Here is a 144,179-nt window from a genome sequence, read left to right as displayed (position 1 = left end):
TAGCTGGTGAAGGTAAAGAAGGTGCATATGCTTCTTAAAAGCCTTGGCACTGAGCAGGACTCTTCCACTAACATTTCATTGTTGAGAACTGGTCACATGGGCCGCATACCCGTGCAAGGGCACTTAGGAAATGTAGTTCCTAGCCATCTTTGCCATAGGTCCTGTGCAAGTCATGGTGTGAGGAGATGTGAAAAAGACACAGTCTGTTTCTTTAGAAGGAAGTTGATTTCCACAGACACAACAGTAGCACATAGCAGATAATAAAAGATCAATTATGGGACCCCTGAAGAGGGAGATGTGATTCATCCTGAAAAACTGAGCATTTTGGTTTTGTTTCACATTTTAACTCCTGAGTGCGGGACATAAAATGTTGAAATTCCTTTGCATACTGCCATTCCCTGAACTATGCACATACTTAGTGATGTTTGAAGCTGATATTGTTCCTCTTACTAAGGGCAGGTTCTCCTTTCTTTGAAATTCCCCATGTGTCTGGTACAGTGACATGCTCAGAGCAGGTACATAAGAAGAGTTGGCAGGAATGCATGGAACAGCTCTACCATTATGATCTTAACCTTTTCGATTTCTTTCCTCAACTTTCCCTTTCTCTCCTACTGGAGCTCTTCTTGGCCTTAAATCATGAGCCTTGGACCTCTTTATTCCCAAGAGTGTCATTCCTGGTTTTTCTAAGAGCAGCCACCCAGTGGTACTTATAGTGTCACACTCAGATCCACTACTCCCTTGAATGAACCATAGCATCAAGACAGGATCACCTAAATATTATTTTGAATGAAATTCAACTGTTGTGTGAGGATCCATCCCATCATACTGGAACAGGTTAGACTTTCTCATTACTATAATCTGTTAATTACTACATGTTCTTCACTAAGATCATCCTTAAAAAAAAAAAACAACCTAGAGAATATATCATTTCAGATTTTTACATAGAGTATTTTCTGCCTTTTTTTTAAAGTGAAGCTCAGCTACAATCAGTTTCAATGCTTTTGTGCCTTTCTCTCTGGGTGCCATTTATCCAAAGCAAATTTTTTCTTAGGAGAATCTCACAATTCTGAAATAAGGGCACATCTCTGTATCCTAATGTGAGCTGTTTTCCATGTTTTGTTCATATAGCGTATGTTGAAGCACAGTTATCTTTAAGCCTTTAACTCAAACTATTTTATAGTCTCTAACAGAGAAGAGAACCCTAAGAGAATGCATGTTAGAATAAAGACCAGGTTCTTGTAATTGTAGAAATCTCAAGTTGGAAAATCCTTTCATGTGATTGAGTCCAAACAATTTATCCAATGCTTGATCACCTGACTCATTTATAACCATCTTTTCTAGAATTCCAGTTCTATAGTTTTTGTTACCAAGAGAGTTTTGACAGTGGCATGAATATTGACAACTTCTTGTTTGGGGAAGGAAAAGGAAATAAGAATTAAGGAGGGAAGGGTGTGTTCTTAGTGGGAGCTCTGAGTAGCACGATGAAGTGGGAAAAATGTTGAAAGACACCAAAACAGACAAATTGCAAACATGGGAATGGATTAGGCAGACCTAGTTTTGTGAGGTCTGAAGCTTATATAGTTTGAGGGGCCTCTTTAAGAAAAAAAACATGAAATTATAAATGCACAATTAGGTACAAAGGTTAATAGTTATTTAGAATGAGAAAAGAAATAAGTTACACATTTTTGAAAAGGTAGTAAATGCCACAAAGTCACAAAATCAAGAAAAACTGACATACTTTGCTAATACTTTTTTGTCTATATCTTTTACTTTTTAATCAGTTCATGTGAAATGACATTTAATTTAAAGAGAATAGAAAATTAGTCCAGTATTTCATCTAACATGGTTAATTGAAATTTGTTTTTTGACTGTTGAGAGACGTAAAACATGTAACATTTACGTAAGTTTGTACACTATAATCATAGAGATTGTAATAAATTCTATTTCAAGTACTTTCCATTGAAAAAGAAACATCGTGCAGTGGATTTATTATGATTGTACATAAATGTCTTATTGAATATGTTCTTCATGTCAGGGAGCTTCCATTTACATAAGATGCCAATGAGAATCATCTCCTTTACTGAAATTTTACATGTCTCATCGTTGAAAGGATTTTCCACTCACTGGCTTTTGGCTCCACACCTTTCAACCTTTCTAACTCTCTGCTACCCACATATATCTGGTCCTAGATGCTGCGGCACACGTTTATATCCTGCACTTTTCTATCGAACTCCAGACATGTTTACACATTAAAATTTTAGGAATATCTTTTTTTTTAAAAAAGATTTTATTTATTTATTCATAAGAGACAGAGACAGAGAGAGAGGCAGAGGGAGAAGCAGGCTTCCTGCTGAGCAGGGAGCCCGATGGGGGACTCGATCCCAGGACCCTGGGATCATGACCTGAGCTGAAGGCAGACGCTGAACCATCTGAGCCACCCAGGCGCCCAGGAATATCTTTAGAAAGGTGTTCCTATGTTGCAATAGCTAGAAATAACTATTCATGGAAGTGACCGCATCATAAATATATTGACTAAACTCAAACTAAATATATCTCCAGCTCATCTTCCCCTTAGCAAGATACCCCAAATGCCTATGGCAACTGCAACACCATTCCACCAATGTGGTAGGGGGCAAGTCAGAGTGGAAAGAGATCAAGTATCTTACATATTGTGTTTTAAAAAAATATGCACACATTAAGGTCTGTGTCAGTCAGCCATAGAAACAGAACCAGTAGGGGACATATACCAAGAGGGTGATTATAAAGAATAGATTTATATGGTTGTGGTAAGTCTAAAATCTTTAGGGCAGGCTGGAACCTTCAGGCATGAAACTGCTGTAGAGGTAAAATTTCTTCTTCATCAGAGTTATTTAAGCTCTGCTCTTAAGGCCTTCAACTGATAAAGTGCCAACTTAAAGTCAACTCATTATGGACTTTAATCACATCGACAGAATGTCTCCACAGCAATACCTAGATTTGTGTGTGATTGAATTATTGGGGATTGTAGCCTAGACAAGTTGTCAGAAAACCTTAACCATCACAGGAATGTTTCCAGTCTTTAAGATGGTCCATGTAAGAGAGAGACCCTGAAGCTTAACCTTCATTCACTTTATTTATTTTTTTGTTTGAGTATAGTTGACACATAATGTTACCTTAATTTCAGGTGTAAAACAGAGCGATTGGACAGATTTTTACATTATGCTATGTTTACCACAAGTGTAGCTAGCTACTATCTGTCCATACATTGCCATTACAATACCATTGACTATATTATATCCCATGCTGTACCTTTGTTTCCATGACTTATTCATTCCATAACTGGAAGCGAGCATCTCCCATTCTCTTTCAGTCATTTTGCCCATCCTCCTACTCCCTGCCCTTCTGGCAACCATCAGTTTGTTCTCTGTATTTATAGGTCTGATCCCACTTTTTTGTTTGTTTGTTTATTCATTTGGTTTTTTAGATTCCACATACAAGTGAAGTCGTACGGCATTTGTCTTTCTCAGTCTGACTTATTTGACTTAGCATAATACCCTCTAGGTCCATCCATGTTGTTGCAAATGGCACAATCTCATCCTTTTTTATGTTCTGTGTAATATTCCATTATCTATCTATCTATCTATCTATCTATCTATCTATCTATCTATCTCCTATTCCATTCCATATATATTTCATTATGTATGTATATATCTCCCATCTTACTTATCCATTCATCTATCAGTAGACACTTAGATTGCTTCCATATCTTGGCTATTGTAAATAATGCTGCAATAAACTTAGGGGTGCATATATATTTTCAAATTACACTTAGGGGTACATATATATTTTCAAATTAGTGGGTTTTTTTTTTCCTTTGGGTACGTAACTAGTAATGGAATTATTAGAACATACAGTATTTCTGTTTCCATTTTTATTTATTTATTGATTGATTTTTTCCACTAATTTTGTTTAAACTTCTTAAAATTTTAATTCCAGTATAGTTAATATACAGTGTCATATTATTTCAGGTGTACAATACAGTATTTTTTCTTTGGAGAAATGTCTGTTCATGTCTTCTGCCCATTTTTAAATTGGATTATTTGGTTTTTTGGTGTTGAGTTGTATCAGTTCTTTGCATATTTTGCATACTAACCCTTTATCGGATATATCATTTACAAATATCTTCTCCCATTCAGTGTGTTGTTTTTTAGTTTTGTTGCTTGTTTCCTTTGCTGTGTTTAGAAGATTTTCATTTTGATGTAGTCCCAATAGTTTATTTTTGCTTTTGTTTCCCTTGTCTCAAGGGACCAATCTAGAAAAATGTTGCTACAACTGATGTCAGAGAAATTACTGCCTGTAGCTCTCTTCTATGATTTTTATGGTTTTGGGCCTCACATTTTAAGTCCTTAATCCATTTTGAGCTTATTTTTGTGTATGGTGTAAAAAAGTGGTCCATTTTCATTCTTTTGCATATAGTTGTACAGTTTCCCCAAAATCATTTGTTGAAGAGACTGTCTTTTTCTTACTGCACATTTTTGCCTCCTTTGTCAAAGATTCATTGACCATATAATTGTGGGTTTATTTTTAGGCTGTTATTTCAATTTTTAATTTTTTAAGGAACCTCCATATTGTTTACCACAGTGGCTGTACCAATTTACATTCCCACTAACAGTGTATGACAGTTCCTTTTTCTCCACATTTTCACCAACACTTGTTTTTTCTTGTCTTTTTTATTTTAGCCATTCTCTAAAGAAGACATACAGATGGCCAACAGATACAGAAATATACTCAACATCACTAATCATCAGGGAAATGTAAATCAAAACCACAATGAGATATCATCTTATACCTGCCAGATTGGCTAAAATCAAAAAGCTTCATTCACTTTAGACAAATTTCTGCCTAGAAAGGACACAGATTAGGAGAAGGAAGGAGTAAAAAAGATTATCCAGAAAAACTTCACAATTTTGGATCAGATAAGTCTTAGAGCCTCATTTATTTATCTCAGGCTATTTATTTCATAAATTTCCATTAGTCTTCAGTGATTTCTCTAGGTTGAATTTATAGAAGGAATTACATTGGATTTCTCCAGGTGATCCTGTGTTTTACCCCTGAAGAATGGGAAATTCATGGTTATATGAAGTAGCATATTATATAGTGAGTGTAAATAGAGTCATTTGCTTCTATTGCTATGTATTTAAGAATAATAAAGGTCAATACCTGAGTAACTAACTTATGAGAAATTTTGTTAGTTCTAAATGCTCACCGTTCTCTGCCTGCATCTAGTTTTCTGAAAAAATAAAGACTTTCAATATTGAGAAGGCAATAAAAATTACCAGGGTTCTGAAACTAGTGATCTTTCAAAATCAATCTATTTGACTGTGTTTTCTCACTGAATTGAAAAAAGGAGTCTTTTAAAATAAATACCAGAGACCCGAATAATGCTTTTGAAACATTGTGCATTAGGGTGAGACACTTAACTCCCCCTTTTCTCCTTCATATATAGAGTTTAGTCAGAACGATGTTTTGTTAGAGCCACAGGAATGCTTATAAGTGGCAGTGTTCAATATATTTGGACCTTGGCTTTGAAATGTTGGTAAAAGTATTTGAAGGATTAATTTTTGTTCCTTTTGTTCAAGGCACAAAACAGGCTGCTACTGCATAGGAAGGAATAGCTTCACTGTTTTCTATATCATGTCAGTGAATCTTTATTTGTACTTGTAATTTCATAAATTCTTTTAGTTTGCCAGAGTTTATTTAGCTTTTGCCTTGGGTTCCCTTGACCAATGCTAACTTTTAAGTATTAGGCTTTTAAAAATGTCTACATGAGTATGTACTTAAAACCAAGGAGAAAAAAACATATACATCCATATATCTCTAAATCCAGATTAAGAGCTCTTAATACATCCAGATTTTGACACTTTCTTAAGATGTAACCAAACAAAATATATCTGATAATGCAAAATAGACAGGCAAGACATTATTTGGCTGTATTGCCATCTGTCAGAAGTTAGTAAACTTAGGTTTAAATCACCTGGAAGAGAGATACTCCCACAGCGAAAAGATTAGCATGAGTGTCAATAACAGGGATGGGCAGTGGTGTGCTGAAAAATTAGCCCTCTAAATAAATAAATACATACATGAATAAGCAAGTCCCTATTTCATAGTGCTTGCTGATTTCTATGGTGTAAATACTTCCATCATGGTGGCTTTTAATCTAACAATGGCTGGCTCTCAAAATTTCTAAATCTTTAACCATCAATAATATCCTGCTCCAGTTGGTTCCTGTACATTGCTATCCATTTCCTTCTCTAATTAATTGAATGAACACTTACTGAGCATCTACTGTGTATTAGCCACCATGCTAGATGTTTATGAGAATAAAGACATTAATTAATATGTTCTGGTCCACCAGGAATTTATCATTCACTCTCTCTTGAAATAAAGAAGTTGCTTAGAATTTGGGATATAAAACTGAGGAACAAATAAAGAACAGCATCTCATAATTTGGGAAGATTGTACCAGTTCATTAAGTAAGGTATGGAAACCTTTGTTCCGAACATTCAAGAATAAATTGCAGTGGGGGTGCCTGGGTGGCTCAGTCGGTTAAGTGTCCAACTCTTGATTTCAGCTCAGGTCATGATCATGGGGTTGTGAGATTGAGCCCCACTTCAGGCTCCACCTTTGGCGTGGAGTCTGCTTGAAATTCTCTCTCCCTCTATGCCCCTCCCCCCCTCAAAAATAAATAAAATCTTAAAAGAAAAAAAGAATAAATTGCAGTGAACATCTGGTTACCGTTTTCATTGTTCCATAATTCATGAGTTTCCTTGAAAATCAAGTCAGCTGATCTTGTTTTCACTTAAAAAACACTACAACCCAATAATTAATTCTATTTCCTTGTTTAAAATGAGCCTAGGACTTGATTTGTACTAAGTGCCCTTCCTACACTAGTCAGTGTTCCTGTTGAAATCTTTGGGTCAATTAACTACTGTGGAAGAGGGGAAGCATTTCCCCTTCTTTCCTATGTTTCTGTGTCTGTTCATAAACAAGAGACTTGGGGGTCTAACCCACACTCACATTTTAGAAGAATTTGAAGTGACCTTCTCTGACCTTCCTTTTTTTCACCCTATCCTCACTCCTCTCTGTGGGAGGAGGAATTACAATCCTGATTCATTGGAGTCTGAGTCGTTGTGCTACATCTGTGCCTTTTGGTGACACAGTCTCTTGGCCTTTGATATGCTCTTTTACTTAAATGAAAATTTGATATGCCCTTGGACTTAAATGAAAATTTGATAAATTGGATAGTGTCTTCACAACAGCAGAAGACTGGGTAAGTGAAGTAGACCTACCCTTCTCATTCATGTGGCTGGTTGGGTTAGTTAATTAGATTAATGCTTTGCACATCATCCCTCCCTCCAAATGTCCTTCCCTTTCTTCCAGTACTCATAAGAGAGTAGATCTCCCTTTAACTTTGAGCTTTAACTGTATCTTCTTATTTATCATTTACCATTGAGATATAGAGCATGTACCAAGTGTTAGTAAATATGACAATAAATTTTTGCTTAGCTATTGATTTTTAGAATATTTTCTTTCCATCAGTCTACCTCAGAAGGGCGGAGGGGCAAGTTATAGGAACTCAAGTGCCACTGAAAGCCCTCCAATTACCTTTCACCATTTTTTCATCCCTACGTAGTTTAACCTAATTTTTTTGTGTGTGTGAATTCTGCCCAGGCCTATATCTCCTTGAATCTTCCCTCTTGACAATAGCTCTCTTCTTTCTTGATCATTCTGTTGTCACATATCTCCTTGAATCTTCCCTCTTAACAATAGCTCTCTTCTTTCTTGATCATTCTGTTGTCACCAAACTCCAAAATATTCTGAATAGTCCTGTTACTTTTCTATTCAACAAAACCCTGACTTTGTCTGATGAAACTACATTTATGTCTTACAGTATCTTGAGTACTTTATCAGGAATTTTAGCCCTTCATATCACAGGATGAAGATAAAAGAGCATGAGGTTACTTTTATTATTCCTCTTAACCATTTCCAGCACCAGTTTGTAACCCTTCATTCTAAAATAGCAATTCTAGTCATCAGTGATTTTCAGAACTGGACAACAGGAAGGGACAGAAAATCATGCATGCAATAAATGGTTAAAAAGATGATATTCTGGTGGTGCCTGGGTGGCTCAGTTAGTTAAGTATCCAACTCATGATTTCGGCTCAGGTCATGATCTCAGGGTTGTGAGATGGAGCTCTGCACTGGGCTTCACACTCAGTGTGGAGTCTGCTTGAGATTCCCTCTCCTCTCCCTCTGCCCCTCCCCACCCCTTGCTCTTGCTCTCTCCCAAATAAATAAATATCTTTTTTTAAAAAGATGATATTCTGTAATGATATGCTAAGCTGGGACAAAAGAGGGACAAGGACTCACAAGGATAAACTGCACCATGTTTAGAGTGAAATTGGTCCATGAACACAAGATGTCATTTCCATTTATGTGTGTCTTTTAAAATTTCTTTCATCAATGCTTTGTAGTTTTTAGTGTACAAATCTTTCACTTCCTTTGTTAAGTTTTTCTCCTAAGTATTTTAGTCTTTTTGGTGCTACTGTAAATGGTATAGTTTTTTTAATTTCCTTTTTGGATTGTTCAATGTTAGTGTATAGAGATGTTAGTGTATACATATTTGTGGTTGATTTTGTATCCTGCAACTTTGCTAAATTTATATATTCTAACAATTTTTAAGATGAAATCTTGTTGGTTTTTCTACATATAAGATCATGTCATCTGTGAACAGAGATCATTTTATTTCTTCCTTTTTGATTTGGATGCCTTTTATTTCTTTTTCTTGCCTAACTGCTCTGGCTAGGACTTCCAGTCTATGTTGAATAGAAATGCCAAGACTGGACATCTTTATCTTATTCCTGATCTTAGAGGAAAATCTTTCAATTTTTCACCCTTGAGAATGATGTTAGCTGTGCACTTCTCATATTTGGCCTTTATTGTGTTGAGGTAATTTCCTTCTATTCCCAGTTTTCTGAGTATTTTTATCATGAAAGGGTGTTCAATTCTGTCAACTGCCTTTTCTACATCTATCGAGATGATCGTGTAATTTTTATCTTTTGTTCTATTAATGTGATGTATCAGATTGATTTCCATATGTTAAACCATCTTTGCATTCACCATTTGATCATGGTGTATGTTCCTTTTATTTTTTTAAAGATTTCTTTATTTATTTTAGAAGGAGGAGGGGCAGAGGGAGAGAGAGAAAGTGTCTTAAGCAGACTCTGTGCTGAGCATGGAGCCTGACATGGAGCTTGATCTTACAACCCTGAGATCATGACCTGAGCCATAACCAAGGTGCCCTGGTGTATGTTCCTATTAATGTGCTGTTGGATTCATCTTGCTCCTATTTTGTTGAGAATATTTGCATCTATATTCATAAGAGCTTTGACCTGTAATGTTCTTGTAGTATCTGCCTAGCTTTAATATCAAGGTAACGCTGGCCTCACAAAATGAGTTCAGAAGTGTTCCAAGACAAAATATTGTTAAAATTTCCATACTACCCTAAGCAATTTACAGACTCAGTACAATTTGTATCAAAATCCTAATGACATTTTTTATAGAAATAGAAAAAAAATCATAAAATTCATATGGAGTAACCAAAGACTCCAAATAGCCAAAATAATCTTGAGAAAGAAGAATAAAACTAGAGGCCTCACATTTCCTTACTTTTAAACATATTACAAAGCTACAGTAATCAAAAAAGTATGGTACTGGCATAAAGACAGACATATATATCAATGGAACATAATAGAGAGCACAGAAATAAACCCACACTTATGTGGTCAAGTGATCTTTGACAGGGGTGCCAAGACTACATAATGGGGAAAGGAAAGTTTCTTCAACAAATAGTGTTGGGAAAACTGGATACACACATGCAAAAAAAATGAAACTGGGCCCTTATCTTACACCAAACACAAAAGTCAACTCTAAATTGCTTGAGGACTTAAATGTAAGACCTGAAACTTAAAACTTCTAGAAGAAAATACAGAAAAAAAGCTTTATAACACTGGGTTTAGTAGTATTTCTTGGATATGATGTCAAAATCACAGACAACAAAAGAAAAAAATAGACATATTGGACTACATCAAACTAAAAAGCTTCTGCGCAACAAAGGAAACTGAGTGAAAAGAGAACTATGGAAAGGGAGAAAATTTTTTTTTATTTATTTTTTATTTTTTTAAAGATTTTATTTATTTATTAGAGAGTGAGCGAGAGAGAAACAGCATGAGAGAGGAGAGGGTCAGAGGGAGAAGCAGGCTCCCTGCTGAGCCAGGGGCCCGATGTGGGACTCGATCCCAGGACCCTGGGATCATGACCTGAGCCGAAGGCAGTCGCTTAACCAACTGAGCCACCCAGGCGCCCAAGGGAGAAAATATTTGCAAACCATATATCTGATAAGAGATTGGTATCCAAAATGTAAAGAATTCCTACAACTCAAGAACAAATAAGCAAATAACCCAATTTAAAAATGGTCAAAGTACTTGAAGAGGCATTTCTCCAAAGAAGATATACAGTGGTTAACAGGTATATGGAAAGATCTTCAACATCACTAATCATCAGAAATGCAAATAAAAACCATAATGAGATACCACCTCACCTGACCTGTTAGAATGACCATTATTAAAAAAAACAAAAAAAAACCCCTCAGAATAGAAAATAATGTGTTTGAGAGGATGTGAAGAAATTGGAACCCTTGTGCACTGTTGATGGGAATGTAAAATAGTGGATCTTCTATGGAAAACAGTGTGGAGGTTCCTCAAAAAATAATAAGCAGTACTACCATATGATCCAGCAATTCCATTTCTGGGTATTTATCCAAAAAAAAACTGAAAAGAGAATCTCAAAGAGATACTCGCAGTGTTGTGTTCATTACAACATTATTCATAATAGCCAACCAGTGGAAATAACCTAAATCTCTATCAATAAGTGAATGGATAAAGAAAATGTCACACACACACACGCACCCAAAAATAAGAATATTATTCAGCCTTAAAAGAAGAAGGAAATTCTATCATAAACTATAACATGGATGGACTTTGTAGACATTATGCTAAATGAAATAAGCCAGTCACAGAGTCTACTTACATGAGGTGTCTAGAATAATCAGACATTCTCAGATAAAGGAACACTAAGAGACTTTGTTGCCAATAGAGCTGCTCTAAAATAATTGCTAAGGTACATTTTTCAGACAGAAAGAAAATGATACAAGAAGGAAACATGGCATATCAGGAATGATGGAACAGCAATAGAAATGGTAAATATCTGGAGGCACGTGGGTGGCTCAGTCAGTTAAGCATCTGCCTTCGGCTCAGGTCGTGATCTTGGGGTCCTGGGATTTAGCCCTGCATCGGGCTCAATAAATAAATTCTTAAAAATAAATAAATAAATAAATAAATTCTTAAAAAAACTGGTAAATATCTGAATTAACATAATAGGATGTTCACCTCTTTTTGAGTTCTGTAAAGTAAGTTTGATGGTTGAAAACTGGATATAAGACCAACAAAAGTATTGATTATATTCCACATATTAACAATAATAGTTGAAATTACATTTTATTTATTTTTTAAAAGATTTCATTTATTTATTTGACAGAGAGAGAGCACAAGCAGGGGAGCAGCAGAAGGAGAGGGAGAAGCAGGCTCCCCACTGAACAGGGAGCCCCATGTGGGTCTCTATCCCAGGACCCAGAGACCATGACCTGAGCTGAAGGCAGACATCCAACCGACTGAGCCACCCAGGCACCCCTGAAGCTGACATTTTAAAAATGCCTTTTAATAACTCCAAAACTTGAAGTACTTTGGTATGAAGTTAACGAAAAAATATACAGGATCTCTATGCTAAAAACTAGAAATTTTGAGGAAGGAACGCAAAGAAGTCCAAATAAATGCTCATGGATTAAAAAAAAATGAGGATATCAATTCTTCCAAATTGATCTACAGATTTAATGTAATTCAGATGAAAATCACAACAGGATTTTTTTTTTATATATAAACATTTGTATGTGAAGGCCAAAGAATTAAGATAGCCAAAACACTTTAAAAAGGAGGAATTAAATCAGAGGAACTATAATACTTGATTTTAAGATTTACTATAAAGCTAGAACAATTGAGGTTGTGTGGTATTGGCAAAGAGACACATACATCGATGGAACAGAATATATAGTCCAGAAATAGAGCTATACAAATGTTGTTGATTCATTTTTGACACAGATGCAAAGGCAATTCAATAGAGAAAGGGTAGTTGTTTAAATAAATCATGCTGGAGCAATTAGACAACCACTAGCAAAAAAAAAAAGAACCTTGACATAACCTCACATCTTATGCAATAATTAATTTTAAAATGGGTCATAAGTCTAAATGTAAAACTTAAAACCATGATAGAGCCATTCTGGAAAACAGATTGGCAGTTATTTATAAATTTTAGAAGTAAACCTAGGAAAAATCTTTATGGGGTCAAACAAAAAGTTCTTGGATAAGGCAGCAAAAGCACAGTCCATAAAAGAAAAAATATTAATAAATTAGACTTAATCAAAATTAAAACTTTTCTTTCTGTGGAAAGCACTGTCCAGGGAGTAAAAAAGAGAAGTTATAGATTGAAAGAAATATTTGCAATTCAGATAGTCTATAAAGATTTTATCTCCATAATATATAAGATCTCTCAAAACTGAAGAGAAAGAAAACAAAGACACCAATTAAGAACGTACAAAATACTTGAAAAGTCAGATCACCAAAGGGTTATATGGAAGTTCAACAAGCAAATAAGCACATGAAAAGATATTCAACATCATTAGCCATTAGGAAAACACAAATGAAAAGCACAATTTGGGGGCACCTTGGTGGCTCAGTTGGTTAAGTGGCTGATTCTTGATTTCACCTCAGGTCATGATCTCAGAGTCCTGGGATGGAGCCCCGCATCGACCCCCCCCGTGTCTGAGCTCAGCGGGGAGTCTGCTGTAGGATTCTCTCTCTCTCTCTGCCCCTCCTGCTTGCTCTCTCTTTCTCTCTCAAGTAAATAAATAAATCTTAAAAACCACCACAATTTTAATGCCATCATAATACATGTATTAGACTTTCTAAAATTACGATGACTAAACATACTGAGTACTGGTGAGGATGCAGAATACCTGTAACTCTTCCGGACTCCTGGTGGTAATAAAACATGATAGAGCCATTCTGGAAAACAGATCGGCAGTTATTTATAAAGTTAAGCTTCCCATAAACCTCATAATCCCCCTTCTGAGTAGCAAAATGAAAACACAACATATCAGGAAGAAGGATCTCACCAGGAACCAAATTTGCTTGTGCATTGGTCTTGGACTTCCAGCCTCCAGAGCTATGAGAAATTTCTATTGTTTAGATCACCCAGTCTATGGTATTTTGCTGTAGCACATTTAGCTAAGACAACTGCTATCTCAGGGATATGTTAATATACCAGGAATAATAGATCTTCTAGTCATAGAAGCTTGGGTAATATGTCATAAATTATTCTCTCAGAGCTTCACAATAAACAATAAGATATTAAAGACTCTAGGAAACACTTTGTCATAATAAAAAAGAAAAGAAACCTGTTTGACTGAGTTGAGAAAGTCCCCCCTCCCCCCATTAAAGCTATTAATTTCTCTTGAACCATTTTCCTGAGTAAACCAGTTTGGGAAGTTCTAGTGTTCAGTAGTCTTGAGAAGTTTGTCAGCAAGTGAAAGAAGATCAATGGGTCTTTCACCTGATAGGGAAGAAAAAAATCAAAATAAAAACCTGTATAACTGTTACTTTATTTTAAAAATAAACATACATGGGGCTCCTGGGTGGCTCAGTCAGTTAAGCGTTTGACTCTTGGTTTCAGCTCAGGTCATGATCTCAGGGTCGTGAGATCAAGCCCAGTGTTGGGCTCCCTACTGGTCATGAAGCCTGCTTAAGATTCTCTCTCTCCCTCTCCCTCCGCCCCTCCCCCACTGCACACATGTGCACACACACTCTCAAAAAATAAAAAATAAAAATAAACATACAGTAAAATTTACTCTTTTTTTGAGAACAAATTCACAAATTTTAGCATATGTATAAATTCTTAAACTCTAACCACCACCACCACAGTCAAGATACAGAACAGTTATATCATCCACAAAACTCCCTCATGCTAGTAACATCCTGTTTAGTAACATCCCGTTCCCATCCTTAACCCCTGGCAACCAATGATTTATCCTCTGTTGCTATAATTTTGTCTTTTCAAGAATGACATATAATTGGAATCATAGTCCAGTCCAGAAGGGTTCCAGAAGAGTTTGGTCCTCAACTCTCTTCTTTTTCTTTGCTTTCAGTATCCTCACCAACTCCTGGTTTGTGTTGTCTGTGCATACACACACCAAATCCTTATCTATAGCCTTAAGTTTTCTAATTCTAGTCTTGAATTTCCCTGTATATGGTCAGGTAGGTATCTTGCTGCAACATTATATTTGGATTTTCTTTTTTTTTAAGATTTATTTATTTTTTTGAGAGAGAGAGAGAAAGAGCACGAGTGGGGAGTAGGGCAGAGGGAGAGTAAGAGAATCCTCAAGCAGACTCCTCACTGGGCACAGAGCCTGATGCAGGGCTCCATCCCACGACTCAGATCATGACCTGACCCAAAATCAAGAGTCAGACACTTAACCAACTGAGCCACCCAGGCGCCCCTGCATTTGGATTTTCTAATACAACTCCTCAACTCTGTCTACTGTAGTAGGCATTATCCTCCTACTCAATTGTTTTCAGTTCTGCTGTTTCTTTCCCTGTCTCCCCGTGGTTTCCAGGCATCTTCAAAGTTCTATGTTCTACCACTGTACTATTTTTCTCATCAATATGAGCCTTGCTTTTCATGCCTATACATTCTTCTGCTTTTGAAGTGCTCCAGGCACACCGATACTGACAGTCATGAAAATTGAAAAGTCTCTTCAACTGCTTATGCTTTGGTTTGGAAACTTCTTCAGATGCTCTCTTACTCTTCTTACATTAAACTTCCCCTTGTATTGGCCCCTTTTGGTTTCACATCATACTTTCTTAGTACCCTTTTTCTTCTTCACTACTCCAGCATGTGCTCCCCAGGGTTGTCTGCTATCTACACAGTCAGACTCTAGCCCATGCTAATATTTTTATAACTAAGTGATTCCTGATAGGTATCAATATATCTCAAGAGACTTCCAAAAAAATTATTACCTGTCACTAGGCTACTTCATCATGTGCTTTCACAATAGGAACCGCATGCCAGTCAGTGCAAGGGGGAAAGAAAAGGAGGTAAACATTAGCCTGGTGTTGACAGAGAAGCAGGAATATGGCTTGTATGCAATGCAAGGCTGATGTTGCAGTATAAACACATCATCCATTATGGGTTGAATTGTGTGTCCCTCAAAATTCATATGTTGAAGCCCTAACATCCAGTACCTCAGACGTGACTGTATTTAGATACAGAAACCTTTAAGAGGTGATTAAGTTAAAATGAGGCTGTTAAGTTAAAATGAGGCACTTTAACTGGCAGCCTTATAAAAAGAGGAGATTAGTACATACAACCAGGGATGTACCTGCATGGAAGAAAGGCCATGTGAGGATACAGTGAGCAGCTGGCCATCTACAAGTCAAGGAGTGAGGCCTCAGAAGAAATCAGATCTGCTGACATTTTGGCCTTGAACTTGTGGCCTCTAGAAATGTAAGAAATAAATTTCTGTTTAAGCCATCCAGTCTATGGTATTTTGTTATGGAAATGCTAGCAAGCAAGCTAACATTATCAATAAAATAACATTACCAATAAAAACAGTAAAATGTATTCATGGCACAAGACGTAAACTGGTGTAAGTATTAATGATCAAGCTTCAGTGAAACAAACACTGGACAAATTTGGCGATCATAATGAAGTAGGGAAAAAAGGAAATTGCATTTCTCCAGTTTCATCCCCTTTCTTCATTTATTGAGATAATAATATACATAATAGTCATTAGGTCATGCTAATGTCATTTTAAATATACATATGTTGAAATAAATTTATCTTTGCAATAACAGCAGCAACCTGAACACAAGCCACCTCTTTCCTGCTTCCTCTCCTTCACCCAAAATGGGAAGTTTATGGGGAGCAATAATAGTAGGTGTTTCTGGTGAGACTCTGAGAGGAGGACATGCAGGAAATGAGGCTTTTGCGTACTCTTCCTCAAATTTGTTTTTGGCTCTGTGAAATGGATGTGACTGGGTAGGAATAAAACCATCCTGGCCAGGTGATGAGAAATTTAAAAAAAGGCCACATTTGCTTTGGTAATTTTGTTTGCTCTAAATAGCATTGGCAAATGTGTACAATATTACTGAAGGAATATTTCTAGTTGTAATTATATCAAATATGATTTGTAATAAAATTATATTCTAAAACTGATAAATTCCATTTTAACGAAATTGCACCAACAAATTACTCAAACTCATTAAACCTCAAAAGGAAAATATAATCAAAGTAAAATAATTATAAGTCATGTTGGCATTTGCCAAGTAATCTTCCCATTAAGAAATGGATTTATTTTTAAAATTTTTTATTTAAATTCAATTTTGTTAACATATAGTGTATTATTAGTCTCAGGGGTAGAATTACGTGATTCATCAGTTGCGTAAAACACCCAGTGCTCATTACATCAAGTGCCCTCCTTAATGCCCATCACCCAATTACCTCATTCCCCTGCCAACCTCCCGTCTAGCAACCCTCAGTTTCTTTCCTATAATTAAAGAGTCTCTTATGGTTTGCCAAGAAATAGATTTAGATAGTGGGGTCCCAGGCCTCTAGAACAGAGAGAGTCTTCCATACATATATAGTCTTTTATATTAATTGATTTAAAGAAACAGATATTGATATTTTTATCCAGTAAGGAAGATTTAAAAGTCTCCTGAAGCTTAAATTTTATAATTCAGGAATTATAACCTAAAAAACAACTTACTTTTTCAAAAAATGTCTCATTATTATCTGACTACTCCATCTCACCCATTCTCCAGGTTTCTCTGACTTATTCTGTGACCTTTATGGATTGCATCCCCAGACTGTGCCCTAAATTTTCTTGTTGAGTTGGGTTGATGAGATACTCTGGCCAAAGTTTGGAGTAGGGAAGAAAAAAATGCCAAGGGACTCTCTGAGTCTACTATCATGTTTCTATGAGACCCTGGCTGATATTGTTCTGAGAAGTGACCCCAGTAGGCAGATCCTCAAAGTGGCATTCTGGGATTACAATGCTCACATGTTTGAGTGTATGGATAACTTCCTTTAGGGGGGCAAAATGGGATATAACATATCACGTGATGATATCACATTACTCAAATTATTGTTGAAGGTAGCATGTGATGGAATACAGGGAGAGGACTAAAGAGAGATCAAATAGTTGTGGCACTTAGTTGCCACGGCAACCATGAGATAAATTGTGAAATGGATTGGACACTTCTTGCTGCTCTGGAGAGCGTAAAAAAGGGATGGACGTAAAACCCACAATTCCCAGCTCAAAGCACTAGTCAATGAGAAACTGCAATAGCTTAAAAAAGTCAGAAATACCAAGGGCTCAGATTTTGCAGGAAAAAAGGTTTTGTTAATTTAGTAGATAAAGAATTCTGTTCATTCCCATCAGCAGTGTTTGAGGGTTCCTTTTTTTTCCACATCCTCTCCAACACTTGTTATTTCTTGTGTCTTTTATTTCAGTCATTATGACAGGTATGTGTATACACACACACACACACACACACACTGGACGATTACACAGACTTAAAAAAAAGGATGAGATTAGCCATTTGCCACAATGTGGATGGACCTAGAGGGTATTATGCTAAGTGAAATAAGTCAGACAAAGACAAGTACCCTATGATTTCACTCATGTGTAGAATCTAAAAAACCAAATGACAAAACAAAGAAAAAGCAGAATCAGACCTATCAATATAGAGAACAAACTGACGGTTGCCAGAGGGGAGGGGCTTGGGGTAATGGGCAAAATGGGGGAAGGGAAGTGGGAGATACAGGCTTCCAGTTAAGGAGTGAATAAGTCATGGGTATAAAAGGCACAGCATAGGGAATATAGTCAATGATATTGTAATAGCTTTGTAAGGTAACAGATGGTAGCTACACTTGTGAACATAAGATAACATACAGAGAAGTTGAATCACTATGTTGTACACCTGAAACTAATGTAATATTGTGTGTCAATACAATGAAATTAAAAAAAAAAAAAGATTCTGTACTGCCAAGTATTGGTAGTGGGTAAGGGAATGAGTGATGAAACAGGGACGCTATTATCAGTTTAAGTCTTGTGACCAGCTTCAGAGCACTGTAGAAGCTAGTTTTAAGTTCATTAACTGTTTTCTTCTTTTTCTTCTTACATTTTAAGAAGAGTGCTAATAGTGGCTAACATTACAGTTTAGTTTCAGTAGTAGCAGGTATGGCAGAACTGACATCACTCAACAATGATACTGTGGCTGATGAGACTGTTTCCCCATGATGGGATCAGAAGTTCTTCAACCAGTTAAAGGTCAAGAGTGGAAACTGAGTAGCAAAAGGGAGATGGACTGTATTGGTTATTCTCAGTTTGTTTCCCCCCACCCATATCTTGATCCATACCATGCCCTTCACCTGTGTGCCCTAGAACACTGACCTCTATGGATTCCATTACCAGTGTTCCTTTGCCCTTTGGCTTCTAGATCAGTTTGGTCAAAGGAAGACAGCCATGGAGTATCGGAAAGTGTGAAGAGAAAGAGGTTAGAGTATTTATTCCCCCTCTCCAACCTTTGCTTGGCCACAGTTTTGGCAGAGGCTGTATTTTATGGTTATATCAGCAGTTCTTCTGTGGCTCCAAACTTTTTCCAGTTTCTGGAAGCAACATTCACCATTCTTGCCTCTTCAGTTCAGGTTGACAGTGATTTCCACTATTGTTCCCTGGTGTTTCTCCAGACCTTTTCTCCCTAGCCTTGTCCATCTCTCTCTCTCTCTCTCTCTTTTTATTTAAATTCAATCAGCCAACATATGTAGCATTCAATAATTCATCAGTTGTGTATAACACCCAGTGCTCATCACATCATGTGCCCTCCTTAATGCCTATCACCCAATTACCCCATCCCCCCAGCCACCTCCCCTCCAGCAACCCTCAATTTGTTTCCTATAGTTAAGAGTCTCTCATGGTTTTTCTCCCTCTCTGATTACTTCCCATTCAGTTCTCCCTTCCTTCCCCTATGATCCTCTGTGCTGTTTTTTCTATTCCATATATGAGTGAAACCATATGATAATTGTCTTTCTCTTATTGACTTACTTCACTTAGCATAATACCCTCCAGTTCCATCCACGTCGATGTAAATGGTAAGTATTCATCCTTTCTGATGGCTGCATGATATTCCATTGTATCTATAGACCACATCTTCTTTATCCATTCTTCTGTTGATGGACATCTTGGCTCTTTCCACAGTTTGGCTATTGTGGACATTGCTGCTAGGAACATTGGGGTGCAGATGCCCCTTTGGATCACTACATTTGTATCTTTGGGGTAAATATCTAGTAGTGCAATTGTTGGATTGTAGGGTAGCTCTATTTTTAACTTCTTGAGGAACCTCCATACTGTTTTCCAGAGTGGCTGTACCAGCTTGCATTCCCACCAACAGTGTAAAAGGGTTCCCCTTTCTCCACATCCTTGCCAACATTTGTTATTTCCTGTCTTGTTAATTTAACCACTCTGGTCCATATCTCTTTGAATAATACTTTCATCAAACCCTTTCAGGTCCAGCCTTTGTGCTTATCATTTCTTTCCTGCTAGCACGTGAACTGATGCCCTATGGAAAGAAGGACAAAGTGGGAGGCATCAGGTGAGGACAGCCATTAGCATTGGGATGCAGTTACAAGTGGTAGGAGACACGCAACTTGGAAAGCAGAACACAGAATATAGAGAATATGGGCAGATAACCAATTAGTATTCTAGATAAGCAATTGGCATTACAGAGTAATAGCAAGGAGTAGTGGTATGAATTGATGGGCATGTGGAGTAAGGGAGTGAAGAATCTAAGAGAAGGTAGTCTTTGGGAGAATCTGGTGACCAGGTAGACAGAATGAGAGAATCAGGGTTTCCAGACATCGAGACTTCAGGTGCCAGAGTTCTTGTCTCTGTCTGGGGCTTGGCAAGTACATGGAAAAGCTTCAGTCTAGATGATTCAGTCCCTAAACAGATTATCAAACACTGGCTAATTTACTCGATATGTCTGTTTATTTGTTCATCTGTTCATAAAATATTTATTGAGCTCCTTCTGTATTGTAGGCTCTGAGATGGACACCAAGACTGTAAAGGTGAATAAGATACATTATCTGACTTCATGGGGCTCACAGTCTACCAGAAGGTAAAGACATGCATGAATGTTCTTGCAGTACACAGTGACTAGGTATCTGTATACATATTCTGCAGTATTGCAAATGAAATACACATGAAACTTAACTCTTCTTCTTCTAAAAACTCATCCCCTCCTCTACCACTCCATTTCATAAATAGCACTGCTGTGACCTTGTACCAGGGAAACAAGATGTGATTCTTTTTAACGAAGGCACTGGTTTATCCCTTGTTCCAATGGCAATTGATCATTCCTCTTTTTTAAAAATCTATTTTGTATATTGTTATCAGAACATTTTTCTTATTTGTGATTCTGCTGCACAGCCAAGGGCAAGAATCACTGTATTAGATATAAATTCATCCTAAACTGAGATCGTAGTTGGTCTTTAGGGAATGGAGTGAGCTGTATCTTGTGAGGGGTGTGTGTGTGTGTGTGTGTGTGTGTGTGTGTGTCTGGGAAGGGGAAGAGTCAAGTATTTCTTGCTAAGTGGATATATGGTCTTGGAACTAGGTGGTACTGGTAAAGATGTCAAAAATACAGTGTGGCTGGCTGGTCAACTGTGATTCTCAGTATGGTGTTCTTTGCTAGGGACCCCAACATTTAACCTCCCTCATTGTTGTCAGCACTTTTTGTTCTTAGGGACTGACTCATGCAGATTGAACTCAAAAGAGATTGAAAGCCAAAATGTCTGTTTATTATTAACTTGCAATTAGAAGTACATGTCACTGCTTGACAGTGCATTCTCTCCTGCTCAGGGAAGTCTGTGTTACAATGCAGTCTGGATGCAACCTTCTCTGCAGAGGTAGATGTAACATAAAGTAAAAAAGCCTTCAGCTTTGGCGCCTCCGGTACTTGAGCCCTGTGAGTGCTGGGAACGGCTGGGAGCTGTAGTGTGTTCTACATAGAGAGGGGAAGTCAGAATTGCAACCAGGAAGACTTTCTATAGACACATTTTTGGAAAATTGCTTAAAGAGATTTCAGAAGAATGGGACTTGAATTTGCAAGCCTCTGATAATTCATTGTGAATTCTTGTCTTTGTATACATAACTATTTACTTTTGTATTTCATTTTGAATTCACAATTTTGCCTTTTATATTAAAAAGGTCCCTCAGGGGTGGCCTGGCCAGCTCAGCTGGTAGAGCATGTGACTCTTGATCTCAGGGTTGTGAGTTCAAGCCCCATGTTGGGTGTAGAGCTTACTTAAAAAAAAAGAGAGAAAGAAAAGAAAAGAAATAAAGAAAAAGAAGGTCCTTCAGATAGTATTTCCTCAAAGTCTGGATCTACCCCTGTGTCTCTAGTGTAGGGATATAGACACTCTCCTGGCTTGGGTACAGGGCACTCTTTCATTGCACAAGACCCTGTTTACCTTTTTTTAGATTCCATGCCTCTCATTACTCTTCTGTTACCATATCATTCCTTTAGGCAGAAAACAAGCAATTAAGTTACAGTTCGTTTATATTATTGTATCTCATAGAGATCTTCATGAGAAGACAGCAGGGTCTCCTGAAGAAGAGCTGGGAAATTTCTTAGTCTTTCAGCAATTCATTTAGAAACAATTTCTAAATTTGGCCACTTCCCTCCTTTTTGCTGTTGTTCATCTGTTTCATTTGAGGGTCATACTTTTCTGACTTTTTTTCTCACATTCTGGGGGTTATTGTGCCCAGTGTACCATGTATAATAATAACAATGATGCTGTTTTCAAGATCGTATTCACCATTTCTGTGATAAGCTTTTTTTCAGCCTACATAATGAGGGAGCATAAGTTACAGACAACTTGTCAAGAATGAAATGATAAAAACAAGTTTGTTTCCACCACTTTTCTTTTCACAATTTTTTTGTAAGTGAGATACTCTTGCTAAATGGGTCTGTAGAAATTGTAGGTATAAGGCTGCTTCTCCAAAATCCCTAGGCAAAGGTCTTTTAAAAATAGGATCAAAGAGCTTCAGTGTACCTGTATTTCAAATTGATTTTAGAGCTCACAGTGAGGCTCTAAGTCAGCTTCAGTTTTTCTAGACATTTAGAGCAAATAATCTTTCAAAGATCAATCTAACAAAGTGATCTTGACTTTACATTCCTGCTTGTGAGGTTATTGTACATTTTAACTTTTTTTGTTCATTGTATGATTTTTTTTTTCAATAATGGAATTCCCGTCCATTTTTTTTTACTTTTTTAAAAAAATTTTATTATGTTATGTTAATCACCATACATTACATTAGTTTTTAAAAATTTTTTATTGTTATGTTAATCACCATATATTATATCATTAGTTTTTGATGTAGTGTTCCATGATTCATTGTTTGCGTATAACACCCAGTGCTCGATTCAATACGTGCCCTCTTTAATACCCATCACCAGGCTAACCCACGCCCCCACCCCCTCCCCTCTAGAACCCTCAGTTTGTTTCTCAGAGTCCATCGTCTCTCATGGTTCGTCTCCCCCTCCAATTTCTCCCCCTTCATTTTACCCTTCCTACTATCTTCTTTTTTTTTAACATATAATGTATTATTTGTTTCAGAGGCACAGGTCTGTGATTCAAAGTCTTACACAATTCACAGTGCTCGCCATAGCACATACCCTCCCCAGTGTCTATCACCCAACCTCCCCATCTCTCCCAACCCCCACCACTCCAGCAACACTCAGTTTCTTTCCTGAGATTAAGAATTCCTCATATCAATTGTGCAAGACTGTTGAATCTCAGATCTGTACCTCTGAAACAAATAATGCAATATATGTTAAGAAAAAAAAAAAAGAAGAAGAAGATAGCAGGAGGGGAAGAATGGGGGGGGAATCAGAGGGGTAGACAAACCATGAGAGACGATGGACTCTGAAAAACAAACTGAGGGTTCTAGAGGGGAGGGGGGTGGGAGGATGGGTTAGCCTGGTGATGGGTATTAAAGAGGGCACGTTCTGCATGGAGCACTGGGTGTTATGCCCAAACAATGAATCATGGAACACTACATCTAAAACTAATGATGTAATGTATGGGGATTAACATAACAATAAAAAATTAAAAAAAAAAAGAATTCCTCATATCAGTGAGATCATATGATACATGTCTTTCTCTGATTGACTTATTTCGCTTAGCATAATACCCTCCAGTTCCATCCACGTCGTTGCAAATGGCAAGATTTCATTCCTTTTGATGACTGCATAATATTCCATTGTATATATACAACACATCTTCTTTATCCATTCATCTGTCAATGGACATCTTGGCTCTTTCCATAGTTTGGCTATTGTGGACATTGCTGCTATAAACATCAGGGTGCACGTACCCCTTCGGATCACACATTTGTATCTTTGGGGTAAATACCCAGTAGTGCAATTGCTGGGTCGTACTGTTTTCCATACTGTTTTCCAGAGTGGCTGCACCAGCTTGCATTCCCATCAACAGTGTAGGAGGGTTCTCCTTTCTCCACATCCCCACCAACATCTGTTGTTTCCTGACTTGTTAATTTTAACCATTCTGAATGGTATGAGATGGTATCTCATTGAGGTTTTGATTTGGATTTCCCCGATGCCGAGCGATGTTGAGCACTTTTTCATGTGTCTGTTGGCCATTTGGATGTCTTCTTTGGAAAAATGTCTGTTCATGTCTTCTGCCCATTTCTTGATTGGATTCTTTGTTCTTTGGGTGTTGAGTTTGATAAGTTCTTTATAGATTTTGGATACTAGCCCTTTATCTGATATGTCATTTGCAAATATCTTCTCCCATTCTGTCGGTTGTCTTTTGGTTTTGTTGACTGTTTCTTTTGCTGTGCAAAAGCTTTTTATCTTGATGAAGTCCCAATAGTTCATTTTTGCCCTTGCTTCCCTTGCCTTTGGCGATGTTTCTAGGAAGAGGTTGCTGCTGCTGAGGTCGAAGAGGTTGCTGCCTGTGTTCTCCTTTAGGATTTTGATGGACTCCTGTCTCACCTTTAGGTCTTTCAACCATTTTGAATCTATTTTTGTGTGTGGTGTAAGGAAATGGCCCAGTTTCATTCTTCTGCATGTGGCTGTCCAATTTTCCCAACATTGTCTTTGTTGTTGAAGAGACTGTCTTTTTTTCCATTGGACATTCTTTCCTGCTTTGTTGAAGATTAGTTGGCCATAGAGTTGAGGGTCCATTTCTGGGCTCTCTGTTCTGTTCCATTGATCTATGTATCTGTTTTTGTGCCAGTACCATACTGTCTTGATGATTACAGCTTTGTAATAGAGCTTAAAGTCCGGAATTGTGATGCCACCAGCTTTGCTTTTCTTTTTCAACATTCCTCTGGCAAAGAAACACATCAACAACAATACAATAATAGTAGGGGACTTTAACACCCCCCTCACTGAAATGGACAGATCATCTAAGCAAAAGATCAACAAGGAAATAAAGACTTTAAATGACACACTGGACCAAATGGACTTCACAGATATATTCAGAACATTCCATCCCAAAGCAACAGAATATACATTCTTCTCTAGTGCCCATGGAACATTCTCCAGAATAGATCACATCCTAGGTCACAAATCAGGTCTCAACTGGTACCAAAAGATTGGGATCATTCCCTGCCTATTTTCGGACCACAATGCTTTGAAACTAGAACTCAATCACAAGAGGAAAGTCAGAAAGAACTCAAATACATGGAGGCTAAAGAGCATCCTACTAAAGAATGAATGGGTCAACCAGGAAATTAAAGAAGAATTAAAAAATTCATGGAAACAAATGAAAATGAAAACACAACTGTTCAAAATCTTTGGGATGCAGCAGAGGCAGTCCTAAGAGGAAAGCATGTAGCAATATAAGACTTTCTCAAGAAACAAGAAAGCTCTCAAATACACAACCTAACCCTACACCTAAAGGAGCTGGAGAAAGAACAGCAAATAAAGCCTAAACCCAACAGGAGAAGAGAAATAATAAAGATCAGAGCAGAAATCAATGAAATAGAAACCAAAAGAACAGTAGAACAGATCAATGAAACTAGGAGCTGGTTCTTTGAAAGAATTAACAAGATTGATAAACCCCTGGCCAGACTTATCAAAAAGAAAAGAGAAATGACCCAAATAAATAAAATCATGAATGAAAGAGGAGAGATCACAACCAACACCAAAGAAATACAGACAACTATAAGAACATATTATGAGCAACTATATGCCAGCAAATTAGATAATCTGGAAGAAATGGGTGCATTCCTAGAGATGTATAAACTACCAAAACTGAACCAGGAAGAAATAGAAAACCTGAACAGACCTATAACCACTAAGGAAATTGAAGCAGTCAGCAAAAATCTCCCAACAAACAAGAGCCCAGGGCCAGATGGCTTCCCAGGGGAATTCTACCAAACATTTCAAGAAGAATTAATACCTATTCTTCTGAAACTGTTCCAAAAAATAGAAATGGAAGGAAAACTTCCAAACTTGTTTTATGAGGCCACCATTACCTTGATCCCCAAACCAGACAAAGATCCCATCAAAAAGGAGAATTACAGACCAATATCCTTGAGGAACATGGATGCAAAAATTCTCACCAAAATACTAGCCAATAGGATCCAACAGTACATTAAAAGGATTATTCACCACGACCAAGTGGGATTTATTCCTGGGCTGCAAGGTTGGTTCAACATCCGCAAATCAATCAATGTGATACAATACATTAACCAAAGAAAGAACAAGAATCATATGATCCTCTCAATAGATGCAGAAAAAGCATCTGACAAAGTACGGCATCTTTCTTGATCAAAACTCTTCAGAGTATAGGGATAGAGGGTACATACCTCAATATCATAAAAGCCATCTATGAAAAACACAGCGAATATCATTCTCAATGGGGAAAAACTGAGAGCTTTCTCCCTAAGGTCAGGAACGCGGCAAGGATGTCCACTATCACCACTGCTATTCAACATAGTACTAGAAGTCCTAGCCACAGCAATCAGACAACAAAAAGAAATAAAAGGCATCCGAATTGGCAAAGAAGAAGTCAAACTCTCACTCTTTGCAGATGATATGATACTTTATGTGGAAAACCCAAAAGACTCCACCCCAAAACTGCTAGAACTCATACAGGAATTCAGTAAAGTGGCAGGATATAAAATCAATGCACAGAAGTCAGTGGCATTCCTATACACCAACAAGACAGAAGAAAGAGAAATTAAGGAGTTGATCCCATTTACAATTGCACCCAAAACCATAAGATACCTAGGAATAAATCTTACCAAAGAGGCCAAGGATCTGTACTCAGAAAACTATAAAATACTCATGAAAGAAATTGAGGAAGACACAAAGAAATGGAAAAACGTTCCATGCTCATGGATTGGAAGAACAAATATTGTGAAGATGTCAATGCTACCTAGAGCAATCCACACATTTAATGCAATCCCTATCAAAATACCATCCACTTTTTTCAAAGAAATGGAACAAATAATCCTAAAATTTGTATGGAACCAGAAAAGACCCCGAATAGTCATTGTATGATTTTATTTTGTTTTGTGTCTTCAGATAGTGGTACATGAACGATCACCCAAACATTGGATGACAACCTGGCTCTTTGGTGATTTGCAAGTCTATTAGTTTCCTGCTGCTGTAACAAAGTGCCACAAACTGGGTGGGTTAGAACCACAGGCATTTATTGTTTTACAGTTCTGGAGACCAGAGTCTGATATCAAGGTGTCGGCACCATCATGCTCCCTCTGTAGCCTCTAGGGGGAGAAGGAGAGAATTCTTTCTTGCTTCTTCTAGTTCCTGGTGCTTTTGGGGTTCCTTGGCTGTGGCAGCATAACTCCAGTCTTTCCTTCTGTCTTCACATGGCCTTCTTCCCTGTGCCTTTGTGTGTTCTTTTCTGTCTCATACAGTGGCATTTTCACCTGAATCCAGTATAATCATATCTTGATTCTTACCTTAATTTTATCTGCCAAGACTGTATTTCCAAACAAGGTCACATTCTGAGGTTCTGGGTGGACATGAATTTGGGGGAGACATTATTCAACTCAGTACAAAGGCCATGGAACTCCCTTAGGTGCTTAGGGACACAGTACCCTTCCTTTCAGGTGAGAAGGTATTTCACTGTTGTGGCTCAGGGGATAGCACAGCCATGCTTCCACAAGTCAAGCTATGGAGCTTTCACGGCCACCAGGAAGAGGCTGAGGCTGAGAGAAGAGGCCAAGGATGTCAGCAGGCAAGGGCAGCCTGTGCCTAAGAAAGGGATTAAGGAGCAGAAGGTATTGCTAGCTATGAAAGGTTTCTTGAACTAATTTGCTTTCTTTTTTTTCTTTTTCTTTTTTTAGAGAGAGCGAGCCTATGTGTGAGCAAGTGGCAGGGCAGAGGGAGAGGGAGAGAGAGAACATTAAGCAGGCTCCAGGCTCAGCAGGGAGCCCAATGCGGGGCTCAATCTCACCACCCATGTCCTGAACGGAAACCAAGAGTTGGACGCTTAACTGACTAAGCCGTCCAGGCACCCCAAACTAGTTCCCTTCTTAAAATTAGAGGAATTCTAAGATTTGGGTGTTTTCACAAAATCTTTGACTCTTTTTCCCTTTCTGAAAGGGCAGCTCATTCTTTTCCCTTTCTGTTCTCAGTGGCAGCTCATTCTTGTTTCCCTTGCACTGGACTTGCACATAGTGAATACATTTTGCTTTAATTCTCCTGCTATAGGCCTGGCCCCCTCCACTCACTTCATTCTTTATCCTTGTTTTTTCCACTCTCCCTCATTTTGTTCTTTTCATTTCCCTGTTTTATCCGTGGTTCAAATTTATTTTTCCCACGTTACAGCATGGATCCCTCAGGACTCAGTGTGTGTAGGGTGAACAATAGATTTCAAAAACAGAGCACAGAGTCTCTGACTCCTAGGAGTTTATACATTGGTGTGGTGTTTGTTTTGACATATCTTTGGCATTGTGGGCATTTGGCTTCTTAGGGTAGGGGAAGTGTTTATTTAAACTATGTTTACAAAATAGCAAACAAACATTTGGAGTTAGCCTATGTATATTGGTCCAGATAGCACTCTGGCAATTTTGTGAATTCTTGTCTTTTGACTTTGTTTTGTTTTAGACAGTGGGGTCCTTCAGTAATAGTTAAGTGATAGTGACACAAAGGCCTGTGCCTATCATGGGCAATGTCAACATTACACCATCCAACAGGAACTTCCTCCTTTGGTGTTCTTTTTCTGTTCTTTTCAAATTCTGTTATATTTTTCTGAGGAACTATACAAATGGCAATTATCATGAGAGTCAGTTCAATGTCAGGGATACTTTCTCCACCTGATTTTCTGCTTCCTGCTGTGACCTTGCCAATGCTGAGATTATTTCTCTTAGCTGCTACTTCTTATATTGCAAAAAAACCCAAATTTTATGTGTTTTTTTCCCCCCTCATTCCTAGCTCTGTAGTGAGATGACAACAGTAAAAGATTGGTTTCATTCAGTACCTGACTCAGACTGGGACTAGAATGAGAAGGTCCTGACTCTCCTACCTCCTAAACCTGATCTGCTAGTTGTTTCTGGCTCAATTACACTTACAGATACGCCAGAAAAATTATACTTGTGTTTTATTTTTACTTTGATAACCTATCCCCTCCTTTCTCCAATCTTTTCTCAGTCCCTCAAGTCACATTCTCTCTTGAGACTTTCATTCAAACAAGACTGAGAGGAAAAGCACTGGGTTTTCTTCCTTGATTTGAATTTATTAGATCCATCATTAGTCAGGGAGATATACTCCAAAATTTGCATTCCTCAAATTTGCTTATATTATTATAACTTATAATTATCAACCAATTTATAAAATACAATGATATGTAACTGAAAACGTGCAAGTCCTAGTAGACTTCGAATAACAGTTACTAAGCAGGCGATGATGGGCAGCAAACTCACCCATTGAGGTATACCTACACACACTTAACTCTCACGGGATGCCAAGACCCTTGAGGACTTTGTGAAACATTAGAAACCAGTAAAGGTTGACGCTGGAACCGTAAAGGAGCTTTGAAATTTTCTTGAATTTTATTTTCTTCAGGAATGCTTGTTAAGGACTGCTAATGGTAGAGGAGGTAAACTAGGAATTAGATTTCTCTGCTTTTTTATAAAAGGGTGGGTGGGGAACAGTCCCCCAGGACATCACTATCTCCATTCAGAAACTGTTTGTAGGAATTACGATTTATCTGTGGGTGGTTCCTGCTTTTGCCTTACCCAATCAGTTTTAAATTGCTTGAAGATAGGTAGGTATGTTTCATTCCTAAGATAACTGGGGAGGCAACAGTAGTAATTGTCATTTAGAAACTTTGCCTTCCTAAACTATTTTTTTTAATTTTGTACATTTGATTTTGCACTTTCTGTCTACAGGAAGCTTGTCTTTATAATAGAATAATTTATTACGGTGGGCAGATTATAGCTGATATAATAAAAACTGCTGTTCATGTAAGAATATACGGTCTTGAGAAATAAGTAGAACAAACTTAGTAGCATGCTGGATTGCTTCTACCTCCTCCCTCCAAATGTCCATCTCTTTTCTCTTTATGGCAAAATTAACAAGATTGAGAGTGGGGGGCGCCTGGGTGGCTCAGTTGTTGAGCGTCTGCCTTCGGCTCAGGTCATGATCCCAAGGTCCTGGGATCGAGTCCCACATCGGGCTCCCTGCTCTGTGGGAAGCCTGCTTCTCCCTCTCCCACTCCCCCTGCTTGTGTTCTGCTCTCGCTATGTCTCTCTCTGTCAAAAAAATAAATAAAATCTTTAAAAAAAAAAAAAAGATTGAGAGTGGGTTCTGAACACACACAAAAAAATGGGGGGGGGGAGGAGAAGATAAGACAGAATAAAATAGTGAGCACCAATAATAGCTCACATATATTGAGAACATGCTTCACTTAATCTTCCTGAGAACTCTATGATTTTTCCCATTGTCCTGACAAGGAAATGAAGAAACAAAATGGCTTGTGAGTGAGTGGAAAAGGAGGATTAAGTCTAGGTCCAGCTCACTGCAGTGTTCAGATGACTAACTACTACCCTCAGGGTCTTTCAGGAAGGACAGAACCAAAGTGAGGAACAATTAGGGAAGAAAGAAAGCCAAAGAAGGTGGGAGAAAGGCAGCTTGAGTGGCCCCAAATCAACTTTCTAATTTAGGAGTGTCAACCTAGCACCCCACATGGGTAGAAGGGGTCTCCCATATTGAGGGTGTCTGAGGGGTTGACTGTGGGAGCTGACTTGGGGTATATCCAAGTCCTGTTTTTAATCTCATCTGTTGCCCCTTTTCATTGTGAAGAAATTTCTGAGAACTGTCACATTTATTAAAACAAATATCACTATGATGAAAAACATTTGAATTCCCCATTTTAAGGAACAGTATTTCTCATTCACATATTTTGCAAAATTCCTGAATACCATAAGCATTTGAGCAGTAGTTTGGAATTTACACAGGAGGGATTTGGGGACAGGTTAGTATTTCTTCAAGGTGAGGGCAGGTCAGAAGTGGACGGGGTTTCAAAGTAAAGCAGGAGAGAAGCTGACTGAGCCTCATGGGCCCTTTGTGGGGTCACCATGGTCCAGGGCCCTTTTCCAAATTTGTCTATTCAGGGAAGTAATTTTGATAGTTTTCCCATGAATGTTCAACCATTTGCAGAGTAATTCACAGTAACCAGTCATATGATTCATTAATTTTGACAAGCATTTGCTGAAAACCTTTTGTGCTGAATATTCTCCTTTGAATCTTCTAGAATTTCTGCCCCCTTCTCTACCTGCTCTGTCCCTGAGGGACTAACATTTATGGACTACACCAACCCTCTGGCTTTTCTTGTGTTCAATTTGTAGATAGCACCAGCAGGAGATGGGAGGGTAGGAGAATGAAGGGAGATTATTCATTCCTTAGGCCAGAGGTCTATAAACTATGACCCCTGGTCCGTATCTGCCCTGCAATGTTCTTATGAATAAAGTTTTATTGGCACACAGCCACACCTATCCATTTAAGTATTGTCTATGGCTGCTTTTACACTCCAAATGGCAGAGTTGGGTGTTGTGACAGAGACCTTTCTGGCCCTTTACAGAAAGAAGTTTATTGACTTTTGCCTTAGGTAGCTCCCTCTGGGTGGAGTTTTTTGTTCCTTAGGCAGCTCCCTGCCTGCTAAAAGCCACCACTATCAAGTGGCACTCCCCATAGGTTTAGCTACACTACAGCTAGAGCTCTTTCTGAGTTCTGGTAACCATCTCTTACCTGGCTGCATGAAGGCCTGCAGGTACTTCTCACTGTTGCTAGTCCCTGGGAGGTGGGGGGGGAAGGCAGCATCTTTTTGTTGCCTTCCTCTATTGCTGCACACACTTACTCCTTTCATGTCTCCTAACTTACTCAGTTGGATTGTGCCATCTGTTTCCTTCTGAGACTCTGATCTATCACATGCATAGTATTGTGTTAGAAGCAATGGGGAAAAAGTGAGTAAGGATATATATACACACACATATATACTTGCTTTTATTAAAGGTTTTATGAGCTGATAGTGAGGACAGGTGAGAGATGGAGATAAGCTAGATACAAATGGCTATTGTATGAGGAAGACTGTGGTAAGTACAACAAGAGAGGCAGACGGAGAGAGAAGAGAGAGAGCGGATCTGCTTGGTATTCAGGGACAGCTTCATTGATGAAGTGGCATTTGAGCTGAACCCTAAAGGATGGATTAGTTTTGGAGAGGTGGACGTTTTTGTAAATGAGAATTACAGAAAAGTGGACAGCATGAGATACTGGGGGAGAAATAGTAATTGTCAGTTTCTTTAGACACTTGGCAGAACACTTTGGACATCAGCTTATTTTGTTATCATAATGACCCTGTGAAGTAGTTCCTAGTATTATTCTATCGACAGATAAGGGAACCTAGGCTTTTTTGAAAATGAAGTAACTTCCCCATGATTTACAGCTTTAGGGGGAAAAGTAAGGATTCTGATTCAGGCTCCTAATCCTTAGGGATATAGAAAAGCACAGATTGTGTTTCAGTGTCAGTTTAAGGCTGGTTCTACTATAGAAATAAAGCTGAGATGGCTGATTTGGGCCATATCTTGAAGCAACTCATATGTTGTGTGAAGGACTTGGGGCAATGGTCTACAAATAGTGGATAGTCTCAGGGGCTTTTGCTCAGGCTAATGATATGATCAGAGTTGTGTGCTTAAGGGAGTATGATCTAGGTAGTGCATAAAAGGGGTTTGGGTGAGAGTGATAGGAGAAGGATTTTAAAGGACAGAGTCAACACCAGGGATAAGGTTGACAGATGGAAGAAGAACTGAAGCAAATTTGGTGTTTCAGGCCTGGCTCAGTGGTGATTAGGAAGCTGGTGATACCAAGAATGGAGCTGGGAAACCCAGCACAAAGGGAAGACTTTAAGAGAGGAGTGATTAGAGAGGAGTGATTAGGAGTATGATTTTGGGTATGTGAAGCTAGAGATACAGAGGACAGTCTCAGCTTCCAGAAAAGATTTTAATTTTCTCTGCACTTGGAGTACAAGTGGAGTTTATAAGAATGTTCTAGGCTCTGGATTATTGACACAAGAGTTTCATGGTTAAACACATCTGTGGTAGGTATGAGAAAAGTCTGTGCTGGAGAAAGTTTTAAGAATAGGAAGGACAGTTACCTTTTGGCCATTGACTCCCTAAAGGACCACAGATGGGCGTCTGGCATTTCTTCAGCCTCTAGTGCTGAGGCTAGTCTTCATGAAGTGCATTTCCCCCTGTCCCTCTAGGGCCACTTAAAACTTTTTAAGAATATAGACTTTGCCATATACACATAGATTCTTAATATTCATTGGATGTGGATACACTACATTTAATTTCCTAGTCTCAGTTTGTTGGACTCTAAAACTGTTCTAAGAACCGTCATCTGGCTTCACAGGCTTATTATGAAGCTGTGAAACGCTTCGAAAAGTGTGTATCGCTAAACAAACATAATAGACATGCGTTCGCAACTTTTTTCCAGGAGATACACACATCTATCTAGGTATAATGCCCGTACTATTTTCGTCCTCTGCGTCTCCGCCTGTCCTCTGCTACGGACAGTTACAAACTTGGTCAATAACTGTCCTGGGAGGACGTGATGCCCCCAGCTAAGGACGCACGCAGGTCAGAGATCTAGAAGGCAGAAGGATTTTCGGGGAGGAGCAGGGGCAGGGCATGACTTAGCACCTGGCAGCGCCGCCAATTGGCGGAGGAGAAGGTTGTTCCCTCAGGGCGGCCGCTGATTGGCTGCGGGAGGAAGAGGCATGACGTCCTCAGAAGTTGAGCAAACACCTCCTCCCGGCCCTCATCCCAATTTCTGCTGGGAATTCGGAGCCTTCCATATCCGGACCCAGAAGCTCGGAGGCGGCAGGACCGGTCGGAACCTCAGAGGGGACGAGGTGAGGAGGGCTGCCCGGAGGGGGCTGAGCCGACGGGCGGAGGGCCCAGCCGGCGAGATGCGCTTGGAGATCGCCGGCGAGGCTCCGACTGTCCTCCGAGAGCGGCGGGCGAGCTCTGCCTCCTACGCCCTGCGTCGCGGGCCACCCGGCGACTCGGCGGAACCCAGCGGTTGCTCGGACGGGCAAGGGAGAGGGTGGCGAGCTTTTGGGCCTCCCTTGCGAGCGTTTCCCTTGGAGCGAGGGAGGGCTGTCGGCGCAGTTTTGGAATTTCTGAATAGCAAAGGGAAGGGATGGCAATCAATTTTTTTTTTCTTTTTTCTTTTCTCTTTTTTTTGGCGGGGAAGCGGGAGCGGTTGCTGGGGAGTAAAGGATAGGTGTGGAAGCTGCAGAACGAACACCCTGTTAATTTTCGGACTGCACGCTTATTTAGGTCGGCTGGCTGCGGGGTGTGGTTGATGGAGATTTTGGGGGGCAGTCCTTTCCCTTAACCCCAACTTTCTCTGTGCGCGGTTGCCGGTCGACCTTTCCAGCTCTGGCCTGCTTAGCCAAACTCTGATCATAAACGCCTAGTCCTGACCATCTCGGGCTGGCCATTCTCTTTGAGATGGGGACTCCCCCCCACCCCCCACCCCCCACCCCCAGCAAACTGCTGCTCCTTGGCTACACTGTAACAGACCCAAGAAGGTGTAAGAAATTTGGGCACCCTGAATATCAGCGACTCCTGAACTCCTGAGACCCTGCAGGGGCTGCGAGGCCAGTGTGAGCACTTATGCGGGAAAGGGGCGCAAGCAGACGCAGTTCGTTGCTACTCTGCCGGATTGAGTTGGGCTAAATGCCCTGACAACTTAGAGAAGTGATGTCCTTTTCAGACACTGATTTTAGGGGAGTGGGAGTGGAGTGGGGCCTGGGGAGAGGAAGGAAGGGACGAAGGGAGAGAGAGCGATCAGTAACCTGAACAAAGGTGAACATTTTTTGATATTGTGGGTCATCAGTTATCAAAACGTGAGGAAGGTGTGGCTGTGATTATGCGGATGTAGCTTTTCATGGGACTGAAGGATCATTTACTCAGGTGGTAGCTTTCACATACTTTATGGTAAAAACAAAAGTCAACAGTAGCACTTTGCATGGATGTCTATGTGTCTCTGCGTGTATATTTTGTCACTTGCACTCCCCCCACCCCCTTTTCCGCATAGATGAGTGAATCTAGGGGTATATGACCTTCTGGCAGTGTAAACTTGTGCCATTCTGCAAAGTGAGTTAGGAGGACAGAGATTTAGGCCAGCAACTTTCCCTAGTGACTTTCCCACTCTCCAGAAAATCGTATTTGTTTTCAATCTCACTTGCTACTGGTGACAGCATTATCAGAACTTTATTTTGATTTATTTGCAATGGAATCCTCCTACCCACCCCCCTCTCCCCGTCCCAAGCTTTTAAGCCTTAACAGACCTTAACAGCTCAGGATTTTGGAAGTGATCTTTGGTATGTATGCAGTGCCCCTTTAACAGAAAAGTTGTCATTTTTCCAAATATTCTTTTATTAATTATCTCATAGAAATAACATTGCAAACTGTGGCAAGTGTTCTTGGTGAGATCACAAAAAAATTCTATGGAATTAAGAAACTATACATTTGGCATGGGGAATAGCATTATTACTGTTTTCATTGAACCTAAGATGCCATCAATCGTAAAATACATCCCTGTTTCAGGGATGCTAAAATGTGAAAAAATGTGTCATAAATTTAATGAAATACAGTATTAAAATGGTAAGTTATTTATCTTGAACACCTAGGCCGGAAGGGTGAAGTTGAGGAGAGGGCTTACTGGGCTCCATTTTGTTTTCCTTGACAAATGGAAAGAGGAAGGGGGTGGTCAATGTGGAGCCACTGTGGGGCCTTACTACTGTGTAACAAAGAGAAGGAGAAAGTAGTGTTTTCTGTTAGTGGTGTGGTTGTGCTCACCCTTGAGGAGTAGGCAGGCTTGGGGCCTTCTTTGGTTCTTGACATTTATTGAGCATTAATGGCATGCAAGATAGTACTCAGTACTTTATGCATATTAGCTCAGGTAAACTTCACAGTAGCCCTGAGAGGTAGATATTAATATGAATCCATTTTGCAGATGAGGCACAAAAAGGTCAAGTGATGTACCAAGGTCATAGAGTAAGCATTTATAGTTTAGCAAAAAGACAGATAAGCAGATAAACATTTTGGATTAGACTCCAATTTAAAATTAACTTTGCATTCCTTCTCAATGATACTAAATTTGTGGGCTAAAGACCAGAAGAGTCATGGGTCTTAGATCTTTGGATGACTTTGAGTAGCTGCTTGAAAACATGAATATTCTTAGACCAGATTAATTAATATTAGTAGATTCCCCCTGCCCCAAGTTTACTGTTTTTGTTTGTTTTTTAACATATGGTTAACTGTTTTATAAGGAGTTTAATGTGGAAGCATTAAAAGAATGTACCTATGCAACAGGAAGTGAAAGTCTGGAGGACGGTGTTGCTGCTTGCCCAAGCCTTGTTCTAGCCAGCCTTGGGGTTGAGAGGCATTTGGATCAGTTCTAGGCTATCACGAGGTGTTCTATTAATTTGGAACCCTTTTGGGCCTCTCCAGGATTATTATGGCCTGGAAACCAAGTATGAAGTGTGGGCCAAGACTCAGTGGGCCAAGACTCAGTGCCAGAGGACCCTCTGCTCTTGAAGGTAGCTTTTCCTTAGATGTAATCTTTTATAAATACATCTCACAAAATCTTCTCTGGTTCCTTTATGTGATTTAGGATGGTGATATACTCAGTGATCATGGTTTATTTCATAGTAACTGAAAGAAAATGGGGGATATGTATGGAATTCTAGGCTTGCTTTATCATCTTTATCTCTAATGACCATTTTCCTGTTCACTTCTTTGAAAAGGTTAGAAAATACCAAGAACATTTAAGGGTGTCCTCCCTCTGCCCCATTCTCATGTATACATTGCAAAGATAGGTAATTTGTAAATTAAAAGAAGTTCTTAAGTCTTTTTCCCATTGAAAGATGGAAAGAGAGGTACGGTGGTTATCATAGAGTATGTTCTATTGCTAAGTCCATCCACTCATTGTCCTCCTATCTCAGTACATGTCTGTGCAATTCACTATAATACTCCTGTGACTTTTTAGAGTTATTTCAAATTCCTGATTAAAAATGTATACGTTAGTGCTGTTCTTGGTTTACAAAAACAGAGAAGAATCTTTTAAATTTCATTTTTATGATACTAGGAACATTGGCATTTTATATGTTGAAGGAAAAAGACTGTTTAGAAATTGTCAGGGGAAGGGTCTTATTTCCCTCCGCTGACTATGTGACACTTCTCTTCCTACCCTTTCTCTTCTCCTGTTCCTCCTCCTTATTTTCCCTAATTCTTTCTTTGTCTCTTCATGTCCTTTTCTTGCTTTCCCACCTCCTCCTTGCTCATCCTACAGGCTGTCATTAGCACTGTCAAGTGGTCTCACTAGAGCCAGTAGGTAAGCCAGGGGTCTTCCTGCTTTGTTTCACTGAAAGCATTGTCAGAAATATACCTCACGTTTACTTCCTGATATTCTTGGAAAAGCCCACAAAATGCAGGACAGGGAAATCCAAAACAGCCCACCTGGGCATTTCCATGAAATACCAGACACCTGCCGTGCCCTATCTAAGAGCAATTGAGAAATTCTCACTACTGCAGATTTCTTGATGACCTTAGAATGGAATGAATTGTGGCCCTGGAAAGTTCCATGTTGAGGCCAGATTTTGAAGTTCAAACAATTACTAGCACAGTAATACCTGCTACAATTAAATCTCTTGTTCTAAGCACCCAGAAACCTAGAATTTACCTTGGCAGTGACTCAGGAAGGATTTTCAGTGGCACATAGGAAAGGGATCGATAGAAGCACTCCATGCTGGGGAGATAACTGATCACTTACTCTATTAAAGTTGATGCCATATGAATCTAATTTATTTCTAAAATGAGCTGGCAGCAGTAAGATACATCAGATCTACATGGTGTGGATCTGTAGGCTTCGGCGAAGAGAAAAATCCTGAGTGTTAAATATTAACTTAGGAATCCTGCTTCTGCTTAGAAGCAACAGCTCTAGGCAGATTCCAGTTCAGTTTTTTCACCTGTAAAATGAAGATAATAATAGTATCTACTTATTAAGATTTTTGCAAGGAGGAAATGAAATAATGTCTGGAAAGTGTTCAGCATAGTGTTTGGCATATAAGGTTAAATCAATGGTAATTATTGTTATATTTATTTAAAAACAAAGTTAGAATTATGATTTGAGAATTCCCTACAAAAAGTGAAAGTGAAAGCAGCTTCCCAAAGAAACTTCAGAGGATCACTCCCTGCTACGCTTCTTTTCTAGTCTACAGAAAGTCTGCCTTTGCAAATACATATGTGTGTATTATATGTGTGTATGTGTCTGTGTCTCCTCCCACACCATATCCCCTACCCCAGACAAGGGAGGTAAGGAAGAAGTGGAGGGATGGTCACTGAATAAGGTGAGGCTGTGATTATAAATCAAGTTTGGGCTGAGGAGAGACACTAAATTATCTGAACATCTTCCCTCATATTGGCTCCAAGAATTGCTACTAAGAATAGAGGATGCAGGGTCATTTCGTCACCTATGGTATGTGAAATAGGCCCTGTGGGGAAGATGGGACCCTTTCTAGGCTCATTTGTGTGTTCAAAAAAACTCACTTGTCTTTGGAATTGGTTTTATTTGAGAACCATAAGGATTTAAGTCCTATGGGATTGTTGCAGTTTTTCCTTTGGTTTGGGGGAGAATAAGTGCTATGGACTTGGGCTTGAGTTTGGGCCTAATGTAATCTCTTTTAAAAACAAAACTGTATAGGGGCGCGTGGGTGGCTCGTGTCCGACTCTTGATTTCTGCTTAGGTCATGATCTCAGGGTAGTGAGATAAAGCGCTGTGTTGAGCTCTGTGCTGAGTGTGGAGCCTGCTTGGCATTCTCTTTCTCCCTCTGCTCCTCCCCACTGCTCCCACATGCTCTTTCTCTTTTTTTCTCTCTGTCTCTGAAAAAAGAATTTTAAAAACAAAACTGTGTAAATAAACCAAAAATTAGATAGAGTATATAGCAGTCTTTTACTAAAATATTGCTCATCAGTATTTTGGCCAAGTGAAAACGCCTGAGTTGCTTTCATCAGCGTGTTCGCTTGCTGTGTGCATTATTTTTCTTACGTCCCTCTTTCTAAAGCCTTCTTAGCTGATCTCCTTGCTGTTAGCTTTGTTCTTTTAGTCTGTTGTGTTGTGAGTTATACATTTTCTATTTCAAGTGTTAAGTAGTTGCTCCCTGGAAATGTACTTGTATGTGCCACTGTTGAGACAAAACTTCCCCATCTGTAAAGTGGGTCTGATTTAGAAGATTGCAGTCTGATGTAACAGAAATGTGTTCATAAGAATTTTGATGTATGTTAGCAGTGATTGGTAGGAAATTTCTAGAAAGTGTGAAATTCAGTCCCTATATTTTGATGCCAACCTTAAACATAAAAACTAAGGCTTAGCATTGAAATGATCCATAAATTATCATCTGAAATTGCCAAGTGTATGTAACTATTTGAAGAGGGACAGAGTATTGTTTGATATTTATGCTTTAAAAATCTATATAAAATTTACTCTGTGCTGGCACATAGTAAGCCTCTTGTAAACATTTCTTGATTGAATAAATTCGTGGAATTATGCAATCTGGAATAGCAGCTAGAAAACTGGTTGAGACAGGTCTGGGTTTAATATCATAGCAGGAGGAAGTGATATGGAGAGGAAACCCTGAAAAGGGGAACAGCATGTTTATATCAACAAAAGGTTCAGGGAGGGTTAGGACAGTGCTTCTTAACCTTTTAACACCTGTCATGGAGAAGCATGTTTGTTTTGTTTTCTTAAATTTCCCATCTGCCAGGACCAATACTTTCATAAAATTCAGTGACAATGAATTACAGAAAAATGGTCATGTGATATAAAGGTTTCCAGGTGCTTACTTTCTATTTCTGTGCATAGCTCATCCAGGACCAGTAAAAAGCAAGTCACCGACTACCAACAGGCTGCCAAACATACTTTGAGTAGCACTAGTTTAGGGAATGGTCAGAGATGAAACTCCAAAGAGATTGGAGCTGGATTGTCAAGAATCTTGCACACGATTAAAGGATTCCAACCTTTATGCCATCAAAATTGGCATAAATTATCTTCCTCTGTTTGCATTGTAGGTTAACATGCTTAAAACTTTTGTGCTGAATACGTTTGATGAAACATATTTAAAAAACTCTTTCGGCTTGGCAGTTACTGGCTAGTGTCCTATAATTTGCTCAGTACTTTTTTTTTTTTTTTTTTTTTGGGAAATAAATAACCTCACTAGTGGAAATTTGGGTTTGTTGGGTAAAGAAGCACCTGATGTCACCCAAGGTTTCCCTCCTCTTTTCTCTATCTTGTATCTGTTACATCTGAGTTGGTTGGATTTTACAGCCGATTTCTCAGGAGACCAGAACTGATCTGTGAGCCCTCCTGCCTTTTGTTGTCCTGTTCTCTTCTGATGTCTTTACAGTCACCAGATTTTAAAATGCTGCGAGTACAAGGGACCAAACTGGGCAGGCTGGGGCTCAGCTTCTCCAAAGGGCTTCATCACAAAGCGGTGGTGGCCCTGAGGCGGGAGGATGTGAATGCCTGGGAGAGAAGAGCACCTCTGGCTCCCCGGCACATCAAAGGCATCGCCAACCTGGGATACAAAGTCCTAATACAGCCTTCCAATCGGCGGGCCATTCACGACAAGGTAAATAGTTCTAATTTTTTTAAATATGTGGGAATAAAATGAAAATGAAGGAGCATCTGAATAAAAATATGTATGAAGTCAAGGAGCATCTGAGTAAAAATAAAATGATTGCCAGTGTCATTTAAACACCACATGACAATATTCCTTTCTCTTGATTATAACGAGATGTCTAGTTAGAATTTGTACTTGGGTCCAGAATTTAATCAATTAAGTATCATTTTCACTCCATTCCATGCTTTCTGCAGCTGAGGGATGGAGGGATTGCCTTTAGAATGAGGTAATCTCCTTTTGTCATTGTCTCCATGTGCAACCCTGGTTCTGGGACTGGGGAGACTAAGGCCACTAAGACATTACTGCATTTCCTAGGAATAAATCCTTCTCCTGCATAACCATCATGCTGAAAAATTAGGAATTCCATAATACCATCTCACATAGCCTGTTTTAAATTCCCCATTCTCTCAAATATCTTTATGGTCTTTTATTTTAATTGAGGCTTACTTAAGGTTCGCTGCATTTATTGTTATGTCTCTAGTTCTTTTAATCTAGAACAGCACACCCTTTTGATTTGTTTGTTCCTAGGACATTGACTCCTTTTTAAGAGTCCAGACTAGTTGACTTGTAGAATGGTCTGCTTCTGGGTGTTATTAGTCTGAGTTTTATCCTGGTGATTAGATTCAGGTTAAAACACTTTTGATATAAATATTATCCAATGGTGTATTTTCTTCCCACTCTATCACATCAGAGACACAAAATACCAGGTTGTCCCAAGGTTAGGAATTCGTGGTCACTTGGCTCAGGTAGTTGCCACCAGATCTCTCCATTGTCTAAGTACCTTTTTCCTTTTGTAATTACTGAGTCATCTGTGGGGTGATGTTTTGAGACCTGTGAATCTTCTGTTTGTTTCTCAACTACCTTTTGTTAAAGATATTAGCATATGTTGATAATCTTTGCCTGAATCATTTTTTATACATTTTTATCTTTGCCTGAAGTGATGATTTTTCTGATTTTATCACTCTTCTAAGTTTACTTGCTGATTTTCTTCTATAGAAAAGAGATTTCCCTTAGTTTCTCTTTTCTCTCTTGCCCTTTTGAGTATCATTACGGATGCATGGGCCTTTTTCATTTAATGTATGATAATCTATTAACCTTTTTTTTCTTTAAATGTCTCAGTTATCCCAGATTTGAGATAGAGGGTTCCTTTAAGGGTGCTCCTATGTCCTTTGGAGTACTTTTACCTTTCAGCTTTCTTGTTTTCCAAAGCAACAAATGGTCTTAGTCTTACTTGTGCTTTTCTTGCCCCACACCTGGAATTAGCCATCTGTCTCATCAGGGAGCCCTGATTTCTTTCAGTATATAGAAACCAAGATCTGATATCTGGTATTAGGTGTGCTTATTTTTACTGGGATATTGTGGCTTTTAGCACTTTTAGTGAACAGAGCTAAGAAACACACAGATTACACATACATATATATACATATATATTATTTAATATTACTCAATCATGAATCAATACTGATATTTCCAATTAAAATTTTTGACATTGCAGGTTTTTCTTACCTCTAAAATTGTATATTTGCCTCTGTTTTCTACAGCAGTGAAAATTTTAATTCTTTATAATATTAATGCATGATTTTTGGTTTATCCTATATTATACATAAAATAGCTTTGGAATCATACTATTATTATAACTAATAGTAAACCTATAAATGCTAAGTGAGTAGATCTTACAAGTTCTTATGTAACTATGCATGGTGACAGATGTTAACTAGATTTATTGTGGTGATCATTTTGCAGTACATACAAATATCAATTATTATGTTGTATACGTGAAACTATATAATGTATGTCAGTTATACCTCAATAAAAAAATAAACCTATTAAATGGAGTTTAAGATTTTTTTGAGTAAAAAAAGTCTTTTTGGTTTTAGAATATATCTTAAAGAATATTCAGATTGCTGTATTCAAGTTATTTGAATTATTCTTTCTGTGTAGTTACATTGTCAATGTGATATACAGTTGGATTTATCTGTGTTTTTTCTATACATTTTAAAGGTTGCTTTTAAATCCTTTTTGATTTAATTATATTTTTAAAATAAGTGAAACATAAGTTTCAAAGATTAAAACTATGTAAAATGATACAGTGCAGAGAAGTCTTCCTCTTAGCTTAATCCCTTACATCCTATTCCCACCCACCCCATAGGTTACTATCGTCATTAGTTTCTTTTTTTTAAATTTAATTTTATTATGTTATGTTAGTCACCATACAATATATCATTAGTTTTTGATGTAGTGTTCCATGATTCATTGTTTTTGTATAATAGCCAGTGCTCCATGCAGTACGTGCCCTCTTTAATACTCATCACCAGGCTAACCCATCCCCCCACCCCCCTCTCCTCTAAAACCCTCAGTTTGTTTCTTGGGGTCCATAGTCTCTCATGGTTCATCTCCCCCTCCGATTCCCCCCCTTCATTTTCCTCTTCCTTCTCCTAATGTCCTCCATGCTATTCCTTATGTTCCACAAATAAGTGAAACCATATGATGATTGACTTTCTCTGCCTGACTTATTTCACTTAGCATAATCTCCTGCAGTCCCATCCATGTTGATGTAAAAGTTGGGTATTCATCCTTTCTGATGGCTGAGTAATACTCCATTGTATCTATGGACCACATCTTCTTTATCCATTCATCTGTTGAAGGGCATCTCGGCTCTTTCCACAGTTTGGCTATTGCGGACATTGCTGCTATGAACATTGGGGTGCATATGGCCCTTCTTTTCACTACATCTGTGTCTTTGGGGTAAATACCCAGGAGTGCAATTGCTGGGTCATAAGGTAGCTCTATTTTTAATTTTCTGAAGCACCTCCACACTGTTTTCCAAAGTGGCTGTACCAACTTGCATTCCCACCAACAGTGTAGGAGGGTTCCCCTTTCTCCACAACCCCTCCAACATTCGTTGTTCCTTGCTTTGTCAATTTTTGCCATTCTAACTGGTGTAAGGTGGTATCTCAGTGTGGTTTTGATTTGAATTTCTCTGATGGCTAATGATGAACATTTTTTCATGTGTCTGTTAGCCATTTTTGTATGTCTTCTTTGGAGAAGTGTCTGTTCGTGTCTTCTGCCTATTTTTTGACTTGATGTCATTTGCAAATATCTTCTTCCATTCTGTTGGTTGCCTCTTTGTTTTGTTGACTTTTTCCTTTGCTGTGCAGAAGCTTTTTATCTTGATGAAGTCCCAAAAGTGTCTTTGCTACCCAGAGCGATCTATACCTTCAGTGCCATCCCGATCAAAATTCCAGTGACATTTTTCAGAGTGCTGGAACAAACAATCCTAAAATTTGTATGGAATCAGAAAAGACCCCGAATCGCCAAGGAAATGTTGAAAAAGAAAAACAAAGCTGGGGGCATCACATTGCCTGATTTCAAGCTATATTACAAAGCTGTAATCATCAAAACAGTATGGTACTGCCACAAAAACGGACGTATAGACCAATGGAACAGAATAGAGAGCCCAGATATGGACCCTCAACTCTATCGTCAAATAATCTTCGACAAAGCAGGAAAAAATATGCAATGGAAGAAAGTGTCTTCAATAAATGGTGCTGGGAAAATCGGACAGCCACATGCAGAAGAATGAATATGTGACCATTCTCTAACACCATACACAAAGATAAGCTCAAAATGGATGAAAGACCTCAATGTGAGACAGGAATCCATCAAAATCCTAGAGGAGAACATAGGCAGTAACCTCTTTGACATCGGCCACAGCAACTTCTTTCAAGATACATCTCGTCATTAGTTTCTGATCGATTATTCCTATGTTTCTTTCTGTAAAAATGAGTGTGTGTGTGTGTGTGTGTGTGTGTATCCTTAGTTCCCCCTTAGTCTTACATAAAAGGTTGTAAACTATACATACTCTATTGTACCTTGTTTGTTTAGTCAACAACATACCCTGGAACTCACTCCTTGTCTGTTCATGGAGATCTGCTTCATTCTATTTAATGACTGTGTTTTAATTACTCTGTCATCATTACTCCATCATTTGTGATTTATTTAACTAGTCTACTATAAATGGACAAATAGATTACTTTCAAAGAAACCAGGTATGAATCACATTTTCATCCTTGTAGTGTCTATCCATCTATAGTTTCCTTTAAAGTAGATTCCTAACTGGATTCGTCTTATTTTATTCAACTGCTACTTTTGATGCTCCTTTAATTCTGCCTGGATCATGCTAACCCTTTATTTAGAAATCTGAAATGACTTTCTATTGCCTCCATATACTAGGTATTCAATCTCAGTTAAATGTGTAAACCTCAGGTTTCCCATTGATAAAATGGCCATAATAATAATACCTACTTCATGGGAGTTTTAAGAAAATTAAATGAGATAATTCCTGAAAAGAGCTCAGTAAAGCAAGTACTAATTTATTAATAAATGTTGATTTTTATTTTTTATCCAATAAAGATCATATTCACCATGATAATATTTAGTCTACTTTTCCAAATTGATTTATCCATTATGCCTTAAACATCTCCTTACTTTCCTGCCTCCATATTTGTATATATTTCTTCAGTACTTTCTACTGATATTACCACCTTGCATTTCACATCTCCATCTCTCCAAATCCTACCTAGCACTCTGAGAAACGAACTGAGGGTTTTAGAGAAGAGGGGGGTGGGGGGAATGGGTTAGCCCAGTGATGGGTATTAAGGAGGGCACGTACTGAATGGAGCACTGGGTGTTATATGCAAACAATGAATCATGGAACACTACATCAAAAACTAATAATGTAATGAATGGTGACTAACATAACATAATAAAATAAAATTAAAAAAAATCCTACCTAGCCTATTAGATTACTTTAAAGTTTCATATTTCCTTGATAGTCTCACCCAGGAATTATCTCAATATCCATTAAACTAATGTATCACTTAGTTTCTGCTGTTCATAATTCTTTTGAATTCAGCCTCACTTACTATGTTCCTGACTTCTTTTTACTGTATCTTGTGAGCTTCTTTATAGGAGGGATGTTGTCTGCCTTTTTAGTTTCTTATCATCTCATCTCTAGCACAGTCCACTGGACAGAGTGGGGCAGTAATAAATACTAATTGAACCAAAAAAAAAAAAAAAAAAAAATAAATATTGCAGATATATGCCTTTATTTTAAAAATACACCTGAGTAATAAATTACTATTTTGCATTTAGCATTTCAGTACATTGTTGATACAAAATACACATTTCACAAATATTTTTAAATCATATGTGCCAATGGTTATGATCAAACTATTAACTGCTCTTAAATAGGAGTAGGTGGTGAATTTTCTAACTTTTTTTTTTTTGCTATAAAGTCAAACTTGTTAAATTGATCTTTAGCCAGAAAGTAAAAATATTAGAAGTAATTAATTATTTGTTCTAATCCATACAGATTTTATGCCACCGAAAGATTATGCCTTTAATTGCTATACTTATTTATTAAAGAAAATAAGAATCAACAAATTAGGGAAATAACTTTTAACCCAAATTGCATTCCCAGGAATATGTCAAAGCTGGTGGCATTCTTCAGGAGGATATTTCTGAAGCTTGTCTAATTTTGGGAGTTAAAAGACCCCCAGAGGAAAAATTAATGTCTAAGAAGACTTACGCATTCTTCTCCCACACAATAAAGGCTCAGGAGGCCAATATGGGTTTGCTGGATGAGATTCTGAGACAGGTAATTAGTGACCAGTAATCATAAATGTTAACATAGAAACAATTTTTCTTTCAACTTTTAAATGTCAAGTGGAGTTTTAGTTTTCTTTCAGCATCTAGGAAATACATCATGTTATTCACCTCAATAGGAAAGGTGATCTGTGAGTTAGTGCTTGAATAGTTCTGCAGCTCTTCGGGCTCCTCTGCTGTGCTAGTTTGGAATTTGTAATGAGAAGCCAAACATTTCGTTCCTTTTGTACTGAAATGGAAAAAAATGGTAGAAGTATTTCTCCCCCAAATGATTAGCACTTTATGAGGCCAATTGCTCAGATATTCCCAAGTAGAATTGAGAGCTAAAAAGAGCCTCAGGGATTATATAATCCACCTCCCTCATTTTTCAGATGGAGCCCAAAGAGGTGAAGTGACTCAACCGAGGTTGCCCAACTCTGTAGTGCCAGAACTGGACTGGAGATTATTTTTACATTTATTAACATTCATGAGGGAAGAAATCATTTTTTGAGTTATAAATACTATACAAAAACTATCAGCTGTTTAAAATACAGAGTATTCATTCAACAAATATTTACTGAGTGTCTGCAATGTGTCTGACCCTCTTCACTGCAATGGCAATAAAGTAACTGTCTTCACAGAGCTTACATTCTAGTGGGAGGAGACAGATGATAAATATATAAATAAGATATCTGTCACTTAGAGATATGTATGATGGACATAAATATGATACAGAAGGGGAAAAAGGGGTTCTGGGCACTGTGGGTGGTGACAGTAGTTTAAATAGGATGATCAGGGAGAGCCTCATTGCAGATTGGGCATTGAGCAAAAATTTGAAGTAATGTGAAGGATCAAGTCATATCCAGTGGGGAAGAGTCTTCCAAGCAGAGAGCATAGTAGCACAAAGTCCCATGGGTCTTGCTGAGTGGAGGGTTAGTGTCAGTCATGTTCTGAAGTGCTTCTTCAGCCTGCTGTGTGGATAATATTGGAGATGGGAGGAGAAAATTGATAAGATTGTTAGTTTAGACTAGTATGGACCCCAGGTTACAAATGACAGTGGCTCGCACGAGGCCGGTGGAAGCAGAGGTGGTGATGCATAGACCCAATATTGGGTGGATTTTAGAGGTCCAATCCTGCAGAAGTTACTTGTGAGACGAATGTGGAATATAAGAGAAAGAGTGGAATGAGAGGAATCCAAGGTTTTGGCCTGAGCAATTTGAAGGAGTTGCCGCAAACTGAGATGATGGTACTGCAAGAGGGAGCAGGCTTGGTTGGGAGGATCAGGAGTTGAGTTTGGGGCCTGTTGAGTTTAACTTGTCAATGAGACATTTAAGCAGATTGCAGACTTTAGACATTAGATTTTAAGGAGGGAGCCATTGATAATGAGTTTGAGGCTCAGGGCAGCTCCTCCTGATACGTATTTGTAGTTGTCAGAGACTTGATGGCATCTACAACCATGAAACTGGATGAGGGTAGGCAGTGAGTATAGATAGAGAAGTCCAAGGTCCAAGCCCTGGGGTACGAATGCTAGATAAGAGCATTAGGAACTAGACTAGAATCTGAGAATAGGCAGAGAACAGGAGACTTCACAAACAGTAAAAGCACTGGAAGAAAATGTGTTCTGTACAGGCCTATAGAATACATTCCTACTCATTTCAAATATGCTAGACCTGGCCTAGTGAATTCCCAGTGGTTTTGAAAAGCAAATTCAAAAAGTAACTAATGGAAATAATGTAAGAAAAAGATTGCACCTTAAGCAGATAAATTCCTTTAAAAGTACTTTAGAAGCATTTTCTTTGTTACGGATTTTTGTTCATTACAAGAGAATTAACAAAAACAGAATGGGCATGGCTGCTTTTTGGCAGTATTTTGTAACCAGTTAGAGTTGGATGACTATTAAACATTCTTAAATTCAGGCACATGGTAAAAATCATGATCTTTGAGGAAATAAAATGACTTTAAAACATTCTATAATTACAGTGTATCAATAGCTTTTAAGCATGAGTTAATAAGACTTATTCCTGAGAGGGAAGATTCCCAAAGATAGAGGAAGAATGTGGTTTCAGTGAAGGTGAGAAAGTGAAAAGCAGGCAGCATGTGTTACTTTGTAAATGAAGCTTACTTGTAAAAGGATGGAGAGAAAAAGGAAAGGAGGAAGGGAGAGAGAGAAAATGAGATAGATTTGTGTGTATGGACTTGAGAGGGGGTGTTGTCATTTTTAAGGTAGGAAGGAGCAGTGTACAAAGGGATAATGCAGGAAAGAAAAAGTTCAAGAGTGGTCTTGGAAGACATGGGAAAAAGCTGGGATCCAGCTCACAGGGATTAGCCTTGGCAGGGACTTGTTTTCTTTGAGACTAGAAGGAAGGATGTGGGGGTGAGTGGGACTATAGATATGTATGTAGGTGGTGCTGGCCTAAAAGTTAAAGGAGATCATGTCTTTGCTATTTTATTGACTACCATCAAGGGGCATTTGTCACCCTGCTAGGACCATCTCTAATCAAAACCTATCATTGGTTTGTGACCCAGCATTTTCTAAATATTTCATGGTGCACCTGATGGTAACTTACAAAGTCAGGTCAAGATATATTTTATAAGAGGAAGAAATGTGAAATATTTATTTGCTCATATATGTGGTCTACTCATTGAAATTAAGCTTAATGGGTCTGGGTGGAAATTTTTATCCTTTCTTCAGGAAATCCGACTTATTGATTACGAGAAAATGGTGGATCATAGAGGAACACGGGTAGTGGCATTTGGACAGTGGGCAGGTGTGGCAGGTAGGTATGCCAGGGTTTTTACATCACCCACTTTCTAAATTTGCCTGGGAAGTAACTGTGTTTTCTTTTTTTCTGTGGCAAGGGCATGGAAGTGTTCATTTCCACTAAAAAAATAAACATGGGGGTACATCTAAGGGTGATGAATATTAGGGGAATAAAATAACGTAAATCATTACACATCTTTATTACAAAAGTTAAAAAGAAAAAGAAAGCATGGGGCGCCTGGGTGGCTCAATTGGTTAAGCGACTGCCTTCGGCTCAGGTCATGATCCTGGAGTCCCGGGATCAAGTCCCGCATCGGGCTCCCTGCTCGGCAGGGAGTCTGCTTCTCCCTCTGATCCTCTCCCCTCTCATGCTCTCTCTATCTCATTCTCTCTCAAATGAATAAATAAAATCTTTAAAAAAAAAAAAGCAGGAAAAAGGAGAACAACTATGAGTAGGTTCTGACTTTTTAGGTAGTTCTGTCTGGAAGACTAGGAGAGGTCAGTTTGGTGATGAGAAATTGTGGAGAAGAATAAAGGGGGAAAGAGGGAAAAGATACAGGGATGGGAACCAAGAGAGGAGCAGTCTAGAAAGGATAAGAGCTGGAATTGGGGGAAAACTCCACTTGATTTTTGTCCCAGTTAGTACTTTGAAAACTTCTTTGGTTGAAGAAGCACCACTTTTATATTAGAGCTCTGCATCAGATTAGAGTACTTAAAGGTCTGTAATTGTTGGGACAAGTAGAAAATTTGTAGGGATATAGAACAGTAAGACACCATCGGCCACCCTGATGCAATTGATGGTTATTGAGCACTCGCCCAGATGGCCCATAAGAACAAAACAGTTCTTAATAAGCATAAAATGTTTGAAATCATAGAGTATGTGCTCTAACTATAATAAAGTTGATGTTGAAATAATAATAGATATCTAGAAAATGTCCAGATATTTGGAAGATAATGTATTTTTGAAAAACCCATGAGTCCAGAAGGAATCACAGGAAAAATTAGTAAATACTTCGAATTGACTGAAAATTTAAAACAGCATACCAAAATTTATGGGGTGCAGATAAGGTGGTTACTTAGAAGGAAATTTATAGCATTTAATGCTTTTATTAGAAAAGAAGAAAGTCTAAATTAGTGATCTAAACTTCTATCTTACAAAGCAAGAAAATGAAGAAGTAATTAAATGCAAAGCAAATACAAGGAAAAGAGTAATAAAGAGGGAAAATCAATGAACTCAGAAGCTAGTTTTTAAGCAAATCAATAAAATCGATAGGCCTCCAGTTAGACTGATTAGAAAAAGAGAGAAGCCACAATTTACCAGTATTAGGAATACATGAGGGGTCCTGACTGTATTTCATATAGACATTAAAAGGGAAAGAAAGTATTATGAATAGGCCAATAAATTTGACAATGTTGATCAAATAGACAAATCCTTAAAAGACAAAAATTACCACAACCAACTCAAGAAATAAAAAACTTGAATATCAATGTACATAAGAAATTCTACTCATGGGGCACCTGGGTGGCTCAGTCATTAAGCGTCTGCCTTCGGCTCAGGTCATGATCCCAGGGTCCTGGGATCGAGCCCTGCATAGGGCTCCCTGCTCTGCGGGAGGCCTGCTTCTCCGTCTCCCACTCCCCCTGCTTGCGTTCCCTCTCTCGCTGTCTCTCTCTCTGTGTCAAATAAAAAAATAAAATCTTAAAAAAAAAAAAAAAAAGAAATTCCACTCATAGGCATTTATCAAGAGAAATGAATTATTTTTTATAAAGACTTATTTCTAGTAGCTTCATTCATAATAGCGTAGAAACAGTCCAAATGTCCATCAGCCAAAGAATGGATAAATAAGTTGCGATATACCCATAAAATGGAAACTCCTTGTCAATAAAAAGAAGTAAACTACTGAAACTACACTGAATTATGTATGAATCTCAAAAACATGCTGAGTGAAAGCAGACACACAAGAGAGTATATACTTAAAATTTCATTTATATGAAACTGTAGAATTAACTACTCTATACAGAGAAAAATAAGACCAGTAGTTAGTTCTGGGGCAAAGGAGTGGGGAAGATTGACTGGGGTGATGGAAATACTCTGTAACTCGATTATGTTGGTGGTAATATGGGTGCATACATATGTTCAGTTATCAAACGGTACACTTTAAATTGGTGCATTTTATTGAATATAAATTACACTTTTAAAAGTTGACTTCAGAAAAAAGATCAAAGAATGTTTGGAAGGGATACAGAGAAGGAAAAAGGAAGAGGAGAATGGATGCTGAGGTCTTTGCTATGGGTATGCTGAGTTTTCGCTATTTGAGTCCAAATTGAGAAATCCATAAGGTAGTTGGTCAGGTCTTGAAATAAAATATCTGTGTTAGAGATACAGACTTGGGGGCATCAGCATATACAGAATACTTGAAATTTAGGACTGGATAAAATTAGCTAAGGAAAAAAAAATGTAGAGATCGAAGAGACGAGGGCCCTGAACAGAATCCTGATGCTAATTAATTTAAAAGAAGAACTTAAGGGAAGGGGAGAGGACACTAATTTAAAAGAAATGGGCATGGGAAGAGGCACCTAGAGAAGTGTGGGATGAAAATTTTTAAGTCAGGGATGCTGAGGGAAGAGGGTTCCAGTAGAGAGAGAGTCCACGTTGCCAAATACCTCTGACAGGTAAGATCTGACAATTGTTCACTGAGTTTAGCTATTTAGGTCACTAAAATTGCTGATGGCACTCATAAGGTCAATGCTGACCTTGTATTTGTTTGTTCATTAGTTTTGGTTTGAGAGGAATGTAAGTGTCTTTAAATGTTGATAAGAGGGAGCCAATAGGGAGGGATAGTGAAAGGAGTAATTTCAAAAGTGAATTCCTTAGAGAAGGAATGGGAAGGGATGGGATTTGGAGCAAAGATAGAATAACCTCAGAAAAGAAGAGGGACACTCTTTTCATTTTGGCAGGATTGAAAGTGGAAGGGAATAGGTAGGGATGCCAGCTGGGTTAGTGCTTTTGATGGCAGAAAATTGAGGGGATGGATAAGGCAACCCCTGGGGCCCCTTTCAAATCTGAGATGCTGTGATCTGTGCTTCGTCAGAGCACGGAGCAGGTTGGAGAATGGTCAGAGAGAACAGCTTCAACTCCTGACTAATGGCTTTTCTGTTGGTCTGATTCTGCAATAGGGATGATCAACATTTTGCATGGAATGGGGTTAAGGCTCCTTGCTTTGGGACATCACACACCTTTTATGGTGAGATGTGTATTTTGTTTATTTTTTTTGAAAATACGTATCAGGAAAGTGTCTCAGGTGGTCAACTAACTTGAATTCCTGTATGCTTGCTTTCAGCACATTGGCATGGCTCATAACTACAGGAACAGTGGCCAGGCTGTGCAAGCTGTCCGCGATGCTGGCTATGAAGTATCTCTGGGATTGATGCCAAAGTCGATAGGGCCTTTAACATTTGTGTTCACAGGGACTGGTAATGTATCTAAGGTAACTTCTTAGATACTTCCAAGAAAGTCCACTTTCTGTAAAGCAATCAAAACCCTGAAACTAACCCAAGGAATGTGAACATTTTGTGGTCATTTCCGAGCCTTGCTTCTGGATGAGTAGGCGTTCAAAATTTTTGGTACTTTTCTTACCTATGTAACTTTCCCCACAGTATAGAGCAGTAATGATCCAGACTTATTTTCTTTGCTTTCAGTTGACTCCAAGCTGTCAGAGTCCTTGAACACTTTTTCTTTTTAAAGGGATAAATCATTGTTAATGGTATAAAGGTCTGTTCTTAGGGTGATCTGTTTTACCTTCATCACTGAGATGTCCAAAAGTTTGGAACTGAGCACAGGATGTAAATTTTTTAAAGTGATTCGAAGTTTTGCCAATAAGATTTTAGGAAGCTTAATTCAGGACTGGAATTCTTACTTTCTTTCTTCTGGGATGGTTTTGAGAAGGCATTTGTGATTCCCCAGAGAAATTTATAATTGTAAAATAGATCTTCACTCAATGAAAATACTTTACAAACAGGACCTCACTATTTGTATTATACTGTGAGATAGGCATCTAATTTTTTTTCATGGGAAATACAATTTCCCCACTTGAAATAATTCTGCAACGGAGCAAAAAGTAAATAGAAATATTTTATTGTGCTCTCATTTTTAAACACCCTTGTGTCTACTCTGAGTAACTTAAGTAAAAAAAATTAAAGCTCCTTCCAACGAATGCTGTTCATACAAGAATAAAAGCTGATTTGTAGACTGTGTGCGAGAAGTGTATCTATACTTCTGTGTTGCAGGCCTCGTCGCTGGGCCGGATAAGTGGAGCTAATAATTGTAGGGAAAGTGAATTGGAATCGTTGCAGAAAACCTTGTTGGCTTTTTTCCTATTGATTTTTAGATTTTTACTCATGCATTATTTACAGGGAGCCCAAGAAATCTTCAATGAGTTACCTTGTGAATATGTGGAACCACATGAATTAAAAGAAGTTTCCCAAAATGGAGGTAAGGGGGAGGGGGATGACTGTATGTATCTTTTAACTGTTTTTAACAGTTTCTGTGTTATAATATTTTATCACCATAAATCTTTATTATTTGTCACCTACTTTACTAATTTCTTTCTCCTCTGCAAGACCTGAGAAAAGTGTATGGGACGGTGTTAAGTCGCCATCATCATCTTGTCAGGAAAACAGATGGTGTATATGATCCTGTAGAGTATGACAAATATCCTGAGCGCTACATAAGTCGTTTTAATACTGATGTGAGTATCACACTCAGCTTCTGAGCTGGTTGCTCCTAATACACTATAGTTAGGCTGTTTTCAAGGAGAGAGGTTATAAATGTATACATTGGTTTTCAGTTCCCCATATTGACTTGTGAATCCTTTGGGTTGGCCTTAGGAGTTGTTGGCTTTTACTGATGTTTGGAGTGGCCTTTGCTTAGTGGTTTTGGTGGATATGCCCTTTGCTTCACTGCCTCTGTTTCTGCTTCGGGTCTGCATGTGCCCAATAACTCTAAACGATGTCCTGTGGAGTACTTTTTTCTGTATTTATCCTGGACCAGTTAGTACTATTAGCAAAGCCCAGTGTCTATGAGGTTTCATCTCAACCTAGGGTTCTATGGCCACAAATTGCAGTCATAACCTCAGCCAGCTGTCTTGGAATGCATGACATTGATGACGGGGGATTAGGGTGAAATACACAGCTACGTAAGCACAGACCCATCCCCACTGTACGGAAAGTTACCTATAATTCAGAACCTTCTGATGGGGACACACTGGCCTTATCTTTTAAGAAGAACAATGTATTTATGTGTTCTATAGGAGTCACTGCAAAGTTCTCCTCAAAATACACCAACAAACCAAAAAATAAACACAAAGTGCATGCATTTATTATGAAAAGGAATGTTTTAAATTTTAAATATGTTTGAACAATAAGATTGAAATATAGCTGGTATGAAATATAGCTGTTATGGCATGTAGAGCATGTTGTAGAGAAGGACTTTTACCTGCAGCTTGAGAATGCTTGAGTTGCTTGTGAAACAAAAATTATGAAACTAGTTTCAGACTGAAAAAAATCTAGTAAATTTCCATCCCTTCTCTTTCCCCCAATCACAGAAATATTGGTGATTGGATGCATCCTAAAATTTATAATGACCTAGTTACCACGTGTGCATGTATGTAGCGCATTTGTCCGTGGAGCTTACAGATGTTATCTGATTTAATCCTCACAGCATTCCTTTGAGGAATGGGGTACATATTATCCCCATCTGGCAGGTAAGGAAAATAGAGCCCAGAGAAGTTGAGGTAGCATGATATAGATCACCCTACTGGCGGTTGAGCTGGAAATAGAGTGGTAGGTCACTTGCATCTGTCCTTTCCCTTTTCTTGGCCATGCAGTACATTAGAAAACAGAAATATTAATATATTTATGTTCATATACTTCTCTATCATGGAGCAATTCTGCACTGAAATCTGGGTGAGTATACATTGTCTTCACCTCACAAAATGACCACTGACATGGCAAATAATAAAGTCCATTCGAAGTAACATTAAATTATTTCTTACGAACTTTACTGATAGCTCTCTTTCAGCCTACTGCATTGAAATTTGCTATTGCCTATCTTGTTGAACTGGGCACTTGCTTTACAGATTGCACCCTATACAACTTGTTTAATTAATGGAATCTACTGGGAACAAAACACCCCTCGTCTACTAACTCGCCAAGATGTCCAGAGTCTCTTGGTCCCAGGCAGGTCCTCTGTTGCTGGTGTGGAAGGCTGCCCTGCATTACCACACAAGTAAGGACTTTACTTCAGTAATGATGGCAGTTTTCAGCAACAGGGCCCACTCTTAGGGTACATCTATAGGGGATTCACATATCATGGGACTTGACTGCTAATGACTGGTGGTCTGCTTTATCTCACTTGATCTTTTGGCAGCATTTGACAGTTAACCTTCCTTCCTTCTTGAAACCCTCTTCTATTAACTCTACATGAAGCTCAAAGGTAACCTCCTCAGAAAGATCTTCTGTGTTCCCATCCCCATCTCTCTCTAGTCTGTTACTTTTTTTTCCTCCTGAAATTCATGATCATTTATTTTCCTGTGTTTATGATTTTTCTCCCTCCCATTAAAATTTAATCTCCTTAAGGATAGGGGTCCTATTTATCTTGGCGACAAGTACCCAGTACATTGCCTGACATACAATTTGTATTAAATAATTATTAAATGTTGAATTACATAATCAATAAATATTTGTTAACACCTCCTCTGCCTGGCACTCTGCTAAGCTGAAGCATAGAGAAAAAATATGATTACTACCCTCAGGCATGTAGCTGGCATGAAGTAAATGCCAAAGGAATGCTAGGAGCAATAAATAGCACAAGAATTTAGAAGAAAGCGGGAACATTGGGCTCAGCAAAGTCTTGAAAAGGAAGACTGAGGAGAAAGAGAATTTCAAGTGGTAGGATTGGTACTTGATAAATATGGAACCACCAAGACACGATTTAACAACGCAGCGAGTGAGCAGTCTAGCTCTAGTGCAGGGTTGACAAAGTCAAATGGTAGTTGGAGGTTGGGCAGGAAATTTTTGGTCAACCCCTAGAGGATTTCAAAAGCTGGGCTGAGATTTCTGTTCATAATTCTAGAGATCTCCCTGTATTAACATGTGAAATTATGTAGTGGCTAGGTAAGCACAGACCTGTCCCCACTGGACAAAAAGCTACCTACAATTCCAAACCTCCTGATGGGACACACTGGCCTCACTTTATATGAAGAACGATGTCTTTGTGTGTTCTGTAGTCATCAGTCATACAGAGTCCCTCTCAGAATAAACCTGGTGCCACTCAGCAGGGTGGAGGTAGTGCAATCAAACCTTCGTAAGTTATTTAGAGTTGGCTAAATAGGTTAACTTTAACTAGGCTGTTTCTTATGATTTCTCTAGGGAAGGGGTTTTCCACTTTGATTTCCTTTTTTCTCCTCCTCCTCTTCTTTTTCTTCTTACTTTTGTGTGTGGAAACTAAAGCTTGTAGTGGGAAGATTGTCTATGTCCTAGAAGAACACAGTGTCCTGAACAGTGAACTGTAGGAAAAAGAGCTGAAGAGCCCAGGAAATAATTGGCACCCACACTGAAAGTTGTTCAAGTACCTTTCATTTTTATTCATTTTTAATCTTGTTTAGAAGTTCCATGCTCTCATCTGAGTATCGATGTTATTTTCAGGCTTGTGGCAATATGTGACATTTCAGCCGACACAGGAGGATCAATAGAGTTTATGACCGAGTGTACGACAATAGAACATCCCTTTTGTATGTATGATGCAGACCAGCATATTATTCATGACAGGTGAGTTTGCTTGATATACTAGTGTAAAATATTCACTGTTTCACATTTTTATGAAGGATATGCAAATATCCAGAGATATGCTCAACCATATTTAAAAATTTGGTAGAAAAATGACATGCAAAATCAAACACTTAAATACGTGATTATTATATTTAAATGGGAGATGGGTTGCTAAAGAAGGGAAGTTTTGTTTGAAGTCTTGTTTATTTTCTTTTATACTTTGGTACACAATTATAAATTATTTTGGAACAGATATAATGGAGTAGATGCCTGGGAAAGTTAGAGCTTACGAATAGCATTTTATACAGCTGAATAAAGCATATTGCTTCTCCTAGTGTTGAAGGCTCTGGGATTCTGATGTGTTCCATTGACAATTTGCCAGCACAGCTTCCAATTGAAGCTACAGAATACTTTGGAGACATGCTTTACCCTTATGTTGAAGAAATGGTAAGCTGACTGGTAACATCCACAATAATTCTGTGGCTTTAAATAGAACTGTGGAGGGATCTTAGGAATGTTCTGGTCTTCTATACCTAAGAAATCGGTTGTAAAATGAAATGCCAGCCCTCCCTCAAAAGTATTTATAGATGCTCTTTTATATATTCTGCTTACTTGTCTTATGGGGAATATAATTATATAACTGCCTTCATGATTAACTACAATTAGATTTATCTCTCATTATGCATATTTTATTAAGAATGTTCATGACATGTGAGGTAAGATTTCCTTTTTTTTACTCTTCCTGCTGTCTAGGTCAATTCATGTTAGAACATTCTTACTGTGCTGTGATGAACAGATTTGAAAAATGAGAAATGCAGAAAATTTTATTGGTTGTTTGTCACTAATGCTTAGTGAAGTGACAGCTTTTGTTGTGGTCATGTATTTTTCATTGTAATCAGTGATTGACTGCTGAAATACTGTGTTATCTAAATTCCATTCATTTGCCAAAGATAAGCATTCTTACTTCAGTATTTATCTTAAGCATACTCTTCTGTTTCTGTGCTGAGAATTTCTATCTTTTCATACATTATGAGTATACTGTTTTTTATCATATAGACGGAGTTAGAAAAGCTACTTTATAGTCTTTGCATCATATTTCCAAAATTCTATGTCAGCTTGTGGTTGAACTTTATTGTCTTTTCCCTTGAAAATGGGTCAGGTCATAGTTTTCTGGTTTTCTAGTTGAGTAATTTGGGGTTGTATCCTGGATGATGTGATAGAGATTCTGGATTGTTACATTTTCCTGAAAAGTAGTGATTTTTTGTTTGTTTGTTTGTTTGTTTAGCAGAGAATTCATTGGTTAGACTTAAATTGAAAACTTTGTCTCACCTGAGGTGGGGGTAGCTCAAATAAAAGTTCAGCTCTTTCATCTTTAGCTGGGTTGCTTACCTACACACACTCAGTTTGGGGCTTATCCAGAGACTTGAACAGAGTTCACATGAAAGTTGGGCTTCACTTTTTCTGAATCTGCCATTTCTGGCATTTTCCACTCACATTTTGGAGGCTGTGGTTACTCTGGGTTCTATTCCTGCTACACCCACGAAAAGTCATGCCAAATGCCAGACTCATCTCTTTGGGCTTTCTTCCCCAGAATTATGGTGCAGCAAGTCTTATCTACCTTAAAAAAATTTTTTTAAATTTTAATTCCAGTATAGTTAACATATGATGTTATAGTAGTTTCAGGTATACAATATCACTATATTGTATATATTGTTCAACAGTCCTATACATTACTCAGTGCTCGTCATGCAAAGTGTACCCTTAATCCCCATCACCTATTTCACACATCCCCCACTTCCCCTCTGGTAACCATGTTTTTCTCTATAGTTAAGAGTCTGTTTTTTGGTTTGTCTCTTTTTTTCCTTTGTTCCTTTGTTTTGTTTTTTTAATTCCACATAGGAAAATCATATGGTATTTGTCTTTCTCTGACTTATTTTGCTTAGCAATATGTACTCGGTAGCTCCATTCATGTTGTTGCAAATGACAAGATTCCATTCTTTTTTATGGCTGAGTAATATTCCATTGTGTGTGTGTGTGTATGTGTGTGTATGTATGTATTACACCACATCCTTATCCACTCATCTATTGCTGAACACTTGGGCTGCTTCCATGATTTGGCTACTGTAAATAATGCTGCAATAAACATTTTGTTGAGGATTTTTGCATCTATTGTCATTAGAGATATTGGCCTGTAGTTCTCTCTCTCTCTCTCTCTCTTTTTTTTTTTTTTGTAGTGTTTTGTTATCAGGGTAATGCTGGCCTCACAGGATCAATTTAGAAGCTATCCTTCCTCTTTTATTTTTTGGAATAATTTGAGAGAAGTAGGTATTAACTCTTCTTTAAATGTTTGGTAGAATTCACCTGTGAAGCTATCTTGTCCTGGACTTTAGTTTGTTGGGAGTTTTTTGATTACTTACTTAATTTCATTGCTGGCAATTGGTCTGTTCAAATTTTTTGTTGCTTCCTGATTCAGTATTGAGAGGTTATATGTTCCTAGGAATTTATCCATTTCTTCTAGGTTGTCCAATTTGTTGGCATATAATTTTTCATTATATTCTTTTATAATTATTTGTATTTTTGTGGTGTTGGTTGTAATTTCTCCTTTCTTTTCTGATTTTGTTTGAGTCCTCTCTGTTTCTCTCTCTCTCTCTTTCTGGATAAGTCTGGTTAAAGGTTTATCAATTTTGTTGATGTTTTCAAAGAACCAGCTCCTCGTTTCATTGCTCTGTTTTATTTCTATTTTGTTTATATCTGCTCTAATCTTTATTATTTCCTTCCTTCTACTGGTTTTGGGTCTTATTTATTTTTCTTTTTCTATGTTTGAGATTTTTTTTTTTTTAATATTTTATTTACTTATTTGACAGAGAGAGAGATAGCGAGAGCAGGAGCACAAGCAGGGGGAGTGGGAGAGGGAGAAGCAGGCTTCCCGCCAAGCAGGGAGCCCGATGCGGGGCTCGATCCCAGGACCCTGGGATCATGACCTGAGCCGAAGGCAGACGCTTAATGACTGAGCCACCCAGGCGCCCCTATGTTTGAGATTTTTTTTGATTCTCGAAGTAGGCCTGTATTGCTATATACTCCCCTCTTAAAACAGCTTTTGTTGCATCCCAAAGATTTTGGACCATTGTGTTGCATTTTCATTTGTCTCCATGTATTTTTTTATTTTCTCTTTGATTTCTTGATTGCACCATTCATCATTTAGTAGCTCATTATTTAATCTCCATGTATTTGTGGTCTTTCTAGATGTTTTCTTGTGGTTGATTTCTAGTTTCATGGTGTTGTGCTCAGAAAAGATGCATAGTATGACTTCAGTCTTTTTGAATTTATTGAGACTTGTTTTGTGGCCTAATATGTGATCTGTTCTGGAGAATGTTCCATGTGCACTTGAAAAGAATGTGTATTCTGTCTTTTAAGGATGGAATGTTCTGAATATATCTGTTAGATCCGTCTGGTCCAATGTGTCATTCAAAGACAACTGTTTCCTTGTTGATTTTCTGTTTGGATGATCTACCCATTGATGTAATTGGGGTATTGAAGTCCCCTATTATTACTGTATTACTATCAATTACTTCCTTTATGTTTGTTATTAACTGCTCTATGTATTTAGGTATTCCCATGTTGGGTGCATGAATATTTACAATTGTTATATTTTCTAGTATATAATATATATATATTATTCTTTATATTAATATATATATTCTAATATTAGGGTGTATATATATTTCTTTGTCTCTTGTTAACAGTCTTTGTTTTAATGTCTATGTTGTCTGATATAAGTATTGCTACCCTGGCTTTATTTTCACATCTATTTGCATGATAAATTCTCCATTTCTTCACTTTGAATCTGCATGTGTCTTTAGGTCTAAAATGGGTCTCTTGTAGGTGGTATATAGATGGGTCTTGCTTTTTTATCCATTCTGTCACCCTATGTCTTTTGATTGGAGCATGTAGTTCATTTACATTCAAAGTATTATTGATAGGTATGCAACTATTGCCATTTTGTTACTTGTTTTATGGCTGTTTTTGTGGATCTTCTCTTTTTCCTTTCTTCTCTTGCTCTTGTCTTTCACGGTTAGTTGACTTTCTTTAGTGATGATCTTCGATCCTTTCTCTTTTATTTTTTTGCATATATATTACTGATTTTTGATTTGTGGTTCCTATTCAGTTTGTATATAACATCTGCATATAGCAGTCTATATATAAAGATGAGGGCCATTTAAGTTTGAACCCATTCTTTACTCCTTTCCCTCCCACATTTTAGGTATATGTGTCATTTTTTTTTTTTAAGATTTTATTTATTTATTTGACAGAGAGAGAGACAGCGAGAGCAGGAACACAAGCAGGGGGAGTGGGAGAGGGGGAAGCAGGCTTCCCGCAGAGCAGAGAGCCCGATGTGGGGCTCGATCCCAGGACACTGGGACCAGGACCTGAGACGAAGGCAGACGCTTAATGACTGAGCCACCCAGGTGCCCCTATGGTGTCATACTTTACATTCTTTTATTTTGAGTCCCTTGACTGATTTTTATAGGTATACTTAATTTCACTGCTTTTGTGCTTCCTACTTTTCTTGCTCCTACTTATGGTTGTTCCTACCCACTCAGAGTCTCCTTTAACATTTCCTGTAGGGCTGGTTTAGTGGTCATGAATTCCTTTACCTTTAGTTTTTCTGGAAAACTTTATTTCTCCTTCTATTCTGAATTATAGCCTTGCTGGATAGAGAATTCTTGGCTGCAGGTTTTTTCTTTCAGCACTCTGAATATATCATGCCACTCTCTTCCGGCCTGCTAAAAGTTTCTGATGAAAAATCCACTGATAGCTTTATGGGGTTACCCTAGTATGTAACTGTTCTCTTTTCCCTTGCTGCTTCTAAAATTTTCTCTTTATCACTAGTTTTTGCCATTTTATTTATTATGTGGTTTTGTAGGGATCTCCTTGGGTCAATTTTGTTGGGGGCTCTCTGTGCCTCTTGGATCTGGATTTCTGTTTCCTTGTCCAGTCTGAAGAAGTTTTCAGCTCTTCTTCAAATACATTTTCTGCCCCCTTTTCTCTTTCTTCTCCTGGGATCCCTATAATGTAAATGTATTATACTTGGTTGTGTAGATGAGTTCCCTAAGTCTGTTTTCATTTTGTATTATTATTTTTTCTCTCACATGTTCAGATTGATTTTTTCCATTACTCTGTTCTCCAGGTCCCTGATCTTTTTTTCTGCTTTCTCTAGCCAACTATTTATTCCATCTAGTGTATTTTTAATTTCATTTATTGAATTCTTCATTTCTGGTTGGTTCTTTTTTATGTTTTCTATCTCTTTGTTAAGGTTCTTACCGAGCCCTCGACTCTTACCTCAAGAGCATTTTACTTATCTCCATTTCACTTAGGTATCTTGCTGTGATTTTGTCCTGTTCTTTCATCTGGGACATATTCCTCTGTCTCATTTTGTCTAACTCTTTGTGTCTATTTCCATGTGTAAGGAAAGTCAGCTACATCTCCTGCTCTTGAAAGTAGTGGCCTTATGAAGAAGAGGTCCTGTAGTGCCCTGTAGTGCAATGTTCCTTATTCACCAGAACTGGATGTCTCCTGTGTGTGCTGTGTGCACTCTGTTGTTGTGGCTGAGCCACTTTTTTCTTCTGTTGTCATCTGCAATGGCCCTCTTTGCCTATTATGGGCAGGGTTTGGTCCCTGTGATGTTAGTAGGTTGGTCTGAGGCTGCCTTGGGCTTGAGTTGTGTCAGACCTGGCATTTGCCGTGGATGCAGTAGCACTGAGGTGCAGGTTGCTTTCCCTGTTTTGTCTTCTGAAAAGCTTTTGTGGGTGGGTGGGACCTGCCGTCAGATCAGCTATCTGTCCCCAGCCCACTGCTGGGGTTCGGTCTGACTGGTGTGTGTGGTTCTCTTTCCCTCTCCCTGGAGCAGGCCGCTTTGGAGTGGTGCTGGTCCATCAGGGCTGCCTGCATACTGCCAGCCTTGTGGCACACTTTGGATGGGCTCAGACCAAGAGTATATTGGAGGGGCTTGATCTGCAGAAGCCTGTGGTGTCAGATGTGGGGTGTTAGCAAGGCTTGCACGGTTCTTCAGTGGGAGGAGACATTGAGCTGAGGCCTGGCTTGAGGGGGTGTGTCTACAGGGGAACACACAGGTAGGGCACACTGTTATCAAGTTAGGTAGAAGTGTAGGTGGTATGCTGCTTTCAGCTGGTGGCATGTGTTTACGCTGTGGGGTGGGGCAGGGAAATAGTGTAGGCCAGCTCCTTGATTCCTAGACAAGTCTCTCATGGATTCTTGCCCCCAATCCCCGGCACATGCTCTGAGATTAGTAAACAAATCTTCCTCCCATATACCCCAGGCATTTTTCAAACTGCTACTTCTATGCTGTATCTCAGTGGAGCTTTTTCTTGTGCTGTCTCTTTAAGGGTAGCAACTCAGTTTCATCTTGCCCTCCTGGGTCTCCCAGAGCCAAGCCCGCAGATTTTTAAAGTTACATGTTTTAAGTACCGGTGCCTGTAAAAACCTGTGAAATTCAGCCCTTCTGGTTTTCAAAACCAAATATTATGGGGATGCATCTTTCCTGTGTGGGTTCCCCGGTGTGAGAGTCTGTTTCTCTCCCCTCCCTGTGCCAGTATTGTCTGTCCTCCTGTGGGAAGTCCTGAGGATCCCTGCATCTCAGCCCTTCCTACCCTCTTCGTTGTGGCCTCTTCTCTTCATTTAGCTGTGGAGCGTTTGTTCTGCCAGTCTTCAAGTCATTTTCTGGCTTATATAAACTGATGTGGTTGTTATATAGTTGTGCCTGTGGGAAGAGGTGAGCTTAGGGTCCTCCTATTCCACTGTTTTCCCCAGACAAAAAAAAAGTTTTATGTACTTTTTTGAAGCTAAGAACTGAGGCTTTTCATGTTTTACGTGGTTTTACTCAGTGGGAAGATTGGTCTGAAAAGATCTAATTCACCATTGCTGGAAAGAAAATGTATATTTAAATAGGCGATACGTTTTTGCTTACATAAACCGGCAGTTAATAGACTCTTAGGCAATGTGACAAGGTTAAAATTACCTGACAGTGAGGTGTTGGAGATTTTTGGTCAGACTGAGGCAGATGATATTGCACAGATGTCTGACTAAGCTGGCTTCTCTAAATTGTCACACCTTTTTCCTTTTATGTATCATGATAGTCCTCCAAACAGTGTGGTAGGATTGTCTTGGGGGCATCTATCTCAGCACTGTCTTTAAGCACTGGACATTTGTGAAAATTTATGGCTTTATATTGTAGTCTTGATATGTGTGTATCTGCTTACCACTAAAAAAATTAAGTATGTTGTCTGTGTTCTCTTCTGATAACTGTATGGGAACTGTATTCAAAGTATATGCACTGTCAGGGTGCCTGGGTGGCTCATCGCGGTTAAGCATCTGACTCTTGGTTTTGGCTCAGGTCATGATCTCAGGGTCGTGAGATAGAGTCCTTCATGGGGCTCTGCTTGTCTCCCTCTCCCTCTGCCCTCCCCCTGCTCTCTCTCTCAAATAAATAAAATCTTTTTAAAAAAAGTATATGCATTCTCTTTTACCCCTAGATTTTCCTTTTTGACATAAGGTTCAGACCTTGTGGCATTAAAGGTTATCATTCCGAACCAATAGAGAAGTTTGTCTCACTCGAATTAATTACATATTTATTGTCTGCTGGAACAAGGCACATATATGGATGAAGAAAATTAAAATACACCTTCTGACCTATAGAAGCATAAGTTCCAGGAAGTGGATGGAGACAAGTGACAGCCATTAGGAAAATGCTAATGAAGTTGTGGAGGGTGAGGCTCTGTCTTGTTGGGTAAAGTCAGAAAGGTTTTTTGAAAGAGGTGACATTTGAGGCAGCTCTTGATAGGTGTATAGGATCTGTTCATTTGCATGGGAATGGGAGGCACACTATCTGATGGAGAGAGGAGAGCAAAGATGGGAGTTAACAGAGGGTTTCTGTGAGCTGTCAAATCCAATACAGTAAAGGGAAGTATGTTGGTTCCATATTGGAAATGGTCTTGATACCAGGATAATAGCTTGAAATTAATTTAGGAAAGAGTGATGAGCTCTCAAAGGTGGTATATGTGAAAGTGACATGGCATGCCATATACTTTAGGACCCTTGTGCTTATACTTTTGTCATGGTTGAATTCCAGCAAGGAAGACAGTTAAATGCAATTATTCAGCAGCCTTTTGTTGTCTTTCATGTTTGCCTTTCTTTAGGTGGACTCAAGATAGTTACTTCATTTTCCTTGGAAAAATCCATATGATTATTGCATATATCCATTTATCTATATTTATTGAGTATTTACCATTTTATTGCACAGGCAAGATGCCAAGTGCAGTTCTTAGCTTCAGTCTGCTTGGGGGCAGATTTTGAGAAAGGCTTCACAGAGGAGGCAGTTCTTCAGCTGTATCTTGGAGGATGAAGAGTGGGAATTCCATGTAGAGGAATAATAGCATGTGAGGCATCCACATGGTGTAGCACAGAGTCATGGGAACGCTAATGCAGATGAGCATCTTCACAGTGTTGATAGGACTAGAGTTTTGGGTATGAGATGAAGGGAGAATTGAGGTTGGAGAGGCAGAGACAGACTATACAGAGTCTTGGGGACCACATAAGGAACTAGAGACTTTTATCTTGAGGGTTTTGGAAAGCTGCTGGATTATTTTAAGTAGACACAGAAGAAACAGTCAGGTTTGTGTTTTAGATTGAAGATAAATGGAAGGAGAGAGGTGGGAGGTAGTTCCCCTGGTCTCAGAAAGGCCTGAGTAAGGCTGCAGAATTAGGTATAACAGTCGAGAAAATGGAAGGATACACGAGTTCGGTGGCTTAGGCATATGCCAAGTGAAATTCGAATCCCATGTTGTTATTCACCTACGGCTTCTGGCAGGAGACAGGGTTGGTAGGTGAAGGAGTCAGCTTGAGGAAGGAATAGTCACAGGTGCCTGGGTAAAAGAAGCAATGGAGGACACCAGGTGTGCCAATTCCATGAGTTTCCCCAAAGATGCCCTACCTGCCTTATAGATATATATCTTTTTTTTAAATGCCCATATCCCAGGAATAGATAGCATAAGTGTTGTATGTTTTAGACACATGAAAGTAGTTTTGATATTTATTTTATTTTTTTAAAGATTTATTTATTTATTTTAGAGAGAGAGCACAAGTGGGAGGGGCAGAGGGAGAGGGAGAGAATCTCAAGCAGACTACACACTGAGCACAGAACCCAACATGGGGCTCGATCCCACAACCCTGAGATCACGACCTGAGCTGAAACCAAGAGTTGGACGCTTAACTGACTGTGCCACCCAGATGCCCCTCATATTTATTTTAATACAGTAAATAAATATTTCTCTGCCAGTATCTGGTAGGTACATTTTGCTCTTTCTCAGCTGGGTGAGTGCTCTAGACTTTAACCTACAAGGATAAGGAGGGAATGGTTGTCTCATTGACCCTAAGGTCCTGACCATCAGAAGCAACACTACTAACTTATATGACCTTTACTCTTGGCAGCCTATTCAGGAATTGGATACTTTGTAAGAAAAGAGGAGGATTAGAAGGATGGTGGGACATTAATCTGAGAGATGTGGCTTTTGTTATTGGCCATCTGACTCATTCTTGTAAGATAAAGGGAAGACTGGGTGACTCTTTGAAGTCTACTTTTTTCTTGATACTTTCGAAATGCTGATGTGCCTGTACATTGAATAATATGGGCCTGAGGGAGACTCCCTATTGCAGGCTTGATGGCTTTTTGTCTGAAAGGCCCATTCTCTTTTCGGATAGAACAGTGTGAACCTTTGGGTTGGGATTCGGGCCCTCAGAGTGGGAACTATGGCTGTAAAGCTTGTGGTGATGTTTGCCAGCATGTTCAATATGACACATTGAACTGGTGGGGAAGGATAAACCATTTTGTGTTTTTAACAAGCAAAGATGATCAAATTTTAATTTTAAAATTGGGACTTGTGCTGAAATAGGTTCTTAGGGGACAAAATTCGTTGCTTGTGGACTTCTATTACCAATTATTTATATTCAGTGATCTTCAGAAAACTTTTATAAATTCTTTTTTTTCCTTCGACTAATATTTTAATATGGAAACAAACACCAGGAATTCTTCTCTACAATCATTTATCTCTTACCAATCTCATTTTCTTTTCAGATATTATCAGATGCGACACAGCCTCTTGAAAGTCAGAATTTTTCTCCTGTGGTGCGAGACGTAAGTTACAAAAATAGTTTTTTTCCACTACCATCCTCTCTCCCTCTCTCACTTTCCCTTTCTCTCTCCATCTTTGTTATATGAGCCCCTGTTTGTGGGTCTAATATATGGACACTAAAGAAATGTCTTGTGTCATACACATTTAGGCAGTAATTACATCCAACGGTGTATTGACTGATAAGTATAAATATATCCAGAAACTCCGGGAGAGCAGGTAAGCATTATTCTTATCTTGGTTTTGTTGAGTATTTTTAAATGCTTCTTTTTGAGTTAATGATACTAGGTTTATACAATTTGGAAAATGTACATATAGGAAATCCAAACTATGTGACTGGCTGAAACCAGTGGGAATTATTTTCCTCTGAACATCATTTTGGCTTTCTAATCTCCTATTGTAGACTTGTGTGTAAGCAAGCAAAAGTCTAAAAAGTTGTCCTTTGAGGAGCCCCTTTTTCTTTCTCTAGCATTTTGCATATTGACATGTCTCAGCTATTTTCTCACAGAAAATAAGCACACTAACCCTTTCTGTGGTGCTTTCAGTCTGATTTTTAGTTGAGGGTTTGGACTCTATTTTGTTTAGTAAAATGTTTAGGCAAGTGGGCTCTTATTTAGAAAGTAAGAGAAGTCATGAAGAAAGAAAATGGTGAGAGGTCAGTTTTCCCTGGGAATTCTTCTTAGGATGAAGGTGCCAAACAGTAATGTGGTAAATGTATCCATCTAAGAGAATAGTTCTCTTAGAAAGGTACTTAGCTAAGGGCCTTGTTTCCTTAATTGATTTTACTGCTCGGAGTTTGAAAACATTGACATTTCTTTGGAGTGTTCTGGTCCTCTTCAGCTGATTGCACTTGATTTGTGTTTATATCTACTCCACTAGTCTATTCACATTTAACAAAATAATCCATGCACTGAATTCTCAGGAGAGACCAGAGTGGAAAAATTAAAAAGAAGCAAACAAACTGCCTTATCTTCCTTCTCAGTTCTTCTGTCTCTAAGAAGTAAAGAGATTTGCTTGGATCAAGTATACTACTGCTGTGCTTGTCCATCCATGATGTGTTGGTGAAATATTCTGGCATAAGAGCCCAAGAGAGATTTGTTTTTGTTTTTGTTTTTAAACTGGCTAGCACTATAGTCCTGTAAGAGAGTTTCTTATAGGGGAAACTTCACATATGTTCATTTTTCATAACTCTCTATTGTTTGAGTCTTACCATCTGATGATCTCTATATTACTAATCCTAATAACATGTCTAACATGACTGGTCACGATGATGTTTTCACTCTTACACACCATATTTCTTGTAGCAGCAAGTCTGCTAGGACTTCCTACCCCCCTTCACAGTGGAACTTCTGATAATGAAGATTGTATTTTGAAAGGAAATTTAAGTTGTCTTAAATACCTGCCTTACTCGAATAGCCTCTTCATCACTTAGCACAGTGATTATTAACTTCAAGTGTTTGAGGTAGCTGATGGGGTGGACAGTATTAAAATTTAGGAGCGAGTTTTTAAAAATGTATTTTGAATATTGTATTTTTGGACATCAAAACAATGAAATTTAATTACTTAAACTATAGAAAATGTTGTTAGAAAGGATACACAATAACCAAATAATTGTGTTCTTTTCTGGGGGGTGAAATGGATGGGAGTGGAGGTTAAAGGAGACTCACCTCATCAGTAACATGAGTGTTGGGGGTGAAGAGGGGCAGGGACATTTTGTATTTAAATTTATTTTTATTCAGTTAGAATTAATCGAAAGGTTAAAGTTTGAGAGACATCTTGGCCTAAAAGATTCCAACAACAGAGCCTTCTGTTTATGTCCCTGCCACCAAGCCATTCCCATGGTCTTACATTGATATTTGTGAATTTGAATCAACAGAGTTTTAATGAGTATCTTCCATATTTAAGACAAAATTTGTTGAGCACTAATGGGTTTATAAAGATGAACAAGACAGTCACGGTGTTGTAGGTCATAGTTTGTAGGAAAGACAGTTAATCTGCCAGGAAGGGACAAATTCCAATAGAATAAACTGTTCAAGCATTAAAATCCTGCTTAGTAATTCATCGTAGGTTTTTATATTTAACCCATGGCATTTGTGATTTCAGAAGTCTGGTTTTAATTGTTTTCAAGTGACCCTAATGATAAATGACAAAACAATGCCTAATATGGCTAATAACAATCTCCTTCTCAGATTGTTGTCTCCTCAGATTGTTGTGAAGGGTAAGGTTTCTGAAGTATAGCCCCTGGCATGATTTTGAATCATGTCCCTTGGAAGGATAAAGTGTGAAACCAAGTTACTCAATTGTGAGTAAGCCAGGCGATGGTCCAGCATCTGCACCTCATCAGTGGTTGGGAATTCATGAAAGTATGGACATACACCTCAGAGAAGTCAGGGTCTGTTATTTATCATGCAAAATCTCAAATAATTAATGAAAAATGTTGGTCTAGGGAACTCCTGTTGAGGTTCTTATTATAAGAAATGTGGGAAAAATTATTGCTTCATAGTCTAAGGTTTGGTTTGTTTGGGGGACAGCAAGATTTTGTTATTTAAATATTTTTGTTGTTGTTGTTAAATTTTTCTCCCCTTCCCCTCTTTTATTGATAGGGAACTTGCTCAGTCACTTTCAATGGACACCAAGAAAAAGGTCTTGGTTCTTGGATCTGGTTATGTATCTGAACCTGTATTGGAATACCTGTCAAGAGATAACAAGATAGAAATAACAGTAGGTAAATAAGCCCTAATTTTTAAAGAAGAAGAAGGAAAACCGATTTCAAAGCATGCTTACTCTGTGAATTTTAGATGACTATCTTGTTTCTAAACTCTGAGAAATTATTTTTGGAAATGTTAAAATGTGTTTTACTCTCTGACTAGTGAAGGTAATCTAAAAATTGGACTTTTGTATTCTTGAAATAGGCTCTGACATGAAGAACCAAATCAAACAGTTAGGTAAGAAATATAATATTAATCCTGTTAGCATGGACATTAGTAAACAAGAAGAGAAGTTGAGCTCCTTGGTGGCAAAACAGGATCTTGTCATCAGGTTAGTATCTAGGAAGAGATGATTGTCATATATTTTGTTTGTGTAGGAAACACAAAATATATGATCACTGTTGTTATGTCTCTTTCCTTATTTTCTCTTTCTCCCAAGTAAATTTTCTTTTCTTTTTTATTTATTTATTTATTAAAAGATTTTATTTATTTATTTGACAGAGAGAGACACAACGAGAGAGGGAACACAAGCAGGGGGAGTGGGAGAGGGAGAAGCAGGCTCCCTGCAGAGCAGGGAGCCCGATGCGGGACTCGATCCCAGCACCCTGGGATCATGACCTGAGCTGAAGGCAGTCGCTTAACCAACTGAGCCACCCAGGCGCCCCTCTTTTTTTTTTTTTTTAAAGATTTTATTTATTTGACAGAGAGAGACAAGAGTAAGAGAGGGAACACAAGCAGGGGGAGTGGGAGAGGGAGAAGCAGGCTTCCCGTGGAATAGGGAGCCCCATGCGGGGCTCGATTGCAGGACCCTGGGACCCTGACCTGAGCCGAAGGCAGACGCTTTTAACGACTGAGCTACCCAGCTGCCCCCTAAGTAAATTTTCAATTGAAGTGTGCACCCAGAAATACCCAAATCATAAGTGTATATAGTTCAGTGAATTTTCACAGTGAACACACTTCATAACCATCATCTACATCCAGAAACAGAATAACAGTACCCCAGAAGCCCACCATGTGTCCGTTTCCATTATTAGCCCTATCCCTCAAGGGTAAGCACTATCTTGGCCTCTCATGTATACATTAATTCTTGCTAGTTTTCAACTTTGTACATTTGGAGCTACTCAGTGTGTCCTCATTTATGGCTGCCTTCTTTCTGCAACACTGTGATTGTGAGAGTTGTTTGTGTTGTTGCCTGTAATTATAGTTTATTCATTCTCATTGCTATGTAACATTCCATTGTGTGAATATACCCCTATTATCCATTTGACTGTTGATGGATGTTTAGATTGTTTCTGGAATTTGGCTATTATGAATTGTGTTGCTATGAACATTTTAGTATTTGTCTTTTGGTTGCCATATATATGCATTTCTGTTGGATATCTATCTAGAAGTGGAATTGCTGTGTCAGAAGTATTAATGTTTCATATATTTTGGTGGCTATTTTATCACTTGGACTTAATAAAGCTTAAGGGAAAATGAGTAAATTTTGTAGCCTTTTAACCATTTTTAGTCTTATTGGCGGAACAGATCTTGAACTATAGTGTTTACTACTGATAAAAATGCAGATCTAACTTCTAGGTACAGAGCTACATGAGGGTACTCTATAATTAAACTGGGTTTTAAAATACCGAAGTGATGAGAATAGTCATTTATTCTTAGAATATAATTTTTCCAAGATGGAAGAAAGCTACCTGCTCATCCATAATGAGGTGACTTTCATAGTTAGATCAGATTGAAATGATATCTTTGGAGGAAGTTCTGTGATGTCCTCCTTCAAACAACAACAACAACAACAAAAGGGTTTAGAAAACATACAATAGGAAAGGTAATCCTGTGTGGGAACTTGTGTATTATCTCTTGATGTATTTAAATTATAGGCTCGCTTTAGGCACTTAAAATGTTATTCTATTTATATAAATTTAATGTGCAATAATTTTTATTCAGCAAAAATTTACCAATGACCCATAGACCTTGTTTGTCATTGATACGATTATGATTCATAATGGAATGTTCTAGCCTCCTGAATAAAACAAAGGGAATTTGTTTCGCCACACATAGGTACCTAAATAAAACATTGTTTTTCTTTTCCATAAAAAAAGAAAACATTATAATACACATTTAGAACTAAATCTGAAGCAAAATATGACTAAATAATAATGCATATTTAAAAATTTAGCAAACTGATGGCCTCGAAAAAATTTAACATTAACAAAATCTGTTTTATATTTAATTTTTCTCAGTCCGTTGAGTTTCCATGCTGAATAGTGGTAATGTTGTTAAACACTGTTATCCTGTAGCATTCTTTAAATTTTTTATTTTTTAAGTTGGAGAAAGTGTTTTGATGAAAACACAGTAATAGTGACCACCAAAATAAAATGAAGAATATGTTTCACAAAAAAATTTATAATAATATGTGAAATCCTCATGGTTTTAATTTGGCGATTCTAGTTCTTAATGCAAAGTAGTAATTGAGTTCGGTAAGTTACTTTGAAAATTCCATTTGTATTTTGTGTGTTTTAACAAGTGGCATTTCTAATTATTTGGATTAATTGGGTTGGAGTCAACTCAAATCATTCAAAAGTTTTGTCCCTTTAGTAGGTATTATATTACATATGCAATGAGTTATGATTGCTAATCCTTTTGTCTAAAATAGGCACCATTAATCAAAGTTCTGGCATTCTAGTTCTTAGCATATTATTTGGTTAGTGCAGATTATGCCAGAGTTTTAAAATGTTATTAAATCTTAATAAACTTTTTATTAAGAAAGTTTTTAATGTGGGGAATGTGACCAAAAAAACTCTACTTAATCTTTAAGATGATGTCATTGTACATTTTCTATTAATATTTTTCCAACAAAGAGTTTTGCATGTATTTTTTCATTGGCTTTTAAGGGGTTACCGTGTTTGGTAATAATTCTTTTTAATTAAAAAAGTCAAAAAACAGAGATTGAGAGTTTTCATACTGATACTGGCAAAATATGAACACAATTTTATTCCACAGGATAATAAATCTAAGTAGCAATACTTTACTAACCTGAGGAGGCGTAAGTATCTCAGAGGTGGTTTTATTTTTTTGTTTTTAGAGAAAATCTGAAATTTGCAGGATGAATTTGACAAATACAGTGATAATAGTGTGATCATGTTTACAAGTTTGTATTTCTATTTTCATTGTACTATGTAGCTTGCTTCACCAGGTAGTCAGTAAGCTAGTAGAACTTGAATATTGTTATGCAATTGACATGATGTTTTATTATTCCTTGGATAGAACATGAATATATTCATTTATATTAACAATTACTTAAATTCATTTTTTTTTGTGATTGTGTAGTCCTAGTGCCAAATTAAAACACCAAAGCCAGATTTTTAGAAAACTGAGTTGGAGTTAAGTTTTGAACACAGTTTCATTTTTTTTGCTTAGCATATAGATTTCTAACCATTTTGAAAAGTTTTGCACCAATCAGTACCATTAAAGCTTATTTCTTCCTTTGGACCTTCTTAGATTCTACTCTATAATGTAACATCTGGGTCACTTTGACTTAGTTTAACCCAACTGATAGCCATTTGGGAAATATGGCAGAAAAAGAAACTTATCTTTTAGTAGAGGAGCCAAGATAGAAAATCATAGAAATATAAGGATGAATGGAATAAATCCCATTAAATGTTGCAAAGAAATAGCTGAATGAATGCAGAAGAAGATCTGGCTTTGGGAGAATCTGGGAGAGCTTCTTAGAGCAGGTGACTCTCCAGACATTTCTTCAAGTAGGGTATGGCCTGGATGGGGGTGAGTGGGTGGACATAATATTCCAAGTAGAAGGTACAGTCAGAGTAAAGTTCCAGAGCTGGAAAAGTACAGGCTGTGAGTGGAGAATTATAATAACTTCTTTGGTTCCCATTTTGGTTTATGAAGAAGATAGAGGGAGAATAATGGAAAGATTAGGTGAAAGTCAAATTGTGGAGGGTTTTAAATGTGATAACAGGATGAATTTATTCTGTAGTTCTCCAAGAGTCATTGGTCACCTTGGAGTGAATAATCAGAGTGATGTCTTAGCTTTAGTGCAGTTTAAGGTATATTCAAAGGTAGGGTTGGGAAAGTTTTTGATTAGTTTCACTCTCTTTTTAAGCTTGTTGCCTTATGCATTGCATCCTCTTGTGGCGGAGGCATGCATCACAAGCAAAGTTAACATGATCACTGCAAGCTACATCACACCGGCGCTAAAAGAATTAGAAAAAAGGTAAGTTTCAGTCATTTTCAACTAAGTAGCTCCATGGCATTATTTTTATTTTATATCCAACTTTTTCTTCCTCCCCTTCCTACCTGTTGTAGTGTGGAAGATGCCGGCATCACAGTCATTGGTGAACTGGGATTGGACCCTGGTCTTGATCATATGTTGGCAATGGAAACCATAGATAAGGCCAAGGAAGTGGGAGCCACGGTGAGTCTAATTTACACCCAAAGGTCCATTTAGGAAAATATTAAAAGGTCCAGATTTTGGTGTACAGAAATAATCTTTTTATAATTTTGATTAAGGAAGCTGCTATATTCTAACTAATACGTTGACTAGAAATTTCTGGTAAAATCCTTCAACTGCAGATACATCTGTATAGTAAAACAATGTCCAAGGCTTAATAATAGATTTTTAGAGAAATAGATGCTACTGTAATATTTTGTTTTAATGAAAGATTTTAGACTGCCTTTGGAGATGGTAAGGTTTGACTTTTATTTTTTAATTTTTTAAAAATAGCCTTAAGAACAGTCATTTTTATTTTTTCCCCACTTGATTTGTTTTTTATTATTTTTAATTATTTTTTAAATTTAAATTCAATTAACATATAGTGTATTATTTGTTTCAGAGGTAGAGTTCAGTGATTCATCAGTCTTACATAATACCCAGTGTTCATTACAGCACGTGCCCTCCTTAATGTCTATCACCCAGTTACCCCATCTCCCCACACCCCTCCCCTCCAGCAACCCTCAGTTTGTTTCCTATAGTTAAGAGTCTCTTATGGTTTATCTCCCTCTCTGATTTTGGCTTGTTTTATTTTTCCCTCCCTTTCCCTATAATCGCCTGTTTTGTTTCTTAAATTCCCCATATGATTGAGATCATATGGTAATTGTCTTTCTCTGGTTGACTTATTTTGCTTAGCATAATACCCTCTAGTTTCATCCACATCATTGCAAATGGCAAGATTTCTTTTCTTTTCTTTTGATGGCTGAGTGGTAATCCATTGTATATATACATATACTATATCTTCTTTATCTGTAAATGGATAAAGCCTTGACTTTTTTTTTTTAAGATTTTATTTATTTATTTGACAGAGAGAGAGACAGCGAGAGAGGGAACACAAGCAGGGGGGAGTGGGGGAGGGAGAAGCAGGCTTACCGCTGAGCAGAGAGCCCGATGCGGGGCTCGATCCCAGGACTCTGGGATCATGACCTGAGCCAAAGGCGGACACTTAACGATTGAGCCACCCAGGTGCCCCAAAGCTTGACTTTTAAAAGTGGGGAAAATTCGGGGCACCTGCGTGGCTCAGTTGGTTGAGCGACTGCCTTCGGCTCAGGTCATGATCCTGGAGTCCCTGGATCGAGTCCCGCATCAGGCTCCCTGCTCAGCGGGGAGTCTGCTTCTCCCTCTGACCCTCCCCCCTCTCATGTGCTCTCTCTCTCATTCTCTCTCTCTCAAATAAATAAATAAAATCTTTAAAATAAAAGTGGGGAAAATTCTTTAGAATAGTCAATCTTTTGGTATATAAAGTATCTTTTGCACATGAGAAGGAACTATTGGATATGAAAATGTGATAGAATCAGATTAAGTGCTTTAGGTTATATATATGTAACAGTTATGTAATCAAATATGGAATCAAATTAATTAGAATTATATTTTATATAAATATTAATTATATATTAATTCTATTTTAATAGTAATTATTTATACTTATGTATTACAAAATATATAATCAAATGTATCATTTGAGCACAAAAGTCAGGAGGAACTGACCAAGCAGAATTGAACTAATAGTTGGATTTTTAGCTAGCAAAATATTAGTCACAATCTCCAGTGGATTTTAAAAATGTATATATATATATATATATATATATAATATAACTGACTTAATCAAATAGCATTTGGCTTTAAGGAAGGCTTAAAGGCTTTAAGGAAGGCTTTTGAAAGCCTTTATAAGTTTAAGAAAAAAAAAAACATAGCGAGTTTACCTCATTTACCCCATTTCTGTCATTGTCTTTCATCCCTTATTTTACAGATTGAATCTTATATTTCCTACTGTGGTGGGCTTCCAGCCCCTGAACATTCAGACAATCCTTTGAGATACAAATTTAGCTGGAGTCCAGTGGGAGTTTTGATGAACATAATGCAGCCGGCTACCTACCTGCTCAATGGAAAGGTGAAGGATTATCAGCAAAGCTTTAGAGATACAAACCTGAAATAACTGTCTCAGAAAGTCCACACTCTTCCTCCCTGATACCAAGACCTTTGATATTGGCTGTTCTGTGTGTCCTCCATTCTCTCCTCCACCAGTGTTTCCCAGTGGGTATTTTCTGTTCCACTTAGTGTGGTCTACATGCTGTTTCCAGCAACGCCTGTGCTCATTCTTTCTTCTTCACCTTCTTGCAAGTTGTTTCTGCAGTTTGAAAATTTATTTCTCAACTTGTGCATATATAAATACAGGTCGTCTTGTGATTTATTTCAGCAGGACAAACATTTACTGTATCCTAAATATGTGCTGAGTCCCTGCTCAAGGTTGTCACACTGAATGAAGTTCCTGACCTCGGAGAACTCATAGCTGGAATGGGGGTGGCTCTTGGAATGGAGGGTTTAGTGGGTCAGTGAAAGAAGCTAACTTTCTTTCCCAGCTGCTGTGTGTCAGAATTAATTCAGTGTTATTTTCATCATCTTGCGGTAAGGAAACTGTGGCTCAAAGAGAATGTTCACGATTTTTCAGCTGGGATTCAAACCCACGTCTAACTAATCCCAAAGCATTTTCTCTTCTCTTTTACCAGATTGCCTCATGGGAGGTAAGACAGACACTGGGATAAGTGGCTAAGCTCCGGCAGGAGAAGTTCTAGAGTGTGCTACAGTGCCACAGAACGCAGATGAGAGGGCAGTTGATTTGACGTTGGCGAGGATGGGGGAGAAGAAAGCAGAAAAGAGATGTGCTTAGCCTGGGAGGATAAGCAGGTGCCAGCTGGGCAGGGATGCTGCCACCTTAACTGCTGAGCACCAACCTCATTTGATTCTTGCAACCACCCTAGTAGGTGGCTTAGCGACCTCAGTAGGAAGGGTAGGAAGTGTAGCTAACTCAGCCACAGTCCAAGAGACCACACGTGGCACAGCCGGGGCCCACAGCACGCTCGTTTGCCTTCCTAGTTCATGCCTGTGGCCATAAGGAAAGATTCCTGTGAGGAACACATGTGACGGGACTAAGGGCTTCTCTTGAAATTTTGTGCTCTGGACACCTCACCTCTCCCTAGCCCTGTAGGGAGTGGTGAATGATGTGATCAGCTGCGTGTCTTACAAAGATTATTCAAGCAGCAATATTAAATTCCCAGTGTATCTGAATTTAAATGTATTTTGTGTACAGAGGAGTAAAGTTGAAAGACACAAAGTGAAGGTTCTTATCAGGCATTGTCTTCTGTGCTTACGATGCATAGAGTGTACATCGTGGCCTTAGGTGCACATTGGAATCATCAGGCAGTTTAGAAAATAGAACATAATGATGACTGGGCCCATCCCCAGAGATGCTGATTTGCCTGGGTTTGGGGATCTTCAAAAACTCCCCAAGTGATTCTAATGTGCAGCTGAACTTGAGAAGAGCTGACTTAGTGACCAGAGGACCATATGTGGCTGCACTTAAAACACTAGCAAACAAGCAGGACACTTTGATGCTACACATGCATGTGTTTCAGGATATGAACCAGGACCCCTGAGTTCCGGTCCAAGTGCTGACATCCTTCACCACACCACCAAAGTCCAGGCAATGGTAAAGACCCACTGGGCATCAGCCTCCTGATGGTAATGTGGCTACTGATGTCCCACCCAGTTCTCCAGTTCTGAGAATCATGAAGGTTTGGGCCCGAAACAGTCTGACGTTCTGCAAAGCACGTCCTTATGTGCCACTGCCTGCCTCCTGTCATGTGTAGAATCTCCTTCCACCTCCTGCCGTCCTGATAAAGAGACTGGCCCATGTTTGGTGTACACTAGTACGTGAATGCAGGGAAAATTTCTTGCTTCCATTGGGCAAATGCTTATTTTCGGGAGGCCATATGAATGAAAAGGTGATAACCATGGAAGGGTCAGCAGAGTGCAGCCTGTGTGTGAGAAAGAGCAGGCTTTGATGTTAGTGGGCCTGGCTTTGCCATGGCCAGCTGGGTGGTACTAGAACTTGGTGAATCTCTCTGAGCTTTGGGCTCCTGGTCTGAAGATAAGTACTTGCAGTGGGCCTCCCTGGGGTCTAATAGCTGGTAATCTGCTTAACAGCAGGTTCTCAGGCAGGGCGTAAGTCCCCTGCAAAAATTAGCTATGTAAAGAAATTGAGGGTGGTGAGTGCTCAGGAAAAGCAAGAGGTTATTTTCAGGCAACAGAAGTTGTATATATTGAATTTGAAGTTTTCCCCTTTCATCCTAAACTCCTTTTGTAAAAAAGGAATGCTTTTTGCATCTCCCTAACACTGTGGGGGAGGCTGAGAGAAAACACGATGCCTTTCTTTTCTTTGCTAAAATGATACTTTTTTCAAGGTCCCACCAAGTTCCCTCTTGTGGATGCAGCTTTTCCTGACGACTTCAGCCCCCATTCACTATTCTTTTGTCCAGACTCCCACACTTTGTCTGTAAGAAGCTTCCGGATGCTGTATTATTTGCTCAGTAATTCAAGTGCATCTGTGTGTCTCCCAGCCCAGATCGTTAAACTTCTTAAAGCTTCTCTTGTATTCTTGTCCCTCCATCCCCTCTGCCGCTATCACCCCCACCACGAAGCAGGCCTTATATAATTCAGGGAATCACGATGGAGAGTCAGGTGACCTCTCTGGCTTCTGCTTAAGGTTGAAGCCTTAAACTTTTCCAGCATCTCAGGCAGTGGCCTATGAACTAGGATGTATCTTACTGTCCTACATCCTTGCAGGAATTTCCAGCCACTGGCACCATTTTTAACTTCTAACTTCTAATAGTATTTCTAGCAAATATGATTCCACATATTTGGAAGACAGTAGCTGTGTCTTCTTTTAGTTCGAGGGTGGTGGGACATCGGTGGCTCTGGGGAGTGACGTGGTAGAGCACCATCATCTCCTTTGGCCCCCTCTCCTAAGCGACTCCCGGTGAAACAAATACTCTCGGGATCATGCTTGCTCTGAAAACACAGCTCTGAGATAGGTTTTGTAGCTTTCTTCCTATTGCCTGCCCCTAGCTGGACTGCAGCACCCAGCCCTCCTTTGTAGGAAGAGCCTCTACTCTCCATTGCCCGCAACCATTTTGAATGCAGTTAGCAAGTGCCATGATTGGAATGCTGCACCTTGTCAATCAGTAGCCTTCTTGAAATACTGATCCACAAATAAGCACAATTAGGGGGACAGTATGGTGTAGTAGAAAGAACGTGGACATTGGAGTCAGACAGATCCGGGTTCAAATCTGCCTCTGGGTGACTCTCAGTTTTGTGTGTATAAGGCACCTAGCTCAGAATAAGTCCTATATTTCCTGTATTTAAATGTTTTGTCACTTCAGCGATCAAGCTTATTGTCAGTCAATGGTTGGGGAAAGACGTGTGGGTGTGGGAAGAGCTGGGTTTAGAGCAGCCTGTGGCCGTAGTGGGTCATGAGCCACTATTTCTGCTCCCAGTGGGTGTTGGGAGTGAGCACCGTCGAGTCAGAAAAAATGCATATTTTCTGCCAAATAAATAAATATGTCTTTCTTCATCTAAGCCATTAATAAAATATTAAACAGGATAGGGCTTATTCATGAACCCCACGATATAGCCCTAGAAATACAACTGCATTGAGGTCAAGTGACAGTGATTACCCAGGAATTTGGGGGACAAGTTGTTTTGGCAGCTGTCAGTCTCTAAGTGAATCATGACTATTCAGTTGCTATTTCCCTAGTTTCTTCCAAGGATCTGATGATAAACTTTTATGAACCAGCTGATTTCTTTCTGATTGGTAAAGTGCTGGAATATAAGTAGTCTCTACAGAATTTTTCTTTAAAACAATTTCCTCACCTTCAAATAAGTAAAAAACAAACAAACTTTAGAATTGCCACGAGTTCTAGAAGTGAGATGTGTGTGTGGGGACCCTAAAGGTTAGCATTTGCTTGCTTATTAGATTTTTTTTCTAATTTTACTGTTCTGATAGTAGAAGAGATTAGTATGAAAGCCATAGGGCAGAAATGGTCCCTCTGGAAATGTTCATTGTGTAGTCCAGGGGAGTTTCCTAAGAAAGTTAAATGAGAAGTCCTCCTTGAGTCCTTCAGCTCTCACTCCTGGAATTTTAGTGGTGCTTGGTGCTCTGCACACCTAAGCCTTTAACTGCAGAGATGTCACCAGGCCTGACTCCAGTCAGCAATGCCCATTTCCTTCTGGGCCTTCAGCGACCTACACAGACATTTCCTTTTTCTCTCTCAGACCAAGGCACAGGCAGAACCTATCTACAAATAAACTCTAGGGCCCTTAAGTTTAGCAGAAGACTCCTTTGGGTGGTTTTTGCAGCTGCAGACGTGTGGTCAGAAGCTGTTTCCAGTGGTGCAGGAGGGACAAACCCAGTTCTACCACAGCCCCCAGATTCTCAGCCCTGATTTGATCACGCCAGAATGTTTTTCATCATCTCATAAACTTCACACACCAAAAGAACAATTTAGTCCTTTCATCAAAATCAAAGGGAAAAGTACGCTTTGGTGCGTTTTGACTGTGATCGGGGAGGGAGCAGGTAGGAGGATTACGGAGAAATCAGAAGAGCTTGGGAATTGACTTTACTTCTCACCAGCAGTAAGACTAGCACTAGCACTAAGGGGTAGCACTTCTTTGAGTTTCGCTGTATGTTCACACGTTGTCTTTCTTGTAAGGGGACATCTCTCCCATTCCCTGTCCCCAGCGTACACCTGTAGGGTGACTAGTCCAGGCTGTGAGCTCCTTGTACTTGCTCCAGCACAGCTCCTCGTACTTGGCGGACATTCAGTAAATGTTTGTTCAGTGAATGAAGGAGGGAATGAAGACAGAGATTGCAACTTCTTCATCTTCATCACTCTCCTTCCCTCCACAATGAGTGTGGTCCTGGCACGTACATGGTAGGTGCCCCGTTAATGCTAGCTGTGACAGAAATGTACAAGACTGGTGCCTGATATGCAACATTCAAAGGCATGTGTAAGTGAAGAGTGAAGTGAGGATCTTGCCACTGTTATCTGAGCATAGCCATTGAAATGAGGGTCTGTTGCTTTTTGCTTATTATTTATTTAAAAACAAACCCCTAATGGGACATAATTCAGTGCCATCTTATCTAGATTTAAGTCAGATTTTAAAGCTTGGGAGAATCATGGCCTTCTGAATTGTTAGTGGAATCGCTTGAGTATGGGATGTCAGTTATGGTAGTTTCATTAAAATGTTTTTTCTCAAATCCTCTATTGCTTTCTTTTAAAATGTTGATTTCTTTTTTTTTCTAAACATTTTATTTATTTATTTGACAGAGAGAGATAGCGAGAGCAGGAACACAAGCAGGAGGAGTGGGAGAGGGAGAAGCAGGCTTCCCGCCGAGTAGGGAGCCTGATGCGGGGCTCAATCCCAGGACCCTGGGATCATGACCTGAGCCGAAGGCAGACACATAACGACTGAGCCACCCAGGCACCCTGTTGATTTCTTTTTTATGCAAATAACGCAGATAAGTCCACAGGGGAGCACAATGTTGTAACCCCATTGTGCGTTTTCAATGTTCTTCAGGTTGTGAATGTTGCAGGGGGCATCTCCTTTCTTGATGCAGTTACTCCCATGGATTATTTCCCTGGCTTAAATTTGGAAGGCTATCCTAACAGAGACAGTACAAAATATGCTGAGATTTATGGCATTCCATCTGCGCACACTTTGCTGCGGGGGACACTGAGATATAAGGTAAGCAGCTGTATTTGAGATGAAACATATTTCCTGTTTTGATGTAAGTGATGTATATGCTTAATTTTTCTTAGTAATCAAAATAATTAGGATAATAAACCAGGTTGGAGTCTGTTTTCTCAGCACTCTTTGAGTGAATGTTTTAAGAGACAACTCAAGATGGCCTGAGCAAAAAGGGAACTTCTGACTCATGAGGACTTGGTGGGGGAGGGGAAGGGTCACCTTCAGATGTAGTGAGTTTTGGGGTCAAGTGACCTCAGGGGCTCTTGGTTTCTCTTTGCCTCTCATCTCTTCCTTGGAGTGCTGGCTGCAGTCCCAGGCTGTACATGGTGGCACAGTGGTGACAGCATCCCCAGCCTCTTTGGTAAAATCCAGTGAGAATGAAAAAGTATAGGTAAAAATATCAGTGGGGTCAGTGGGATAAAATATGCCAATCAGCTTTTGCCTTTTGTTTCATGTCCTGAAAGCTGAAGATATAGTCAGCATCATTTTCCCCAAAGCAAATCTAAAATGTTTTTACCACAAAGTGGGGTGTAGATTCTAGGGGTATAAATGCAAATGTCCACCACACATTTAAGTATTAATCACAAAAGAGCAGTGACAAGAATGACCAGATTAAGACAATCAGTGTAGTTTCCTAGGGCTGTTCTAACAAATTGCTGCAAACCATGTAGCTTATTACAACAACAGAAATTTATTCTCTCATCATTCTTGAGGTCAGAAGTCTGAAATCAAAGTGTGGGCAGAGTTGTTTTTTTTTCTGGAAGTTTGGAGGGAGAAACTGTTCCATGTCTCTCTCCTCTACTTCTGATGACTGCTTGCAATTCTTGGTGTTCTTTAACTTGGCACACTGGTCCAATCTCTGCCTCTATCTTCATATCACCACCTTCTGTGTGTGTCCCTCTGTCCTCTTCTCTTCTTGTAAGGACACCAGTCATTGGATTTAGGGTCCACCTTAAATATAGATTGGTTTCATATCGAGATCCTTAACTAATTATATCTGCAAATATCCCAATGAGGTCATAGCCTGAGGTTCTGGGTGGATGTGAATTATGAGGGAGACACTTCTCAACCCACTCCAAGCAGCATCTCTAACATACCACCTCTCTGAAAATCAAAGATCTGGTTTTAGATGTCGATGCCCCATGAGATTTCCTGGTGAGGGCAGAAAGGGGGTTTGTCATGTGGTGTTATCCACCATTCACTAATGATCTTTTTCTCTGGAAGATGGAAGACACATAGGCCCATCGGTGATAACCCTTCCATTCTTGTGCATGCTTTCCCCTTGCTCTTTTCTCTTCACTAGCTGCTGCTTTTGCCCGGAACTTTTTCTCTCAGATATCTTCACACTCTCGTTTGGCTCCTTCAGGACTTGGCTCTCATGAGGCTTTCCATACCATGTTATTTAAGATCACAGGTCCCTCATCCAGAACTTTTCCTGTCCCCCTTCCTTACATGGGGTGGGCCTCAGGAGTCAGTGAACACTGGTGGTGTTATTCCTGTGTGCACAAAATTCACGTAAAAGCAGAGGTTATTTCCACAGTGTTGGCACACGAAGTCTGGCTTCTGGTTTGCTTTGCTTCTCCACGTCAACTCCTGTTTATTTATTTATTTGTTAGATTGATTTGTATTTATTTTAGAGAGAGAGAGAGAGCGAGAGCCGGGAGAGAGGCCAAAGGAGAGGGAGAGAGAATCCTCAAGCAGACTCCCTGCCAAACATGGAGCCCCACCCTGAGATCATGACCTGAGCCAAAATCAAGAGTCAGCTGCTCAATGGACTGAGCCACCCAAACACCCCAACTTCTGTTTATTCTTTTTTTTTATGATGTTATGTTAATCACCATACATTACTCCTGTTTATTCTTAAAGAGAGAAAGCCACTATAGTTCTTACTCTTTAAAGCTTTTATTACATTTATTGGCACTGAGCAGCACTTTTAGTTAGGTTTTTATGTATATTTTTGTTGTCTCCTGAAAATGATTGTAAGCTCCTAGAGGGCAGGTACCTGTACTCCTGTGAATGTGATGTCCTCATGATCCAGGAATCAAACAAGATGTCAGTGAAGACAACCAAAGGCGATCTAGGAACCATGGATGTTCCACAAGCCTCTAAGCACAGCAGAAACTCTAGTCTGAACTGAAGCCGTAACATCCTCAGTGCTGGCAGATTTCTTGATTCTGTTTTCTTCATTTTGTTCTAAGAATATAGTAGTTGCACTTTTGGAAGGGTTCAGGAATTAGGATTTTCTTTAGTCTTTTTTTTTTTTTTTTTTTAAGTAGGCCCTATGCCCAGTGTGGAGCCCAACATGGAGCTTAAACTCAAAACCCTGAGATCCAAGAGCTGAGCTGAGATCAAGGGTCAGATCCTCAACCAACCGAGCCACCCAGGCACCCCAGGAGTTAGGATTTTCTGATAGCTTTAGATACAGTCTCTTGCCAAACATGTAGACCCAGGAATAGAACATTTTAAGAGCTTTAAGAATTGGGGCACCTGGGTGGCTCAGTCGTTAAGCGTCTGCCTTCGGCTCAGGTCATGATCCCAGAGTCCTGGGATCGAGCCCCACATTGGGCTCCCTGCTCAGTGGGAAGCCTGCTTCTCCCTCTCCCACTCCCCCTACTTGTGTTCCCTCTCTCGCTGTGTCTTTCTCTGTCAAATAAATAAATAAAATCTTTTTTTTTTAAAAAAAGAGCTTTAAGAATTAAATAAAGCTCTCAAGGATGTGTATGGATGACAGCCATTCCCACAGAACCCCAGAAGGTGGAAGATGTTGCAGTGTTCATATGCATGAGGGCCACCATTCTGGGCAATGCCTTCAGTTACCCCTCAGTAACCCAAATATTCTTTCCAGCATTAAAGATGAGACACTATCATCTGAGTATGACAGAGAGGCCTTGGTTACTCTCCTGCGCCTGCCTATCACCTGCGTGTCCTTGCAGACCCAGCTTGCTGTCACCTTCCCATGGGATCTTTCCCAACTCCTTCTCCTTGACTCCCCTCCCCCACATTCGTGTGATTTCAGAAGAAGCTCTCTGATTCCTACCTCTCTTCCTGCTCCCTATGTGCATTAGGATAGTGGCTCCTAATCAGCAGAATGGATTATCTCTTTTGTGGGGTATATGAGAGGGAACTGTTCTGCTAAATACTATTCTGCTGAGCTGGAAGTGCATAACACATGAGGACATTTGCCCTTCTGCTGCCAGAAATACCCCTCCCATGTTACTCAGAAACAGAAGTAAAGACCCAAGTCTTTGAAGGTCTTTTAGGTAAGCCAGCAGAATTGCTGTGACACTCTTGATTCCAGTCTGAACCTGAAGGTGTTTGCATCCATACAGGCAAGTCAGATGACTACTTTCAGCCTGTCTTCTACATGAATTACAAAGACAGATCCCTCTTTTCAAAAAAGCATTTTAAATTTTTTCTTTGAAGGGAAAAATTTCATACACTACTTAATAATTCTTTTATAGGGGTATGCCAAAGCTTTGAATGGATTTGTAAAACTGGGTCTTATAAACAGAGATGCATTCCCTGCCCTTCGACCTGAGGCCAACCCTCTCACCTGGGTGAGTGACTCCAGAATTACATGTTGTTTGCTGTTCTTCAGAAATGGTCAGGTTTGAACTTTGCTTTGGACCAGCAAGGTACCTATCCTGTGGCTTAGATAAACCTAACCCTCCAGACCCCTTATTTTTCCTTGTTTGTGGAAGGTTGGAGAGATCATGGGCCTGACCCACTGGGCTTATTTCCTGTAGCAGCTTGTACTATTTATTTGCTCCCTCAGCCCTGAGAAGAGATGGATTTGGGCTCTGAGCTCTACCACTTGTCTAAGTGGTGATCCAGTGACAGTAGATAAACTTGGGCCTCCTGCAATTGATAACCCAGGAGAGCTATTGGTGATATCACAGAACTGGACTCCCTACCCCCAAATCCCATCAGTACTCTCATTTGATCATTTTTAACCATGAGTAATTTGAGTTTTCAGTTACTGAATTTATGCCCATATTTGTGTTGCATTAAAGTCTTAGAGTCTCCAGGTTGGAAGGGACTTTGAAGACTTAGAATTGAATGTAAAGCAGAGCTTCCCCTAACTACCAGCTGTTACTTGTTGGTCATCCGACATGAACCAGTGTGCCCATATTCCAGTAGAAATGCCAGCAATTTATCACAAGGAGAAAAAGATCAGTATTGCTAACTTTGATATTCTTGCTAGCTATTGCTTTGGATTCCATTTTCCATGTATCTGAGAGCCTTCCAAATCTGTTTTACCTTTGATAAATGTACATGTTAGACAGGAGTGAATATACATTTATAGAGTGAATTCTGAGGTTGACACAGCTGGATTGGGAGGGCTGGTATAGGTATTCTTAGGGGTAGTCTCAGTATTTTGGTAGCTACAGTTTAGAATAGGGGCTGGCAAATTTTTTTTTTTTAAAGATTTTATTTATTCATTTGAGAGAGAATGAGAGAGAGAGAGCATGAGAGGGGGGAGGGTCAGAGGGAGAAGCAGACTCCCTGCCGAGCAGGGAGCCCGATGCAGGACTCGATCCCGGGACTCCAGGATCATGACCTGAGCCGAAGGCAGTCGCTTAACCAACTGAGCCACCCAGGCACCCAAAATTTTTTTTGATAAAGGACCAGATTGTAAATATATTAGGCCTTATGGGCCATACGTACTCAATTCTGCCATAGACAAATACATAAACAAATAAGCATGGATATCTTCTAATAAAAATTTTCTTTACAAAACCAGGCATTGAGACAAATTTGGCCTGTGAACCAGTTTGTTTTTCCTTAATTGAGAGCTTAACTTTTTCCCTTAAAATCCTGGAAAAAAGCCTTATTTAAGAAAGTACAAAAAGCTATGACCATTGCTTAAGTGTTACTGCTTTGAGATTTTATTATCTGCAAGGTCTTTGTCATCTCTTGAACCTACGAAAGAACTCTGGTTGCTACTGGCAACCATAGCAATGAGCCCCTTCCACTTGATCCTGGCCAAAATGGGCTACTGGAGGGTGAGGGAGAATGGGTGAAAAAGTAATGGAGAGGATGTGATGGTAAATATGATGCCATCTGTTTAGTATTGATTTTGTGTTATGACCCATTTTTATTGCTCAAATACTGTTTTGGAATATAATTTATTGATGGGTGAGTGTGTAGACATGTGTGGATGTATGTGTAAGCATTACCATTTACTATTTCTAGTCATTTCTAATTTAAAATTTGAGGTGCATTTGTGATCAAATGTCTTTTTTTTTTTTTAAAGATTTTATTTATTTATTTGAGAGAGAGAATGAGAGAGAGCGAGCACGAGAGGGAAGAGGGCAGAGGGAGAAGCAGACCCCCTGCTGAGCAGGGAGCCCGATGTGGGACTCGATCCCGGGACTCCAGGATCATGACCTGAGCCGAAGGCAGTTGCTTAACCAACTGAGCCACCCAGGCACCCTGTGATCAAATGTCTTAATAGGATAATTTCTCAACTGATTATTTATTAGGAACTTAGAATTTTTTCTTTATTTTTATGACCAGAAAGAGCTCCTTTGTGATCTGGTTGGGATTTCACCTTCCTCCAAGCATGATGTGCTCAAGGAAGCGGTCTTTCAGAAACTAGGAAGAGACAATACCCAGCTGGAGGCTGTTGAATGGTAGGCACCCACCAGTCAACTCAGCAAAACACTGGATTCCTTCAATATCAATAAAAATATCAATGATTTTTTTAGTCCTTTCTAGTCAAAAAGGGGTCAAGATAGAACCAGGCATTTTACATTGTCTTTGATTAATTTACTGTTCTAATGTTGGCCTATTGTAGAGAGATTGCCAAGTACTGTGTTCACGTGTGGATAAGAAAGTAGATAAAGAGAGAAATTTAATGGCAATTATAACTTGGGAAATACTTAACTTGAGACACTTCAACTACTCAGTTTCCAAGCAAGGTGGGATATTTTTTTCTTTCCTGGAGGAGATTCTCCTAGTCTTTTGCAACTACTTTAAAATGTTCATTCACACAGCTGTGGTACATTATGCCGGTCTCCCTAATGTGGGAGAACTAACCTGTAAATTAATCTCATGTGAAGCTTTGCAACAGCGTGGAATTACAGTGTGTCAGTTCAGCTCCAGGGAGCACTGCCTTGGGGAGTCTGATGATTCTAAAGATTAAAACATTACTATTTTATTGTTATTTACAATGTAGGAGAGTCCTGTAACTTGGACTGTCATCTTGCGATTCTTCCCTTTCAAGATAAAACCCAAAGAGCTCCCTTCTTCCCAAGTGAGATTCTGTGTAGGACTTGACGTAACACAGCCACCTCTTGTGCTTCTCAGGTTGGGCTTACTTGGGGATGAACAAGTCCCTCAAGCAGAGTCTGTGGTGGATGCACTCTCCAAGCATTTGGCCAGGAAACTCTCCTATGGTAGGCCATGGGGTATTAGCTACACGTCCCAGAAACAGCACCCTAAGATGCAGTCAGCACAACTAGTGAATATGAGGGGAGGGCTGGAACCAAGCAGTAGGGATGGGGAAGTATGCTAGGAGGGAAAGCGCACTTGGGCTATTTTTCCAGAGGGAAGAATAAGAGAACTATCAAATAGGAATGAACTTGGGGAATATAGGAAAGGAAAAAATTATTAGTTTTTTTTTTAAAGATTTTATTTATTTATTTGAAGAGAGAGAGACAGCGAAAGCAGGAACACAAGCAGGGGGAGTGGGAGAGGGAGAAGCAGGCTTCCCGCTGAGCAGGGAGCCTGATGTCGGACTCGATCCCAGGACCCTGGAATCATGACCTGAGCCAAAGGCAGACGCTTAACGACTGAGCCACCCAGGCGCCCTACAAATTATTAGTTTTACTTTTAATGCATTAGGGAAATGCTGAAGGAGCTTTTGGGGGCAGAGTGGGCGCCTTCAGGTCTGTAGCCAGGCGACAGTGATACCAACCTGGACAAAGGAACGTGGCCAGAATGATCACTTCTTGAGTTTTTCTCTTGGCCTTTGGGCTAAAGAGTAGTATAGGTAATTGTCTAGGGACCACGTATGATGGGAGGAGAAACTTGTGAGAGCAAAAGGGTAGGAGCAGATGAATTGCAATATTGGAGTTGTGATGATAATGACATTGAAGAATGTCTGTTTATTTATCTTAAGGCCCTGGAGAGAAAGATATGATTGTGATGAGAGACAGTTTTGGAATCAGACATCCTTCTGGACATTTGGAAAATAAAACTATTGATCTTGTGGTTTATGGGGACATCAATGGCTTTTCAGCCATGGCTAAAACTGTGGGGTTACCCACTGCTATGGCAGCCAAGATGTTGCTTGATGGTAAGTTCTTTCGTTGGAGATCTGAACCTGTCACCATGTCATCTCCAAGTCATTGAGTGCCTGGATGCCAAATAATTACTCTTGAATATGACACTGGTGTTCACTAAAAGTGAGCTGTCTCAGAAGTTCTAAATACTGACTGACTGGGAGATCACCTTATGGTGAGTAAAAGTCATGAGTTTTAGACTTACACATTTTTGGCCCACTTCAATGACAAGAAGGCAGAGTGATGGGGTGCAAGTTACTCAGCATATCTGAGCTAGAGCTCCCTCATCTTAAAGTGGGGATTGTTATCCTCATTCATAGTTTCGTGGGGTTTTTAAATTTTTTTTGTGATGCTGAAGTGAAATAATACATGAAGTTCCTAAGTTCCTACCACATACATCACCCCCCCAGGCAATGTTAACTCTTCCTTTCTTTCCTTCATTTTTCATATTTTAGGGGTGTTAACACTGAAAGAGCAGAGGGTATTCACTTCCAGATCCCCCAAAATACAGACCATGTTTTATTAATCTTCATTTCTTAGTATATTGTTAGCACTCAATAAATATTTTAAACTAAGTTCAAATTTCAACTCTCCTCTCTCCCCTTAAGATCAGCTATACATTCAGTAAGCATTACCTCTGAGTATAATCCTTCATTTGGCCCTTGTGAGTGTGCAAGGGGAGTAACAAACATCAAGCGTCTAAATGTGAAATACTGAAACAATGTATCCACAGTAGCATATTAGCTAATATCAAATTAAGTGACCTACGGAGTTACCAAGGAACCAGAGTGAAGAGGTGATGAGGGTGAGGTCATCATGGACTTTAAGGAAAGAACTCAGACTTGCTGTTTCAATCATCCTAACACAATTATTATTGTGCCCAAATAATCAGATTGGTTTTAATTCATTCTGTTGGTGTTACGCTTTTTTAAAAAAAGCATCAGCAAATAAAGCAGACAAGTTAGGTTTACTTTACTTTCTTACTACACTTTATTCTCTGATCATTTTGGTGATAGTTAATGCAGTTAAATGTGTAAATTCTGATACTGTCCCTAAGTCCAGCTCTGCTTCCGATCTGTAGTTAACGCCTTTCCCTGTTTATGGTATGGAGACTCTTGCTGTGGAAATTAACCGTAATAATAACTTTAAAATGGTAACTACAAATTTATTTTATTCTAGGTGAAATTAAAGGTAAAGGCCTGATGGGGCCCTTTTCAAAGGACATCTATGGACCAATATTGGAGCGAATTAAAGCAGAAGGCATTATATATACAACACAGAGCATAATCAAACCATAATTGAGAATTATATCTTGGTTTTATCTTCCCAGGCACCGTAGCTCTGAACATTTGTGCAACAAACCTGCTTGCTAATGTGCTGCTTTGAAATATATAAAGCATGATATTTTTTGAGTCAGTCAATACAATGATGTTTTTAAAATACAAATCTCTATTTTAATATGAAAACATTTGGAGCAGGAGATGCCAGTAATTACCAGAGAACTTCAATAATTCTACATTCATTTTTTTTCATGTGTATGCAAAAGTGATGATTGTGCTATATGTTAATTTATTGTGCAACTTTTTTCTTATAAGAGTATATTTTCCTATATCAGCAGATAAACTTTTTAGTAAGAAAAAAATTTTTCACACAGCTATATTTTTGTATTTTTCAAATTGATTCACTTAGATACTCTTAGATTACCTATCTATAAACCTTTGCAATAATTATATTTTATGGCTTTTTTGGTAAAATTATGATTTATCGAGTAAATCTCATTTCTTACAGTTTTCTCTTGAGTGTTTGGAAAAGGAAATAGGTAAGAGTAAATCAAAATCCACATGATCACCTCATTAGGGACAGAAAAAGCATTTAACAAAATTTAACACCCCGGCATAATAAAAAGATTCAACAAACTAGGAATTGAAGGGAGCTTTCTCAACCTGATAAAGAACATCTGTGAAAAACCCATAGGTAGCATCATACTTAATGATGAAAGACTGAAAGATTTCCCCTTGAAATCAGAAACAAGAAAATGATGCTTTTGGCACTTATACTCAACTTGTACTGGAGGGTCTATCCAGGGCAGTTAGGCAAGAAAATGAAATACAACACATCCAGATTGGGAAGGAAGAAGTAAAACTACCTCTATTTGCAGATGGTATCGATCTTATACATAGAAAATTCAAAAGAATACTTTAAAAAACATTAGACCTAATACATGAGTTCAGCAAAGTTGCAGGACACAGATAATAATACAAAATTGATTGTATGTCTATATAATATCAATAAATGAAACAAAAATGGTACTGAAAAAAACCAATTCAATTTACAGTAGCATGAAAAAGAATAAAATAGGAATAGAGTGTGAGTCTGGAAATAATCATATTTATGGTCAATTGATTTTTGAAAAGGGTGCTAAGACAATTCAGTAGAGGAAAATAATTTTTCATCAAATGGTGCTGAAACAACTGGATATCCACATGCAAAAGAATGAAGTTGGACCCCATCCTCACAGCATATATAAAAATGAACTCAAAATGGACCAAAGATCTAAATATAAGAGCAAACACTATAAAACTTGTAGAAGAAATCATAGATGTAAATCTTCGTGCCCTTGGATTAGGCAGCGGTTTCTTGAATAATTGAAACCAAAAAGCACAAGCAACAAAAGGAAAAAAAATAGATAAATTGGGCATCATCATCAGAATTAAAAACTTTTGTGCTTCCAAGGATACCCTCAAGAAAGCAAAAAGACGACCCATAGAATGAGAGAAAATTTTTGCAAATCATATATCAGGTAAGGGAGGAAACTATATTTAGAATATATAAAGGACTATGATAGCTCAGTAAGTAGACAGAGAGCCCAATTTAAAAAATAAGGATGTGAATTGACAGTTCTCCAAAGAAGATAAACAAAACCAATAAGCACATGAAAAGATGTTCAACACCATTAGCTACCAGGGAAATGCAAATCAAACCTATAATGAGATACCACTTCATACAGGATAGTTAAAATGAAAAAGATAATGTTTGTGGGGATGTGGAGAAACTGGGATCCTTGTAAACTGCTGGTGGAAGTGTAAAATTATGCAGCCGCTTGAGAAAACAGTTTGGAAGTTCCTCAGAAGGTTAAGCATAGAGTTACCATATGAGCCAGCAACTCCACTCTTAGGTACATACCCAAGAGAAACTAAAACATATGTCCACACAAAAACTTGTAAGCACATGTTTATGGCAGCATTATTCACAATAGCAAATACCAAAATAAGCCAAATGTTCATAAACAAATAAATGAATAAACAAAATGTGGCATATCCATACAATGGAATATCATTTGGCAATAAAAGAGAAATGAAGTTCTGATACATGCTACCACATGGATGAACCTTGAAAAGATTATGCTAAGTTAAAGAAGCCAGACACAGAAGTCCACATTATGGTATGATCTCATTTGTATGAAATTGTCCAGAGTAGTCAAATCTATATATAGAGAAAATAGATTAGTGGCTGCCTAAGGCTGGGGGTTTGGGGGAGAGTTGGGAGTGACTCCTAATGAGTTTGGGTTTCTTCTTAGGGTGATGAAAATGTTGTAGAGTCGATTGAGGTAATGGTGTCACAACTTTGTGAATAGACTAAAAATCACTAAACTATATTTTGAATTATATAGGATATGAATTACATCTCAAGTTGCTATAAAATGATTATAATTTTTTTTCCTTGGGGGAAAATATAAACTACTCTTTTTGAAATACAGAGTAAACCCTTGTTTGACATTCTAGGACTATACACATACCCTGGTATGGAACGGATTCTGCCCATGAAATAAGCAACTGTTGTGTGTGGGGTATATGGAAGTTGAGAAAACATCTATGCTATTTGAAAAGGGTCAAAGTTGATTAAGGCCTGGTCCTACCTGTCAAAAATAATATGTGGAGATCAATATTAATAAGTAAAGACATGTGTGTTACGGCACTTTTTTTTTTTTACCACAACATTGAGTTCAACAAAGTCAATCAGGAATTATGAGTGTCACATTGATTCTACCTCCAATCTGGAATAATGCCCAGATACAGTGGGAACTAGGGAAGTAACATCTTAGGTGGGTGAGGGAAAAGTTTAAATATCTCTAAGCTAAGATCTCATTAGCTTTAACATAAATGTCAGGCAAAATGTTATTGCAAAAGAGGGAAGCCCAAACGAGTTTAACTGGTTTGGGCTTCATAATACCAATGAATGATAAAGGGGATATGATTGAAGAGCTAGTCTATTGTCAGTGCTAGAAAAGAATTGTCAGTAAGCTTGAGTAAAGGTGGATGTAATCACACACTGCACTGTCTCTCAAGTTTTCCAGCAGAAATGAAGGTGATGGTAAGATAGAATGGGAGCTTATAATTACAAGCATATGGCTTGCTCAGGGGTCAGCAGCCTTTTTACTACAAAGGGCTAGATACTACATATTTTAGACTTTGTAGGCCAAAAGGGGCCATAATTGTTCATTTCTGCCTTTGTAGTGTGAAATCAACCATAGACAGTACATAAATGAATGGACATGACTGTGTTCCAATAAAACTTCATTTACAAAAAACAAGTGATGGGCAGACTTGGCCCTTGAGCCATAGTTTGTTAACCTCTGGTCCTACCATTAGAGTAGACTGAATGCTCACATCTTCCAGATCTCTCTTGGCTTCTTTCATATAAAATCCATATTTATGTTGTCCAGTTTTCCTTTACCTAGACAAAATAGATACTAGAAGCTCCTAAAGAGCAGTTTGGTTGGTTCAACAATACACGAGCTCTTTCCTTCTCCATAAAATAAGTATAATAATAACTTGCAGGATGGTTATAAAGATGAATGAGCAAATGTAAGGGAAAGCCTGGCACCTCGTAGATGTTCAAAGCTAGTATTCTTCCCTCTTTTGCAATAACATTTTGCCTAACATTTATGTTTAAGTTAATGAGATCTTAGCTTAGAGATGTTTTTTCAGTCATTTGGATATCTTTGGAAGAATCCTCAAAGATCCATGCTGCTCAAACAAGCTATAGATATTTCTGCTCCATAATGAGAATCTTAAAACAATAGAATGGAAAGGAACAGAATAATCACCTGATTGGGCCATTGATTTTACAGAAGAGAAAATGTGTCTCACAAAGTTAAATGATTTGCCTAAGGTGACAAGACTTAATATTGAAATTTGATCATTTGAGGTCATTCAAAATACTTGATGAAATTTGGGAAGCACTTTGATTTATAAAACCTCTTTTATGGTGGGTTATTAGGACCACCACTGGCCCATATGGTGCCTTCTTGAGAATTAGAGAAAGACACTGCTTCTTCAAGACACTTCTGTCAAAAACTTACTGTCAAACATGTAATTTATCACACTTTACTACCCTCGTGGGTATTAATCATTTAAGTACATGTCATAATATTGGATGCCTATGATGTCATTAGCTCCCCTGTAGATGCAGTGCACAACTCTCACAGCCATGCAGGTAACCACTGTTATCCTTACGTGCTGTCTAGATCACCTTTACAAGGCTTTACATTTGTTTTGTTTTTTGTTTTTTTTTTTAAGATTTTATTTATTCGACAGAGAGAGAGAGAGATCACAAGCGTGGGGGAGGGAGAGAGGGAGAGGGAGAAGCAGGCTCTCTGCCAAGCAGGGAGCCCGATGTGGGGCTCGATTCCAGGACCCCCGGGATCATGACCTGAGCCGAAGGCAGACGCCTAACTGACTGAGCCACCCAGGTGCCCCAAGGCTTTACATTTGTTGATTGTCTGCAGTGAAACTACATTTACCAGACTTGAATTCCACTGGAAAGGATCCAATGAGAAAAGCTTCCTGTTTTAGGGCAATGCTTTAGTCACTGACAGCTAATCTATTAGCTTCCTTTTTCCAATTTTGTTATAGTCCTAACACTCATTTTTAATTTTTATTGATTAGCAAGAATTACGAAACGGTGTTGAGTCCTAACTTTCAAGGTTAACATGTCCTGACCCTCTAAGTTACTGGTTTAGTAGAATAGAAGGTTTCTGGTGTCTTCCAGTGTTCTGCTGATTGATAAGTATACTACATCACTGCATAAACCCTGAGAATCCCACTCCCAGCCTCAGAGCCTGGTGAAACTTCATTGCGATTTCTCCCCTTTTTGTTCGATTAAAGATGACTCTGGGCTGTTGCCAGGCACAACTAAACCAGCAGCCCAGCACTTGGCTTCAGTTCATTCTGAAGTTCATTTCTTCCAAGCCAGGTTCTTGGTGAAGCTGGCACAGGGTGAAGCGGGCCCCCATACTTGGTCAGAACGCAGTTAACTCCAATAAAGAAAAACCATGCTTGTCTTACTAGCCAACTGTTGATAAAAGGAGTTTTTTCTTTCTTCTTAAGTTGAAGGAGATACTTAAAAGGAGGTAGAAATTAAAAGGGAACTGATAGAGGAAAGAAACGAATAGACTGTAAAACAGAGAAGACCAGGAGAAAAGATGAGGGGCGTGGATTATTAAAATACTGTAATAATGTTTTAAAAAAAAACTTAACTTTGGCTGGCACAAGGTGGTTCTATTTAGTTTCTGGTCTATGAAATTTGAAATTTAATATTGGCTGAATTATGCAACCATTATTCAAACAGTTCAATATGTAAGATGCTCAATGAAGACAGTGGTCCTTTTCAGGGTCCTACTCATCTGCCCTTATGTTAAAGGAAGACATTCTTCAGAGTTCTTTCCCAGTCTCTATTTTCTTTCTATATGTTCTCTCTGGGTGTGTGCATCCCACCCTTTGGCTTCAAATAATCACCTATATCTCTAAGGAATCCCTAACTTTCTCATTTGAGCTTCTGAGTATGTATATAACTACCTACTAATATCTCTGTTTGGATATCTCCCCAACTTCTTAAACTCAATGTTGATTTGAGAGTTTGTAGTATAAACCTGTGTTTTTCAGTGGGGCCACACTAGGAATTTCCCCCAAAAGTAGCTCTTCCACCTGATTGCCCATCTCAGGAAATGGCAGCCACTATCTTCTCCCTGCTCTGCATGTAATCCTTGATGCTTTCCTTTCTCTTATTCCCATATTCAGCAAATCAGGACTTCTTCCTCTTCTCCACCGAATCCATCCTTGTCCATCCTCGGACTCCATCCTTGTCTTTCTACCCATGCATAGCTAGCCTCATACAGAATTACTTTCTCGATGTCTATTCTCTTCACAGCAGACACATTAGTCTTTCAACATGATCTTTCTCTGACTCATTTTCCTAATTACAAGTATTTTCTGGGATTCCTCACCATTTAAACTACTTGTACTTAAAGCATTGTCTCAGGGTCTGCTTCTGTGGGAACTCAAACTAAGATTCCAGTGTATTTTTAGCACCCATCATGAGGCCTGGCATATAGTAATGTGTATATATATATATATATATATAATATATGTATATACACATATATATAGTACTGACATACTTACACAAGCCTGGTGGTAAGGTGTGGTAGAGGTGGAAGTGTAGATAAGGGAAGGTTGTTATAGGCTCTGCTTGTATATAAAGCAGTTTTAGGTTATTTTTTAGCATTAGCCAATAATGCTGAAGAGGCATATTTTTCTCTTCCATTTGTTGCCTCTTAGAGTGCTTGTTGAAATTCCCCCAAAGCATAAGGATGGGTAAAGGGCATTCTTTTGTGATATTTGAATCAGCCCCAACTATCACAATTACTGTGTCACAATAGATTGAGATTATGTTAATCATAATCCAGCGGGCTGGTAAGATCAGATTTGTGCTTCTAAAAGATTGCTTTGGCTCCACTGTTAAGAGGCATTCAGGACAGGGTGAGAGGGTGAGATGTCCAGAGGCCATTGCAGTAGTTGAAGAAAGAAGTTACCCCCTGTCCCCCAACCAAAAGTGAGAACATCATGTAGACACTTCTCCAGGCTACTGAATCAGTGCTTTAGAAGAGGAAACAGAAACCACCCTAGGCATTTTAAAGAGAAAGGCATACAAGGCAGTAGGAGCCTTACACTCATAGCTGGGGCCCATGTATTGGGAAGCTTGAATCAGAAGTACTGGGTTGAGGGGCACCTGAGTGACTCAGATGAGCATGTGACTCTTGATTTTGGCTCAGGTCATGATCTCAGCATTGTGAGATGGAGCCCCACATCAGGCTCACGCTCATCATGGTGTCTGCTTGGGATTCTCTCCCTGTCCCTCTGGCCCTACCCACTCCCACTTCCCTCGTTCACACTCTCTCTGTCTCTGTCTCTTAAAAAAAAAGTACTTGGTCTTCCTGCCATGGCTGCTACTGGTTCCCAACCCAATACACTGGAACTCGGCTGCAAAGAGCCACATCTGTCTCTACAACCTTGCTTCCTTTTACCAGCAGGGTCAAAGAGGATGGCCTTTGCCTTATTTCTGTCTTCTAGTCTTGTGTGATAGTATTTTCAGAGTGGCCAGAAAGAAAGTCAAGAAGTATAGGCAAATATATAATAAATGGGTTAAAATTATATTACAATGTATGGTAAAACGATACTGTCTCTGTTTCCAGACTTTACAGTTCCCTGTATTTGGTGGAATGTAATTCATACCCACAACCCTAGCTGCAAAGGAGTCAGGGGACTATAGTTTATAGCCTTTTTGTCTTTGAAGTGTAAGAAGTGTTCTAACTACTATCACCATGTAACAAACTACCCCAAAATGTAGTGGCTTAAAACAGCAGTCATTCATTTTGTTCATCAATTTGCGACTTGGACATGACTCAGGGGCAACAGCTCTCTCTGCTCAACAGAGTCTCACTTGCGGTGTGTTGACTGGGAGCTGGGGGATCCATTGCGAGACAGCTTGTTCCCATAGCTGCCCAGGTGGTTCTGCTGTCAGCTGGAAGCTCAGCTGGGGCATAGGGCCAGGACCTCTAGGCAGAGCTGCATTGCCTTTTATGACTTAGCCTCCGAAGTCACATAGCGTCACTTTCCCCAGAATCACAAGTCCATCCAGATTCAAGGGGAGGAACCACAGACCCCACTGCCGAATGGGATGAATTTCAAAAAGTCATGTGGGATGGAAGATACTGTTGAGCTATTTTTGGAAAAGGCCATCTGTCACAGGAAAGCACCCTAGAAGGAGAGTGGCATGTGGGTGGATTCTGCGAATACACAGTGATGACCCCAATTATCATTGGCCTTAATTATTTTCTAACCATTTCATGTTTCCTCTAACTGGTTCTTTGAATCTTTTTTTTTTCTTAAGATTTTATTTATTTGACAGAGACACAGCGAGAGAGGGAACACAAGCAGAGGGAGTGGGAGAGGGAGAGGCTTCTCGCTGAGCAGGGAGCCCGATGTGGGGCTCAATCCCAGGACCCTGGGATCATGACCTGAGCCGAAGGCAGACGCTTAATGACTGAGCAACCCAGGCGCCCCGGTTCTTTGAATCTTTTTATGTATCCCCATGAGCTTAGAACTGGACATACTCTAATGACAAAAGGTAGAAGTTTTCTCATTTACTCTCTAAAAAGTCCAAGGAAGGCAGGTTTAACTTCTTGAGCCCATTAAAACTCTTACTTGAAGTAAATGTGCCATGAAAGACTTTTCTAATATTCTTCATTAGGAACCCTAATGCTGTAGTTTTTGGTACATGGCTTCATTAAATAAGTGAGCAGCAAGGAAGAAATGTCTTGCATCTGTTCCTTTCTCTCTGTTTAATTTGGAACTGAGGTGACTCCTCTAGGGCTGAAGCAAGATCATAAGAATCAGAGATATGCTGAATGGCACATCCAGAGTTGCAGAGGAAAGTATTGCAAATTAGCGTATTTGAAAAGTTTTTCAAAGGTCAGTCTGTGTCGTTTCTTGTGGCCTGCTTAGAATATGCCACCACAGATGGACTGTATGCAATGAGAAGTTTCCAATTCACACCCACAGCCTTTCTTACTCCCACTTTCATATCTTGTTTTTCATTTAAAAAATGATTACTGTAAAGAAAACCTTGCTATAATTTAATGCCAAGGATGTCTAATTTCTTCAAATTGGCGTAATATGCGTCATTTATATGCCTTACAATTTAATACCACCTACTCTAACACACTAATATTGTACTAATGAAAAGGAGACCTCTAATGCACCAGAATATTTTGTATTAGCAAGTTAGTGGGTGATACTCAATCACGGTTTATAATAATAATAATAAAAATGTGTTTTATTTTGACAAATATGTAGATTTTCCAATTTTCCCTAAAAAGTTCACTTTAATCCAACAAATGATTAGTACTTCTGATTCTATGTGCTATTTGCAAGTGGAATTCAATGCTAATAAAATATTTAAAAATAGATCTGCTTATAAAGAGATCTTATTTTCCAAGTTCTGAATATTAGAGAAACGGTCTAAGGCATTTTATATGCTAACAAATTAGGGAGTTTTAGATCAGAAATAAGAAAATTAAGATTACTATGCTGGAATAATGAGTAGAATATGTATGTATGAAATGTTTGTATTAATTATATGTGAAGAAGGAGCTGCCGTAAATTCTCAGGGAGTATCACACTGCAACTATGATGGACCTTACAGTTCTGGTATATTTATTAGAATTTGTCTATAAAATGTTGACTTACCATACATGTTACTTGCATAATTACTTTCCTTTGGAAGAGATTCTGTAAGGCACCTCACTGATAAATAATCATGAAGGCAAAAGAAATTCCATATCCCCCCAAAGGGTGTTTGTTCTTGGGACAAAGGCCAAGGGAAAAACAGACAAAATAATTAAGGTGACATGTACTCCTGGTTCAGATCAGCTTGTGATTAAACATTGTGGGTTATGAGGGAAAGAATATGAAACAAGAGGACTAGGAGATAAGATTAGAAAAGTAACCAAGAAATCAAAATTAACTTTGTGGCTTTCCTCCCAGGGAAGGTGGGAAAGCTGCACATTTGTTTTTCTTGTGTCTGGTAAAGCGGTGCTTACCAACATTGTGTGATTTGTGACACTCTACTATTTGTTGAACTTTTTCCTATTTCACCTCTCTTCATGACTACTGCTTTAAAAGGAAAGCGAATTAATTTCGGTTCTATTTGAAGGATTTGGTGAACATTTCCTGATAGTGCTTAAGGAACCTGGAGGCTCCCTGAATTGTTGTATAGAGCATTGGTTCTCAAACTTCAGCATGCTTTAGATTGCTGACCTTCAACCTCAGAGTTGCTGATATGGTAGGTCTGGGATGGGAATCTAGGATTTATATTTCGCACAAGTTCCCAGGTTTTGCCGCTACTGCTGGTCTGGGAACCATACTCTGAGAGCCATGAGTTTAAACGAAACTTTTCCTGGCCTCTTGCTCTGGGCGTTCTTGGGGATGAGTGCCCTCCTCATCAGGCAGTGCTATAAAACACTCCCAGCTGAGCCAGGGGACTGCCTCCAGTCTCCGAGTCAGCCTGTCACCAAGGCTGATTCCATTTTCCTGCACTTCAGCTCCACACAGCTCTTGGATCCTGACAATTTCCCTTAATTTAGGGTGTCTTACCTTCTTTCCACTCTGGGATTTAAGAGCTCCTGGTCTTTGTCAATTCATCTGGCTTCCAAACCAGCTTAGCTTGTCCCTGACGAGCAAATCTACCTAATTCTAAGTCCCAGCTTGGTTCTAAACCAAAGTTTCCCAACATTTTTTGGTACGTGGTAAGTAGTTAGGTCCAAATAAGTTAATCATAGTAGTTATGTAGTGTCAGTGAGTTCCCTGTGTACCTCAGTGCACAGATTGGGATTCACAGCTCTCTCTGCTGCTCCATCCCATCCACCTTTTTTCATTTCCACCATCCCAGGGGGACCCATTTCTACAATTTTCTGCTACGCATGCCCCAGCACAAGACTCCCCAAACAAATGCAAATCGATAGCAATATTTATATTTATTTTTGCAATGCCTTGGATAAAAACCATTTAAACAATGTTGGGTAAGGTGTTATTCTCATAAAAACATCTTCTTTCAAAACAAATGTATCTCTATTTTCCATAAAAGTTAGAGTTACATGCTAAAACAGAGTTAATTACTGAGATAACATGAAAGGATATCAGGAGACTTGTAGAGTAAGACCAGATAATGAATTACATCATTATACTAAACAATACACAGAACTAGAAAACTGACTCAGTAGTAAAATATAAAAAATCTACAATTATAAATATAAATTTGGTCCATGGAGACACTAGAGCAGTATTTACAGTAAGTATCAGATTATTTCTACTTTAGGTGAATACTGTAGTTGTAAAATGCTGAATATCAGAGGGAACAGAGTGTTTTATTTACAAGCTACTGTATTAAAAGTTATATTTCTAGCAAACCCAATGATTGCTACAAATACAGCTAAAATTTGACACTAAAAACAAACATGTTTTATGTAGTTGGGAATTCCTAATAGCTATAAATTGAAATTTTCTGTTAAAATCAATACCAAAAAAACCCCACAATTCCATTCTTAGAAATATCGTAAAATTCAACCATTTTAGTTTAAACACAATAAGTGAATTACAAGAAGTTTTGCAGAAAGGCACACGTTGTTAATGATGTAAATTTGGCAGCAGAATCCTATGTCATGAAAATTACTGTCAAGTGATGGAATGTAAGCAAAAAGGTAACAGAAGAACTGAAGTGATTTTCCTGTCTAGTTTCAGAAAGAGGAAAACAATGCTCAGGTATGGATTCCCCTCACCCCTCTCTGTGCTAAACTAAAGATTCTAAGCTCTCGGCTATATTTCCATCGGGCAATGCTGCACCATTACTGTCCAGAGAGGTGGATGGATTCTCTTCCTGCCTCGTGCTCACAAGACTGAGGACCGCTTTGTAGAGAAACTGATACTGCTCCTGGAGGACAGAGAATGTGAGGTCATAAACAAGAAGCTCAGTGAAGATGGACATTTGTAAAAAGAAGTAATATTTTCAGTCATGCTTTGGCACTGGTCAGAGAAGGGCATTGTGTTAAGGGGTCTGTTATAGGCTGCGGAGGTACACAATCTATATTACTATCTCTTTCTGATGAAATTTAAAGTAGCTTTTCTAGTAGCCAACATTCATTGACCTAGAAAATTGACCAACATACTTTTGCCAATGGTAAGCGCTCCATTCTTACTCGTTTATGTCATGGAATCAGAAGGTGATGTGACAGATTACTGTTACTGATTTATCAACTTGTGTGTAATCCTTTGGTAGGAGGCAACCTATAAGCCACTCATGAATAATTACTCATTCTCCTTTCTCCAGCTGTGATGAAATCCATTGGGTTTCTCTGTTTATGGAGAGGTCCCAGAAAGGACAGGACTGTCAGCTCAAGGGCTCATGCAGAATCTTTTTTTTTTACCAGATCCACTTTTTACCAAGTGTTCTTCACACCCTACCAGCCTGACTGGTCCTATGCCCTGCTTTGAGCAAAGGTGAGCATGGGCCCTGCTATGGTCTCAGAGTAGAGACACAGAAGAATAAAGAGTTCTCTTACAGGTGCCAATTTAGGTGGTAGTGGGGGGGGGGGGACAAAGGCAGTTTCAGAGAATGTGAGCCAGTGACTGACATCATAGTGGAAAATCATTAGGCCCACATGTGAATCGGTGCATCATTCAATGCATCCATGAATCAGGTGAAAGTTCAATTTCTGGAAAACAATTTCACAAGGAGCAGCTTAATGTAACTCAACTGGTTTGAATGACTTTTAATAAGTGCTTCTCTGAAGTGCACATTTGCAAGGATTACCTTACTTTCTGGACAACTGGTCTGGACTGAATGAAGCCTTAAAGATGGACCCTTACACATCCACAGACCAGGGAGCTGGAGGTGAGTCTATGACTACTATATCCACCTAAGGTCTCCCACTGGGGCATTTGCACGAAGATCCCTATTGTCTTTCCAGCCCTTGTTTCTATGATATTAAAAACTTCCAAATTATTTTCAGAGTTGAGACTTATCTCTCCAAATATGCTGTGCCTCTTTCTTGATTGTACAAGTTTCTCTTTTTAAAAGTACCCAGTTGGCTAATTGAACATAGAAAAAAAAAGATTCAGTAAAAATAAAAAAAATAAAAGTACCCAGGAATTACCCATTTGTTAAGTACCAAAATTGAATTCGGCTTCAGAAAAAAGTGAACAGTTCCAACGTTGAAGTCTTCAAAATCTGTCTTCTGACTGTTCTCAGGCTATGCAGAACTTGAACCCCACCCCAAGATAACTATTTTGTGGGGTAAGTCGAATTAGTTGGTGCTTCTTCTACTGAGGGTATTTTTCAGAATTGCAAAAAGAGACATGTGAAATTTAAAAAATTTTATCCATCAATTTTCTGGAAGATAAACTTTAAATGTGTATTGTTTATTATTCCAGTTCCATAGATTGTGGACTGATTAACTTTTAATTCAGCTCGAATACTACATGGTAGTAATCTGTTATGAGTCAATGTGATTTTTTTTTTGATACATGATAAAATGATTTTGGCAGCCTTTAGGAAGTAAGCAGCACTCTAACAGTGAAAGTTTGGTTCGCTGTTCTTATACTTACAATGTCAGCAAAGACTCCTGGCCTCATCAAATTGGTCATCTTGGCTACCTGGTAAACATCCATGGAATTTTCTTTTTCTAGTTGGTGCATAAGGGTTGTCAGAGCACAGAAAGTTCCTGCCGTCACTCCTCCATGCCTTGAAGCAAAGGGAAGGGACAAAGACTCCATTCAGATGCATCAAACATTCACATTTGGAACTCACAAAGCCTTGACAACTTTGTAGTGGGAACACAGAAATTTTTAATGAAATGTCTCTCTTTATGGTGTAGAGAACTATGGTTTAATTTGAAACATTAGCAAGTGTTCATGATATTAGTAATGGGATATTTTATAGAAGTTTAATATTTGTTCATACATTTGTTATTTTTATACTCTGGAAGGGGCTGGTAATAAATCACAAAGATCTGACAAGTTATATCTAATATATAATGTATATATAACACACAATTCCAGCATATGCTTTTTTATTTGTTCATAACAGGAGCCTGGAAAGATCTATTGGATAGATTCCTGTTCCTGGTAAAATAAAAACTATATCAATTTTAATCCTATCCAGTGCATCAATAACTTAGAAATGTCTCTCTGGTTAGCACCTGTAAAAATTCAAGTGCCAAAAGACTGACTCATCACACGAAGTGTTCTCAGCATACAATGCAAGAGCACATTCTTGTGATCAGGTACCCATCTTCTGCCTTCAACAGGAACTCCAAGAGAAATGAAAAAAAAAAAAACAACAACAACAAAAATGAATTCTGTATTAACCTTGTTTATAAAAAGCTGATGATCTCTCCTGGCTGAGTCACCACAACTGGTCCAAATCACGAGGTTAGTACAAAGAAAACAGAAATATCTGACCACCTGGAGAGTGCTCAGGCATGAAAGAGTTTAAAGAGAGGAACTTACTCATCATGGACAATCACAGGCCCATCCCTGTTGGCAGCTTCCTCTTTGATAATACTTATAAGTTCAAACGTTTTACTAATGGGGCTATCTGGATTTGGCCATTTGGGGCACTGAAAATGCCTCACTTCAAGTACATAATCATCCTGTAAGAAGAGAGAAAAATTAATATTTTTAGAAGAGTCATATTGGTGAGTGACAGTTTATTACGAGTGGAGCAACTGGAAATCAGGAATTACAGGAAGGTAATAAAAACCAATCACATGCACGAGGGAACAGCAGCGGATGCAGTCTGTCCTCCTCTCGGAGGGAAGAAACTGCTGTGATGCCTCATTTCCCATGTGTAGATGTAATCTCCTTTTCATTCTAAAAATAAGTCTTATTTGTGGGTTCATTATGGCAATCAAACTCTGAAACCATGTACCAAAGATGTCTCTGTGCCACTATTTAGTACAAAAAGACGTCTTCAGTGTTAACATTTGTTTTTAAAAATAACAGACTTCTTCAAATATGAGCATTAATTGAGGGGAGAGTGGAATTACATGACAGGGCGGGGAAATGCTGGCAAAGGGAATGGACATTCAGTCTACTTCTGATTCTTGTGTAAGTGACCAGCCAGGCTGTGTGACTTTATATCCCTTAAACCTCTGACCCTCAGCTTCCTAGTGTCCTCAATCAAATGCTACATTGAAAAATAAGCAGCAGAGGGCGCCTGGGTGGCTCAGTCGTTAAGCGTCTGCCTTCGGCTCAGGTCGTGATCCCAGGGTCCTGGGATGGAGTCCCACATCGGGCTCCCTGCTCGGCAGGAAGCCCACTTCTCCCTCTCCCATTCCCCCTGCTTGTGTTCCTGCTCTCGCTGTCTCTCTTTGTCAAATAAATAAATAAAATCTTTAAAAAAAAAAAAAGAAAAAGAAGCAGCAGAACCTAAATTTTATATGGTTTATCCACTCTCAGAATTAGAGTATAGTAAAGTGCAACATTTAAATCATCTAAAACATGATCTAACCTTTCTCCGATTGGGGACGTACTCTGCATCTAACATGCCTTACTCCCTATTATTAGTATCTGTTAGCATTTTACTGTAGCTGTATAACAAATTATGTACTGTAGTGTAATTCTATAAATAATTCTTGACAAGGAATTCGGATTGCTGCCTTATAGATAACCAAGAATTAGCAAAACAATCCTAGTTCATTGTACTGCACATTTTCAAAGCACTTCTTCACTTATAACACATTGTCTCTTGGTAGATAGTGTGGTAAACTCATTTTGGTAGATAATATTTTTCCTATTTTACCTAGAAGAATTCAAGGTAAAAATTTCCCTTAAAACATGAGAATTAGGATTAATGAAATTATTATTATTATTATTATTATTTTACTGAGTTTATTCTCAATTTAAGTTCTGTCAGAACTACTCTGGAGTAAAAGAGAAATCGTTGATTTCCTGTGTGTGAATTGTATAGTTTAGTGGTGATTAAGGTTTAATGATTCTATAGGATTTTGAAAATGAAAGTGACTAGTAAGGTAAAACTGATTATTTGGGTAATCGGTCTTAATTTGTAAGAAATTAGGTTCCTTCTTTTTATTTCTAGGGAAGATCCTTAAATCAGCATATATTTAACATAACATGTGCTTAAGATGAAAAGTTTGTTATTTCAATTATGTCCATACCTGTGTAGCTTCTAAGATAAAATCTTGAATTATAAGTTTTTCTTCATTAGACAGACATTTGTGTTCTTCAGCCATAAGAGTGACCTTAAAACTCTCACAGTTTATAGGCTCATCTTTATTTGGCCAGTAAACAAACTCATCTTCTGCCTGGAGGATTAAATACCAAAGCAGTATGATTTTCATCAAATGCTTAATAAGTCAGACCGTGAAATGAAGTTAACTGATTGACACAGAAAATTCAACTCAAATTTTTCTTTGGATCTCAAAACTTACTCTTAAAATATTGAGCCTTACACAAGTTTGATGTGCAGAATAAAGTATTACATTTAAGAAACCAAACTACTGCTTTGTTGTTTTGCTCTTACCTTATCAGTAACAATGGTAAGTTGTTACTTCTGTAAATGATAACTGAGTAGAGAAGATTCAAATGATTTTAAGAGCTCAGCAATTTCCAGTGTCATCTGGAATGGTCAGTCTAACTTTATAGCTAAGAAATAAATCTCCAAGTTAAGTATATGTGCAAAGCCTAAACAAAATAGGCCTTTTTTTTGTACTTCTATAGATCTCTTTAAACTGAGGGACTCTCCAAATATCCTAACAAGTTTTTTTTTTTTTTAAATGTAAATAGAAGCATATGGACTGACTTCATGGTTGAAATTCTGTTTTTCTTAAGCAGTATCACAGAATACTTAAATTTAAGTTCATTTTAACTTACTTTTATTTAAAACTGTCATTCAACAATGTCAGACCTGGGAGATGACATAACCAAATGAGGCCCAATAGCAGACAAGGTGCAACTCCCGTGACATTAGTTGAAAAAAAATTACTTTATTTGTTGGTATGCTTGGACTTCTGGCTGTTGTGACTTGTTATCTCCTATAACCCAAGTACCAAAAGTGACTGGGGATGGAGGGGCTTACCATGTTTTGACCATCAGGAAGCATAACTACCAGCTGGGCATTATGGTCCCATATCATCCTCCAGAAATCCTTGATGGTATGGAGAAGAGGATGCTGGGTAATGATGAATTCATTACTCTGATAGTAACCCTATGAAACCAAAGAGAAGATAGAAAGAGCCCCAACATATGACTTTAAATATTCCAAATACATGTCTAAGCTAATGGACCTTAAGTCAAGGCAGTCTTTTTATTTTTAGATTGTGTCTGTAAATAATAATGTGATCATTATAGCTGATGTTTACAAGGCACTCTCCATACACCAGACATAGGACTAGCGTTTTCTTCCCCCTAAGTCCCTTATGTCTCACAGAAGCACTATGCAACAGGAACTGTGATCCCCCTTTTTCAGATGATTAAACTGAGGCTTAAGAAGTTAAGTGTTGTGCCCAAATCTACCTAGCTATCACGTCTAGGAGCAGACTTACCAAAATGGCACATGGACCACGTCTCCTACACTAGAAAGAACGGAAATCCAGAGGGGAGTTTATATTTCTCACTTTCCACAAGTCCCAATGCAAAGTGCCAAATTTTACACCTACTGACAACAGAACACCCTTGGTGTCCAGACACCCTGGCTTCCTCCTTTGGAGAGGAATCAGGAGGCACTTTGCAGATTTTGAGGCAGAAACCTGGAACCTGCAGCCATTGGATTGGTCATGATTTCCATGTTGCTGCTCACTAAAATCATGGCTCATTTATCCTCTTCTGCTCTGGGTCTCTCAGATCCTGTTCCTATTCCCCATGGGCTCATTTGATTCGGCATGTAATAAGATGCCACCACCACATATCTCCCTGTTTCCTGCATGAATAGTCCTAAATATTTTCTTTGCTGGATAAATGAAAAGTGGTTTTGGCATGGGAATTACAACCTTTCCATCTGAAGCCAAGCTCTCTATGATTGATAGACCTGAAATGGAACCGAGGGGCATAAAACAGCCAACTGTTTCTCATAGAAAATCTAAACACAGAAGGAAAGGATTATGTCTTAGAAATCCAGGTGTCCAAATGAGCCCAGTTCACTGGGTCAACACTGCTGCAAACCTGGATTGGTAAACTCAGGGAGACGGGCTTTCCTGAAGCCACTGTGTCCTGGGCCTGTTCAGGGTAAATGAAATGGAGCCTCTTAGATGGCTGAGTGTATGCTTTCTATGTTCTCATCAGTCCTCAATGGTGAGTTCAGTTCCTGCATTTACTGATTTGTCTTGCTTGAGGGTTCTCCAGTCCCAGCACACATAAAAACATCAAGGAATGCTGTTATTCTATTTGCCCCAATGGGCCGCAGTCTGTGGTCATTAGATTTGGCTTCTACCCACCAGTGGTGCTAACCTATGTCTGCAGCCACTGTTTCAAGAAGCCCATGCTGGTTTTGGTTCTGGTAGCACAAGCTGGTAGGCAACTTTCCAGTGATTTCTCTGACTTACCATGATATAGGAGGCATTGATGTAGTCTGGGCCTTCCCCACTCAAAGATGAAATGCCAACCCTTGATCTTTCCACTGGAACATAGAACATTCATCATGAACCACCATGCTCATAGCTCTATACCCCTTCCCGCCCACCCCCACATTGCAAAGCATAGCTGCATGTCTCAAGTTGAGTGTCTTTGATCTGTAAGCTAGCTTTTCTATGTGTTTTGCATTTTTTAGATGGACTTCAGGATTTAAGAGTCCTTTTTAACAGGTACATTATCAGGCATAATTAGAAAAATACTGAGTGAATCAATTCATTCCAAGATGTAAAAATATTGTCATATTGCCTTCAAAGTTTCTATTATAAAAGAGGGTTTTTTTTTTTTTTTTTCATGATTCAGTGTAACCTACCAGGGATGATGGAAGAAGTTCTGTTCTTTTCTCTGTTGCATTGTTTTAGGGCTGTAGAATAGTCACTCTGTTGTATATTTGATTGACTCAGGAGCTGAGAAAGAGAGTCAAGGAAAAATATAGATTATGTAAGTCACCCAAACACACACACACACACACATACACACACACACACGACCCGACCAAGAAACCAAGATAAGATACTGAATATACATATATCTGGTTTTCCAAGAATTACTTGAACTAACTCCCTGGCACATCTATGTTCTCTACACCAGGGGAGCTGGAAGAAGCACAGAATGTCTGTAGTTTGATGTTCAGCCCTGGGAGGATCTTCCCCATGGCTTCCTGTGTAGGTGTGCGCTCTCTATATCTTCCACTTACATCTCACTCTGCAGCTGGGGGTAAATTGCATGGAATGCGTGTGTGTACATATATATGTATATGGTTGGATTTCATTCATTATTTTAGTACTCCATTTCACGAATAATCTACTTGCTATTTATTCCCCAGCTAGCGAATGTTAGGATTATTTCCAGTATTTTCCTTTTCTAAACTTTGTAGCAATGAATATCTCTTGTATGTTTCTTAATACCCACACATGGAATTAGGAGTCATCAGCATTTAATTTTTGACAGTCTGATAGATGATAAGTGGTACACAATGGTTTTGACTTGCATTTCCTTAGTTACTGTGAGATTGTGAATTGTAGCATTCATTAGCCATTTAGATTTCTTCTTTGATGATTGCCTTTTTATATTTCTACTTCACTATCATTTATTAATTTGTAGAGGGTTTTGACATCTTGAATGTAAATCTATAATCTGTTTAAAAAGTTGCTAAGGTCTTTGTTCTCTTTAATCACACAGACACTCACGGCCAACTAATTTTTTAAGATTTCTGCAAATTATGTCCTTTTCTATCCTGTCTTCAAAATATATATTGCTAATATTCTTATAATAGTTATAAAACCTTTTTGTCACCTTTAGGTACCTAATTCATCTTGAATAATTTTAGTGTTTGAGGTGTGGTAAGAATCCAGTTTTACTTGTTTCCACATGGAAATTGTCCCAATTTCCTTTATTGGTTAGTCGGTCCTTTCCTCATTGATTTGTGGTGTCCTATCTGCTTAATAACGCTTTCCACATATACATGGTTCCTCTGGCTGATTTGTCTGTTTTTTAGTGTTAATATCTGCATAATAAATCTTCCATATACTGTACGACACATTTCTATTTTATTTTTTATTTTTAGTATTGCTTTGGATGACTTCACTCTTTACTTTTCTAAATGTTAATTTTAAAATCAGTTCTTGATTTCCTATGATAAATCCTGGCAGAATGTGATTGGTACCACACTGATACTTAATTTAGGAGAACCAACATCTTCACAAATTTCCATTCAGGAAAATTGTATCTATATTTATTGGTCTAATTCTATGCTCTTCAATTCAGTTTTATAATTTTTTTTCTACACATTCATTGCACCATTTGTTAAGTTTATTTTTGAGACCATAGAGTTTTTGTTTCTGTTTGCTGTGGTTGTTGAATTGGCTGTTTTTGCTCTAATATCTTTTCTAACAGTTGATAGCTAATGAGTTACAATGCTATTGATTTTCATATATACTTGTTGAACTGTAATAAGAGTTGAGTTCTAATAATAAATATTAGAACTTTTGTTTCTCTTGATGTTCTATATAGACAAGTGTATCATCTGCAAATTCTTTTCTACTTTTATACATTTTTTTTGTTTAACCTGATTTCCAGTAGAATGTTGACTAATAGTGTCAGCAGTTGACATTTCTTGTTTTTTCTTAAACCTATGAAAATTTCCAACTTTAAATTTTGTGTGTGACATTTATATTGTATCCTCTGTAAGATGAAGAAAGCTTCCTTCTATTTCTAACTTACTAAGAGTTTTTGTTCTGAATAGTACTTAATTTTGTTTACTGTTTTTTTTCTACATCTTTTGAGAGGGCCATACAATTCTCGTAACTAAATTTGTTCATATTTTCTAATGTTAAATCATCACTTCATTCTTGAAACAAACTCTACAAACCCTAATTTGTCATAATATTTAAAAAGAAAAACACACTGCTGGATTTGAGTTGCTGATATATTTTTTAAATATTTTATTTATTTTTTGAGAGAGAGAGAGGATGAGAGAGAGCATGAGCAGGGGAGGGGGAGGGACCGGGGAGAAGCTGACTCCCCGCTGAGCAGGGAGCCCAATCTCAGGACCCTGGGATCATGACCTGAGCCAAAGGCAGACGCCTAACCAATTGAGCCACCCAGGCACCCCAATATTTTTAAATAGGATTTTAGCATTTAAGTTCATAAATGAAACTGACCTATACATTTCTTTATTTATACTATCTTTGTACAGTTTTGGTATCAAAGTTACACTTGTCCAGTAAAATAGTTGGGTTTGTTTTCTACCTAGATATTTTATCCTAGAGTTTGGAATTTTCTGTCCCTTAAAAGTTTGGTAATTCTTTCAGTTCTGATTTTATTTTGGAGGTGAGATTTTTGGTAACTGATAAAATTTATTTAATGGTTATTGGTCTAGCTGGATTTTTCATTTCTTTATAAGTGTATCTTGCTTACTTTTTCTTAAAAAAATTTCATTCATGTAGGTTTTCAAATGTATTGTCACAAATATGTTCATACTATGCTTTTTAAGTTAGAAAAAAAATTTCTAAAATATTTATAATTATATCCCTGTTTTTTATCTTAATATTTATTTCTGTATACTCTCTCTTCCCTTTTCTCACCAATCTGGGCACAGGTTTGTTTGTTTTATAGTCTTTGACAGAACCTGCGTTTGGCTTTGTTTCATCTCTGTTTCTATTTAATTACTTTAACTTTCTATTTAATTTAAGAAAGCTTTAACTTGCTTAAAAATTTTCTGTCTCCCTCTTTGGGTGTACCATGCTTCTCTTCTAATTTTTACATGATGTGCCTATTTCGTTTGCTTTTATTTTTTTTATTCTCAAATGAATATATTTAAGGCTATAACTTTCTTTCTAGATACAACTTCAATTGTATCAGACAAGTTATGCTATGTAATGCTTCTGTTGACCTTTAATTCTAAAGATTTTATAATTTCCTCTTTAATAGGTCAATTATTTAAAAGAACATTTTTATTGTCCAATGTCTGGATTTTTTTCAGGGCAAGTTTTCATGGTCAATTTCTAATTTTACTGGATTAGGTTCTGAGAATATGGTCAGTATGGTATAGATTCCTTGAAATCAACTCTTCCCCTCCAGCAGCTATTTAACATCTTTATTTTAGAATATGTGTACAAACACACATGTATACCCCATGCCTGTGCACACACACATACCACACACACACATACACATTCACCTCCTGTGTCACACAGGGAATAGAAGCCACAGAATATTCCCTCAGTCTCCAGCATTGGAGCCCATACACTTCCTGCTACCACACCCATTTACGCGTCCCAGCATTTTGCCCCAATCCCTCCTAGTCTTGAATCCTTCCCCTTTGCCCCTTCTCAGGATTTCCTCTCCCTCTAATAATCTCTTCTCCCCCATGTGCCCACTGCCATGGATCTCTTTCCATTAGTTTTTTTTTTTTTAAGTAATCTCTCTTTATTTTATTTTATTTAAAGATTTTATTTATTTATTTGAGAGAGAGAATGAGATAGAGAGAGCATGAGAGGGAGGAGGGTCAGAGGGAGAAGCAGACTCCCCGCCGAGCAGAGAGCCCGATGCGGGACTCGATCCCGGGACTCCAGGATCATGACCTGAGCTGAAGGCAGTCGCTTAACCAACTGAGCCACCCAGGCGCCCTCTTTATTTTATTTTTTTAAAGTCAACTCTGTTCCCAACGTGGGGCTCAAAGTCATGACCCTAAGATCAAGAATCACATGCTCTACCGACTGAGCCACCCTTCAGCAACCCTCAGTTTGTTTCCTATGATTAAGAATCTCTTATGGTTTGTCTTCCTCTCTGATTTCGTCAGAACAATAAAATAAGACAAAAACAGAGAGGGAGGCAAACCATAAGAGATGCTGAACTCCAGGAAACAAACTGAGGGATGCTGGAGGGGAGGGGGGGTAACTGGGGGATGGGCATTAAGGAGGGCACGTGGTGTAATGAACACTGGGTGTTATATACAACTGATCAATCATTGTACTCTACGTTTGAGACTAAAATTACACTATATGTTAATTAATTGAATTTAAATTTAAGAAAATTAAAAAAAATTGAAAAATAAAATGAGGTATAACTGATATATGACATTACATTAATTTCAGGTGTGTATCAATGCATTGCAAAATAATCACAATAAGTCTAATTACATCCCTTACCATATATAGTTACAAAATATTTTTTTAAATATTTTATTTATTTATTTGACAGAGAGAGAGACACAGCGAGAGAGGGAACACAAGCAGGGGGAGTGGGAGAGGGAGAAGCAGGCTTCCTGCGGAGCAGGGAGCCCTATGTGAGACTCGAGCCCAGGACCCTGGGATCACGACCTGAGCCGAAGGCAGACACTTAATGGCTGAGCCACCCAGGTGCCCCTACAAAATCTTTTTTTTAATGATGAGAACTTTTAAGATCTACACTCTTAACAACTTTCAAATATGCAATACAGTATTATTAACCATAGTCACTATGCTGTACATTATATCCCTATACCTTATTTATTTTATAATTGGAAGTTTGTACATTTTGACCCCCTTCACCCATTTGGCCCAACCCCTACCATCTGCCTCTGGCAACCATCAATCTGTTCTCTGCATCTATGAACTTGGTTTTTTTTTTAAATTCCACATGTAAGTGGTATCATATGGTGTTTATCTTTCTCTGTCTGACTTATTTCACTGAGTTATTTCTGACTTACTTCACTTGCCATAATGCCCTCAGGGTCTATCCATCTTGTTGCAAATGGCAAGATTTCATTCTATTTTATGGCTGAATAATATACTACATTTTTTTTACCTATTCATCCATCAGTGGGCACTTAGATTGCTCCCCTATCTTAGCTATTGTAAATAATTCCGCAATGAACATAAGAGTGCAGATATCTTTTTGAGTTAGTGTTTTTGTTTTCTGCAGATAAATACCGAGAAATAAACAGACAGGTAACTTACTTCAAGGGATTGTATCTATAGAAAAACTTGAATGACTAATGTCTTATAGGACAGTGTGTGCACACACACACACACACACACACACACTTCTGTATCTCCCTAGTTAGGTGTTAACAGGAAACCGAGTCAAATGTCCCTCCCTTAATTAAGATTCTGGCCTCACAGTTGATATTTCCATTTTGATCCTGGGTTATCTAATATAAGGCATATCAACTCTTTCTTGCAGTTTTGTAGGGGTAAGTCATGCTAAAATGAGGATTCTGTTGAAAATGAGTAATACCTATATATTTTTTAATTTAGAAGAAAGCTATCCTAACAACCTAATGTTGATGTTCTATACTCGTTTATTATCTATTTCTGGAAGTCAAACTTCATACTTTCTCTTTCTTTAGTGTTCTGTTATCACTCAAACTTTGTTGAACAAGAACATTTATGTCCTCCTGGCAGGTTCAAAACGCAGCATTCACCCCTAATCCTTCTCTTACTCCTCCAAACGCACAAAAGGTGCTGACTGAGAAGGCAAAAAAACAGAAGGAATCTGTAGTGACTAATATCTTTTATGTTGTAGCCTGGAGAGAAGACGAAAAAAAAAACACCCTGCGATCTCAAGGTTTGTTAACTCTCCTGGGTTTTTCCAGGGTCTTTCACATTTTTTGTAGATATTCCTTCTTCAGAAATTGGCCCTGTTTCTCTAGGAATCCTGGGAAGTAAGAGGTTAGTATAGGAATAAGGTAGAGCAAATAACACAGCCTCCATTCCTTGGGAAAACCACAACTGTGCAAATCCCCCTAGCACAGCTAGAGGGTCCCGTAAGTTCTACTTTCTGAATTCTTTGCTGATTGATTTCTGGAAGCCAGAGAACTAGGATTGTAGAAAGTATGATATTGAACAAAACATACTCTCTTCTCTAGCTCACTGCCTTGTGACAAGGTGGGTGGGAGAAATTGGGGTTGAAGAGCTATTGTTCTGGGGTGGCCTCTTCTCTAGTCTAGGGCCTTCAAGTGAGACAGATTTTTCCAACGAGTGGCATGAACAGCCTGAGCCGGATCATTCATCGTGAAGTGGTCTGGTTTTTTCAAAGGAAAAAAGAGCACTTACACAGTCTGTATTAGGAAGTCTGCCCATCCCTTCTGTTATGCTCTGTGCCCTCCATTCTTGGACCAAGTTTGCATTTGTAAACATTAATCTAGAGTTCTTGAGAACTCTTCCTCTTGCTAGTCAAAATTAAGATTCTCCTTGAAATTGACCACGTGGTTTTGTTGCCCACTGTAAAGAGCAATACAAAGCCACTGTACCAACTGTGCTCTGAACCCGTGCACATGGCCTTGTCGACTCAAATGAGAAGCTGCAGGAACGCTGAATTGTGTGGTAACATCCAAGAGGCTTCTAAGAGAACTCACCTTGAATTGTTTCTCTAGCTTCGTTTTGCCTGTTGGTCCAGGAATGAGGAGCGTGTTGACATAGGCATGAATATGGCCGTCTGGCACCTCAGTCTCCTTACTAAGTATGGCCTCAACCAGAGCATCGTGAATGAAAACATACTGTTCCTGGCGAAACAATGACAATAGGGAACATTATTTCAGGTTTTCTTTATATATATCTAAGTACAAAAGTTCTCAATCTATTTTTCACTGACAGACAAAGAGAGTCTTACATAATGGCGGGGGTGGACCCACAAAAGATTGCTTACTAGACCTGGCAGGAAATCAGATGTAGAAAAGGAGGCAGTCAGGAGACAACGCAACTCTTCTTGTCCCTCACCTCTTTACTTCTGTGTTGACATTGGTGGGGAAGAGGCAAGGCAATGCTCTCTGCCCAGCCTCCAAACCTGCTACCTGCTTTCATATTTTGCATGAGGACTTTCCTGACTCTGTATTTCTCATGGGTCTTCTTCTTCTGTCCATTCCAATTCTTCTTTTAGTCAGTCCTATATAACTTAGTGCATTTTTATGTACAGTTTTTAATAGTTGTCTTCTAGTTCCTGTATGTGACTCTTCCCTGGTCTAATCTGACTGGAGTGTCATTTCCTCCATGGAATGAAGTTTATTTGGTTAGATATCTTTTCACCCACATGGGCCATATGTCTCTGATTGCTCTCAAGCTGCCATCCATAATTTCCAACTTAAATTCATTTTTATTTAGAAATAGGAGAAAAAATACAGATATACAGACTTTGTCCTGTGTCATGTAAACCATATGGGCTTAAAAAGGGATATAATCTGAGCATAATTCATGCTTTTAAAATATGAAAATGAATGCATTTATTCACTATATGCAGGAAAAACCTTAAGTTTTGCTAGCAGGGAGGGGTGCTGCCTAATCTACTGACTCTCTTTTTTTGAATCTTCTCTGTCATCAGTGTCATTTCAAAGATATTCCCCATTTGGTCACAAAATAGACATAATGTAGCTGGTTCACCTAGAATATACAATATATATTCTATATTATATTCACCTAGAATATATAATTCTAATATATATATATATATATTCACCTAGAATATATAATGCAATTACCTGGTGTTATGGGTCAAATCGTGTCCCCCCAAAATATGTTGAAACCCTAACCATCCCTGACCAGTACCTCAGAATGTGACCGTGTTTGTAAATAAGGTCGTTGCAGATGTAATTAGTTAAGATGAGGTAGTGACTGTTGTTCTTCTAAGAAAAAGGAATTTGGACACACAGAGAAGACCCTGTGAAGATGGAGGCAGAGACTGAATGAAGTAAGGCTGCTACAGCCAAGAATTATGCAGGGCTACTAGAAACTCAGACAAGGGAGGATCCTCCTGTAGAGGTTCCAGACACAGCATGGCTCTGCCAACACCTTGATTTTGGACTCTTATCCTCCAGAACCATAAGGCAGGAAGTTTCTGTTGTTGTAAGCCACCCAGTTGGTAGTACTTTAATACGGAAGCCCTATGAGACGAATCAACCTGGTAAAACAAAGTCTGGTCCATGCAACGTTAACATTCTAGTGACATCTCCAACCCTTAGGTAGTGACCTCGGTGGTGGGGGTAGGGGAGAAAACAACAACAACAAAAAGTATCCTTTTTCTCATACCTCAGTTTGCACCAAATAATTTCTTTGTGAACGAATGTGTTTTAAGAAGCCAAATACGTTGACAGTTCCTTCCTGTTGAATTTGCTGCAACATACTGTCTAGCACAATGTACGTGCCTGTTCTTCCCACCCCGGCGCTGAAGAGAACACAAAGAAAGAGCCATTTCAATGTCAAGCATAAGATAAATTTGAAGATAGGTCACTCCTGGCTATCTTGGAAATTAAAATAATTTTCTTCCCCAAGCAACTGAGCCACATAATAAATAATTTAGCAATCCCAAACCAAACAGTTTAGTTGTTAAGCATAATGCTTCAAATAAATTGTTTACTTTCTAATTTTTGGCTATAGGTCAAACTGTAAAACAGCCTATTTCTGTTGGAGATTTTTAATTCATTCATTCATTCGAGATTCTTAAATTTTCAATAATTGTATTTATTATTCATCATATGTGGTACAGAATGAAAACATTCCATATCAGAGTGTAGCAACTAGACATTTAATCTGAGAAAAATGAAAGCATCAGCTTCACCCAACTCTGAAAAGAAAAGGTCCTGGGTCTGTATCGCCAGGTAGACATGTTTGTGTAAAGGTTTTCACATTAATTGGAAAAAGAATTTGATAAGGCTTTCAGCTGAAAATATCGTTTCAGTGAGATCGTGAAGAATAAAGCATAACTTCAGTCATTTCTAAAGGGCCATTATCTATTGACTTCCTCAAAGCCTCTACTGGAGGGACAGAATTCATAAGCAGGGAGTCTTTTCAAATGCTTTGACAAGTAAGAAGTGCTAGAGTGGAAAATCAGCACCTGCTCCTCACAATACCCTGGTCCTCCTCCATTTGCTAAGAAACAATCCCTGACCTTCAGAGATCTGTTCCTTGCATTTTCCTGCTTCTCTCAGCTTATCATCCGGCTAACAGATGAAAAAACTCAAGATCGAGCTCTCAAATTTTGTCTGAGGATAACTCCTGAGATAGATAATTAGAATGTGTCAGATAAGCTGTATATGAAAGGAAAACATTTACTTCTGTAGAAACACAGACACCGCTTTGACAAAAATACCGTACACAGAAATCAACTTGATTTGTGTGGTCATAAAGCTTGGCACACAATCAGCACTCGGTAAATGTTTTTTTTTTTTTTAAAGATTTTATTTATTTATTTATTCATGAGAGACAGAGAGAGGCAGAGGGAGAAGCAGGCTTCCCACGGAGCAGGGAGCCCGATGCGGGACTCGATCCCAGGACCCTGGGATCATGACCTGAGCCGAAGGCAGACGCTTAACCATCTGAGCCACCCAGGCGCCCAGCACTCGGTAAATGTTAACTGTTATTTTTATTTTAACTGAAAAATACTAGATTAAAACCTCTGACACATTTTTTTTCTCTTTCTTTGAAATATCCTTACTTCTCTTCATCAAATTAGTCTTGGAAATAAAGTAATTGGGTAACGATGAGTTGATAACACCTTAATATATTAGATAGAACTCCGAAAATGAGAAAAGAATTTTGATCCCAAACTGTTTAAAAACAACCTAAAAGTATTTTGCCAAATTCTTCACCCTCTGTGCACTTTGGTTTCTCTCATATAACCCTGATATAATAACTCTACAAGAGACCACTAACTCCTAGGGACAGGGGTTGTGTCCCAAGCACTTTTACCCCATGACATTATGTCATAATAAATGTCTGTTTAATGACAAAACATGGTTCCTCCTGCCTCACCCATTTAATAAGTTAAAATCCAATTCAACAGTTCAATAGAATAATAAACATCATAAAAAATCTCTGGTGCTTTGAAATATTTAGCAATCAAATTCTGAGGCCGGCATACTCATTTTCTAGTGGTCAGTGTTTTTGAAAATGGGCATGTAATCTCATCGCCCCCTCACTTCACGCAATCATCCTGATCTTGGCAAAACCTTTGCTCCTTGGATTCCCTTTTGTTATCAGCAGGCATTCTGTGGGCTGAGAAACCTGCCTCTGAGACTCACCTGCAATGGACAACAACAGGCCCCACGGCGTGGCGCTTGGCGTGGGACGCCTTTCGCACAAAGGTGAGCAGCGGCAGCGGGTACTCTGGCGTTCCCATGTCGGGCCATTGAGTGTAATGGTAGTGTACGACCACACGCCCACTGGGTCTTCCCTTCTGGGAGCCCTGCAACAGTTCGGAGAGTTGTCACGGGAATACACACAGACGTGCGTGCATGCAAACACACTCATACACACACACAGGTCCTTAAACATTAACTGGACTTTGGTGGTACATAATGATGGTGGCGAATTTTATGTGTTAATTTGACTAAGCTATGGTGGTTAGCAGTTGGGTCGTGATGGCGAATTTTATGTGTTAATTTGACTAAGCTATGGTGGTTAGCAGTTGGGTCAAATACCAGTCATACCAGATGTTCCTGTCAAGATTTTTTTTTTTAAGATTTAATTTTTGTTTTTTGTTTTTTTGTTATTTATTTATTTATTGTTTACTTACCTTTTGATATAGTGTTCCATGATTCATTGTTTGTGTATAACACCCAGTGCTCCATTCAATACGTGCCCTCTTTAATACCCAATTAGGATTTTATTTTTATTTTTTATTTTTTTCAGTTAATGTGAAAGCCTTTACACAAACATGTCTACACCCAACGTGGGGTTCAAACTCACAACCCTTGAGATCAAGAGTCACATACTCTACTGACTGAGCCAGCCATGTGCCCATCCTTGTCAAGGTATTTTTTAGTGTGATTAACACTTAAATTAATAGATTTCAGGTAAAGCAGATCATACTCTGTGATGTGGGTAAACCTTATCCAATTAACTGAAGCCCTTAAGAATAAAGACTGAGGTTTCTTGAAGAAGAAGGAATTATCCTTGTGATTAAAACATAAAAACCTTGCCTGTATTTCTGGCATGAAGTCAATTCCTTAAAAATCTCTCTCTCTCGGGGTACTGGGTGGCTCAGTCAGTTGAGTGTCCAACTCTTGGTTTTGGCTCAGGTCATGATCTGAGGGTCATGGGATCGAGCCCCAAGTCGAGCCCAGCTCCACGCTCAGCAGAGTCTGCTTGGGATTTTCTCCCTCTTCCGCTCCTGCCACTCACACACACACTCTCTCTCCCTCTCAAATAAAATAAATAAATAAAATAAAAAAAAATCTCCCTCTCTCTCTCAATCTCAATCACACACACAGTGTTTCTCTGGAGAACCCTGATTTATACATCATTGGTTTTTTTTCCTTCCTTATTTCAATCTCCACTATTTTTAGTTGGACGCTCAGTTATCACATGGGGCAGGAACTTTCATTTGAGCATCACATCTACCATGTGGATGGCACCAAGACCATTCTGGCTCCTAAGCCAGCGCTGACAGTCAGAGACTTAGCAGCAGCGTTTGGGAATGAGGCATGGTTGTCGTAAGAACTCTCAATGCCTTTAATTCTGTATCTTTTCAGCCTGCTTTGGTTGTATCACCCACTCACTTAAAAAAAGACCAGATGTATTACTCAATTGATGATGTCCTTCATTTGTGGACTCACCTTTTTCATCTTTGTGTTTCTTAAAGTAAAACTCCTCACAGTATAATAGGCAAGCATTTGAACACTCTTCTGAGTGACCAGGAAGTTCCCGTACTCTTCACTACCATCAGCAGGCCAGTACTGGTCACATTTTCTCTGCATAAGAGAAAGTAAAGATGCTATTTCCATATTTCAAAGGCTCGATATAAGAGTTCTCCCTGAAATCAGCAGAGGTCTAACACCGGGGCAGGAATGAACTCCCTCATTCTTCCAAACATTTTCTTTCTTTCTATGTGATTGTGAGTAGTTTTTAGAGGAGACCAGGGATAGAATTACAGAGCTGAAAGACTTGAAAGGATCTGGTCCAAACTTCCCCTTTCAGATGAGGAAAGGGAGGCCAGATGTACTGAGTCACTACAAAGCAGGACTAGAATCCAGCTCCAGTGAATTAAAATCTGCAAATTTCACTCTGCACTGCTTTGCAATGAGCCCCATTGCAAAGGGGCTCATTACTTTTTCTCACTGTATGAAGAATGCATTTAAATAGCAGACAGCTTGGGGAGGCCTGGGTGGCTCAGTCAGTTAATTGTTCGACTCTGGATTTTGGCTCAGATCATGATGGCAGGGTCCTGGGATCAGGCCCTGCATCTGGGTCCACGGTCAGTGGGGAGTCTGCTTGAGGATTCTCTCTCTCTCCCCCTCTCCCTTTGACCCTCCCCCTGCGCACTCTCTCTCTTTTTCTCTCTAAGAATAAATAAATATTAAAAAAAATAAATAGCAGATAGCTTGATTTATAGTGAAACTCTGACCTACAATGTTAAGTTTCCTTTTAGCTGTCATACTTACTAGAAAGGAATCCTGATTAATTTTCTTAACTTCTGCTGCTTCCTAATGTTGACTCTATTAAAAGCAACTTAAAGCACTTCTGATGACTAGTTGGGGGATGAGATAATGGATTACCTACATACCCTTCCTTTCTCCACGAGGTTTGTTATCATGACGATAACTTCTACGTTATGCTCCCATATCATTCTCCAGAAATCTTCGGCTGTGGATTTCAGTGGGCCTTGGGCAGCAATGTAAGCTTTTGGTCTGTTGTAGCCCTAAAGAAACAAATGACAAATATTTTTTCCTACATTACTGATTCTATGCCATTTTTACTGTTCAATATGTAAGTTTTTAAGGTCAGTGCATTTTTTTCTGTAAAAGAAAAACCATAAAAAATAATCCTGCAATGGTGGAGAAACTTGATAGTACTAGCAAAGACAGCAATTCTTTAACTATGATCTTTGTAAAAAAAAAAAAAAAGTTCTCTTTGCTTTGGTACAGACACTATTTCCTGCACCCTTAGTCCAAGTACATTTAATCTAAGTCTATTTACTCTGCTAGTCTTTAATTGTGCTGCTCTGAAATGTCTTTGAGGCATTGGGGCTCAGCTGTCTACAACAGTTGGGAAATCCCCTCTCCTTGGTGATACGGAGCAGTGTTAATCACTACTAGCTCTCCTTCCCTGAGCACCCACTCTTACCCAGGATGCTTTGCGAACATTTGCCCGAATCCTTGCAAAATGGAAGCATCATCCTTGATCTGGAGATGGGGAGAAGCTCAGGGGAGTTAAGTGGCTTTCCAAGCTTTCCTGGCCACCCAGGGACAGAGCTGGGATTCAAAACCAGTTCTAACTCCAAAGCCCGTGGAAAAAAGCCTATGTTGGATGTGACATACACTTTGCCTCCTCTGGAAGCATGAAGTGGCTGCCTATACCAAATTCACTGTATCTTTATACGTGGTGCTCACTTCTCCGAATTAACTGTTCCACACGGCCTAAACCTGAAGGCAGCTAAACTGCAAGGTCAGTGTCAGGAAAAGAACTGAGCTCCACTGACATTCAACTGACCACAGTGAAAAACCAGTCAATTAGTCAGTGGTCTGTGGTCCCTGGAGATCTCTAATAGTCCCACATGGCTGGGTATCCTGAGAAGTGCCAAGATTATAAGGCCAATAACTGGTTTAGTAATCATGTGTTTGCCTTTTAGCCACAGGACTGCCTTGGGAATCTCTCCGTCGGGATTTATTGATCATGTGCTATCCATACAATATTGGGCTGGGAACTGTGGGACATTCAAAATAAGCAGGAGTCCTGTCCTTCACATTTAAAGAGTTATAAACCTATCCAAATGTATATAAACATTCTACCTTGAACATTCATTTTCAACCTGAATCACCTCTCTCACCCAGGAGAGAAACCAAGTACAAGGACTTGAGTGTTTTTCAATATGAAATCCTTTAGCCATGGGATGTCCTACTGCTGATTTGTACTTTTTATTATCTATCATATAACATGTATTAAGCACTATATAAGTACAGCACAGTGGTATAATAAATTCATAGTCTAATATAATTTCATAAATGTTTCAGTTGAAGCATGCTTACATCAACATAATTGGCATTGATGTAATCAGTCAGTTTGCCATCTTTCTCAGCAAGTTGTGCAAGCTTAACCCTACTATGATCATCTGTAATAAAAAAAAGAAAATATTTCACTATAGCATGGACTACTTTTCAACATAAAGGTCATTTATATTTACATAATGATACACCAAATACAATTAAAATAAGTGCAAATATAATTTACTTTTAGTAGGCTTTATGGGGATACAGAGATGACAAAGATAAATGTAACAAGAGCTCCTGCCTTCAGCAAGTTGTCTGATGCAGATGATGAGCACGGACTTATATACAGAAAGGAATGCTCAGGTGTCAAGGGAGGTGCAGAGTATGAGGGGGGACTTGAAGGCAGAGATTGTGTTGGTTTGGGATGATAATAAGAATTTTCATAAAGATTGGAAGGTGACATTGGTGTCTTAGATGGATTTCTAAGGATGGATCTTGGGACTGTGAACAGTGGAGAGCCACTGAAAGGGAGAGGAGGGGGTTGGAGGGGGGTGTCTCAGAAAGCTAAAGAAGGATGGCAGAGTATGCACTCTTGAATAAGGGGTTGGTGGAGGAAGAGAAAGTAGAGAGGGAAGTAGAAGGGACCTAGGAAGTTTCTGTGAATGGTTCCAGCCAACAGCTCGTTCAAGGGGACAACCTCAAGGAGCACAGCAAGGCAGGAGGACGGCTGCCTGAGAATAGGGCGGGGGTCTGGCACTGTCTATTTAAAGGGGGTGAAAATGATGCTAACTCAGACATGGTGTACTGCGGCAATGAAAACACTCTGAAATGGGGACTTTGAGATCAATTTCAGTTCTACAGAGAAATTATATGTATTTGGAAGAACGACACATTAAGAAAGGGAAATGTTACTAGAAGGAAAATTGGTAGTATCATGGGGCAGGATTTATTTATTCTTTTCAAGGATGAAAAAGTGAATACAAAAAAAAAAGAAGAAGAAGAAGTGAATACAGTCCAAACCAGGACAATTGGAGAGACATCCTGAGATATTACTGCTTCTGGGACAACAGCAGCTCAAAGAGCAGGGAATGGATGCAGAAATAGGTATATGGCAACGAAAAGATGGGTCTGATGCCAGGCTGACCTATTTTTTGTGTATTTTGGTTCTAATATTTTTATAGGGGTATTACTGGGTAGATTTGCTGGGTTGTTTTCTTCATTTCTACAATAGGACTATTATTATCTATGTGCCAGATCATTTCACGGATTAAATGAAATCATGTATTTACAGAGCCAGGCACAGAGAAGGTGTATAACAAATGTTAATCTCCATCTTCTCTTAATTACTTGGTAGGTGTTTTCCGTTTGGCTTATAGTGGGAATAGTTTAACAACTTCACCCTGTCCAAGCAGCAGCTGAATTTTGATGTGCAGCCAGGATAGTTGCTTCAGGTGAGGAAGACAAACATGAAGCAGAATGTCCTACTAAACCCTTCTAATAAAAATTTGTGTCATCCCTGTGGAAAGAAAGCGGCATCTATCCAAACTATTTAAGAAAAAGTGATAATAAAATGGTTAGTATCCAAAACATATAAAGAACTACAACCAACACCAAAAACCCCCCAAATAATCCAATTAAAAATGGGCAGAAGACGTGAACAGACGTTTTTCCAAAGAAGACATACAGATGGCCAACAGACACATGAAAAGATGCTCAATGTCACTGATCATCAGGGAAAGGCAAATCAAAACTACAACGAGATTTCACCTCACATTGTCAGAATGGTTAAAATCAACAACACAAGAAACAACAGGTGTTGGTGAGGATGTGGAGAAAGGGGAACCCTCTTGCACTGTTGGTGGGAATGCAAACTGGTGCAACTACTGTGGAAAATAGGATGGAGTTTCCTCAAAAAGTTAAAAATAGAACTACCTTATGATCCAGCAATTGTACTACAAGGTATTTATTTACCCAAGGAATACAAAAATACCAATTCAAAGGGATACATGCACCCTGATGTTTACAGCAGCATTATCTACAATAGCCAAATTGTACCCAAGCGTTTATGGACTGATGAATGGATAAAGAAAAAAATGGTATATATATACATACATACATAACACACAATGGAATATTACTCAGCTATGGAAACGAATGAGGTCTTGTCATTTGCAACGACACAGATGAAGCTAAAGTATTATACTAAGTGAAATAAGTCAGTCAGAGAAAGATAAATACATATGACTTCACTCGTATGTGTAATATAAGAAAGAAAACAAATGAGCAAAGGGAAGAAAAGAGAGAGAGAGACAAACCAAGGAACAGACTCTTAACTATAGGAAACACACTGATGGTACCAGAGGGAAGGTGAGGGGGAGATGGGTTAAATGGGTGATGGGGATTAAGGAGGGCACTTGTGATGAGCACCGGGTGTTGTGTGGAAGTGTTGAATCACTATATTGTATTATACACCTGAAACCAATACCACACTGTATGTTAACTAACTGGAATTTACATAAAAACTTAGAAAAAAAAAAAAAAGGAGTGCAGTTTCATTTTCATTGGCTTCCAGGATGGAACCAGAACTTAAATAACCAAGCTGGTAATACTGTGTTCATAGGATCCAGGGAGGCCCACTGAATATGTAAGGAAGGAGAGGAGTGTAAGTTTTGGGGGAGGGGTTGTAGATGGATTTCTAGAGATGGAGGGGAACGTAAAGGAAAATAAGAGGAAACGTGTAAACATGAGATGCTCGAAGAAAATGGAAGAAAGATGGTAATTTCATAGGAAAAAAACAGATAAATTTGCATTAGACAAAAGAGACAGCTGCTCATTGAGGAAAAAAAAAAAAACAGCTAAGAAAATAAAGGGAAAGAAGGAATAAAAAGAATCCAACTCGCCCTTTATAAGACCCCAGGAAGAATGGCAAGAAAGAGAAGAAAAGGCTAGAAGGAAAAATAAAGTCTAAAGAAAATCTATTTGGTTCATAAATTCACATAGAAGCAAATAGATCTCAAATGAAAATAGGGCCTGGGGATATAAATAATGAGGGAAACCATAAGAACAGATTTATAGCCCATGGGGCTTGAAGAAGGGCCTCGATGACAATTTGAGTTTGTTTTGTTTAAAGGAGACCTATGGTTAATTGCAGGTTGTATTTCAGTTAGAGGAATATAATGCCATGTACTAGCTAACACAAGCCTTATTCCCTGATACCAAGGTCCTGAAACAACGACACTGAGGTCTGCCGTCAGACGTGAGGACAACACAGAAGAGCCCAGGAACAACAGTGCTAACGGAGCCAGGGCTGAGTTAAGGATATACTCACAGGCAACGATATTTATGTACCGGTTCTTGTGCTTATTGTCCGGGTGATTGGAGCTGTCTGCTGTAATACCTAAATCAACAGTACAGCTCTGCACTTCCTGTAAAGAAACGTATGTACAACATTTGAACACCTAGCCTTGCAAACAAGGTGCCTTAAAAATATAACATAGATGACAACACAAATTAGTCTATCCCCCAAAAATTGTTTTTACAGGTTATAACTATTTCTTGGCTAAGAGAAAATGCAGTGAAATAATGCCTTACCTGGTAAAACTCTTTCAGTGTCTAATGAGGGAATGAATGCCAAAAAAGTAAAGAAATCAAATTCCACAGCACACGACAAATGAGAAAAAAAAGCGTTCATATTAGGTTTACAATGGAAAACTATGATCATGCAATAAATACATTCGTCAAATAGTAACAAAACAGAATGTTTCAAACAGTTGCATGCAAATCAAAACTTCTAACAATTTGGAACCTTAAAATTATGTAAAAGGAAAAAAATAACACTTTTAAAAGGGGACAGTGGTCCCCTTCTCATGCTCTCTCTATCTCATTCTCTCTTTCAAATAAATAAATAAAATCTTTAAAAAAAAAAAAAAAAGGGGACAGTGGTATAATAATATGAATATAAAAAATGCAGATGAGAAAAACCCTGTATTTGATGACATTTTGTTGCATTAGTCAGATTTGCTAATATCCAAATATAATTTTATTTGACCACTATAGCACTATTTGAAACTCTGAATTAGTGACACATTTTTTATTTATTTGGAGTAATTTTAAAGAGTAAACAGCTTCCTATTAGGTGGTTTGTAACAGATTTAGGGCTGTCAGAACATTAAAAATTCTTCTAAATTTATTTACCACATATACTATATCATTTTGAAACAAAATTTAGATAGAATTACTTTCAACATATTTAATTAGTAGACCTCTTTTTAATTTAAACCTTGATGGGTACAGAGAAATTATTTCTGCCAATTATCTTTTAAAATGATTTAAAATCCTTTTTAGAGATGTTTTTTCCATCTAAATACATTAGGTAGGAACTCACAATTATTTAGTATTAAGATAATAACATGAAAGCTTTATAATTTTTGAGAAAGTATATAACCCAAATATGAATCTGACTCATCAGCAAATGGCCCAGCCTCCCTATAGAGAAGCTTTTAAGGCCTCTTTGGCAGTAAGCCATTCTGACTCTAGATTTAAACACAATTTAGTATTATGAACCACTTAAAAGGCATAGCATTATTAGTTATTAAGCTAATTATTAAGTTAATGAAACATTTTCTTGAACCAGACTGTGAGTTAAAAGCAATGGAATTAAGAATACACTTTTAAGTAAAAATGTGAGGTCATTTTATTAATTTAATTATTATGAGCTGCTTAATAATATTGAAAATGATTTTATAGTTGTTAAAACTATGATTCTGCCTTTGTGCATGTGCTATCAGCAACTTTTATTATAAATTGTCTATTTTTCCTTGTGGCTTTGAACATTTGGAAAATGAGACCCATCCTTGACACACTCTCCCTCTTTCAATCACGATTTTGTTTGATGTGAGCCTAATAGTTTCTGTGAGTTAACACGGCACCACCTACCCTCTAATCTCCATTATGGTAAGAAAAAATAATTTGATGTTTTAAATATGTAATTCTTTATATTATTCCACTTTACTTAGTCATTACCTCTTGTTGCTTTCTATTTCAACGACTCAGATTTCTTTTAAGATTAAATGAATTGGCTTCTGTTATTTTTAATTTAGTGAAAATGTATCACATTTCACTTCTTGTTCTTTTGATTTCTTAAAGCTTTCTAATTTATGGCATTTTCCTTCCCTAAACATATCTTGGCTGATGTGACTCCTGGGAAGCAAGTGCTGGGTACAAGGGGGAGAGTGGGACACCCTCTGATCAGGATCAGTGCTCAAAGTGCTTCAAAGAGGGAGATCCATAGAGCAGTTCTGGGTTGAGGGTGGAGACAGAAAAGCAAAGTGATGTTTCCTAGAGGGGAGGGGCTAGAGAGGAGGCTAAAGATCTCTTGCTTGCTGGAATGGAAAGTATTACGTTTGAAAATCACAAACCTAGGTTTGAATCCCAGCCCTGCTATTTTTTTAAAATTAATTAGTTGTTTATTTAAACTGAAGTATAATTAACATGCAGTGTTATATTAGTTGTAGTGTACAGTATAATGATTCAATAATTCTACACATCACTCAATGCTCATCGAGATAAGTGTCCCAGCGCTACCATTTATAAGTTGTTAACTGACTTCTAGGGAAGTGGACTTTATCAGTAATATGAATAGAGATAAAAATCAAATAACTTCCAGAGTTGGGTGAAGATTGAATGTAGAAGCATTTAGTGTGACAAACAGCATATTAGCAAGTGCTCAATGATGGTAACTTTATTTTTTTGTGGTTGTCATTGTTAACTCTGGACTTAAGTCTGCTTAACTGAGAGTTTAGTGGGCCATGGTAAATTTGCAGCAAATTTTTCTGCCTCTTCTAACCAAAATTATTTTATGGAATATTACTAGAAAAATTTTTACTGATTGTGCAGTTCAAATGTTTTTTAGAAACGCATATTTTCTTGAGGAGAAGATAGGACTTTACCTCGTATAATATTTATTAGACCTTGTATAATAAATGCTTCTGCATTTACACTGATGTAATACTTAACAAGTAAGAGTTTATATGTACTTCGGTTGAAAATCACGAAATTTAGTAGTTTAGTATAATTTATATAATTTAGAAAATTAAAAGGAATCAGTGTTACTAATTCAGATTAAAAGAAGAATACTGGAATTCTGTACTTTATGGGAGAAAATTAACAATGTTTTTTTCCTATGAGGACAACTTGGCTTTTAAAATGGAAAACCAATTTTCTAAATTATATGATAACCATAACACATCTAAACACATAAGTGATTACAGAACTAATATTCTTCCTAGAAGTGAAAATGGTTTCAATGCCTTTAGGTCAAGAAATAGCCTACTGCTGGGCGCCTGGGTGGCTCAGTTGGTTAAGCTACTGCCTTCGGCTCAGGTCATGATCCTGGAGTCCTGGGATCGAGTCCCGCATCGGGCTCCCTGCTCAGCGGGGGGTCTGCTTCTCCCTCTGACCCTCTTCCCTCTCGTGCTCTCTGTCTCTCATTCTCTCTCTCTCAAATAAATAAATAAAATCTTAAAAAAAAAAAAGAAATAGCCTACTGCTGAATCTTTTAAATTTACTATTTTCCATATTATTTCAAATAGGCATATTAAAATCATACCTCAAATTCTTCAGTAAACCCATTACTTGCATGTAAGTCTGCAACATGCTTTGGAAAGTGCTTTATTGGAATTGCTCCAACATCATCTAAGTAAATAAAAAAAAATTAGTTCGGAAAGGATAATTCAACAGAAAGGAATATGCCTCTCACTTATAAAGATTTATAAAGTGCCTTCTTCTCAAACAACCTCAAAGTTCAATTATTCCTACAACCCCAAGGGAATTGCAGCTTCCAATGAAACACTAAGCAACAATGATCAATTTTCTCCAAATTTACTATCAATCATAACTTGCATTTTATAATTCTGATTTGATCATGAATCTTTTTTCCATTCATACTCTAGAGAAGCAAGAATTAATTTTTAAAGTTAAATAATGAATACCACCAAAGCCTCACGTCTTATCAATGGACTGCATCTTTTTATGGGTAACTTTCTTTAACACGAGTAGGAGTTGCATTTCCGTTAACACATTTCACATGAATGTGATTTCTGGGTAAAAAAAAAAAATGCAGAGGGAGGGTGCCTGGGTGGCTCAGTTGGTTGGGCGGCTGCCTTCGGCTCAGGTCATGATCCTGGAGTCCCGGGATCGAGTCCCACATCGGGCTCCCCGCTCAGTGGGGAGTCTGCTTCTCCCTCTGACCCTCCCCCATCTTGTGCTCTCTCTCTCTCAAATAAATAAATCTTTAAAAAAATGCAGAAATATTTTCAATTTTACCATGAACTAAACATAATATATAGTGTAATTTCAGTTTTATAAAATTACATAGCTTAATGTTTTACGGTTAGTCAGATGTTTACATTTGAACACATTTTTTCCTTCTCTCCATAAATAACAGAAAACATTGATATGCAGACTATTCATTAAGGATAATGTCAAAAACCTTTGGGACTTTTAATATGTAAAATTTCAAGAACTCTAACTTGAAAATATGCTATGTAAACAAAGTCATTGGATCTGTTAATTAATTGTGAAGGGGCCAAATTATTTTAACTGGCTGTTTTTTCTCCCCCCTCCCCCCCCGTCTGGAAAGACTTTCTTAGATTAAACATATTACTAGTTCACAGTATGCAATTTCACAAGTGATTTCTCTGACAAGGAAACATCAAACACATTTCACTAGAAACACTTATTTACATCAACAGATGTTCAGCATCTAGGCCATTTAATATTTTTAAGCTTCAGTTACCAAGAATTTGTTGATTTTTTTAAAAAGTAGAATCCATCTGTTCTCTCTCTTAGATGAGTGTACCTGAATACTAAAATTGAATTAGCCAGTTAAGCTTGAGAAACACTAGACAAAGGTGTAATTCTGCCTTCATATCTGCAGAAGGATCTTGCCTGGAAGTAGCTTTTATAATTAGACAAGAAAACAGAAATAACTTGTCACATCTAAACCATTAGCTCTTCTCATGAGGGTCCTTCAAACCCATAGATGTAATCCTGCACAGCTAACCTCTTTTCACAACCAAACTGACTACTTTTTATTTACAGTCATGTGTTTTGGTCATTTCTTTCTCGAACTGGTCTGCAAGTAAGTGAGACTAACATATCTTTTTAATTTCTGATTCTACATGGAAAGGAAGGTATCTGGGTGATCTGGAGCGCAGGTGAAATGAGGAAATGCCCTTGATCACAACTCTTCTGAGAAGTAGAACAGGGGATTCTGGAGTTCCTGGACAACGTCCTGATTTGGGATTATTTAACTGATTTTGTTCTGCCTTTAAGGTTTTGTATGTTTTTATTATAAGGAGAGGCTATTAAAATTTTCTAACAATAAAAAAAATAATAAATGATATGGGACTTGGGGCGATATCATGTTAATTTGCTTACGCATGCTGAGGGCGTCTGCACACGAGGGATGAAAGGGAAGGGAATCAAAATGTAAGACACCTGAGAGCTGCCAATCTCAGAATTCTGAATATGTTAATGAGAAAGTGTGCTGTACTAAAATAAAGGTACAGAATTTTAAAATTATCTAGAAAAACAGAAGTAAGTGGTGGCTAAAGACTCAGAGTGGATAAAAGAGGAAAAAGCCAAACACTTTTAATTCCTATGCCCCCTGAAAATTACACAGAAAATGCTTCTCTCTCTCTCTCTTTTTTTTAATGTTTTTTAAATCATGAGATTTGAGGAGATAACATCTTGTGGAATTTGGGCCTCTAACAATAACATATAGAGTATCAGTCAATTTAAAAAGAGGCCTCTTTAAAAGAACCACGTTGACGAATTTTTCCTTCTGTTTTCCCTGGTTCGGTGGTTCTCTGTGTCTGTTTTATCCTCTATCCTCCAGAGCTTCTTCCATGGTTCACATATTCTGGGCAATTCCTTTTTTGTTACCACTTTTCATTCTGAAATGTTATAAAATGTTAATCAAGTAAATGTGTGTGATCTTACAGTGTGCACTCGAGGGTCAACGGATGTCTCAGTCAAAATGACCCTGGCCAATTCTTGAATATTGTTAACCAGGTAAGTTCTGCTAAAAATAGACAGTCTTCAAACTGTTTGACATTGTGACTTTAAGTATTTCAGGCAATTACACATTCTTTGTGTGCTCATGTTTTTCTTCTACTCCCACCATTTTATAGTTTTTTTTTTCCCCCTACTGTAGCTAGGGAAGCTTTTCTCACATAAATTCAGATGATCAGAAAGAAACTAAGCATTATGCTTCTCTTTGTTATTTTGTCCTATCCAGCCTTACTGCCTTGGTTTAGTCTGACTTCTGTGGTTCAGGTTTCTATTAAAGTACTGGAAATGGCTGAAGGTCAGCCTTATTCTTAACTAATATTTTATTGCTATGTTATGTTAACAGACTATACCTGAATATTATGAATTATTTTGCCATATCATCTATGTGCTTAAAAATGTTCAAAATTAATGAGAATAAGATAGAAACCTTGGTGCCTGATACATGGCAGTAATAAATATTTGGGGCAACTGAAGTATTTACTCATATCCATTAGAGCCCTTTGCAAAGTACTCCAGTAAGGACAAACCTTCCGCTACTCCTGGTCACACCTTAAGCTATTACCTGAAATTGGAAAGACAGGTGTTGGAGGTGTGGATATTACTCGAGGGGAGGTACTGTCCTCTAAATAAAAGTGTGCAGTCTGGAAGCATTTCCTGGAAAGAAAAGAAAGCAATTTATTTACTAGCTGCCATAAGACTACTTCTGAGCTGCTTGCAAATTATGACAGATATCTCCAGAATTAAAACATAAATGGAAAGCTATATCTATTTTATAAAACATGAAGTATTAAAGAATTTTATGGCCTCCAAATGGATCTCAGTTCTACATACGCCAGATGCGTCCGAGTGAGGAGATACCGGACACGCTGAAAACAGAGATGGCATTTGAAGTTGTAGCTGACTGGTACCCGACAGGATTTTGCCGCGATAAGGACACTTCAGTGCCCTAGTTACTCTTCCACTGTTGCCATATACCAGCGTGTCCTGCCACCTTGGCCTGGACCGGAGTGGAAAAAATCATGTCCAAAGCTCTTTTCACTCAATATTTAAGTGACCATACCTTTCTGAGCATATTCAGCATATGCTAGCAAAAGGTAGCTACGGCTATGTAGAAATGTAATTCCACAGTGGTAATATTTTGATGAAAAAGGAAGACAGCTTTATCCTGAGTATGATAATGCAGTAATGACAGAACGAAGTGAGGAAATAATGAGCATATAACCAAGACCAGGCGTGATTTTCTTTCCAACAGATGCTAGTCTTGTTGATGAGGGTTTTGAGAATGAATATATTTGGAATCAACGACAGCTATGACCTACAATGTCACCTGAATCTATTTTCATTCAGATAATAAGAGTAACATCTGGTAAGAGCACACCACAAACTATTGAGAAGAGCAAAGAACCAACTGCTGCTTTAAACTAATGCAAACCATACTTAATTAAAAAAATTTAGATAATTAAAACTGCTAATGACACTCTTTGATGTGGGTCATTTAATTTATTTGAAATATTATTCATGAGCGGTTAGGCTTAAATAAAAATATCTGTTTGGGTAAAAATGCCAATCTCATTTTCAACTTAAGATTCAAGCTACAAGGTACTTATTCTAATGAGCTTTAACATAACATTTGTTCCTATAGGACACACCTCAATTGTAAAATTCCTTCAGTAAAAAGTTCGCTGCATAAAATTCTTCAGTGGCCTCCCCGTGGAATTAGAATGATATTCAATTATTTCAGCAAGGGCTATGAGACCCTCCATGACCTGGTCCCCCACCTACATCAGGGGTGTCCTCTCCTAGGATCCCCTATTACTAAGCTCAGGCCCACTCTGGTCTTCTGTTCCTCCTTCCAAGAGGCCCCATCAGTTCAACTTGGGGCTTTGGCTCTTGACATTCCTTCTGGCCACCTGCTTCCTTCCCATCATTTTTGCACTGGCTCAAGTGCCACTTCCTGTGACAGTCCTTCCCTGATCACGTTGCTAAAAGTACTAGCTCATCCCACCAAGTCACTATTATAGTCCCTTTTGTCAGCTTTGTGTCACTTACCACTTTCCGAAATTCTTTACTTATATATTTGTCTTACATGGTTTTAGTTGCCCTCATCAGAATCTAAGCCCCACGAAGGCAAGGGGCTTTGTCTAAACACAGTGTTAGTCCTCAGTGCAAAGAGCGGTGGTAGGGGCCCCAAAATATTTGTTCAAGGAATTCACTGCTGTAAGTATGAGTAGTATAAAATTATATAGTTTATTTGTAACCTTAATGTCACAAGCAAAAAAAAAAAAAATCCAAAAGCAATGATGTGCATAGTGAAGATCAACCCTCTGCTGTGATCATATAAGCCTTTGATAAGAGGACACAGATAATCAAGAGAACACAAGAATGTCTTCAAGAGAGAACAGGTGGTGTAGGAGGAAGATGAATGGATATGGAATCAAGTGTCAGAGCGACCTGAGCTAGGTCCACATCCTGGAAAGTGGAAAGAGTACAGCAGACTATGAATGAGGGGAGGGCTGAGGGCCACAGGTCTCATGATAAAGAAACTACCCAACTGAGAGTCTGCATTTGAGCACAACTGAAACTGGACTGGAGCAGAAACTATCGGGGGAGTTTGGTTTATTTGTGCAACTGCAGATGTAGCAGGTCCTGCCACATGGATAGGAAAACACCGGGCTTGCTACTTCTTCTAAAATCACAGTTAAATCTCTTTGATTCCTCTAAAATGTGGTTACACAAACTGGTAAAAGTGTTACTGTTTATTTTTCAATGAATCTTAAAGTTGTAAAATGTCTTAAGGGACCTAGTGCAAGATTGCAACAGATAAAGAATCTCTCTGACATATAAAGATTGTCTCCGGTGACAAGGACCTCATTCCTTTATGAATCATCCTTAGTTGCTAGATATTTCTTTCTCATACCAACTGAAAACTCATTCTAAGTACCTCTAAGTGGTACCCAAAGAGGAGGCCTTTTCGTTACACTGTTATGCTTCTTACTGTCGATATTTTTTTTGCTATCAAGCCAAAAATGTGATCTCCCTGTTACATTGATATATCGGCTCAATTTCTGTACTTGACAGGTTTTTAGATACTGGTACCCAAGATCTTCCAGTACTTAAATACTACCTAGCTACGGCCCTCACCTGTTTTGACTTTCTTCTTGAAGTTTATACTCCAATAATACAAACAAGTTGCAGATCACTGAACATGCCTTGTCCCGTCCTCACTCACTATTTCTCCTCCCTGCTTTAATCATGGTTCTCCTGACCAAAATGCCTCACTTATGAATATGCCAGGCAAACACTATCCTCCTTAAAGACAGGTCGGAGGTATCTTCTCTGTGATAAAGCCTCTCATTCCTAAGTAGCCTCTAGCATTCTAGTTTCTCTCTTTTCACTGCACCCCCATCCAACACAAACTTCCATGCCTTTACAAAGACTGTTTTTTTTTTTTTTTTTAAAGATTTTATTTATTTATTTGACAGAGAGAGACATAGCGAGAGAGGGAACACAAGCAGGGGGAGGGTCAGAGGGAGAAGCAGACTCCCCGCCGAGCAGGGAGCCCGATGTGGGACTCGATCCTGGGACTCCAGGATCATGACCTGAGCCGAAGGCAGTCGCTTAACCGACTGAGCCACCCAGGCGCCCAACAAAGACTGTTTTGAAAAATATGGTTAATTAATCCAAGGATGACCTTCACTTCCTGAACTCTATTCTACATAATTTTAAATATTTTTAAATTAATTGTTAGTTAGGGTTATTATTTTGCAATATATTTGTTTTGTGCCTATATCCTCATTACATTTTTAAATGTCTTTTGATTTATATAAACCCAACTCTGAATGTAGTGCCAAGAATACAATAGGTGTTAAATGTTGAATGATTAGATGGATTTCCAGGAGTAACTAAATTCCACTAACCATAGGTTATTCAGCTGCATCCTACACTTCTTGCTTACCTGAGCCCCAAATGGGATAACTTAAAATCTCAAAACATTTGGGAGGGAGAGGTGAAATATATATATCTAGAGTAAAAGATGGATGGATGGATGGATGGATGGATGGGTAGAGAGAGGATGGGTCTAAGAAAATGGGAAGAAGGCAGCACCTCACAGAACAGAAAAAGGTAAATTCAAACTGGTATTAGGGTTTAGTATGTTTAATATTCACTGTAGGATCTGGGTAAATACCAACTCTACTCTTTTTAGTTATATAAGCAAATATTTGTTGGTCTAGCAAATAAGTGGTCCAATAGCATTACTTGTATTAACAAGCAACAAAAGAACGTTATAAAATCATACCAAAAAACTTGCAGGTGGGAAAAGTTAAAATAGCATGGGATCAATTCTTGATGAAAGTAATAATATATTGCTCAGTATATTTTATAGGGCAGTTTTACCTAGGAAGTGACATTCTACTAGAGGCAGAATGGGTTGGTGGCTTATCCTTAATGACTCATAAATTTGAACGTAAGATCAAGAGAAAACTCATATTGCTTTTCTTCCCACTCCCCAAAGCCAAAACAACTGTCTATGTAAACATAGACAAACATTCTTTTCTATACTGCTTTTGATGGAGTGCTATTTTGTTGATTATACCTTTGGTATTTTTCAGGTTTCAACGCTTAAAAAGGCTCTCAAAAGTTTGCCTTTTGTCTTCTTTAAAAAGAACTTTTCTGAAAATCTTCCATATTGAAGTCATTTTGCAACTTAGAAACTTACGATTTGGCTCATGTAAATTCTGCCTTAAAACATCTGGAAAATAATTTCAAGGCATATTATTTAATGTATGACAAGATTCAATATCTATAGTCCATCTGTTCTGTATAAGCAGTGAATGTCTTCACGTCTATGTGCTAAGTGTTGATAACTATGTCTCTTGCTAATTATCACTCAGCCATGATGAAAAAAGTGATGACTGTTTTAAACTTGTAGACATAGGTCCTATCAATCAATGTTAATCTGATTATTTGATTTACACCTTTTCATCACACTAAGTATTTAGAATTAAAAGCCAGAAATGTGTAATTATTATTCCATTTTTTGGATCCTTATACAAATATAACCATATTCAAAAATTATGCTGCATTCATCGCAGAGACCCTAAAGAAGGTCTGACTGCAATCTTAGAGATGATCTAGTGAACCCTCCCCCGAAATGGTAGAGAGAGGAAAAGATGGCTAAGTGACATGCCCAAGACCATAGAACAAATGCCAGGCAGAGCTGGGAAAGGGACCCAGATTTTATCACCCCTAATTTGTTCTGATTTCCTGCTACAACATGCTTTCTCTCAAGGTTTACCCAAAACCTAGGGGACCACCTTGAGTTAGGTAAGAGACAAAAGAAATGACTCATTATATCATTTTACAATTATTTTTTTCTCCTAAGAAATTAGGTTAGAAAAACATTTAAATATATCAGCTTGGAAAAACTCATAAGGGCTGAGTTACTATTAAGACTTTTGTGGGTATGCCATTCTGTTTTTGAATCTGTCCACAGGCTGTTCTTTCCACAAAGGTCTAAAAGGTTTTCATACTGGCCAGTGAAATCATATGGGTCTACACCAGAATTTGAATTATCTCACAAAAACCTTGAAGGATGCACTAACATTGTCATTTTCTGTCACCAACTAATACCCCTGGGGTATTACTGATCTAAAAAGTTACATTTTGAAGTGAATTAATTTCAAATGGATGTGAGAAGGACAGATATGTTAAATTTTAAATGGGTAAGTAAAAGAGTGACAGATTTTATCAGACTGTTCGATAGACAGATATAAAATACATAAAATCATCAGAATGCTCATATTTTAAGCTAATGCACTCTGAATTCAAGGTACATAAAGTGTTATTTGTGAGGAAAAGAGAAACATCTTGTTGGTGAAGGTCAACTTAATATTTTTCAACTGGTAAACCATTTCTCTTTTTTCTGCACATTATACAGATGAGATGACCCATTATTAATAGAATATAAAAACCATTACAGGGACGTCTGGGTGGCTCAGTTGGTTAAGCGACTGCCTTCAGCTCAGGTCATGATCCTGGAGTCCCAGGATCGAGTCCTGCATCAGTCTCCCTGCTCAGCGGAGAATCTGCTTCTCCCTCTCACCCTCCCCCCCTCATGCTCTCTCTCTCTCATTCTCTCTCTCTCCAATAAATAAATAAAATCTTTTAAAAAATAAAAAAATAAAAACCATTACAGATTTTAATTTTCCATGAAATATCAAATCATATTAAATAAGACACTTCCAAATTTGCAAAAAATAAACTTGAAATATTAAGTAAAAAAGATTAAAATTCTCATTCTAATTATTTCAATATTATAACTGTAAACCATCTGACATTGTTATTGGAAATTTATTCTAACACCATTTTTTATGAAGTATAATTTGGATTTATTTTCCATCTTATTTTTAAAAAGTTAACTCTAATTCCAATTAATTTCAAAAATTGGTTTGGCAGGGAAAATCAGATTAGAAACCAGGAACCTGAACAAACACAAAATCAATGTTGGTAAAAAGTTTGGCCAACAAACCCCGGGGGAGTAGGGAGAAAAGCAATACGAATTCTTTTTTTTTTTTAAGATTTTATTTATTTATTTGAGAGAGAGAATGAGAAAGAGAAAGAGAGCACATGAGAGGGGGGAGGGTCAGAGGGAGAAGCAGACTCCCTACTGAGCAAGGAGCCCAATGCGGGACTCGATCCTAGGACTCCAGGATCATGACCTGAGCCGAAGGCAGTCGCTCAACAAACTGAGCTACCCAGGCGCCCCGCAATATGAATTCTTGTTGAGCAAACATTTATGGGTTGTGTACTGGGTTCATGCTACTCTGCTGAGCATGGAATCTTCTGTAAAAAAGAGTCATTGGCAATTAAAGGAATCAGTGAAGAAAGCAGCTTTGTTTGCATCGTGTTATGGACAAAACAGACTCCCAGCTCATGTATAACAAAAGTATGATCTGTTCTCTGTCCTCTGCGGTTTACTCTTTTCTGTAAAAGCAGTCTGATATGAAACACAGCTTGTCATGAAAACATTCTACCTTAGTCAACCAATGTCCAGACATGCAACTGTGGGCTCCAGACCTCACTGTCTCAGACACACCCAGCTGCCCCCTGCTTCCCATTCTTCCCGCCTGCTGTGTCCCTGCCTGGAAGGTTGGTCTCTGGTCTCCTTTATCTCCACTTTCTGAATCTTATCCAGCTCAAGCCCTACATCTTACACTTACTCTGTCATCTTAGCCTATAAGATCCCTTGTTCTCTGACCCTGTTACCATTAGCGATTTCTGTTGTCATATGTAAACTTTTATATAGTATGTTATAAATTTTTCATGGGAAATTCTCAATAAGCATAAATTTCTCAGCCATCGTGACTTCATTCATTTGTTCACTCACTCATTTATTCATTCATTCTTTTTTGATATTTTCCATAGTAGTCATAGTACTACACACATGGGAAATGGTCCATAAACATGATAAATATTTTTGAGTAAACTGAGAGAATATACTTTAAGATAACACATAAAGAGTGGTCATATGAACTTACAGGAAGATGTTGCTTAAAAAAAGGAATTAATTATAAAGCTTCTGAACAAAATTCTCTTTTAAAACAAAGGAAGAAATTACTAAGCTATGATTCCTTATATCGTCATAAAGTTTTTGTTTTCCTAGATACAGTTATAATAGTTATACTGACTTACATTGTTTCCCCAGCAAACTCCCTAATTTGCAGTGTGTTCTGCTTGCTATGGGACAGGAAGCTTAGGATGGATGCAATTTTCTTTGTCCTTTAAAAGTCTTAATAGGCTATTGATGACAGCAAAGCTATATTTCATCCTCAAGGCAAATTATAATTAATTTTAAAGTCCTATGCATTTTAATACAGTCATCAACTTTATTTCCTCATCATATCCACATTTTAATTGCTTGATTTTTACATTTATGTATGGGTTATCTTTTTTTTGTTATCAGTATGCCATCGATGTGCAGCTTGTATAAAATCCACTATTACAAATAAACTCTGTTTTTACTATATCAAAAATTATGTTTTCCGAAACAGTAACTTTTGAAATTGTCACAGCTGGAGCGTTTAAGCTGAGAAGCTTAGATTTACGTTAAATGCTATGATAATGTTTGAATGTTAATGAGATTAATATCAAAGTACGCTGTCAAAATACTGTATTAAATATTAACGGAAGCCGGAATTCCTCCATTTTAACTTTAATTGTTTCATTGAAGTATGAAGAACAATCAAATCTTGTATTGTCATGTCTTTGGATTTACAAAATCACCTTATTTATGGTTAAATTAATGGTAGCTCTCAAGTAAAACGAATTTTGAATATGCTTTGAAGAGCTTTCAGGTAAACAACAGGCAGAATCTAAGCTTTATGAAACACACGTCTAAAACAAGCACTCAACTTACCTCCAGTAGATGAGAATACCCACAAGAACCACTAGACAGATAAAAGTCAGGGCTGACACGATCACGAGGGGTATAACTGCCTTCTTCTCGGATTCCAACCCCTCAGCTAGACCAATACGAGACTCATGGCTACTATTACTGGCCTCTGTAGTCGGAGAAAATTGAGAGAGTTGATATTTAAGCTTAAGAATAAGTCACAACATTTTTCAACCGAGTAAGTGCAACCTTCATTGCCGGTGCTTACCTTTACAATTTCAAATCTATGATACAAAGAGTGTCTACAATTACAAGCCAATTTAAGTAAAGCAAAGTTTAAAAAGTAAGGCAGGCTCTCCGAGCAGAGATCCATACAGGTGTTGTGGCAAGAAATGAGCATAACACTGCCTTGAAAAGCTTGCTAAAAGGAAAACAGAAGTATTAAAATAAAAAAACTACCCAGTTTTTAAATAAAATGACCAGGAAAAACAATGCTACTTACTGTACCATATATAATCTTGATTTTCCAGACTTAATTTTAATAAGATGTTTCTAATTCTGCAATTAAATAAGTAGCTAGGAGCAATTAAAAATTCCATAAAGAGGGAAGGTTAGGATAACCCTTCTTACATTAGGATAACCATTCAACCCAGAAAACTATTAAAAATTTAAATGTAGGTTGCTTTTAAAGTGTTACTTTGAATGCCCTTCTTATCAACTACTTTTCTCTACCAAAAATAAAAATACTATTGCATGCGAACTGAAGGAATACATAGATCGAAGGAATTCTTTTCAAATATGCAAGTGTAAATTACGGAAAAGTTTAACTTCTGTCTTTGGATTAATTTTGAAAGATGGCAAGTGACTATTTTTGTCACCAATTAGGTGCATTATCACCTTAGCACTTTCAAAATCATTGCAACTGGCGCCATTCTTCCAAGTTGCTCAAAAGAGTTTCAGAACTTCAGGGTATCTGGGGCCAGTCACAATGCTTCCCTTCTCCTTTGAAGTGTGTGCATTGGGGAACCAACCCAACTGGACATCAGAACTGCTCTGCCAAAGTAAGAGCTCTTAGTGTGTGCCTGCAGAAATTCTGGAAGAACTACATCCAAGTTCTCCCATGAGAGTCTACACTGTGTTCTAGACTCCCGGCACATTAGGTGCTTTATATACCAAGCATCTTACTTTAGTGATAGGACACAAAGGGAAATCGGTTTAATTTCAAGATTGAAGAATACATTTGAGAGTAACAAATTCATAAATGCAGCCCTAAAGTAAGTATATCTAACGGCAGAGAACTTAAGTTCACATTTTGTCTATTAAAACGATTGTTACCTAAATGGAAGTTTTGTGGCTAAACAATGAAGTAATCCACTTAGAAAAGTCCCGAGTACCTAGAAATTACAAATGGTGGTTAATATCATTATCTGTATCAGTCACTCTTGAAATGTCATTCCCAGAATATTGGCATTGGCATAGCCTGGAACTTGTTAGAAATGCCAGTTTTGGGCCCCATGCCAACCATCACAAAGCTGCTGAACAGAAACTCTGTAGGTAAGGCCTAGCAATCTGTGTTTTAACAAGTCTTCCAGGTGATTTTGATCCACATTCATGTCTGAAAACCAATAATGTACATTAATTTATATACAAAGTGAGCTTATATAATAATACTATGTATATAGGTGTATATGTATATATATGTATGTATGTAGATACATACATATCTCATTTATATATATGTATTGCATACATATATATGAGATATGTCTGATCATATATATAAGATATATAACACATAAAGCATGTAACAAATTACCATACATATCACACACACTATACACACATGCACACATATATAATCTTGTAATACAGATTTTACTCATAAGTTCTCTGGGGGGTCTGATTTTAAAATAAACATTTTCGTTGAGGAGTTAGAATGATAAATCCATGGTAATCACATATTATGAAACCCAGGTATTTTATTCAAGATGAGATACCACATGAAAGTATAGATAATCAGGGGCCCCTGTCTGGCTCAGTCAGTAGAGTATGCAACTCTTGATGTCGGGGTCATGAGGTGAAGCCCCAGGTTGGGTGCAGAGATTACCTTAAAAAGTAAATAAATAAATGAATAAATAAATAAATAAATGAATAAAATATCCCCCCAAATTCAAAAAAATATATTTATAAAAAAAGGAAGTACAATCAACTGGTTGTTGCTTTACATACTGTAATGGGGAACAACTAGTTGTATTGATCTTCATATTCATTAGTTGAGACTAAAATATCTATTTCAATATGGTCCAGTAGTGTATATGAGCTACTTAAATAAGACAAGAATCTACCTATAGATGATCAGTAGACAAAGTTAAGATTAATACTTGAAAATACATTTTTAGAATAAAACAGTATACTTTTGGTATTACAAATTAAGCATTATGTATATTTTATTGTCCTCAATAATGAAAGCATAGTCTCCAAGAGACAGACACCAATAACACATGATTCCAGCCTCAGTTTTGTGTTGACTCCCTACCTGACCTGAATCAAGTAATTTAGTATCTCTGGGTCTCAGTTTATGCATTCATAAATTGCAGATACTAATTTTGCCTTATCTATTTTGTTTTAGGGAACATGTCTTATAAATTATTCTACATTCTAGAAGTACATAATAAAATAATAAGTTTCAGAATTAGTCTGTATGCATTTGATAAAGAGCCATATTCAATTACTTTGTAAGACAGAGTACATATGATTTTTTGTAGATACAGTTTTAAAAGTGGGCAAGAATTCTTCCCTAATCTTGTTTGATCTTAGTTACTCCATTAATTATGTTACCTGATGATATTGGAAGTTATATTCCTACTGTTTTCTCCTCTGAGTGGGAGAACATACTCTTAATTAATCAAATTAGTGCAATGATAAGAAATTGCTAAGTTTTAATTCATAATTCTAGATTTGGCATTTTGCAATATATATATAGTTTCCCCATAAGAGCATAATCTGGCAAGAACATGCTGATGATGTCACTACCTAGTAAGATAGAAAAAAAAGGGATGAATTCCTGATATGTCTTTAAAATAAATCTAATAAAAATTTTAAAAAAACCTGAAATTTAATTGAAGCCAGATAACAATTCATATACATGGCAACACTAATGAATATAGTGACCTGTGGATTCATTATTCATTCTCACATATCAGAGTTTGTTTAAACTGGAATGCAAATGTTAAATAAGTATCAAGTCAGAATGTAGAAAAACTTCTCTATCAAAATGTACAAACTTTTAATTGCTGCTGCACTGACTGGAGGAAAAATATACAACTAATTGAAAGGATGGAAATAACAAAGAGAAAAAATACCCTGATGAGACTGGTATCTATGATCTGGCTTATAAATATCTGCTTTTATGCAATAAGATTGCAAGCTGTTACCTTAACCTACCTTTTGACTTACTACGTTAACATTTAAATATTATCATTGTTAATTTAAAAAAAATGCCTTAAAATTTAATAAAATCAAATTATAAAATTATTATGATCAAGGCAATGAAATTATCTAGTATTTCATATGCCTAATGGTACTGAATTTCCCTTTTCTCCCCATGGGCATTTAAAGCAAACATCTGTATTATATATGTTGCAAGTAATCTACTTGAAGGAACAGCTGGCCAATAAACTAATTTGCATAAAATACATTAACAAATGAAATGCATGTCTACAGAA

General features: G+C 38.3%; 2 protein-coding genes across 2 annotated transcripts in view; one reads left to right on the top strand and one right to left on the bottom strand.

The window, feature by feature from the left end:
• Positions 1–33,586: 33,586 nt before the first annotated feature.
• Positions 33,587–91,185, top strand: AASS (aminoadipate-semialdehyde synthase). Its single transcript, XM_021699319.2, has 24 exons — positions 33,587–33,681; positions 40,243–40,467; positions 46,001–46,177; positions 48,857–48,941; positions 52,103–52,170; positions 52,267–52,413; positions 53,339–53,417; positions 53,546–53,673; positions 55,063–55,211; positions 56,630–56,752; positions 57,088–57,199; positions 66,900–66,959; positions 67,106–67,173; positions 69,558–69,679; positions 69,867–69,993; positions 73,783–73,893; positions 73,986–74,094; positions 75,920–76,060; positions 81,586–81,753; positions 85,218–85,313; positions 87,277–87,392; positions 88,069–88,157; positions 88,883–89,059; positions 90,225–91,185. Exons 2-24 carry the CDS (start codon positions 40,258–40,260, stop codon positions 90,341–90,343), a joined length of 2,781 nt encoding a protein of 926 aa, XP_021554994.1. The 5' UTR covers positions 33,587–33,681; positions 40,243–40,257; the 3' UTR covers positions 90,344–91,185.
• Positions 91,186–100,909: 9,724 nt separating this feature from the next.
• The window catches only part of PTPRZ1 (protein tyrosine phosphatase receptor type Z1), a 116,292-nt gene continuing 73,022 nt past the window's right edge, over positions 100,910–144,179 (bottom strand). The window contains 18 exon segments of the mRNA XM_021699345.1: positions 100,910–101,873; positions 103,547–103,682; positions 104,450–104,592; positions 106,120–106,266; positions 107,040–107,168; positions 108,502–108,575; positions 108,900–108,993; positions 115,428–115,574; positions 117,091–117,226; positions 119,082–119,245; positions 120,618–120,752; positions 121,565–121,699; positions 123,027–123,109; positions 126,316–126,412; positions 126,579–126,599; positions 129,595–129,680; positions 132,625–132,716; positions 140,479–140,623. Of these exon segments, the coding sequence (XP_021555020.1) occupies positions 101,733–101,873; positions 103,547–103,682; positions 104,450–104,592; positions 106,120–106,266; positions 107,040–107,168; positions 108,502–108,575; positions 108,900–108,993; positions 115,428–115,574; positions 117,091–117,226; positions 119,082–119,245; positions 120,618–120,752; positions 121,565–121,699; positions 123,027–123,109; positions 126,316–126,412; positions 126,579–126,599; positions 129,595–129,680; positions 132,625–132,716; positions 140,479–140,623 (2,105 nt within the window). The 3' untranslated portion in view covers positions 100,910–101,732.

This window comes from Neomonachus schauinslandi, chromosome 12, assembly GCF_002201575.2.
Source record: "Neomonachus schauinslandi chromosome 12, ASM220157v2, whole genome shotgun sequence".
NCBI lineage: Eukaryota > Metazoa > Chordata > Mammalia > Carnivora > Phocidae > Neomonachus > Neomonachus schauinslandi.
Note: the sequence above shows the minus strand (reverse complement) of the source record. Positions and strands in the feature narration are given on the sequence as shown.

Bases quoted from the DNA above. Each gene is read 5' to 3' on its own strand.
- AASS (XM_021699319.2), top strand. From the start codon at position 40,258: ATGCTGCGAGTACAAGGGACCAAACTGGGCAGGCTGGGGCTCAGCTTC. The intron at 52,414-53,338 runs GTAACTTCTTAG...CATTATTTACAG, and splicing joins GGACTGGTAATGTATCTAAG to GGAGCCCAAGAAATCTTCAA. The intron at 88,158-88,882 runs GTAGGCCATGGG...ATTTATCTTAAG, and splicing joins GGCCAGGAAACTCTCCTATG to GCCCTGGAGAGAAAGATATG.